Source organism: Mya arenaria, chromosome 5 (genome assembly GCF_026914265.1).
Source record: "Mya arenaria isolate MELC-2E11 chromosome 5, ASM2691426v1".
Taxonomy (NCBI): Eukaryota; Metazoa; Mollusca; class Bivalvia; order Myida; family Myidae; genus Mya; species Mya arenaria.
The window spans coordinates 685,479-829,657 of record NC_069126.1 but is presented as its reverse complement, the minus strand read 5'-3'; the positions used below and the strand labels follow the sequence as shown (position 1 = coordinate 829,657).

Genomic DNA, 144,179 nt, shown 5'->3' with positions numbered 1-144,179 from the left:
CAAGATATTTTGTATTTTTTTCTAGTATACAAGCAGGGCTTGACACTAACTTTTGTCAGGTGATCAGCAGGATCCTAGAATTTGATGGCCTGTACAAACTATAGGTTGTACTACATAGTTTTACAAAAAATGTATATGTCTTTACATTTTATTCATTTTCTTTCATTGAAGTCCTCTATATGAATGTTGAAGCTGATGTTGAAGCCTTTCCTCATGAGTTTTTATTTTTGTTGAGAACTAGCTTGACGCACTGCTTATAAATGATCACATTTTCGAAAAATTGGTGTCAGAATTCAATTTTCGAAAATGTTTATATTGATAAACAATTCCCAATCAGCTATGGTGATCATCCTGTCAAATAAATGGGTGTCTCGGGTCACCAGGTTATTGTAAGTGTCAATACCTGACAAGTGAGTATGAAGTAGCAGTATAAAAAATTCAATGAACTCTTTTATAACATTGATCATGTTATTGCCTTCTCTACATTATATTCACCGATGTATTATACTGTTTGTACTTAGTTCAAATATTGTGGTTAACATTAGTGCATACTCAGACATTCATGTACACTTGTATTATATATCGATGTCTGGCAGTTTTTATACAACTTTACATACCGTCATAGTCTGATGAGTTTGTAATATAGCTTGGCTGGTTTGAACCTCATCAGACCCGATGAAAAAATGTTTCACCGGGTCCAATGAATTTTGAATTATACGTTATGCATTTTTAAACATTCACGAGTACTGATGTTAATAAATTGGTTACGATGTCTAAAAGATTATTCTTTGTTTTGCAAAGCCTTGATGTGATGTATAAGAAGTAAAAGAATTAATGAAGATAAATTAAATTTTTGATTTGTTTCGAATAAACATTTGCAATTGAGTGTAAAAGATTAAGTCTAAAAATTTAAATTAAATGTATTGCACTTTCACACTGAAATTATATTTTAACTAGAGATATTCTTATTATTCACTTTGAAATATAAGTATGTGTTTGGTCTGCTATTTGGTAAATTTAGATGGAGAACAGCTGTCGTTGGGCATTTGATTTAAGCCAAATGTGGTTTTGAAAACCTGATTTGAATTTACTGTCATCATTGAATGAAACAAGAAGACTGAGATTTGTCAAGCAGAAAATTTGAACTTTCACTATAATGATCTTGATTTTATGATTTAAATTTCAATTCACAGAAGCAAAATCTAAAAGAGTGAAACAATCTTTAATCTATGACTTAATATTGAAAGGTTAAATTGCAATTTATATGCTAAATCATCTATTTATGTCAGGAAAAGGTTTTAATAAATGTCGAGGCAAGTTTGAGGCAAAAGGAATTTTTCCTTTTAAATGATTTAAACTATAATATGTCCAACCAATTCTTGGTAGTTTGGCCAAAAGAAAATGGGGTCCAACACTGTATTTAGTCATTCTAACCAACTTAAAAAAGCTTATAAATGAAAAATATATGGATTTCAAAGTTACAAGAAATTGAAATGTAAAAGTTCTCTGTTGGCTTGCTGTTTTTTTTTAATGAATATAATGGATTTATTTGTACAATTATTTAACAGTTCCCTGGTTTTCAAGTGTTTTAGTTTTATTCTCCAACCAGTTACTTCAAATTCCTCTGAACACTTGGTATGATTTAGTATTAATTAAGTATTGTTTCACAAAATTATGTTCATTGCAATTTCTTTATTTTTTCAAAAAGAAACAATGAATATTAATTAATATACCCTCCCAAGCAGCAGTGTTCCAGGTGTTGGCATATTGGATTGAATGATTAAGTTGAAATGCAACCGGTTTGACATCCACAGTAGCGACCCTGCCCTCATTGTGGCATACAGGAACAGAATGTTATGGTTGTCGGGTAAATCACTCCCATGTCAGCGTCTCTAGTATATGAACTCCATAACATGCTAGCAGGCTAATTTTAGATAATATTAATGCATGTATGGCTAAAGGATTTTGTGACAGCAATTCCTTATCATCATGTAGCAAGATTGTAATATTCTACCTTCATATGATGAGTATATTCTCTGATTTATTTGTTTTATGATATTTATATTTAATAATGCTAAGTATTGGTCTGAATTTGTTAAAAAGAGATGTTGACCAATGTGTGCCTTCACTTTAAATAGTCATTTCTTACCAAACTTCCTATATAAATGTTTAAACATAAAACAATTTATTTAGGCAGGAATAAATGATTTGTAACTCAACTTATATCTTACACAATTGTTATTTTACCTATAAAGGATTAAAATTGAACTCCAAATAAATATTAAATTAACAACCAATAGTTTCTACTGGTCTCCTATCCAGCATTCTGACCATACACAATTAACCATGGAGAGGTCAGGGGAAGGTCATTCACCTTCATCACCTGTAAATGAGAAAACTTGAAACAAGCCAGGAGTTTCTCTGTCCAATCATTAAGCTGAACTTGGAGGTTAGTGTAAGGTCATCCACTTAAATGAAAGAGACTGTATTTTTCTGATTGGCTAGAGGATGGTCAGTTTATTGTGGTAAACCACTGAGGGTTTTACATGGTTAGTGGTCAAGAGGTCATTTGATAGCCTTGTAATTATTTGATTGGATGATGGGCTATCACTCATTGGCCAAGAGGCTACTTAGCTGAAAATGACCACTCATTATAGCGCAGGAGTAAATTGACTTTATTTTCATTTGCTAATGGATAAGTCTTACAAATAGTGTCCATTGATGAAAATGAGGATTGAAAATCTTTGCAGAACCATAAAAATGCATTGTATGAAAATTGTTCTGCCTGTGCTCCCATTGTCATGTTAAAATCTCTGATTATTTTCCCATTTCTCCTTTCTCCAGTTTTCATCAGGATAACCAGGCTTTGATGCTTCAACAAAATGCTTGTAATTGAAGACCCCATCTTTTCACCAGATTACAATGCCTTTTTAATATGGCACATTGCTTCATAAGGCAGGAGTTTAGTATTTCCCCTGGCTTGTACACTGTGCACAAGGAAAACCCTCTGTACTATAGCCCCCATCATAGTCAATATCATGTTTTAAATCAAAGTTATATGAAGCCCTGGTACCCAGCTGAGTCTAGTTTTCAGCTGGGGTTAAAACAGATGCAACTCATAGTGGTTCCCTGTTTGAAAGGCTTTTGCAGATATTTTTTCTCTTGCCCCCTAGTTTGAGCATGTACAACTGTTAGTGTGAAATGAGGTCACATGTTAATGGTGAATTGCTGATGATAATAAAATATGAACAGTGCTCTGTAACTCTAGGTTTAAACTACCTGAGGGTAAAAAGTCACTGTAGTGATGTATGTATATGAATTATTTCAATGATTAAAGGAAAGTGCTCCTACACTTCATACTGCACTCATTGTGTTATTTAGGAGTCTTTGTTTCTTAACTATCACTATAAGAAAAAATGTTTGGAAAGATCTTGACAAGATCTGTTGTATTTAGTTAAATATTTTCTTTTTTTGAAAGTTTGTGAACTTGTGAAGGGATTTGTTTATTTGGAATAATTTGAAAGAAAAGAGAAAAAGAACAAAAGAAGCAACTGTTTGTGCTTAAAAAACAGACTTCTTAAACTGTATGAGTGGATGTTCTATTGAATCTTTATGAAGATTTCGTTTAAAACACATATATGACACATTGCGGATATAAGTCATCGCAGTTCTTTTTTTATACTTGATATTTAAGTTCTTAATATAGGCAACAGCTTCTTGTTGTGTGGATAAAAAATGTGATTTCGTGCTTAATGTTTCCTTGACTGTTGCCCCAAACAGTTTCGAGGTCTTTTGTTTTTGTCCTTACTATTAAAATGTGATTTTGTAGAGAACTTTTCAATGTAAAAAAAATAAAAAATGAATAAATTAATTCTTTTAAAGTATTGAAATAGCTTCAGTTGCTGAATATTTCAGCTGTATTGGTTAGAAGTAAATTCCATTTTGTCCACAAACAATTATAGCATATCCATAATTATATCCATAGTAACAGAATTTATTACAAGAAAACAAAAATTGAACACTATGGCGCGCAAGTATAGGCTGTATGCCCTGCATTTAGTATGCTATTCCGCCTATCGGATCACGTGTCTAATTTTTTATCACTGTATCTTAGCGGCCATCTTGGATTTAGCATGTGTAACCTGCTTGTATTATGGTGAATAGGGACAGAAAAGCTTGGTGCAGTTACTCAATGGAATGTAAAAAAACGGGGATGCCTGGGCGATCACGACCGTGGGTCTGTCTTCTACATTCGGTATGTGTCCGTGCACTGTGTACCCAGTGAAGTTATGCATGTAAATCCAGTTTTTACTCAAAAAGTAGTGCTCTGACTCAGTGTAGGTGACAAGTGTTACTGCTAGGTGGCTCATGGAATATGGCTTTGCTGCAATTAGTACCGGAAAGTTTTAAATGTTAAACTCAGGATACTTTGTGCTCTGTCTATTCTGGTAAGTGAATTTTGTATCCGTTATGCTAATAAGCTACTCAGTGATGTATAATAAGATTGATTATGAGGTGTAAGTTATGTATGTGTTCATGCAGGTTTAAATGAGTTTTATCATCATAGTTTATACATGTTTTAACATTTTTCTTTTATTTTTATGAACTATTTGGGAAGAAATGGAGCAATTCACACACAGAATTTAAATGCAACAGACGCATGCTCAAAAAGCACATGTTCGTTACACAAATTTCCATGCTCACATGCATTTAATGCATAAGGTTTATGTATAGTTTCGCCAGACGGCTTTAATACTACCACTCAGTGTGATCATTGGGTAATAACCTTTGAGGACCGTCGAAGGGGAAAATGCCGACATCAAAAATGCTCAGAGCACATGGGTTTTTGCACATTAAACTGATATTTTGTTAAAACGTAAGTTTTTCTTAAGTATTGTAGGTTTTATGGCCATGATGTAAATTATTTTTGGTATTTTACACAATATTCAGGTTTAAAGAAATAACTTGGTAATCATTTTGTATTTTTTCGGTATATCATACTATGTACCCATGTGTTGGTTATACAGTGTATTGGTATTGTAAAATGTGCGACTATGCATATTCGAGAAAGGAAAATGGCGGTTGTCTGGTTTCTCGTGTGATTTCTATGCATTCGTACTTTATATTTGGCGGGACGGACATGCTAGTGAAATTCTCAACGAGATAAGAATGATTTAAGTGTTCTTTATGCCTAGGTTACATGCTTTAAACATGTTTTTGACTATGTGTCACAAGGAGCATATTTGATTTCAGATAGAATGGATTGATAAAAAGTAAAATGGCGGACGCGGCGCGAATACATGCGCGCTGCATATGCTACTGTACAGTAGTTAGATAGGGTAAATGCTGATGTGTCTGCAGTTTGAAGTATTACTGTCAGGCTATGTTAAATGCAAAGCATGTTTAATGAAATTCAATACGGCAGGTTTAAATGAATGAAAAGTGATAAAGCGGTAATAGGTACAGTGTGCATTAGGCATACAGTAGCTTGATTATGTAAGGGAAGACGCAGATGAATTTTAGTGTATACAAATGAACAGTCCATGTCGTTAATATTTTGTGATTATAGATGTATACAATTCAACATGGCGCATACTGTCTTAATGTGACGCGCATGCGCGCCGTGTGCATGGCGTTGCCTATGTATGACATATGCGCGATTGAGTCTAACCGCCAAATTGTTGTAAATAAGAATGTAAAACTGCAATGGGGATTCCGTAAAGAAGATCATGGAGTTAAATACACATTGGAGCTTAAAGAAGTGCGTACCTTAAGTAGAAACAGTAACTGTAATAAAAGGTAGTATGGTTGTTTAGACATGATTCTAGTCTGTATTTTATCATTAACCAGTTGTGTAAATTAATACAGAAGTGTACAGTGATTTAAACATTGGGAGGTTTATCATGACATGTGCGTTGGTATTCATGTGCATGTGGCTTGAGCTTTGATAACTCAAAAAAAGAAGGAACTACTTTGTGCGCGCGGATGTGCATATTTTATAAAAAGGTGATGTGAAAGGGTGCATCAAGGGGCAAGCAGTGTTGTGTGTTGAGTGGCTGTGCAAGATTTAACCAGCTCTTCTCTTAATCTTGATTGGACTGATGATTTTCATGTTTGGTTTACTGAACATTGCATTTTTTGTTTCTATAAATATTTGCCAAACGTCTGGTATGAATAGTTAAAAAAAATAAAATCCTGCGCCACATCTTCTACAGCTATACATGTGCGCGGTACATGTGCGTGGATGTAATTGTTTGTTGTTTTTGATGGATTTAAATACTTGTGACTTATAATTTTACAGACTAACGTTAATTTTAGTTTATTTCAATCGAAGAAAGAATAATTTATCTGTGCACTGGATTTAGCGTGGAGTGTTCTTGAAGTCATGCGCGCGCAGAAGGTCAATGCGCTGCGCGCCATCTTGGATTTTCTTTTGCATTTGAAGATGGCGTGATTTGAAAATACATGTGGCTGGTAAGCTATCTAGTTCAGTGGTTATCTAAAAATATACAGCGTCTATAATCTTTTACATATTTGTATTTTGAAGCCAAAAAAAATAGCTAGTTGAGATACCAATTTTTAGAACAGCATCAGTATAATTTATAAAGACAAATTTTGCCCAATGTTCAATATCATTTTTCAGTTGTGAAATATATGTTATGTGTATTTAAAAATGGATATATGTAAAAATAATGCCACTATGGTTGTCAACTGTCATAAAATGCACTTGAATAATTTATGCAGACGCATAAAAACTCCAACTGTCTGGCTGATAATTATAGACGCGCATGCGCACACGTTGCAGTAATTTGAATATTCAAGACTGATTTACCTTTCTTGCTATAGAACATATAGGCTTGGAAGGGAAAAAACTGCAGCGAATGAGACATGAGAGCGAAATTGTGCGCCATTATGAGGGGCGCACATTCTAGTTAGAAAGGCGCGTTCAGCGCGCGTACTGAAAATAAAAGTTGTATATAATGTATCTTTTGACTTAAATAACATCCGGAAGCGCATAATTTTATGAATTATATGGTTAAAATGGAGTATTATTTAAATAGTGTGTAAATATGCTGTGTCACTAGTGAGCGTGTACGGTGTCCTCGTCTTTTAAGTATTCGGCGCGCATGCAAGTGTAATATCATCATGGCAGAAGGTCGCGTCTGGTTGTCTGATCTGGTTTTACAGTCATAGGTCTATGTACAAATGAAGGTAGGTCTCATAGCCTGAAACTGTGAACATGAACACTTTATAAAAAATGTATATATATTATACATGGACAAAATGAACTGCAGTTAGTGTGGGGTATTCACGTTCTATTACAGAGAGCGCGCACGCGCATGCGCTCATCATCTTCTGGACGACAATTTCAAATTGGTATGAACGGATGTTTGGCTTGGAATTATATTGCATGGGTAATACTTTCTTAATATTTTTTCAAAAATGTTATTTCTAAAAGCCGAAATTTTTCAGATATAATATGTTGGTGAACAGTTCACTTTTTATTTTTATTTTGCTTTTATAAGAAATAATAGTTTAATTTAGACGTGTTTTGAAAAAAATAAAATATCTTTAACATTGATATTAATTTTAAATATCTTGACGAACATGAAATGATGTTTGATAAATGATAGTTATAAAAATCAGATGACGATGTACTGGAAATAGTGTTTTTCGCTTATTTGTTTTGTGGGGCGCCCATACGCTGTTGCAAAGCGCGCCCGCATGCGCGCAAGCGATAGTTGTGGCGCTTTTACTTGTACGTTTTTGTGGACATGTTATTTTCAAGACCAGTCCTGCTTCTCCTTTCTACTGGAACTATAAGTGTGATTTCGATTCTTAGCAAAGCAACTTATAGCTTTTTTTCCTTTACTAGTGTTCTGAAAAATATTTAAAATATTTCATTTTTTTGTAATATGTCTGTCTAGACAGTCGTATGTGTTTTGCTATGTTTATCAGAAGCTAGGTAACTTATATTTATTTATTTAATAATATTTATTTGAAAATGATGATTCTCATTAATAGATAAACATGGTTTACTGATATAAAAAGGAGATTGAAACTTAAATTATTTTATATTTTTGTACATCTGATATTTATGAAAAAATTGAGTAGTTATGTTCTGCTTTTTTCATAATTGCAAAATGTTTCTGTTCATAGGGATATGTGTGGGTGAGTTTCAAAATAATTGTTGTTTTGCAGAAATATTTAATTCTCTTTAAAATGCGCGCATGCGCATGGGTACGCGCTTTGGCCAGCGAGTGCGCGCATTTCTGTCCGGGGGAATGGCGCGCACGCATGGAAAGTGGCCAGTTATTTTGATATTGTAAAACACAAATTTATTTAGTATATATAAATATTTTATTTTAATCATTTTCTATATTTGACAGCAAAAAAATTGAATTTATGTACAGTGATCAAATAGTTATCACTTTTGGATATAATTTGATAAAATTGAAAGATGTGTATTGACTTGAATATTTGCTGAGGTATGTACATTTAAAATACATATATGTTGTGAAAATGTGAAGATATATTATTTTGAATAAGATTTGTTGAATACTCAAATTTTAGAATTTCAAAAAATTGGGCAAGATATTACTTTATTTGACTTAAATATATATATAGAGAGAGAGCATTCAAAGGGAAGAAACTCCAATAACTGTGATGTTAAGTCATCATTTTGCAAGCAGTGTTCAAGTTCTTCACTGCTGTAGAATGAGAAATTAATGTGGTTTAAAAATTGTGCACATTGCTTAAGATGGGTATTTTTAAAAGCTTGCGATGTTGAAGTGACATGTAAAGATGAACATGTCTTATATAATTATATGAGTTCATGTCTGAGAGCAGATTATGTTCCTGATCATTCTCTTTCTCTCAGACAGGTCGAGAAATTATTTTTGGTAAATGCGCATATTACGCCAAGAGCCCTTTGGTGCTCTATTTGCGCATGTGCAAAGGCGATTTCTCTTTCTTGTGTGCATGTGTAGATCTTTGCGCATGTGCAAAGGCGATTTTCTTTCGCGCATGTCCAGAAAATAACGCGAAGACCGCCTTATTTTTTTTGCGCATTTACAGAATATTACGCCAAGACCGCCTTGCATTTTTGCGCATGCGCATTAGCAGCGCGTCCAAGAATAAAAGAGAGCGTAATGCGCAAAAGGTGTGCGCGCCATCATTTTCTTAGAAGTGTCACAAAATGGTCAGTTGTCTAATGCAATTAGTTAAGCGCATTTTAACTGCTTGATGACTATACTAAGGACTGAAAAGTCCAGTTGAATTCCTTTTTGATACATTATTTTTAAATTTAGAAATTAGAAAGTAATATGTGCCACAGAGTACATAATTTATACTACTTCTGTAGGATGGGGATGTGATATGCACATCCAATCTCTTGGGGATAGGATGGAAAGACCAGCTATCAAAATTAGACTTGAGGGCTTTAAAAAAATAACAGGCCAAGCTAATATATAAAATGTAGAATTTGAGCAAGCCTGGAAAGCAATTTGCCTGTGCAGGGCTTTGGGCCTTTGCGCTAATTTTGATCACTGTAAGACATAATTAAGTTTTAGAGATGTTTTTTTTTTTTCAGGTAAAAGAAAAAGAATCTTTGATTATTAATAAGAAGTCAATTTTTGATTTGAAATGTCATTTTTAGCATGGTAGCTTTTTAGTCTGTTTTTGAAAGATTTTATTTTTTCATGGGGAACCTTTTATCAATAGACCCTATAGGTCTACCTATTACAGAAAAAATGCTCGGGCATTCCTTAAACAACTTCTAATCTTGATCCACCCCCTTTTGGGATCAGCAAGTTTTAAGTGGTTAGATTTTATCTGTTAGATGTTTAAGATTTGAAAACCAATGCAATGTCCTTGGGTTTAAATGATCATAAAGAGCTCCAGACAAAGAAAAGCCCCACCCATTTTTGTACCCTACAATAGAAATTGAAGAAAAATGTTGAAATGGTTCAGTCAAGGGTTTTAGGTTCATTGATTAGTTAGTGGAACACAATACATTTCAATTTTACCAATAAAACTGGGGACTTTTTTTGAACACCACAATGGTCTTCTTCAGATAACTTGTTCTTTTGTTATTATATATATTTTAAGATTAAGTCATATTTTCTATTGATTTCTTTTTGGAAGAAAACTAGATGTATTATTTTGCTGTTGTGCAAAAACTTTATCCCTGGCCTTGATGGTCAAGTATTACCTCTTGTTCCCCTGAAAACTCCCAATACAGACAAACATTTGTTTTCCCTTTTAGACACTCTTGTTTCTCAATATTTGAATAAAAGATAGTGTAATATATACTATAAACTTTTGACATCTTTTGCATAGCCCATACTAAATTTAAGACATTTTTAATGAGAAAACTACAAAATAATATTATACATAAAATGCTGAAGAGAAAAATATATGGTGTTGCATATTTCTATATTGTTAAATTAGCTGTTTGTGTGCATTTCAGACCGACCCAACTCTGTTGAAAAATGTTGCTGCCCTAAGTGGCAAAGGTTACAGATTCAGTCATTTGGTCTCAGACTCAATACCTGTTCAGAGCGTTGTCATTGAGTAGTATTGGTTGTCACTCAGTCCTTATTACATGAATACAGCTGACACTAAAAACTGTATATATTATAAACTTTGCTACAAAAACTGCTTCTTTCAGTTCAAAAATTTGTAAAATAATTCTTACTAAGGCCACACCAAATTGATATTTCGTTCGGCGGATTTACCGCTCCTATTTTTTTGAAAATGTAAAAAAAATCTTTTTTTTGTGCGCCCGCACCTCCATTTTGATCGCCAAGCAGGTTTTTTTAGGTAATAATTTATTAAAAGGCTAAAAATAATCAAGTTTAATTTTTCTACGCTAGTTTTCGTGTTTTTGTAAAGGGAAGTTACCGATGCGTAGTGTTTTTATACTGTATATCGATTGGTTTAGCATGGGTTCAATAAATTCAATCAAAATGGCCGCTTCCGGTATAAACAATGTGGCTCGAAGTTTGGAAATTAAATCTTATTTTTGACAATAGATATGTTTTGAGCATGCTTGAAGTCATTGTTGATCGTCTCATGCACTAAAGGATCATTATTTAAAGAAATCATTATGCAATAAAGCATATGTATCTGAGACTGGTAGCGATTATATTGCGTAATTAGTGACTCGTTTTGAATGGAAATCAACTTAGTACCATTTTATTCAAGTCATAATACAAGGGACCAACATCATACCTCGTTACGACGATGCTGAAGATGTCACAGGTCAACTTAACTGGAACATGAGTCATTATTTGGTCCAAATTGATGTACAGTATCAAGCTCATTTTTGATCAAATTCTGACAAAGCAACAGTTTTGAACAAATATCTTTTCACAAATAGCGATATAAACATTGGTCTGGATATACCTCAACATAAGTAAGCCTAGATTTATCACCTTATATTTTGTTTTTATTTGCAACATAATCCGGGATTGTAATGCACTTGTCAATTGTAACCACTGCCCCGCCCACCCCTTGCCCTTGTTCCAGGGGTATACCAGGGACAGCAGAGGCATAATATTGAAAATAGTCGGGAATGGGCCTCACATAGGTATTCGGGGTTGCGGGGCCATTTGGCAGGGATTTTACCAGCAGTGTGTCCCTGCAGGGTGGGTATTTTACCCGGGTTTTGAGAGACCAGAAGTCAAAGTCCCCGCTATTCTGGACTGGGGGGGGGGGGGGGGGGCATATACAATTGGCTGGTGCATAAAAACATCTAAATAACCAAAATAAGTACTCTGAAAAATACCCTTGTTCTTTTTGTTTTAATAAGCACATGTCATTGCATTTCCTGTGATAATAAAAACAAAATTTAGTCTATGTTATATGGAGTCTGATGTTTGATGATACCAGTAAGTGATCATTTTTTACAAATCCAAAATCAATCCTAAGTTATGTCTAAATACAGTTGCATATTATGTTAAACTGATTCAGGTAGATTTATATAAGTCGTTTCAAACTTTACTAAAAGCAGGGTTATTTATTATTATGAATGATCGTCATACTAAAGTACGTTTTGATTATATAAGAAATTAGATTTATCCATATAATGTTTGTACTAAACACGGATGAATAAATAGTATGTATTCCGACATTTTCTCAATGTCCATTAGAGGTTCAGTTCAAGATGGCATTAAAATGGGTTTAAGGGCAATTATTTTGAACAATCTTTCTTATTTATATTGAATATAAGGAAAAATATATTTTTCGCTCTCCGCTCGCTTCGGTTTTTATGAAAACTGACAATTTTTTTTTATTTTTTTTCGCTCGCTCGCTCCAATTTTTTTTGGCAAAAATCCGAGGAACTTAACATTAATTTGGTGTGGCCTAAATTATGTGTATACATAAACAGAATGTATTGTTTAATTTAAAATAGCACAAAGTTAGTTGGTTCCTAACCAAATGCATTTTCTCATGGCATCTCAAAATGAACATCAGTGTATGGAGATCAGTACTTGTATGGAGATCAATACTTGTATGGACATCAGTACTTGTATGGACATCAGTACTTGTATGGACATCAGTACTTGAATGGTATGGACATCAGTACTTGAATGGTATGGACATCAGTACTTGTATGGACATCAGTACTTGAATGGTATGGACATCAGTACTTGTAATTTACTTTAGTTAGATTTATATCTGTGTTGTATTTTTTTTCGGAAGCTGTTTGAATCAAAGGCTGAACAAACAAATTATCCTTTGCAGTGTTATGTTTGAATAGAGCCCAACTTAGGTCCCCTTTGCTAGCATGTTGCCGGTTTGTGGATAGTGCTATTTTGTTTTAGGTTTTTCAATAGAAAATCTGCATCTAATGTACCTTCGAAACCATGTGGTCTTTATGAATACATGGCTTAACCTTTTCCATATCTTTCTATTGGTTAACTCAATCTATTCTTATCCAGATGGCATTCACATGCTCTTGTTTTAAAGGTCAACCTTAAAATATATAGCCTATAAATTGTACTGATTTTTACAACAACATTTCAGCTTGAAGTATACAAAACAGTTGAAAGAAATGTTTTAAATTATTTAAAAGTGAAAATAAAGTTTGAGTTATTTAGTTGAAATGGACGGCCTAGAATAAAACTTGACAAGGGTGAAAACTCTTGGGAGTCTGTGTAAAGATCTTCTCTTTTGATCCCACACTGTTTACCTCCCCTAGATCATTCTCTGATCAAGATACAATATATGGGAGATGGATAGCCTAGAATAATGTCTGCTGTTACGTTTTTTCCATGAGCTGAGGTGTTTAAAAAAAATACAATTTTATTTCAATCTAATACTAATTAGTGTGCATAAAACCAGAACAAAGGTAATTAGATTGCGATGTAATAATTTATGACTGTATGATTAAGTCAGTTTTTAAATGATTTGGGATGTTTTGTCCATCCTGTCAAAACAATCTGGGATGTTTTGTCCACCCTGTCAAAATAATCTGGAACGTTTTGTCCACCCTGTCAAAATAATGAGGTTTTGTCAACCTATTGAAAAATGACTGGATGTTTTTGTCACACTTCCTTCAAAATATATGAACTTATTTATCATTTATAAGAACTCGGGCACTGTTCAAGTAATAGTTTTACTTAAATGATTGTTACATAAGTCAGATACGTGTTATAAGAGTTCAGTTTTTAAGTATAGTGTTATTTTTTTATGAAGCTTGGTGTGACAATTTTTACTAGTGTACCTTGTCAGTTGTAAAAGGTTTACAGTCATATTGCATGCACACATTAGAGTGTCTAGGAATACACATGAATCAAATCCTATATGGTCTCATAAAGTAGGAAACAAACAAATAACACGTCATGCCTCAGACAGTTATGGTAAACTACTGCCATACAATATATGAAATTACATACATTTGGAAAGAGACAGTTCTGTTAAGATTGTCTGTGGGATTCATAAAGAGTTGACACCTTGTTGCATGTGTTACATAAAACTTGAACAAATTATTGGTGGTTCCAGACGTGTCAATTCTATTTCAAATAATTGATATATAAACAAATGTGTGGAATTGTCAGTTTTATCCTACTACAAAAAGTGAATTATTTTGTCTGACAGACTGTAATGTTGCATTGTTTGAAATATTAGATAAAGCCAGTTTCAGAATCGTATTTTGACTAATAAATGCCAGTACAATTGCCAGATGGGCATTTTGACTAGTGAATGCCGGTACAAGTTCCAGGTGGGCATTTTGACTAGTGAATGCCAGTACTATTGCCAGATGGGCATTTTGACTATTGAATGCCAGTTCAAGGTACAAGTTCCAGGTGGGCATTTTGACTATTGAATGCCAGTTCAAGGTACAAGTTCCAGGTGGGCATTTTGACTATTAAATGCCTGTTCAAGGGACAAGTTCCAGGTGGGCATTTTTACTAGTGAATGCCAGTACTATTGCCAGATGGGCATTTTGACTATTAAATGCCAGTTCAAGGTACAAGTTCCAGGTGGGCATTTTGACTATTGAATGCCAGTTCAAGGGACAAGTTCCAGGTGGGCATTTTGACTATTGAATGCCAGTTCAAGGTACAAGTTCCAGGTGGGCATTTTGACTATTGAATGCCAGTACAAGTGCCAGATGGGCATTTTGACTATTGAATGCCAGTATAAGTGCCAGATGGGCATTTTGACTATTGAATGCCAGTACAAGTTCCAGTTTGACTATTGAATGCCAGTACAAGTGCCAGATAGGCATTTTGACTATTGAATGCCATTACAAGTTCCAGGTGGGCATTTTGACTAGTGAATGCCAGTACAAGTGCCAGATGGGCATTTTGACTATTGAATGCCAGTACAAGTGCCAGATAGGCATTTTGACTATTGAATGCCAGTACAAGCTCCAGGTGGGCATTTTGACTATTGAATGCCAGTACAAGTGCCAGATAGGCATTTTGACTATTGAATGCCAGTACAAGTGCCAGATAGGCATTTTGACTATAGAATGCCAGTACAAGTGCCAGATAGGCTTTTTGACTATTGAATGCCAGTACAAGTGCCAGATAGGCATTTTGACTATTGAATGCCAGTACAAGTGCCAGATAGGCATTTTGACTAATAATTGCCAGTACTAGTGCCAGAAGGGCATTTTGACAGTTATTGTCTACCTTATTCTGACATTGTCTGCAATAATGAAATATTGTGTTAACTTGTCTGCTACTGATATGTTATACTGATGTTGAGACTTCTCAATATTCAAATTGTATACAGCCAGTCAAATGGGACGTCAGGGCATAACGACTTTTGGAGTGATTTAAGTTAGCTGTCCTCATTTATGGTTAAACATGACCGAATGTAAAACACAATTATTGAAGGTTATTTTATCTATGGTTTTCAAAACAGTTGATACTATCTGGCAACTTCTATTTTTTTGCGGTAACATTTAATCATTTGTTCAAAAGGAAGTACATTTTGAGATGAGATTTTAACTTGGAAGTTTTGAGCTGAAAACATATTATGTGTCCAAGTGGTATATTTTCTTTTTTAAAATAAGAAAAATGTAAGTCAATTTTCTCACATTGATGTTAGGGGAAATTCATTTTTAACTTCAAGTGCATCTTTGAGAAACTGCTTTAAATATGATTTTATGATAATTAATTATAGGAATATTTTTATTGGTAGATCATCAGTAGAATGAAGATTTTCTTTGTGTCTCAATGGTTACTTATTGATGATGAAACAAGGAAGACACTGGCAGAAGGGCTTTATGGGTATCCTATTTGTTTAGATGGGGAGATAAAGTTTATCATGTCTGAGAATTTTGGTTGAAGTGCTAGAAATATTCGCCTTGAGCATTTTGAATTCGTAAAAATAGTAAAAAGAATAAGATAGTGGCAAGATATTCCCAAGACCAATCAGGCATCTTTTGTAGTTGCTATTTAAAATTTGGCCACATACTGAAATAAGTTTTAGGAAATATTTTATGAGAATAGTTGAAATTCTTCATATCTTGCCTGTATGTTGATTACAGAATAGCACTTTGGCATATACTATTAGTGTTACAGAAGTTTCGTAAGGTCTTGGCATCTTGACTTGGAGACCATCTTAACAGTAACATGTAGTTCATTTGGCACTCCTAAGCAGCAATGAGGAAGATTTGTGGGTTCAAACTGGACTGTTACTTTCCTAGTATATTTATGATACTAATGTGTTATTATGAAGCTCAAGGAATAGGTCAACGTGTGAGTATGTATACAGTAGTTATGTCTTTTTATCAATCTCTATATGGTACTTGATAACAAAGAAAACAGGCTGATATTGAATAAAACAACAGGATGACAGTGATAATCACAAAAGGGATACAGAGTATGACAACATGGTCACAATGAGTATGGCAATAGGGTGACAAGAGTATGACAACATGGTCACAATGAGTATGGCAATAGGGTGACAAGAGTATGACTGACTACATGGTCACAATGAGTATGAATGGCAAAACGGTGGCAAAGAGTATGACTACAGGGTGACAGAGTATGACTACAGGGTGACAAGAGTAAGACAAGAGGGTGACAGAGTAAGACAAAGTAAGACACGAGGGTGACAGAATAAGACAAGAGGGTGACAGAGTAAGACACGAGGGTGACAGAGTAAGACACGCGGGTGACAGAGTAAGACACGAGGGTGACAGAGTAAGACAAGAGGGTGACAGAGTAAGACACGAGGGTGACAGAGCAAGACAACTGGTTTACAGTGAATATCACAAGAGAGTGTCAGAGTAAGACAACATGGTCACAATGAGTATAACAACAGGGTGGCAATAAGTATGAATGACAACAGGGTGATAGTATTAGACAACAGGGTGACAATGGGTATGACAACAGTTTGGCGGTGATTTTCACAACAGGGTGACTAAGTATGACAATAGGGTGACAGTGATAATCACAACAAGGTGACTGAGTATAACAACAGGGTGACTATGAGTATAAAACCAGGGTGACTATGAGTATAAAACCAGGGTGACTATGAGTATAAAACCAGGGTGACTATGAGTATAAAACCAGGGTGACTATGAGTATAAAACCAGGGTGACTAGGAGTATAAAACCAGGGTGACTAGGAGTATAAAACCAGGGTGACTATGAGTATAAAACCAGGGTGACTATGAGTATAAAACCAGGTTGACTATGAGTATAAAACCAGGGTGACTATGAGTATAAAACCAGGGTGACTATGAGTATAAAACCAGGGTGACTATGAGCATAAAAACAGGGTGACTATGAGTATAAAAACAGGGTGACTATGAGTATAAAACCAGGGTGACTATGAGCATAAAAACAGGGTGACTATGAGTATAAAACCAGGGTGACTATGAGTATAAAACCAGGGTGACTAGGAGTATAAAAACAGGGTGACTATGAGTAGAAATACAGAGTGACTATGAGTATAAAACCAGGGTGACTAGGAGTATAAAACCAGGGTGACTATGAGTATAAAAACAGGGTGACTATGAGCATAAAAACAGGGTGACTATGAGCATAAAAACAGGGTGACTATGAGCATAAAAACAGGGTGACTATGAGTATAAAAACAGGGTGACTATGAGTATAAAAACAGGGTGACAATGAGTATAAAAACAGGGTGACTATGAGCATAAAAACAGGGTGACTATGAGCATAAAAACAGGGTGACTATGAGCATAAAAACAGGGTGACTATGAGTATAAAAACAGGGTGACTATGAGCATAAAAACAGGGTGACTATGAGCATAAAAACAGGGTGACAGTAGGATGACAACAAGGTGACAATTTGTTTTACAACAGTGGGACTATGAGCATGCCACTATTAAATTGACAACAGGGTGACAGTGAGTATGACAACAGGGTGACGGTGAATATGACAACAGGGTGACAGTGAATATGACAACAGGGTGACGGTGAATATGACAACAGGGTGACAGTGAATATGACAACAGGGTGACAGTGAATATGACAACAGGGTGACAGTGAATATGACAACAGGGTGACAGTGAATATGACAACAGGGTGACAGTGAATATGACAACAGGGTGACAGTGAATATGACAACAGGGTGACAGTGAATATGACAACAGGGTGACAGTCCACATAACACTATGAGTATGACAACAGGGTGACAGTTAACATAACATCAGTTTGAGAGACAACAACAGATTTGACCGTTCTGGACTTTGACATAAGCATGACATAATGTATAAGTGTGTAATGTATAAACAAACTGTAATCATGTTCCACATGTTGGTTTTTCTTTTTTTTTAAAGATAAATTGAACCCTATGCCCTTGATTATTCATGTGCAAGATTTGAAATATTTAAACATATTCAGCTAAATTTGCTTATACTCTTGATGTAAAAATAATAATTGTGAGCTTGCAATGATTCATGTAAGAAATCACCAGTTTGCCACATTAGACAGAGTTGGCCAATATTGATTTTGTGACAATCAAGTTGTGACACAGTCTGACCTGCTGAGGTCAATCAATACCTATGTCTGACCACAAGTTCCTTTATAAGTGCCATATACTTCCACCAGTCTGTTAGGTATGCTCAAGAGGTGTCTGATTGGGAAGGTATTTTTAGATCAATAAAACTGTCTGCTATATATTGATTGATCAGTCCAGAGGTAATTTCAAGTTTATAACCAGTGCATTTAAGGCCTTAATAAACAGCTTCTTTCTTTGACTGAAATATTAACATTATTATTAAATTAACATCATTGTGTTATAGAAAACAATAATTCTGAATATTGTAACTCTTGATTCATATCTGACTGGTGTACAGAAAGAGATAATATGTTGACAAAGCAGATTATTTGACGCTGTGGCACAAATGACATGTTAAGAAATTAAAGGTACAGTAAAGGATTTTCATCCTTACTTCAATGATCATAAATCTGTATAAACAGCACCAACGGAAACACAGTTTTTTGTTTTCTCAATTTTGTGTTTATTTTGATACTTGTTTGAGTTCAATTCTCTCTGATATAAAGCAAATTAACGAAAATATGCCACTAAGATTATTCCAATTAACATCTGAAATCTTGATTGAAACAGGTACCATGGAGCAGTGGTTGTAGGAGTGTGTTGATGAATGTCATGGTTATTTGCTGATATGATTTTGTATAATGTTGAGATTTTCAATAATTAAAGGTCTGTCATTTTATCCTTTCAGTGGAAGGGAGGTATAAGCCAGTGATCAATACTGTGGCCGAGGACAATCATGGAACCTGAAACAAACCTTCTGCAAGACCCTACATGAACCTAGAGTTGACAGATTGTGTAAGTCCACCAATCCAGTTTCTGCACATTCATCAAATAGCTTAATAGTAAAACGTACAGTAAAAGGTATAGTTTGGTATATCCAAAGGCATAGACAATCAAATACATGGCAATCAATACCTAACTAACCTTCATATGTCTTTTACTTGTAATTTCTTAAATTTTTGTTTGTCTGTTTTAGAACATCTTCATTTTTTAGGTATTGCCATAGTCTCTGTGTTGTCTGAGGTGACGAAGTTGTTGTACATCAACAAAGTCAATTACTAAAACCCTTGAAGATAATCACATGAAACATGGTATACAATGTTAACTGTGACAATATCTACATCAAGGCCCAAAACTCTGACTTCAATAACTGTTGTGTTATGGTTCTTGATTGACCGGGAAATTACAGAGTGTTGGCATCTGTTGATCTTTGGTTTAAACATTAAGGAAATAATTTTAAATATTGATTCCCTGGTAAATAAATTATTTTAAAAGATTCTTAATAGAAACTGGAAGCTTTTGAATACTTAAGGTTATTTGCTACTTTGATCTTAAATGCATTTCTTTTTCATCATTCCGTCATGTTTTAAAGAGAGTAACCATGTCGAACTGAAAAAAGTTAAATTCTTGAATGATAATAAAAAATACATGGCAAGATTGGTAAAATGGTTGTTAAAGTGATAAAAATGTCGAGCACTGATCAGGTGTGTTGTTAGTAGACAATTTCGTATCAATATATTGATTGTAAGAATATATCTATTCAGGTAGTGCCGTTATTGAGGGGAGAAGAAACGGTGGCCGGGAATAGCAGCATTAGCGTCCACTAGAGTTGAGGCGTGACGTTACCTAATATCTCCCCGATGAGATAATAGCCACTCGACACTGAGCATAATGTCCTTGGGACAGGCAGAGATGTCTTGGGGCAACAATATAAGGTATGGACTTTTTTTTTGCTCTATTTCCAGTTTTGTAACCAATTCATTTGTGAGTGTCAAAGTGTTTGTTTTTGCTAGAACTGCATTGTGCATGTTATTAGGATTGTGTGTTTTTTTGGTTGGTTACTTAGCACAGGGAAAAGGGGGAAGTTGGAATCTTAATCAGAAGCATACAAATACTGAATATTGTGTTAGTTGTACAGAAATAAAAGTTTAAGCTAAGTTTCAACAGCATGAAATATCATGGTCAGTTCCTCTGCAAGATTTGTCAGATATATTTATAAGGAAACTTGGAATCCCATTGTGTAAAACTGACCATCAGTACCACTGTAACATGGGTTCACTGGAGTTAAACTGACCATCAGTACCACTGTAACATGGGTTCACTGGAGTTAAACTGACCATCAGTACCACTGTAACATGGGTTCACTGGAGTTAAACTGACCATCAGTACCACTGTAACATGGGTTCACTGGAGTTAAACTGACCATCAGTACCACTGTAACATGGGTTCACTGGAGTAAAACTGACCATCAGTACCACTGTAACATGGGTTCACTGGAGTAAAACTGACCATCAGTACCACTGTAACATGGGTTCACTGGAGTAAAACTGACGATCAGTACCACTGTAACATGGGTTCACTGGAGTAAAACTGACCATCAGCACCACTGTAACATGGGTTCACTGGAGTTAAACTGACCATCAGCACCACTGTAACATGGGTTCACTGGAGTAAAACTGACCATCAGTACCACTGTAACATGGGTTCACTGGAGTTAATCATGGTACTGTGTGGATGTCTTGGGTGTAAAACTGACCATCAGTACTACTGTAACATGGGTTCACTGGAGTTAATCATGGTACTGTGTGGATGTCTTGGGTGTAAAACTGACCATCAGTACCACTGTAACATGGGTTCACTGGAGTTAATCATGGTACTGTGTGGATGTCTTGGGTGTAAAACTGACCATCAGTACCACTGTAACATGGGTTCACTGGAGTTAATCATGATACTGTGTGGATGTCTTGGGTGTTTTTGACACGCCCCAAATATCTTACCCAGCCATCTCTGTTACTGTCTCCTTTCCAACATCAGGATAACATTGCTGTCATTTCCCTTCCTGTGAATCACACGCAAGATCATTTCCACCTGGCGATCCAGAAACTCCATTGTTTTCTCTGCAGATTATTCAGACATTGACAGAAAAATAAAGGAGTTACATTTCGACAAATATTTTTTCTCATCTTCTCATATAAATAATTCTTGTCTCTCTCACTTCTAATACAGAGTGTCTACTGTCTAGGTCAATGTTCGTTTTAATAAACAACACAAAAGGGTTGATGTACTGTGTATCATCTGAATATTACTATATTGGAAAGTCAAATGATAGCTTTCAGTAATGTATGGTTATAAACTTTTATAATTTACTGTGTAAAATGTTACAAGCCATTTTCCTAGAATCCATGCAAGGTTAGTTATAAAAGAATTGTTAAACTAGCTAGATGTAGAGTTACTGCCCTTATTTTAGGCTAAGTCATTTTCATTTTGTCTGTTTTGAAGGAAATCATTGGCATCGAAAATAAGCGGACTTAGACTTTGCATGGTGTGGATTTCTTATTAGATTCATATTTTTCTTAGCAATGTCTAGACTGGTATTTAATGTCAGCTGCTCTCTGGTAATTTCCTTGTCTGTTTCGATAGGAGACCAACTCTAGAAGGTGCATTAAATCGGAAAATGTCTAGGAATAAAATAAGTAGGAATATTTGGGTGCAATTTTTCAGAATAATAATACCATTATTATCACTGAAATGTCATCAAGCTGCATCAGTTGTTTAATAAATATATATGGAATTTAATGGAAAAATAACTAAAAAAATATTTGACTCCTGGCATGTAATAATAGAAAAGCAGTATTGTCATAAAATTATTCATTCTGCACTTTTATACTTATTGTTCACTTCTGTTCTTATCCAGAGAAATATGTTGTCTGCAACAAGGTATTACATCATTCAACTTACCATGTTAATTACATTATCTGTCAAACCTGCATGGTAGAAGATGCTGCCTTATTGTCAGCACTGAACTAGTATTATAATACTAAATACTGCGCAACAAGTATTTTATAATGCAATTCTGTTTGCTCCATTGCATGAACTTTGTGTTACATTGAATGTTTATTTGTAATTAGCATTTTGTTTAATTATATTTCTTATGTCATTTAAACATCTGCTGAACCAGACCTATAATCTCGGAAATTATTGCAGGATTTGGTTTTTGTATCATTCATTCAGCTTTTCTAATTGAAGTCTGCCTAAGATGGATTCATGGTGAAAGTAGTGTTCAAGTTAGTCTTAAAATCTAATAAAGTTTTTTTAAGGCAAAAAAGTGATGCCAGAATGTAATATGTGCGCAGAGATAACTACTTTTTTCCCACGCTAAGAGTCTGAAATAGAAACGATAAAAAAATACAATTGTGTCACATTTTCTTTGTGTTGCGGGTTTCGTTAAGGGCGGCGGAAAATGATGAGATTGTCTTACATGTTGTTCACACCTTTCACAAACGCATCTTTAGAAATTATACTAGGTCTTAAAATAAACTGTAAAAAAAACAACCCCAGGTTTTTCTGATTTCATTGAAAGTTAAGTGGGTTTTAATGATTGTCTCAGATTTTAAGCTTGTGTTTTTTTCCTGACCAGCTGATTTGATATCCATCTTACGAATAATGAATTGGTGAAACCTTATACATTGATTACGCTGTGAATTACACAAAGTTTTGTGTGCAAGTTGTGAAGTCTAAAATGATTTAAAGTTAGTATATGAAGTTAGTAATAAACGTTATCTATGATAATGAAAATGCCAAGAAGCTGTTCACTTTTGTTTATTAATGTAAATAATTAATAATGTCAGAAGTTTTATAGAACATATATTTATCTTTATTTAAGAATCAAATTCTACTAGTCTGGTTCCAGGTGAGTTAATTGTATTAAGTATTAATCATATGCAAATAAGCATATTTAGGTTGTATTAAGTGTTATTAGATGTAACACTACAGTGCTGGTAATAACATATCAAGTCCTTCCCTCCCCCAACCATTAAACTCCCATTGTCCTCAGCCAGCTCCATTGATCCAAGGTTATTTAAGGCTAAGGTCAATATGGGTCATGACCTGGCAAATGGTATTTTTCAATTGGTTACCTGGTCACTGGGGAATCATGCGACCTCACACAACCTCTATCAGCTGATACCTCAGCATATAACTAGACTACCGTAACCAATTACTTGTGCCCTAGTTTATCTTAAAATAGACCTGTCAGAAAACTATACATTAAATGTATCTTTGTGGTTGGTTTATAAATTATTGCCTGAAAAGCCACAGCATGCTTTTTTTTACAGGTTTATCAGCGTTGGAGTCAACTGTTGAATTTTCTGATATGTTCTGTCTGACATGCTCTCTGCAGTACCTAAATCAAGGCAGAGTGGTTGATATGATTGTGGGTTATAAATACACTAAATTGCCGCAGTCTGTACTGGTGACTGTGTACATGAGATCTGTCTGTCTATCGTCTGGTGTACATGTAGGTCACAGCGTTAACAGGCTAAGTATAGCCCGTATCCGTCCTCGCTTGTGTTACGTGTTTTATGTATATTTTAAAACATTAATGTGACACTCTTAGTTTAACAAAAAATATACCTAAGTGGATTTAATGGTGCCAATGTTGTGTTAATGTGAGAAATACTTTTATGAAGTTAGTTTTCTGAATGTGACATAAGGAAAGTTAAAAGAAGTATTCGCAAAAATACTGCTTTGGAAGTGTTAGTCATTTTAGTTCAATATTAAGGTATGCCCGAGGAATTCTTGTTCAGACATTATTGGTAGACATTTTGTATTTAAGTATTGGCAAAACATGACAATGATTGCTGTATTTTGTTTAAAGTATAAAGAAGAGATTAGTATTTAAATATAAATTTGTAGACACAAGGACAACAAAAGCCATAGCAGAAAAATAATAATATTTTCAAGTATAGCATTTCAAGAATTGAAATAGGTGATCTTAGTAATATGATGCTGTCCACCTGTATTGACTATTATAAAAAAATCTGATCTGAACTTTGTATCATAAACCATGAGTTAAAATTGCATTCATCCTAAAATGGCCAAGATAACCATAGCTGAAACAGTAATTTCAAAAGATCTCTGTTTTGTAATTGCTGATAATAAAGGAGTATACAATTCAATGCGGATTTAGTGCAAAGTACTTTATTTTAGTAATAACATGGACTATAATCCCTGTAAATATATAAATGTTGCCCTTGTTTTATCTTGGCGACTACAGCAGAAGTTTTGACCTCACTGATGTCTAAAATCATTAATGATACCGAATCTCATAGATGGGGAGTGAGAGACATACCATATTGAGCTAGAAAGGAAAAAGGATTATTTGAAGACACACCAGTAAGAATTGAGTTGTTTCAATGCCAATGAAATCAACATGAAGTGTATACTTCCTGATTATTCATTGACATGATCTTCCATAGAAAAAGTGTCATCATTCACTAACATATTTCATTAAACCAATTGGTAGCATATAACTCGTTTTTTTTTTACGTCTCACTGGTAATGAAACAAGAGGTCTTTGTCTCAGTTTTTTACTGACCTTAGAATTATGACAATTGGAACTTTGACCAGACACTTGACAAAGGAAACTGGTTGCTTCAGATTACTTGCAGAACAAAAACCTTCGACATTGTCACATTTGGCTGGGTACATCACACTGGTTGCTTCAGGTTACGTGCAAACAATGACTTAGAAAAGTTTTCTGTCTTGTGCTTGGAGACATTCTGACGTAAGGCCAGAGACATTGTCACATGAGTTCCGGAGACATTGTCAAATGAGGCCAGAGACATCGTAAGGCTGGATGAATAGACACAGGGCTTCATGGACTCATTGACTACTAGTAATTTTGCAAACTCATTATTTGCATCTGGTTCCTTGCCAAGCAGCATTTTTGGTGAACACCCAGGCCGTTTTTTAGCCATTCTACAGATCAGATATTATGACCCAATGGGAAATTTTCTTTAAAATCATGCAAAATTCACAATTTGCAGGTTACCTTTGGATTTTGAACTCCAAAATGAATGATTTTATCTATAAACATTCAAGTATAGGTCCAAATAAGTGTCCCCAAAATGCCTAGAAAAAGGCCTGACACTGTTGTTGAAGTGTCTGTCAATGTGTAAATGTATCTGCCTTTCGGAGACAAACATTGGAAATATGCCAGTTGGATTTCCTTGTGTGATCCCTAGAATGATCATTTTTGATAAAAAACACACCAGGTTAACTCTCAATCTGAATCAAATGTAATGAAGCATTGCTTAGAAAGTATCATGTTTGATTGGAACATTATCTTTGATGGCTTTGCCTTATATTCCAGAGTCTTTCCTGGTGCTGATCAACCAAATCAACTACCAAAATAAAGACTGAAGAGATTGGAACTGCAGGGGCATCTAATGCTTGGTGCTGTATCCTTGTTGGATGATGTGTGATGGCTGGGCAGCCTACTGATGGGTCAGGAGGTAATAATTGCTGTTTTTGACCCCTGTGCTCCCTCCCCTTGTTCACCTGGCACCAAACCCTCCATTTGCTTAGGACAGTGTTGTCTTGCTCACCTGGCACCAAACCCTCCATTTGCTTAGGACAGTGTTGTCTTGCTCACCTGGCACCAAACCCTCCATTTGCTTAGGACAGTGTTGTCTTGCTCACCTGGCACCAAACCCTCCATTTGCTTAGGACAGTGTTGTCTTGCTCACCTGGCACCAAACCCTCCATTTGCTTAGGACAGTGTTGTCACTATTTGGTAAAAGTAAGAGACCCGTTTAAATGTCAGACTATTCAGAACCAAAATTGTAAGTTAACTTGAATAACTAATTAAATTATTTAAAAGCATGACTTGGCAGTCATTATTTCAAATTTGTCATTTGCCAGAAATAAAGTTTTAAAAAGCTGAGGAAATGAAAGAAATCAACTTGGATCTGTGACATCTGTTTTTTCAACTAAGATCCTTTAATGTAATTGGGCTACTGATCTTTAATGCTACTGTACTGACCAGCTCATATTATAAAAAGTAGATGCATTCTTGCATAATTATCTGAATTGTTGTCTTGCTTCTCAATCACTTTGTGGTTTCATAATATTTTAAGGCAATTTGTTAAAGATAGCTTCCTGTCTAGCCAAGAGACTAGATAAGAGTGTTCAGTCCATTATCTGCACTCAAAAAAGCCACTCCAATGTCATTACAGGGTCACACAAGTTCACCAAATATCTATGTCACTGTGTCTTCTATATACAGTGGAAACTCACTAAACCGGATCTCCACAAAACCGGAATCCTCGGGATACCGGACTTTTTTCAGAGTCCCAGTTTTCCCCTTCTATTTTCAATGTAAAAAAATCCCTACAAAACCGGACCCCTGGAATTCCGGATACCGGACAAAAAATGGAGAAAATTTGTTCGTTGTCAACGTAATTTTACCTATAAAATAATACTATAAGGCGATTCGCTTATAAGACGACCCCCTAACTTTGCCCATGAAATCTGGTGCTTTTTGTTTCGACTCGCTTATAAGACGGGTCAATTTTTCAGCAAATCTAAAATGCTTGAATTCCTCCGAATGTGTAAAAATGTTCAAGCTCAAAGGACAATTATTGACTTTCGCGGTAACTGTTTTTGTTTAACTCAAAGAAAATGGCGGTCAACTGTGAGCTCTCTATTTGGAGGTAGGTTAAAAATTAGTACATGGCTACGCGTTTAAGTTTGCAGGACAGGTCGTTACTTATCGGAATTGTAATAATTAATCAATAACAACTTATGTTTGTTTTTGTTTATTATTTTCAGTGAAGACACCACTGAAGTTCTTCGGCATCAATAAATATCATAAAAGAATTACGTTTATGTTTTTAATTCGTAATATCAAATAAGCCAATCAAATGTATTGTCGTGTGTAAACTCTGCATAAGTTTGCCTATCTTAACCTTTTTGAATGGTCAACCCAATTAAAATCAAAAGATTGACCATTTTGTTGTGATCAATAAACCGCAAATAACACCATGAAAATAAATGGCTTCAATATCATAACTGCGAAAAGCCGAGGCAGTGAATGAATATGTGTTTGTTTAGCAATAGGGCCCCTTGATTGGCGACGAACATAAAGGATTCATATTCGCATTGTCATTTGTTTGCTTAATCAAATTGACAGTTAGGTACCTACATCATATTAAGATTCCAATTTAATGATTTGATATATCTATCAAACTAATTATACTGACACGCGCCATGAGAAAAAATGCAGATCAAACGGTACTCTGTGTGACGTCAGAGCACGCGCGGTGAAGAGATTTTGTGTTGTTGTTTACTTAATCGCCCCATACTTGTAACAGCAGACGATATACTGGATAGACGAATGCCCTATGTAAAATTTTACTGATTTTGACTTGAATCTTTTTTTAATATTTTATCGACTCGCTTATAAGACGGCTCGGGTCCCCTACTTTGGGGTTAAAAATCGGGACCCAATTTCCCCGTCTTATAGTCGAGAAAATACGGTATTAGGAATTCGGGAATCGCGTGTCACTTTGTTTTGACAGCCGGTGTGTCGTTAAATATTGATAATCGATAATGATGATTGCGCTTAGGATTGACTGCCGCGCGATAATCAAACAATAATCAAACGTGTGAAAAGAAAATTGATTGAAACATAATTTGTTTGTTGCAGAAAATAAAGAACTAGAAAGTGATCATTTTGGAGGGTTGTTTCATCTAAAGACTTCTATGATTGAATCAAATCAGAGCGGTGCGTTAATTAAACTATCAAACATACTTAACAAGCATTAAATTACGCGAGTTGTTTTATTTAAAGACTTGGAAAAAAAGATGATTATAGAAATGCAGAAATGTTTAATTATGTTTATCACTTTTGCATGTGCTTTAATCATGTCTCAACCTCTGTCTAAACGTCGAAGAACTGTCCCTTTTCATTTTATTCCAGTTTTCAACTTACCTCTAAAGGATAACTCAGTTAATATTTTGAGTAAATTTACTCCGTACATCAAATCCTCACTAAACCGGAATCCTCACTAAACCGGAAATTTTGCCCAGTTCGGACCTTGTCCGGTTTAGTGAGTTTCCACTGTACTCACTCAGTGAACTGATCTAGATGAAAAATAACCTACAAATCTTTCAGTGTGTTTTTTACTTCCATATTTTTGGTTTTGATTTATAGAAGGAATTAGATATGGCATTTTCAGTACAAGAGTTATTTAAAGACTGGCTGGTGTCCATGCTTTGAATATCAATCATGTTTTGTGTGTCAACTAGAACCAGATAAACAGCACAGAACTTCTTAATAGAATGTAATCAGTTGGACACAAATGCATTGTAAAATTGGGTTGAATACATTAACATCTACCTTGATATGTTAAAAAAAATGGTGAATTCTAAATATCGGGTTAATGTTGATAAGGTCAAACTGTCCTTTAAAAGTGTTACAACAACTTGGTCAGTGAATGTTGGTTAAATCAAACAGTTCGCCAATTTTGGTGGTATTGTTTGTTTTCAAGTATTCTTTGGGCAATAAAACCTGCGAGGAACTAACTTCACCATGGTTTATATTTTTAATGGATTAATTTAAAACTAAAATGTTTACCCTGTAATGGCTCATTTTCCAACAGAAGTGTAACCAATAGAATGGTTCTAACTTTGAACTTGATCATGTATATTACTGCACTCGTGTATTAATCATGCCCACTCACAAGAGGCAGACAAAACATTAAGCATGTATGCAGTCTGTTGCTGTATGCTTTTGCGTCTTATGTCATTTACCGTCATATACCATAGATGTACCAATAATGGCAAGTTTTAGTAAAACATTCAAGCATTGTAATCAAGTTCAGTTTTACCAGGTCCCTTAAGATATCACAAGTTCTAAATCTGATGTAGTTTGCATAGCACCACTCACCCCCCTCCCCCAGTCCAAATCACCCCCTTCAGATATGGTGGGGGTAAAAACCTACTCCACACCATATCTTACATTTATAAATAATTTAAGAGCAAATATGGTACACTAGAAAATAGTTTTGAAAAAATGAATCTTATTTCTCCATATTATGCAAGCTGACAGACTTAAGTTTAACTTATAGAATGAATTCAGATTGTTCTCTACACACAGGAAAGAAGTGTTTTAATAAGTATTTGCTGGATGTTTTAAGGTATTAATATAGGCATATAAAGGAACTTCAAATTCCTGAAATCTATTGTTGTAGGCAATAACAATGATGTATACGGTATGGAAATTACTATATAGGGAGTATTGAACTGTTTGATTTTTTTCTTCAGGTTGACAGAATTGCTGGAGGCAACGGGAATGTTTATGGATTGACTTTTTCTGGTAATTTTTTTAATTATTTAAAAGAAAAAAATTCAGAGTGAATACATCAAATGTTATGATTATGTTTTGACAACATGCTACTGCTCGAGTGACTGTGTGACAAATGCAGAAGTATAAAAAACAACAACAGAAATACATGTAGTTGTCAAATGTTGGAAACAATTTTACCTGCATACCAGTCATTTGATTGAAGTGTGGTTATGATGATTTCTAAGGAGAAGCTCATTACTTGATCATCACGGTACAAGTGTACAAAACACCTACATGCATGTCCCTGGTGTATGCTCTAAAGTATGAAGCTCTTCAAATATATTAGTTTAATTATAGATTATATATTTTCTATTTATTTGTTTGGGAGATGAACAGTATTGTTAGTTCATGAACCCGTACGTTCGTAATTGGCACATATAGCTGCGCACAGGGAAAACTTCTCAAAAACTGTCTAGTCTGTCAAGCTTACGTGGTTTGAATAATAATACCATATTGATCGGGTTACCAATAATCATTCGCACTCGGTTTATACCCCGGTATGGTAATTTCAGGGCGATGGTAGACAGATATAAAGAAATATCAACTTTACCTTGTATAGACACTGTCTACGTCAATCGATTTGCTGTTAGCCTGACTAGGCAAATATTTGTCAGGTGGCGATACAAGATTGTCTCTTTAAACAAACTTTACTATTTGATTCCCAAACTAAGTCCTGCAATAATAAAATATCATCTCTTACTTTTTATTAAATGGTAAATTGCAAAAATAATGAGGAAAAAACTTTGACATTAAAATTCTCTCTTATAAACAATAATGAGGAAAACTCTGAACTTTTAAATGTCAGTCTTTGTACCATAATGGTGTAATGAAAATAATAATTTGTAATTTTTAGATGACAAGTTAAAATTTTTTAGATGACAAGTGTAAAATATTAAGTTATAAAGACATAAAGAACTACCTTGACTTTTATTTTCTAGAAATCAAAAATGGTATTCATATGCTTGGCAACTACTGTATGATAAAATGGTAAATGTTTTCCCCTATAGCTTAAGAAATGCCTGATAATGTTAAGTGTTACAATTATGTCAATATCTTCATACCTTGATAAACCAGGAAAAAATATTATATTTGTGTCACGCTATTTTATCATCTTATCAGCAGCGTTGAAGACAAAAGCACTTGAAATTTTAACTGGCTTTCCTGCTTTAGTTGTCCTAAAAATGATGAGAGGATTTCAAAAAGCTTTTTACATCCTTGATTTGAAGTTAAATGTTATTGAATGCATTTAAATGTATAAGTTATTTAAAGTGTATAATGTAGTAAAAAATGAAGTATATGTGCTATATTATCTCGGAAAATAATTGTTGCATGAAAACTTACTAAGAATTGACCTTACGACAGCGGCTTCTAAGCCACGCCCCCTGATATCAAGGGAGCGAACTCTGTCTATGTCTGTCAAACAAACGAGGAAGTAATGGCGTATCGCGTCGTTTCGCTTTCCGATATTCCTGACAAATTATCATAAATGTGACATACCAATGCGAAAAAAATAGAAGTCAAAGGAATTTGTTACTGGCTGCTACATCGGAAGGCTCGATATATCTTTAGAAAATGACGATATCTAACATTTACGGTGTGAAATCTATCCAAGTCAGAGAAAATCGGATAGCCGCCATGTTGTCAACATTGACATCGATACAAAGGAAAAGCGTGTGTGTGACGCATACTGTAAATGCAAACAAGGGTAAGTTTAACTTTTAATAACACCGGTCCTTCTTACAGTATTGTTGAAATAAAGATTAAATCATCGCACAGTATGAGTAAATCATAAATGGCCCGAATGGGGAACCCGGAAGTGACATTAAATAACAGTTACATGCCAGCTATACAGTATAACCTTGTATTCTATAGTATGAGCAGAAATGGTTAATGGGGTTATGCATAAAAAGTTTCAGTTCTAAGCAATTGAACACTCTCCCTTATGAATAATAATGTAATAGTTGACAAGTGACAATCGTGGGTGATATCAATCTGTAACTTTTGCATTGCTCAAACATTCACATGCTTTGATTTTTGTTCTTACAGAAATTGTGGAACATGTTCACACACTCTGGCTGTAAAAGTAGACCTGGGAGGAAAAGTGCCCCCGGTGTGGGGTTCGAACTCACAACCACCAGAACACTAGCCCGGCACTCTAACCAACTAAGCTGACCGGGCAGCTGGTTCTAACCCACACACACTACCCTCCCCCCATTTACCGGTTAAGGCTGGTGGAGGGTCTCCTGCTATTTACCGTTGACACCATTAAAGTATTCTGATTGATGGAAATAAGGAAGTCCCCTTATTATTGTCTTCAACAAGCCTACCGCCACAGGGGACCTAGCATAAGACCGGAAACCGCCCCCCCCCCACACACACACATGATATTTGCCAGTCCAGGCAATGTCAACCGCAAGAGAAAACCAATGATGACAATTTTTACAAATAATCGGTAGGACCTATTTTAAAGCTTTTTATAACATTTAGTTTTACTTTGCTGTACAAAAGTAATGGACTATTTGTCCAGAGAAAAACAACAACCACAAAACATTAGCTATTATCTTGTCAATATTTCATTATGATATACATGTAGAAAGCAAACATCAAAGGCAGTAGCATTTACAGCTAGTATTAAAATACTTAACAATACATGTAACTGATTTATTTTAATATTGGCATCTTTTATTTATTTCAGGAAAGTGTGGTCTTTTGAAGAGAGTTCTTGAAGTTGTTCAGCATGTTGTTTTGATGGATTCTTGGAAGGATGTACCTCTATGATGTTAGCTTCAGTTCTGGAGTATAACACCAGTTGTTGCATATTTAATATCAGATTTATTAAATACATTGTTGTTTTGCAAACATTACTTAAACTTTGATATTTCTTTGGTGTTTATGTATGATATTGTAGGTGAATATTTCTTTATTGCAATGGCAAATATATTTTAAAATATATAGCATTAGCAGAAGTTATTTTTCACTGTTAAAGCTGCACTTTCACAGATTGATCACTTTGACAACTTGCACAGGATTAGATTGCATTTATCATATTTTGGCTCGGAGAAGTTTGCTTTGTTATTTATATATTAGGTCTTAATTTAAAGAATGCCAAAATAAGCCGATTCTGAGACAAAAAGTGTCAAACTAGAATTCTGTGAGAGTGGAACTTTAAGAATACTGTTAATCGAGTGTGCATGTGATCCGGACTCTGAACATTGGATGAACTATCATTAAATATTGTAGATTTACGTAAATGGCCCAAAATATAAGAATAACAATGAAAATATGTACATGTTCGACTTGTTCTTTTTTCATAATAAGTCTAAGTCTTTACAGCACATGTTTGGCAGAATCAAGTTCTAATGAACAAAATAATTGATTTAAATGTACAGTGAAATAAATTGTTTTATACAGAAAATAATAACTTAACGATTCAGACCGATCTGTTCTCGTTTTGTTTTGGTGGCTCAAATATTTATCTGAGTTTTGGAGGAGGCCTAGCTGGTGTGAGCTGGTCAAATACAGTAGCTGCTTGAGAGTCAGGGTTTTCTTGATTGGATTTCCCGTCACAAAGTGTTGATATGAAAATAAGAAATCTATGAAATGTGTCGGAATGACAGCTACAAAAGCCATTGATTACATAGGAACCATACGAGTAGATGAGATTCGGAAGCATGCGATGGTTCGGACAAAAATTTAGTTGTACGATATTTCCTGATTTACTTTGAAAGCAAAGCAGTTTATAAAAACTACATAACGGTATCAACAAAAATACCTCTATCTTGAATGAAATCAATCGTGTCCATGTTGAACCTGATATTAAATGGCCATTAATGCCGATTTGACAACACAAGCCAAAGCATAAATGTACGATGTTTATAGTTTAAAAATAGTAACACTTATTTAGGTCATGCACGGACAATTTCAGTATTAAATAAATTTTGAGTGGATTGAAATAAGTAGTTTTGTTCAAAAAAATACTTTGGTACAGACGTATAGATGTTTCGCCTTTGAACGATCTTTCAAAATTTCCAAGTTCAGCTGTTGATGAGGTCTTCCACAGAGTCTGATACAGCACTTGCATTTTTCTAAATAACTCGCTGGTTTCGAATACGGAACGAATTGGAAGCCATCTTTAGTCGGCCTGGCTACCTTGTATCCGAATTACAAGTGCCATGACAACACCTTTTTACCATAATACTTAAAAAGGCGAGGAATTGCCAGCGCATGTATATGACGGACTCTGGTCAGTTTGACGGACAAAATGGCGGATAGTAACACGGCTTATCAGCCCTACATTCTGATTGGCTGATAGGACCTGTCAATCAAATCCTGTCGTAAGGTCAATTGCTCCAAGGACCAGATAGTGTCACCATACAGGTGCCTGTCTAGCAGAGAATAGCGTATACCCTTTACACCCTGAATACTAGATGATATTGGTTTAATTTGTTAGTCGCCTATTAAACACTAAAAATGACACAGCAAATTTTTCAGACATATATGACTGTAAAATGTTAGGTCTTAGTGTCAGACGTCTGAGTAAACTGTAAGTTTTATGAATATTTTTAACTACATAACTATATGTGAGCACAAATAGGCGCTATTATTGATGGAGAGTTCACAAAAATAGCTTGATGATAGTCTGTTGAGGATGATACAGACAATGGAACACTTTGATCTCTGTAATGACCTTCATATATCTAGTATTTAGAGCTGGTCTAACACATGAAAGAAAACATAAACGTCTTTACAGTAACATTGATGCTTGTACCAGTCTTTATGTAAGAGTTAAATGATAGTCGATAATTAAGGGCTCGTAACAAGAGTTGCTAACAAGACTTTGATGCTTGACAATATGAAGTGACGAACATAAATGATTATATGTGTTATTTATATTATGCAATGATAGGTCCGTGACTGTATTGGTTAAACATCAAGATCGCAAGAGAAGACATATTGTATTTTTCTTATAAATGTTGACACATTTCCTCCTTTTTTTCAGACTTCAACTTTCATTGTTTCTACCAAAAATATATATATATAAAGATTTGCCTCTTTCAGTCATTGTAAATAACACAGTAGTTGGTATTGAGTTATTATCCTGAAAATGATCAAAAACACATACCATTGTGAACTTTGTATAAAATTGTCCTTTATCTTTATCTAACCAGTATTTCCTATCAGAACATTTTAATATATTCATTACAGGATTCCTTTCCTTCCATTTGATTCCAGATGAGAACTGGTTCTGCAAAGACAGGAGCACTGAGACAACTATGACTATCCCCTTTCTAAATGTAAGGTAATGCTTTATATCAAGCTCAAAGCTAAATTTCTGCCTCAAATGTTTTCCTTCTATATTTGTAAGTCCATATAATAATGAGATTTCAACCAACTAGCCACAACTGATGATATAATTTGAAACTGAATCCACAACGTAGCTTGATGTTTGCGACGTAGCTTGATGTTCGCAGCGTGCCAGACATTAAAACCTCAGACATTCATTTGAAGAAAAGAATTGTCTTCTAATAAAATCACAATCAAGTAGATTGCCTAAGAAACAAATTTTTCGCTTTAAAACCCTGGCATTGGGTTTCAGTAAAGCATTGCTTAATAAGTAGATATGGGAAGATTCAGACAGTGGAATTACTTGTCTCAAAGAATTCTGTCAGGCTTGTAGACTTATGGCAGTGAATTCTGTGAGATGATCAATCAAACAGAATGTTGGAGCAGACGGCTTTGACCATAAAGTGTCCAAATAAGTGGACAGTACTTTCTTCTTATGTTGCTGGTCAATAAACTTGTCTGGAAGGCTAGGTCATCATCTTATAGGAATGATCTACCATGTATGTGGATATATCCAATCTCCTGTGTCTAGTCAAGTGCTTATTTAGTTAGAAACATAAATGTCCTTTTTGGGCAAATACCATGCTTAATGCAAGTACATGATAGGTGATTTCTCGCAACCAAATCATTATTTATTTTACAGTTAAAATTGAATAAAAATCTCTCAACATAAGTCAGAAAATTCTTACATAAAATTGATACATTTATCTTTTGAACAGGAAAATGTAGTATATAAGACAATTTGCTAATAAAGCATTTAATAGGTCCAAGAAAGATCCTCCCAGATAAAGAGTTCTAGACATTAAATCCCAGGGGATCTTGTTTATGAATAATGTTGGGAGTTTTCAGCACTTTTCCTGGTCTGACCTCAAAGACCAATTTGCACTAAAAATATGTGGAGTTAGTTGTTAAAACTGTACTTGCACTAATTTTTGCTTGGTTCAGTAATTTTCAACAGACATTGACTACCATATTTGTGTCATAGTTCATTCTCATTTGCTGGCTTCTGCTGAAGAAAAATCACTGAATTTAGTACCCAAGACTGTCCGACTTCATAGGGCAGTGCTGTGTCAAATTATGGAAGTTATAATGAAGATTGTTCAAGAGTGAGAACAAATATGCTTCACAAACACATTATGCAGCTTAAAGAGCTCTGTCATGGCAGTGTCCAGAAATAAGGCCATAATAAAAACATCTTGTCAATGTGCTAATATAATAGAAGGCTTTCTGTCCAAGTGACTGTTGTGCCCACTCATTGTTGTGTAGTGATTTAGTGATAGGTGTCTGTAGGACCATAGGTTGTGAAATTGTTTTTTTTTTATATGTTTCAATATAGTTAATACACACTTACTTTTGTCAAACACATTTCACCATCCTGATTGATAATTGATAATTGGAGGAGATGTGTAAGCTTGTATATAAATTATGCTTATATAATCTTGTTTAAGACGTTAAGCAATTCTTTACATTTACGACGTTAAGGAGTTCTATACATTTAAAATGTTAAGCTGTTGTGTAATGAGTACTTCAAACATGCACTGATAGTTGACTATAAAACTTGTTTGTGTATGCTTCAGGTGTGACAACTGTAAAGAGGACTATATTTCCTGAATTAGACTACAAGCACCACAAAAGGTAAATACATTTTCCAGTGATAAAAGCGTTCACCATGAATATTCTGTAAGGTTTCATATTCATCTCTATTGTTTTCAACTACATTGATTTTGTTCCACTGATTTATATCTCCACCAAAAAGGAATTGATATGACATTTCGATTTGAAAAGCAGATTTAACATTCTTGAGCGTTCCGCATTGTCTAATAGAATTTCCAAATTGAAAGTTCTCTGAAAACTACTTGATAAATCTCGTTAGGTGTTTGCCATTTGTGCAAAAGGGTAATTTGATAACAGAAATTCATCAAACATTTCACATTTTCCAAAGCTAAATTTCCAAATTTCCAAAAATTTCAGGCAGTCAAGAAAAGTGAAATTTCCTTTCTTGCAAATGTCTGTTAAAATGCACTAAATCAGAACCTGAAATTTAAGTCAGGGAAACTTCTGCATTTTCAGAAATTATATCCAGTCTGGACATTTCTTTGATGTCTTCAATTGTTGAATTCGAAGTAAGGAAACAATTATTGCATACCAAGTAATAAAAGCAGAACAGCTAGAAAAGCAGGGTTTTTTTAAACAAAATCATACAGTCCATGGTAAAAAAGGAACGCCAGACTGATGAGTGCAAAGAATTATTTTGCCGATATTCGTGATTGGACGTTGATAATGGCCATGTATGGTAATAGACTATGTTATTAATGTCCTGCAAAACCTTCTTGTCTAGACTTTGGTGATTGTGGTCGTTCCTTCTAACCAGTGAAATGTTTTTTTCCCATTTAGATCTCAGACAAAGACTGCTTCTAAACTAATGTGCCATACTGCGCCTTTCAAAATATGTTCCTTTTGCGCAGCGGGTGAGAACTGGGTACCACTCTTGTCTGTGTTCTGCTAAGAGTTTGCATCATGAACATCAGTGTCTACAATATCAACTGCGTTCTGTCTGTTTTGGATATTGCGAGTTGTTAAGACATTTCCATATAAAATCCATAGAAAAACTGTATTTGTATAGACTTGAAAAAAAATTGATTATAACAGCTAGCTTAAGCTTACGTTTTGTTTCAGCATGATACACTGTGACATTACTATAAAAACTTAACTGGATATAACCATCTTATTTTTCATTACTGATGTATGGAATAAGCTGTGTCAAAAGTGTACATTTGCCCAAACTTGGTTATCAACATTGACAGATGGGCATCCACCGTGGTATAACTGTAAGAATGAACTAAGTCCTTACCTGCTAAAATAAGAGATAGAAGCAGTTTGCAACTCGCCAAAGATTTTTTTAGCCCATGTCTGGAAGTAATCCTCCATTGCTGAGACTATTGAATTATTGATGAACATTTTGTACAACTAATGGCCAGTCCAGACACATAAGAGTTTTTAACAACTCTGTGTCTGCTAGGGCTATTTCTGACTAACATTTTATCATTGTCTTACCAGACTTATGTGGAATCGGTCTCCCTTTAACTGTATTTTCTGTCTTGCATTTCCTGTTTTATGTATTTTGGCAAGGCTTTGCCTAAATTTTATTGTAAGAAGTGTACAGTACATGCTTTGTTACCCAGAGTAGAAATAACACATTATATTACATTCAGTTGTCATGAAACAGTGACTAGAATAGGTTTCCACTGAGATAGACCATCATGTAGAAGAGGGTTTCGCTGAAATAGATAATCAGGTAGAAGAGGGTTTTGCTGAAATAGACAATCAGGTAGAAGAGGGTTCAACTGAAATAGATAATCGAGTAGAGGATGGTTCCGCTGAAATAGACTACGGTAAATCATTGAGTATAGGACATACTTTTTAACCCCAGAATTCTTATAAATAAAATGCTTGCATCTTATATACAGTATTAGGCTTCTGACGATTTTTTTTCCAAAATATGTTTGTTTACAACTCACTTCAAAGAGATGCTACTCACATTGATTGATGAATTTAGTTATAGCGGCAGTAGAAAATCATGTACAATTAGCAACAGTAGACGACAACAAATAAAATTGGTAAACTATTTTAAAATTTCAAAATTGTATGATAGCTTTTACGTATTATGACTCTATTTAAAAACAATTAGACAATTAGACATGCATCATGTGACGTGGCATCATTGTGCACTGTTGCTGTGCAATGGTGTGAAAAACTCCCTCTAGATCTACCTTAGGGCCGCTGCCTTACTACCAATAGTACAACATATTGCAATGACAGAGTTGTTCATCCCATTAAACCATGTGTTTGAAAAACTTTAATTAGGTGTTGAGAACATTAAAATGTTAAGGGGGTAAAATATATCTGTTCTTTATACAATTTGCAATGAGGGCTTTGTGGAGAGCAACATCAGGATGACAAATTTTATTTTTTGTTTATTGATTGCCTAATACAGTATTACAATTTATCATTTATGTACATGTGTTGTACTATTTAATAACATTTGCCATTTTCACGATTCAATCAAATTCGTCAAAACAAATTTGGGGGCTGCAAATTTTGACATTTTTTCAATGGGTCCTATATATTCTATTAGTGGTATCAATTTTGTTGACTGTCTAGAAAGTGACTGTCTAGAAGAGAAAGCTGCTGAAATTGACTATCAGGTGACTTTCTAGAAGAGCAAACCAATTTGATTTTCCCCAGCAACAAAAACACTGCCATTGGTCCTTATCATTTTTTAAATTCCAGGACTGGTGGCATATGAATAGTTTCTATTTTCCAAGGAAAATGTGTCTTTGTCTTTAGTTTATAAAGTTTTGACAGACTTGGAATATTCTTCATCATCTGGCCATTAAATTTATAACAGCGTAATCACTTCTGTTAACACTGTTTCTTTTGCATGTGGTATTGAACTTTAAGGCCTAGACAAGAATTGTCAATTTCTCTTGTAATATTACGGAAGACATAGACCAGAAGAATGTATTTGGAATGATGACCCAATAAAGCTCTCAGCGGTGTCAGGTCTTTGCTCTCTTGTCTTTGTACTCTTTGCACTGGTGTCTGAAGGATTGCATTGGGAAAGGGCAGTGTTTGTATGTTAAATAAATGAGATCAAATCAATAGTTTGATGTCTTAACCAGTCATTGCTTAAAAGTGTTGAGACAGTTTTGCTGGCTATCATGTCCACTGACTGTTTCGTTCTGCAATTTCCTCGATCATACATGCAAGATATTTTTTTCGCGTTGTAAAGTACCCTTCAAGATCCAACAAGGCTCTTTAAATGACTATGATTATTCTGAAAACTTAATTTTGTGGTAGTTTAACCACATAACCGTAAATAATATGGATAGATACTTTATTTGCCAAAAATGATATATTCAAGCAATAACCGTGAGTAGCTGTATAAGTGATTACTAGCAGGGGACAAGATAGGAAAGTGCCTGGCACCTAGTACAACCTGTCACACTGTTAATGGATTATGTCTGGCACAATCACCATTTCAGGTAGGCTGATGATCAGAAACTAGGGAGAATAATGTGGATCAATCATTCACTTTGCTGCTCCAATGTACAATTAATATCTGTGGCTTTACTCTCATTGTCATAATTATATTTATTACCTGAAACTTGCTTTTCCACGAAAATAAACTTAACAAAAATATGGTACTCCAGTGGTAAAAGAATAGAGTACATTAGCCCATAAAGCTGAGTTGACACTGCCTTTGGTCTGAGTTACCCTGACTGGCTATGTAAAATATGACTATTGTTTAGTGCATATAATCTGAAAAAGATAATCTTGCAATAGTTTTTATGAATGCCCCTCATCAATACACTAAAAAGATAAATAAGGCTTGCTCATTTCCATGATTTAAATGATTATTACTTTGTGCTTATAAGTTTGTGGTGGAGTGATTAAAATCTCTAGACCTGAAAGCTGTGTGAATAGATTATAAGCAGACAGTCTTGAGGTTTCCTGTGTCATGACCTGGAAGCCTTGTATACTGTTTAATAAATTGAAGGTCAGACAGTACTGTTTACATATGACCTTCTCTATTATGGCAGGCAGGTGGGTTTATAAAGAATTTTATAGGAGTTTTAAAAGTACATGTAAAATTGTGGATGTTTTTATGTTGGATTTAAGTTGTTTTTGCAGACAGACAGAGATCATGAATGGTAGATGGCAAGATTTACTCATGTGTCATTTACTCAGTGATCACTAGCAAGATCCTGGCTATTTCAACAGTCTTACAGCACCCTTCGTCCTTTATAAAAGCTGTATTTCATGAGAAGGGAGTGAGCAAAAAACAATGGTTCTTAAAGGCATGAGCAAAACAAGAAACAATGGTACAAGCTATAAACAACAAAATGGTTTAAGTGACCTGGCTTAATAGTTCAACATTTTATGTAAGCTTAACAATTCAATAGTTAAAATAAGTTAAATAGTTGAATGGTCTATGTAAGCTTAACAATTCAATAGTTAAAATAAGTTAAATAGTTGAATGGTCTATGAATGCTTAACAGTTCAATGGTTTATGTAAGCTAAACATTTCAATGGTTTATGTAAGCTAATACAATACAATGGTGTCTGGTTATAAGTTTAAAATTTATTTATTTTATGATTGTGAAGAAAATGATATTAACTTATACTAAGTCATTGTCGTTGGAACGATGTGGTCTTGAATTTTGGGGAACCTGGAGAAAACCCACTTGTCCAGCTTGGTGACCATCAACCAAACGCATGCGCACTGGCCGGGGAATCGAACCCAGGTCGCCTTGATGAAAAGCGAGTGCGCTTACCACTGCGCTGACCTGGCAACCTATGTGTTTGGTGATTTAGTCTGGTGCCAGGGTGACTATCTGACAGTATAGATCTTTCAATTGATTCCAGGGGACTATTAATGAGGATTGCTCACCTATCTATTTCATTCAAAATCGATATGTCTGGCTTTCCTACTGTCTGATCATTTGATTTGAAGGGGATATTGGAATATTGTAGATTGGTTCTATCAGACATTATAGTACATGCAGCATGTAGAGTGCTGATTTTTTTCACTACTGCAATCTGTAATAGGTATTTCATTTCATTCTGATTTGACAAGACTTAAGTATTGATGCTTACTGCTTTCTTTTTTTTTCTTATTATTTGGTGGTTTGTATGGAATTCTGTGGTTTTCTGATACATAATTATACAGGTATATATATGTTTTATGTCTATCATTGAAATATATTTATTTGTTTTTAACTGTCAACACTGAAAATTCTAAGATCATTATTTTAAAAGCTGCATTTGTTCATACTCATATTTCTATAAAAATAATAATAAAAAAAAACTGGTAAGTAATTTCGATTGATGTCTGTTTCTTAAAGTTTTAGTTGTCTAGATTTTAGTGGTAAAAATGGGATTGAAAGCCATCTTACTAAAGGGTGGTATTAATATGTCTATAAAACTCATTAGGTTCTGTGGTCCAGACATTATATAAAATTAATGTTTGTCAGCAAAAGTAGTCCCAGGAAAATTGTTAGGTATGTTTGAGTTGCCACATGCCAAGCTTGACTGTTGACATCTTTACCTTACCCCCATGGATGCTTTTCTTACACTTGTGTATAATTAATATGAAAGTTTCCAGTGCAGGCAAATATCTTGAGACATGTAAGCATGTAATTAATTTCTTGCTCAAACCGTCATTGAAGTTAAGGAGTAATGAACTTTTACCAAAGCAATTGCCAAAAAATAAATTCTTTAATTTGATCTGCTGGAGGAAGTCACCTATGCCTGGTATAGTAATCCATCAATGAAGTTTGAAAGTGTAAATTTTCTGAAACATAATTGTGTCAGGAAAAAATGCTGAAGCACACTTCTTGGAAATTCACTCAGTTAAAGACGAAATTGAAAAGACTTTCATAGATAGGTAACTGACATAATAAGCTCTTAGATAAGGACTGTTCATGTGAGCATCGACTGCATATTAAATAGTGGAAAATGACAAGGAGGGATAGGATTCGATGTAATTATTTGTCTGGAAATTAAATGTGTTCATCAAACTTCTCCAACCACATACTTGCTTCATTTTTGTCCTTTTATTTTACAATTTCACTTCAACTTGGTACAAGAAATGTATCCCCAATTTGTATTTTACTAAGTTTACAGAAGCATTTGTGCTTGGTTTGTTAGGTAAAGAAACTGGTAATGATGTTTAGAATCGTTTTAATACAATGTGCTCCTTGTCTTGATTAGAAGGAGGAAGAAGTCAAACAAGAGACTTTATGAAGCTATTTTAGTCTGAACTTGGTAGGAAGGAGGACATGGAATTAATAATTTCATGATCTCACACACTTGCTGATATCACTGTGACAACATTTTGACCTATCATATACTTCTGTTATAAATGTTATATTATTATGTCTTTTTTAATTAGTGAGTCAAGAAAACTGATATAGAATTGGTTAAGCGTTTTGTAGCTCAGTGAGGACACAAAGGTTACAATAATAAAAGACAAACAAATACTTGGGTTTATTGACAGGACTGGCTTTTCCAAATTTCCCTGTTAAGGAGTTGGATAATTTGTTTCCCTTTCGGAAACTAGATGAGATCGGAGGTGTCTAGATCAGATCGAAGGTGTCTAGACGGTTGATAAGAGCAACAGGAACGACACTTCATTACGCTGCTTGTGTTTCCTCCCGCCCATCAACGCTAGTTATCCCAGTGTCACAGCCAAGGGATGGCAGTATAAAAATCACATATATAAATACTTGGGTAACCATAGTAACAATAGAAAAAAAGTCGTTTCAGTCTGATTGGATTTGCTTTGAAGCATTGGTCGTCTATACTGGTTACAATCAATTGTTCAGCAAAAAATGGGATTGAAAGCCGTCTAGCTAAAGGGTGGTATTAATATGTCTATAAAATTCATTAGATTATGTGTTCCAGACACTATATATAATTCACGTTTGTCAGAAAAAGTAGTCCCAGGAAAATTGTTTGGTATTTTTGAGCCGCCACATGCCAAGCTTGACTGTTGTTATTGCTGTGGACGTGAATAATGATTCTATACAACAGTGCTCCCATCTTCAACTGATCCCCAAGGTTTGGAAATAAGTTGACCGTCTATCATTGTCAGTCAGTTAGATCCTTAAAACATGAAAATGCTTTCCTTACCCTTGAGTGTTATTCAAAAGGAAAGTTTCCAGTGCAAGCAAATATTTTGAGGCTTAATTTTTGGCTCAAACTATCATGTCACAGATCCAGGAACCAAAATAATTTGCCCAAAAATAGTTTCTTTAATTTAATCTGGTTATGCCTGGTAATCCATAATCCATATACAAAGTTTGAAAGTGTAAATTGTCTGAAACATTTAGTGTCAGGAAAATATTCTTATGCACGCTTCTTGGAAATTCATGTAGGGGGTCGTATTCATAAAGCATATTAGGGACTATTTTCAACTGAGTGGAAAACTGCCTTTTCTCTATGTTGAATTCAAAGAAAACTGACAATGTTTATACACCAAAAAATATTTTGATAAGCAAGAAAATTGTAATAACAGTATATATATATATATATATATATGCATATGAATAAATTGGTGAAAAATAGAGTGTATTTAATTAAAAAAAAAAATATGAAAAATTCACTAAGTTGAAAATATTCACTGTTTCAAGATGCTCTATGAATGCAGCCCAAGTTTAAAACAAAATGAAAAATACTTATATAGATAGGTAACTCTGACATAACAAGCTCTTAGATAAGGACTATTCATGTGAACATCAACTGATATTATATGGTGGAAAATGACAAAGAGGGATAGGTTGCAATGTAATTATTTGTCTGGAAATAAATGTGTCCATCAAACTTCTCCAACCACATACTTGCTTCATTTTGTTGAAAAGATACTTCAGAAAGCAACCAATTTGTCAAAGGACAGAAATGTTATATCATCTGGGATTTTAATGTCTGGCTGAAAACTAATAACCATTCTTGGAAGTTTGAACCACTAGAGCGGACTGCAAGTTAGTCTGAGTCTGCTGAGACTATTCGCTTCTAATGTTGCAAGTGCTTAAATGTTTTCTACTGAAAGCAGCTTTAATGTCTTTCACCTGAAGTAACTGCAGAAATGTTTTTGTTTATACTTCTAGAGTATAATGCAAAAAATTATATGTTGATTGACATTAACATCAACATAATCAGCATGTTTGAAACTTTGTAAGAAACCCTGTACTAAAAACATTGAATATTGTACTTCACATAAGACAGGATGTAATTTGCTTAAACAATGTGCAAAAACAAAGGAAGAAAGAAGTAACACTTTAAAGACAGTTTAACACTTTATTCTGTTACAAGGATGTTCCAGATGTTTGAGATGAACATATTCCATTTATCAGATTCGCCTAACAATTCCTCTTCTTTCAGGTTCCCCACAAACCCAGGAAGCAGAATAAATGAAAAGCATTGTGACCAAAGACCAAAATGGTAAGTAGCAATAAATCCCAAATTGTAAAACAGCAAAAAGTCATAAATAAATAACAAAAAGTGCCCAATGGTAAAGAAGCAAATAGTCCCAAATGGTAAAGAAGCAAAAAGTGCCAAATGGTAAAGAAGCAAATAGTCGCAATTGGTTAAGAAGCATAAAGTCCCATACGGTAAAGATGCAAAATGTCCCAAATGGTAAAGAAGCAAAAGTGCCAAATGCTAAAGAAGCAAAGTGCCAAATGGTAAAGAATCAAAAGTCCCAAATGGTATAGAAGCAAAAAGTCCCAAATGTTAAAGAAGCAAAAAGTCCCTAATGGTAAAGAAGCAAAAAGTCCCAAATGGTAAAGAAGCAAAAAAACAATGGTATAGAAGCAAAAAGTCCCAAATGGTAAAGAAGCAAAAAGTGACCAATGGTATAGAAGTAAAAGTGACCAATGGTAAAGAAGCGAAAATTCCCAAATGGTATAGAATCAAAAAGTCCCAAATGGTAAAGAAGCAAAAAGTCCCAAATGGTAAAGAAGCAAAAAGTCCCCAATGGTATAGAAGCAAAATGTCCCAAATGGTAAAGAAGCTAATTGTCCCAAATGGTAAAAAGGCAAAAAGTGCCAAATGATAAGGAAACCAAAAGTCTGAAATGGTAAAGAAGCAAAAAGTCCCAAATGGTAAAGAAGCAAAAAGTCCCAAATGGTAAAGAAGCAAAAAGTCCCAAATGGTATAGAAGCAAAAAGTCCCAAATGGTAAAGAAGCAAAAAGTCCCAAATGGTAAAGAAGCAAAAAGTCCCCAATGGTATAGAAGCAAAAAGGCCCAAATGGTAAAGAAGCAAAAAGTCCCAAATGGTAAAGAAGCAAAAAGTCTCAAATGGTAAAGAAGCAAAAAGTCCCCAATGGTATAGAAGCAAAAAGGCCCAAATGGTAAAGAAGCAAAAAGTCCCCAATGGTATAGAAGCAAAAAGGCCCAAATGGTAAAGAAGCTTATTGTCCCAAATGGTAAAGAAGCAAAAGGTCCTAAACGGTAAGGAAGCAATACATCTCACAATGATATGGTAGCAAAGAGTCCTATATGGTTAAATAGCAAAAAATCCCAAATTGTAAAATAGAAAGAAGTCTTTAATAAAAAGCAAAAAGGCCCAAATGGTAAATAGTCATAAATAGTCAAGTACTACAAAGAACTATATAAGCTGCCAAATGGAAAGACTAGCAAAAAAGAACTGGGTTGATCAACGATAGAAAATGTGACAATAATTAAAAAAAACAAAACAAAAAACATGAATTTTGTATTTTGTGGTAAAAGGTGATACCACCAGTGCATTGTAACCCATTCTCATATAGTTCAGTTGAGTACATTTATGTGTGGTTAAAATCAATCTTGACGTCCACTTCTAACATTGCAAGGTTTTGATTGAAGGTATGATGCAAGGGATGAAAATAATGATTAGGCTTAAAAGTATCTGTTTAAAAGGCCATTTAATGAAAAATATTGCGGAAAATTTACACAAGATTTTTAATTAGACACAGTAATCACATTTAGCAAGATAATATAATTTTTTACATTGTGTGCATAGAGCTATTGAACAGAGATCTTTAACATGGGACTTGTTGAGCACATTTGAGATAGATTTGAATGCTTGATCCAACCCGTAGATCCGAACTTGTGCTTGGAGAGAATTATACGCAAGCTCGTACCTACTGGTCTGGTTGGGTATTTGTATCGACGCAACAAGTGCTCGGAATTGTGATACCTGCTGGTCTGATTGGGTTTTTGTATCAACGCCACATTACTGCTCTGGAGAATGATACCTGCTGTTCTGGTTGGGTATTTGTATCAAAACTAAAAGCAAAGTGTCAAATGTACAAACAGAGCTCTGGAGCAAACACAGTGCCAGATAGTTGCCCGCTGCAAGCCTGGAGATTAGAGACAGTTAATGATCCTACAGAAGACAATATGAACAGTGGACAACATAATTTAAAAGACCATATGAACATTGGACAATATAATGGAGAAGACAGTATGAACTTTGGACGATATAATGGAGAAGACAATATGAAAATTAGACAATATTAAAGAAGACCATATGAACATTGGACAATAGAATAGAGAAGACCATATGAACATCAGACAATATAATGGAGAGGACAATATGAACATTGGACAATAGAATAGAGAAGACCATAATTTTATGAACATCAAGACGATATATTAAAGAAGACAATATGACCATTGGACAATAGAATGCAAAAGACCATATGAACATAGGACGATACAATGAAGAAGACAATATGAACATTGGACGATATATTAAGGAAGACAATATGAACATTGGACAATAGAATGGAAAAGACAATATGAACATTGGAAAATAGAATGGGGAAGACAATATGAACATTGGACAATAGAATGGAGAAGACGATATGAACATTGGACAATATATTAAAGAAGACTATACAAACATTGGACAATATAATGGAGAAGACAATATGAACATTGGACAATATAATGGAGAAGACAATATGAACATTGGACAATAAAATGGAGAAGACAATATGAACATTGGACAATAGAATGGAAAAGACAGTATGAACATTGGACAATATAATGGAGAAGACAGTATGAACATTGGACAATAGAATGGAGTAGACAATATGAACATTGGACAATAAAATGGAAAAGAAATTATGAGTATGGGACGATATAAAGGAGATGACAATATGAACATCCTATGATATTATGGAGAAGACAATATGAACATTGGACAATTGAATGGGGAAGACAATATGAACATTGGACAATAGAATGGGGAAGACAATATGAACATTGGACAATAGAATGGAGAAGACAATATGAACATTGGACAATTGAATGGGGAAGACAATATGAACATTGGATGATAAATTAGAGAAGACAATATGAACATTGGATGATATATTGGAGAAGACAATATGAACATTGGATGATATATTGGAGAAGACAATATGAACATTGGATGATATATTGGAGAAGACAATATGAACATTGGATAATATAACAGAGACGACAATATGAACATTAGATAAAAAAATGGATAATATGGTGGAGAAGGTTATGAGGAATTTGCATTGGATGGAGAGAAGAAATGAACATTGGATAGTTAAATAGAGAAAAGTAATGAATACAATCAAAACTATGATGGAGTAGTTGATAAAGATGAAGCAAAGGACAATATGGAGAGAAGCCATGTTGACTGGTTGAGGTAGTAGGTTGTATAGTACAGAACTACATTATACAGACGGACTATTCAACCTTCTAGCTTTCCTGGTCACATGGAATACAACTATGTAGATGGGCAAAAACAAAACATGAGGAGGCAGTGCAAGTAGGCGGAAATTGAGAAAATTGACAGAAAGAGAAAGAAAAGTTTTGAATGAGGGAAAACCACAATCACAAGATTTTTTTCACAGTTTTCAATGATAAATATCTGAAATGTTTACTTTAATTTAGCATGGCATTATATTTATAGAAAATTTTGCAAATAGAATTAATTGTCTCCAACAGAAATTACATAAAAGACAGACATTAATGCACTGTAACTGTGGACGTCTTATCATGAGAAAGTAGTTTAAAGGCTAGACACTCTATTAGATTTATTCCATAATTTGGAATGTTTATTTAATGATGGGCCTGAAGAGGCCTTTTTTACATTGTTGATTCATCCTCAGTAATAAAGGCTTCCAAAGACACGGGCAATCTAATAATGGTGTTAAATTGGAATAACTAACCCCTGTCTGTAAAGAGATAAAAAAATATGAATATAAGCAAAAAGCCTTTGGGCTAGAACTGCGTAATAAGGTGACAATGATGGCACATTATTTTGAAGAATGTTTTGCCCCAGCCATTGGTTACTGGTACAGGTTTACAGTGTAAGGCAGTAATTGTATCTTGGTGAAGGAATAGACAATTTTGTCGATAATTCTGTCTGGACAGTTTCCTTAAATGGAATATTTATTAATGAAGAGGGAATATTACTGGCTTGGGGTAAGGCAATGCCATCTCATTTGTTTTTCTGCCAAAGGTTACATGTCATTGTTGCCTTTTCCTGAAAGTGCTATTTGCACCAACAAATAAACTTCATACTGATCATTTGGGGACTGAAAGTATAGAAACATGTAGAGAAAGGTAAAGAAATTGTAGTTAAAAAGTGGAATGAATTAAAATATATATTCTTGCAAGTATTTTCTCCTTTATTTTTACTCCTTTGTTGCATTCACTGATGTTAAAATTCACTATTGCACTAATAGGTAAACTATCTCTGAAACATGTGTGATAAGCAGGTACATAATGGGGATATTAGTCAGTCCCTGTGATACAAGTAATATGCTGTGTGGATCCACTCACCCAAGAAATGCAGACTGTAAATATGATATCAGATGAAATAAACAAAACATACCAAAGTCCTTAATCCTCCAATGTCTGTCTGTGACTCAAAGTTCATTTGTGTTTTTATCTTGCATTAATGTATCTGATTGAGACACTGAAATTTGTTTTCACTCAAATGTTGTTTTGTTAGAAATCTGGGATTTCTTGATCAAAGTAGAGATCCTGATGTATATTGCCAAAAGAGATAATAATGTTCAGTCATTAAACTTTTATGTTTAGGCATTATAAAAAAAAATGAAAATAATAAATTAGTAATTATGAGAAAGGAAGTTGTGTTCTGCCCAAAGCATCTCAAAAGAAGGGTCATCTCTAAATTGCAGCAAAGAAATTGTTTGACTAGTTACAAAAAGTTTCTTGCCCATTCAAAAATGAAAAATTCCTTTCAGCAAAATAATTAATATTGTCAATTAATAAAGATCATAAATTTTAAATTCTAAAACTTGAAACAAAATTAAATTTGAATGTTTTTGACTAATTATCTGAAAGTTGCAGAGACAACAAAAGGTATTGTCTGATAAAATGGGAACTGCATAAGGTTGCAAACCCAAAAGCAGTTTACACCATAACCACAGAAGTCGGCATCTGTCAAATAAAATTTAAAAGAAATTTGACTCCTTTTGAGCACTCAATGTTGGCAAGCTGTCTTCCAGTTGGCAAAAAATGTTTTCATTCAGTCTAATGGATTTTGTCTATATTCTCTGCAAGTAGGAAGCAGTTAGGTTTGATTGCAGGAATAAATTTGCATTAATTTTATGAAGCTGAAATATTTGACTGAAAAGTGCCAGTCTGCGGAATATAAATTAGCGATCGACAATGTCTTTGTCTGCAGTGTCTCAAATTGGAGAGCAAAGATCATTTACGTAGTCTTCCTAATTTCAGTCCTGTTTTTTTGTGCCATCTATATTTTGGTTGCCGTAACAGACAATTTCTTAATGGCGCTTCTTTATTGTTTGTGTCAGGCCTTGTCTGGACCGAAAGACAGAAAAAGGAGAAATAAAACTCTTCAGCCTTCCTCAGTTATATCAATTATGGCGATTTTTTGTCCAATACCAGGCTGACCTTGAGAAGTTGCTACTTAAGTGTTTTCACACTGATGCTGAATGGTAATTTTGCCCAGTGTTTTATACAATAAGCTAGACTATTGCATTTCTTAATTGCTAGACAGTGCTTTGTCCCTAGGAACTTCCTTGTTGTGATTTGTAGATAGTATAGTGCAGTACTTATGTTGCAGTGGTGAATTTTTAAGCTAAAAAATAGCTTGTGCATTTTATCTTTTTACCCCCCCCCCCCCCCCCCCTTTTTTTTTAGAAAATTACATAAGGGAATTTTATTTGCATGCCAAGCGCCATTTTGCTCCTTAAATAGAAATGTTATGGTAGCCTTACACCACAACAGTACAGAAATTGAGTGGAGCAATTTTAAGCTTGTTCTGGCACTCTTGCTGGGTTTTTTTTTTCCCACATTATAATGATGAGTAATAAATTGTCTGATGCTAGTGTCTGCAAATTTGAAATAATGGAGTGTCCCTCTACTGTCTGAGATTTTCTCTATATAACTGTTGTTCCATGCTTTGGAATATAAAGTGGAAGAACTCTCAAGGAGGCACAGACCTAAGGAACTTAAGATGACAGTGTTGGAAAATGTTGTTTGTTTCCTTTTAATTTAACAAAAGCTCTAAGCAATTGTTTCAGTGTTTGTCTGCTGCTATAGGAGTTGAATGTTTTTTGAACATGTATGTTGGAAATTATACAAATTTGGATTCAATTAGACCGTGCTGTTTGGTGAGTTTTACTATGATTAACACAAACATTTAGTACCTGTTAGTGTCTGCAATCGGGGCCTGCTTTATGTTTGTGTTCAGTCATACTTGCTCTAATAGATCTGTATAAAAATGAATTGTAATAAAAGTGAAGGACCAATAACTGTATTCATAATGGCCTATTGAGAAATACATATTGTTTCTAATCTAAATTTAAGGAGTTTGAGCCCAATATAAGTTAGTTAATTTAATGACTCTTTTCTAAGGGCATTAAGGTAAGGTAGTTTAGTTGTAAGAGCTTGGCGTAACCTTTATATTCATCTAAGCTTGAAGAAACACATTGTCAATGCAATTTAAATTGACTAAAACAATGGATTTATTTTCTCAAGTTAAATCATTTTATTTTAGTGGCTGTTTAAAGTTTTTTTGCTGTGCACTTCAAGTGCACACACTTGCACGGGGCTGCACTGTGCATTCCTGGTATACATACCGCTCATTCTTTCCCAGGTGAAACCTTGCTGTCTCCTGACATGCATCAGAAAGCAGAAAGGCTTTTTGCAACTTGAAGTTTTACTGGCAATTTCACTTGTATGTTTATATGCTGGGCCAAATTATGCAGGTACAGTTTATGCGTTTTACTGTTTTACGTGGTTTCTTGGTGCATTGAAAGTTTAATGTTTAAATCATAATGAAGCAGATGGCTAAAATGGGTGGTACAGTTAAAACTATTGTAAAGACAAAGGAATGGATAGTTCAATGTCTGGATTGAAGATGGCAAAAACTGCAAAATTTGGCTGTGAATGTTGAATGTGAGGGTTAAATGACGGCTTGAATTGATTTGGAATGCTTTCAGACATTAGGTAAGTGCGCAGCAGCCCGAGATTGGGACATCAACTCTGGGCGCATGCAGTTGGATGCAGATTTGTGTCTCAAGTGCAGCAAATTGGTCTGGATGTTGCACAGGACTTTATCAGTTTTGTGCAATTTTAACAGTGCATTTGTGTCATTTCCATGGCGTCATTGATTGATTTAGCTCCAACTGTTGAAATATTCCTTTTTGAAATTCAAGGAATGTTCATAACATAGAGGATGTGAATAGAAGAATATTGTGTTCTTTGAAAATTTTAGAAGTACAAAGTTATAGCATATTTAGTGAGTTAAACGAGTGCTAGACTTCCTTGTGAGGAATTAATATGTCTGGTTTGAATGAAAGGTAATGCGCAGCTATTGTATTTCAATGTTTTTAGGGGTTCTCATGCATTATTATTGTTTAATTATTTCCATACAATTGCCAGAATACATCTTGTGTTTGGAGTTTGCCACAGATTGACAGTGTTCCTTCCTTAATGGCTGCAATTCTTGTGCTTTAAAGACAACCTCACTTAAGTTTAGTTGCGCTTTAGTGGTGGAACTTATACTTTTTGAGAGGAGGTTTTGGGCTGAGAATCAGCTCCAAAACAAGACTTTATGATGCCATGTAAACTGTTTTGACTTCTAATATTTAGTTTAATTAAAGTTCAGACAAGCCAAAAAGCATGCTTTACATTTATAAAAGAACTCAAAGTGAGTCATTTATCAACTAAGAAAAATGCTTGAATATAATTTGCAAAAAAACTTTAAAGACTTGCATGCATATGATAGAAAATGTTAATTGAAATAACATGTCCAGAAAAATCAGTCATGTCAGCTTTCTAGAGTTTTCCATGGACACGTCATTCTGATTCGGTTTTCCGATGATGACACCAACCTTGAGCATTTCTAGAGTTTTCCATTCACTCTCACATTATGGCGTCTTGTATCTTGTTTTGAGGTTTTTTAAGAATGTTCCTTAAGTACAAATATCAAGCTTTTCTAGATTTTTCTATTAACTCAAACATTGCAGTTTTTAAAGTTTCTGTTTATTTCTAGAATGTTTTACTAGTTCAAAAAGTTGAGGTTTTAAATTCTATATTAGCACTGACATTGACATTTCCAGGGTCTCTATTTATCTTTAGGCGCAATTTTATATATATTTCTAAATAGGCACTATAGTACAATATCTTCGTGGATATTACACTCAGGTGCAAATCAGGATGAACAATTGGTGTCTTTGTGCAACCTTTTTGCTGCTGAAGTGAATATTATGTCAGGTGTGTGCATGGTTTTTTATAGGACTGAATTTTTTCTTCTAAGGTCACACCAAATTATGTTTGATTTACCACGCCCATTAAATAACGTAAAAGCATATTATTATGTCTGGTACAACTTGAAAGCTATTTCTGACCCTTGATTGGTTTATTTGTGGGCTTTTGACCTCGCCTTTGGTCTAGGTAATGTGTAATTGTGATCAGCTGGTCGATATTTCATATATTTTACTCTAGACATGACTGATCGTCACATTAAGCAGAAGTTTGCTCTGTGGAGAAAAATGGTTCTTCTTTAGCACGCAGACATGTTTAATAGGACATTTATGGTATGTTTGTGTCATTTCATGGCTAGTGATGTTTTATAAAGGCATCAAAGACAAGAACAAATCAATGGAATGTAAAAAACACAACCATGTATGGTTTGTCATTAACTTGATGCTTGTGTGTGTTGTTGATTTACAGTTTTCTGGAAGTGAATGCATGTATGAATGAAATTTCTGAATGTCTTCCAGTTTTTCTCCGGTCAAGCAAGCAAATGACACAGGTCCTTTTCGTTGTGTTCTGGCAGACTTTCAGTGATTACCTTCTACAGTCTAATAACAATCCTGTGCCAGAACCATTACATGTTCCCCTGAAGGCAGAGACCCCAGACACATCTGACACTGGCTTAACCAATTCCTGTGCTTTTTTCCTGGAGATATTATTATTTTTCTAATATCATCAGTTGAGGTGGTATTGTCTGGCTGGTTGGGTCTCCCTCTCAGACACTCGCTGGCATTTTAAGGAATAAGATGGAACTAGGAAGGTGTTAGATTAGGTTACCAGTGGATGTAAGGTAGAAAATATGTTCTTTTCTTCTCCATTTGGGAGAGCCAAATGTTGTTGTTTTTCTAAATGGAATTAAGCTCTTCAGATGTAGCAGGTTGGAATTCATATTTTTCTAAGATGAAATATCCTCCTGTTAATTGAAATATCCTCCTGTTAATTTTTGTAAAGTTATTTTATTTGAAGTAAACAGTGGTCATAATAAGCAGAAGCATGGAAGCCCTTCACTGGTCAAATGTCTTCTGGGCTTGCTTATATTCTGGATTTTATATAATTGATGCCAAGCATTCAAGGGTAAGAAGTTCAGGGAAAAGTCTAATTTCATTGTCTGTTATAATTCTTTAAATAATTATTATTGCCCATACTCACACTCACCTGGTTTTAATATTTAAAAAAATGTAAACATGTACTAAGGAACGAAGGACAGTATCTCTTTGAATTCAATAATTATCAGGGAATCTTATCTGCTTCTTTAAAAAGATTGCAATGAAATGTCATTTTTGCAACGCCAGCTGTGGCATTCTTAGAATTAATTTTGATATTTATTTTATAAGCTCCATACAAAGTATCGTTACCTCAATAGAATGGTGTTATCCCGCAATGTTAATCATTTTAAATTTTATATTTCTGTAACATTTACTATCTGTCATTTGAATCTGTCACAATTAAACAGCAAGTTTATCTATTGTGATATAAACCTGTATGTTGCCTGGAATAGCTAGTTGTAAAACCTCAATTAGAGCTTTATAATTTGCTGTAGAAATGTCAGGAAATATAATTGTTCAAGAAACTATGGTTTACCTTAGTAATTGTTACAACAGACTGCTTTACCAAGAAAAAGTCTGTATCACAAAAATTATTTTAGTTTATGAATAGCAATCTCTCAGTTGTGTCATCCCAATATAGGTGATAAATTAAATTTTAAGGTGAGAAACTTAAAAATAAGTTCGTAGATTCTTCACCAAGTCTGAGTTAAATGTGGCCCTTTAAAATTTGGTCAAGTTTTTCAAAGATGTTAAAAGTACACCTCTTTTCGCTGCCACTGTCCTAGGTTTTTAAAAGAAACCAATAAAGTGAGAACTACATGTTACCATTCCATTTTTTTTGTGTTTTCTAGAATATTTGAATGTTTCACAATTTGCTGGAGAACAGTTACACTTGTACTTTTACTGGAATTGGTACATTTCAGTTTGTCACGTTGCCCTTATTTAAAGGTCAAAAGAAATGAAAAATGAATTTGCCTACTTTTACTATTTTCAGGGATGAGGAGAGGAATACAGCTGGAGGTGGTGTTATACAGCTGGGTGTGGTTTTGTGGAGAAAGCCTCAGAGTTATGCCAAACAGGATGTCTTTAAAGTACATTGCAAGGTACATGATTTAGAATGGTCTTGTTGGATTTTGAAACTATTTTGGCTTATGAAAGACATTTAAATTCAATAAGTGTATAGCATTAGTTCTTGTAGATTTTCGTAAATGTTTTTCTCTATATTTGACAGCAATTTTGTTCACATTTGACGTACTTGAACACTTTTAGAACAGAACTTATACGGGGAACAAGTTCCACTTTAATTGAGATTTGTGGTAGACATGGAATTTTAATTCAAGAAAATATGGAATTTGTTCACACTAAATGTGGTGGGATTTGTTTTATCATTTCTTGTGTTAATAGACACAACATTAAAACGAAATGTTGAAGAATTTGTAGAGATTTAGTAAAATACTAAGTTAATGCTGAAAGGATGAATAAATAGGTGGGTGCCAGCAGTGGATAATAAAACTGTGTTTGAGGTTGGTTTGGTGTTTTTCTAATTCATATTCCAGGAATTTTGGAAATTTTTCAGGAGGTTTATTACATAATTTACCTGAACAGTGTGAAGATACTATGGCTTTGATATATTTAACAACTTTTAAATGATAAGTTTGGAATTCCTGGTATAACCAGATTGCTCCGATACTTAGTTTTTTACTCAGTTCGAAGGATCATTATGTGTGTCCTTCCTTTGATGTTGCGGTAAAAGCGCAGACAATGAGCATTGTTGCAGACAAGAATATGCAGGTATATTGTTATACAGGTTGCCATAGAAATAAAAAAAAGTATTTATAGATCCATTCTAAGAGTTATGGTCCTTAAGTTATTCCTTTATGACAGTTGGATCTGAAACAGAACTTGTGTTGAAGAAGAACTTGTATTCTTATTCTTCAAAAACGATAGAGGCAAATTTTTTATTGTAGCTGCGATATTGGTATATTTTCTCCATATTGTATGATGCTTTTGTTCATATCTGAAAATTGCTTACTCAGCATTTTTTTTTTTTTTAGAGAGAAATGCTTTTTCCAGTTCTGGGAAACCAGCTCACAGGCTCAACACAAGATACAATAACTCAAAACCAAATTTCAGAACCTTCCATACACTGAAGGTAATTTTTCAATATATTCTACAGTTCTCTGACTTAATACTGTACAGACGTAATAGTCTTTTCCTCAGTGGGGAAAATTGGCAAAATATCGGAATTTCTGGAATACTTTTAGCCAGGCAATATTTTGTGCGAATACCATTGTAACAGTCTAGACAAAATCAATCCAGTGAGGAATAGTTTACGGCAAGCCTCTCGATGAAGCAGAAGTCTGGACATTTGCAGGCTTCTATAGGATAGAACACTGATCATATGGAATAACGCTTCAGCAATATCACATGTTATATTATACAATAGAAGAAAACACTTATATTATTTACGTTATCTGTTCAAGTTTAATAAAAGAATGTGTGTGATGGATATTATAAAAATAAAAAAATATCTCAGTATTGCGCATTACATTAATAAGAACTGGTTGTTTGATATTTGGATAATTATGATAAAAAGTACATACCTTCAGTGGATGAAAAGTACTATTAACAAAAATGTAAGTATTAAATAATGATTATGTAAGCTTTATTTCAAACAGCTGTTACATGATTTATAAGTCTGACTCAGTCTATGTAAGAGAGATGTTATATGTTATAGTATCAATAATCTTTTTATTTTATTTTTCTGCATAATTTAAAATGTTCATCAGACATGCTTTGACTGTTTTATTTAGATTTTTTTTGTCTTAACAACAAAATGCTTTTTCATCTTCTAAAGCCAGTGATCGTATCGGAATCATTTCTGAACGTATACAAGACTCTAACAAAAAATATTTAGACAGCCATAATATGTGAATTTAGATTGAACTGCGCAAATGTTTATTCAAGAAGGCAAGGGGTTTTGTCTAGACAGGCAAAAACTATTGCACATTCTTCTTTGACAGCCAACATGGTCCTAAATGGAGGACTTTGACGTTGAAATGAAGTAGCTGCTCGATGTTACAGGGAGCGGACACGGGATTGCCGTGGTTTTATAAGGTCACTCTTAATTTTTTATATATTATAAAAATGTTATGTTTACTTTAAGGTCATATACTTACAAATTTTTATATATCTATATCTGATTGGGATTCTATTCAGACAATACTGATTTAGAAAAACAACAACATTAAATGTGACATGGGTGGTAGAAAAACATATAGTGCATTAAAGCTTAAGCCAAGAAGTAATAAAAGTGTTTAATGCTGCAAACCTGGATATGGCAATAAACAGATGTAGCTTAGCTAAAAACGTTATATAGGGATCTGGGAATCTTTTTACCAGCAATTTTGTTGTTTGGAGTATTTTGGAGTATTTTTATATGGTACAAGTGTACACCAAGAGCTCATTTCCTATGTCTTATAACTATAGAAGATAGTTGACAATCATCGCATTTTTTCAATTTTTGAGATAGGCCACATCCTTTACAAAGCTACGTCCCCGACTTTTAAGCAGTTACTGTGTGTTTAGTCAGTTAAGTTACATTAGCTAGTGAAACAACTGATGTTAATTAAATTGGTATAGATTGAATTGTTCTTGTGGTCCTTGATACAAACAACAGCAATGATGGCAGATGCATTGACAAAAGTGGTAATAAAAGCAAATGGAAATGACTGTGAAAAACAGGGAGTATTTGTTCAAATGCTGCTGGAATGGTTTTAAACATTTTTTTATTTTATTTCTTGTCTTAATAAAACAGATGAAGATTGCACTTTGTATTAAAGTTAAAATCTTCCATTCAGGAACAATGAAATAATCTGACATTATATAAATTGCAATCCGGCCATATACACAGTTGTAGCTTTATGGTATTTATATGGTCATCAAGACTCCAATCCTTTAATGGAAGTTGATTAGAATGTCTTTTATAAGAAAACAAATATAACATAACGCTATAAATAAAATAGTGACCTTTTGCTGGCTACAGACATGATATTGCTAGCATTGTTCAGTGCGTGTCTACATCATTGTGTTTTCCTTGGTCAACCACAGACTTTGTGACACGATGTAGTCAGCTGACGGTGTCGCATATTGGTCATTCCGACTTCTCACTATGTAGACTTCTGTTGTTAATAGGCATCTCAGATATTGAACCAGGTCTTTTTTTTCCATTAAGAGAATTGAGTTATTTTTCCCCCGATATATATTACTCTGTTGATTTGGTTTTATTTTCTGGACTTTAGCTTACTCTCACTTCTTGGATAGTTTTTCCAATTTATTTTGACTATTTTCTCCTGTAAATTTTGCGCTTTGGCATTAGATTACAAAAACTATGCATCAGTCCAAAATACTCCATGGACATGACTGCATGTCATTGGTAGCTAAAAAAATATTTTTAAATCATGCAGAATTCCTGAAGCTGGAAGTCTTTTATAATATCATATGCCAATACTGTAGTTCAGACAATAGGTTATACTGATCGGACCACATGATGTTGTACCACTTTCTTGGAAAAATGCTCTTCTGGATAGCATTTGTAAGTATAGTGCTGAGGCACCTACAGAAGTAATTAATGGCTTTCCAGTTGGCATAGTTCTCTGTGCATGTTGCTTGGAACAGTCAGTGGAATATCAATCTAAGGTTTGTTAGCACCAGGCGTGTGCAGCACTGTTGTGCACATTCAGCACAGCCCGGGGATGAAATATTGATATTGCATGGCAACGTGTTGTACTGTTGTCTGTCAATGGTTCCTCGGAAAATAATACCAGGCAATTAAAGTGTTCCATGGTACCATTGACATTATATATTGCAATATATAGTACAATAAAACGCTAAGCCTAGTGACTGGGTGCTTAATGTCAGAAGGTATGGAAACAGAATACATCATTTCAATGTGACTTCATAAAAAATGTGCATTGAGCACATCATATATCTATATAGGTGCAGCATAGTTACGTTGAGTTGAATCAGTTGGCTTAGAGTGTTTGGAGGGCTTCCCTCGTCTGAAGTAGCTAGGGCCTGCCACTCCCACCAATCCATAAATGATGATGGCGAAAATCTGGTTGCTTTCAATTTTTATAGAGTTAAGTTTCTCAAAAGTTGGATCTGTAATGCTGTGAACAATGTAAGGACACCCCTTGCAAATAGGTTAACCAACTCATCTACTTTCAAAGAGAGAAAGGTGAATGTATATTATGTGAGCTTGGCTGTCGTGGGCTGCAGCAGCGGCATCATGCACTAATGCCATACATTTGTTCAAACAGATGATGACAGCATAATGCTTATGCAAAGCAAGTTCCTTTACTCTGTCTGAAATATTTGTTGAGTTAAGTAAGCCCCATGATAAACTGGGATGAAATGAAGGATGTTTTTTAAATTGCTAGCAATGTTTTTGTTTCAGTTGTGTCCAGTGTTAGGTGCCTTTGATTTGAATGCTTCTTAGTATTGGTAAATTTCTTTATACTTTTAGATTTGCCTTCTTATTGTACTATATTTCTTGTGAAAGAGACATATTGTGTATTCCCTTACCTTCAAGATGAGGATTATGAGCAATTGTTTTATTTAAAGTCTAGACATGCCTTGTTGTTATTATCAACTGTTATCAATCATGTTTGATTCCTGTTCTGTTATTCCTGTCTGTAGGGCTTTCAAGTTTTCACATTTTGTACATTACTTGTGAGGAAAGCAGACAGTTTAATATTACACATTGATCATTGGGGATTTATGATTCAGTTTTTGCATGAAACTGCCATATCTTGATATTGTGTTTGTCTGCTTTAAGTCTGGTTTTATTTTAGGTGGGATTGCTTTCAGAAAATGTAAATTATTATTTATGTGCTATAAAAGTTGTAATTTCTGTTTTGTTAGTTTCGGACATAAAGCTTTTATAGTACAATCCTCGATTATGAAGGATACACTAGTACTTGGTTATGAAGGATACACTAGTACTTGGTTATGAATTTAGGTAAAAAAACATATACATGCCTGAAAAAGAATTGGGGTGAATGTCTCTTATAACTTGTTTATCATGTTCCAGCACAATCCAATATTTTGATAGTTTTGTATATGACTTCACAAACTGGATATTCTTTCAAAATTAAACTATGTTTTGATTAGAATAAATTGGTTTGGTTACATGAGCTTAAGGCCTTGACAATTTCCAGTAACCTAGTTTTATGCTCCCTAAGATGTATTACACATATCTTAAAACTATCAATTTACTTCGAGTAGCTTTTTGAGACAAAATATAACCTAACCAAGTAGCTTGTCTGTATACATGAAGGCGACATGCATACCAGTGAAGGTCATATGGGTGCACTACATGATAAGGCAGGCTTTCACCTCAAATGACCCAGACTGTTTCATCATAGCGGCTACATACCACTCAACCTTGCTTTGTCATAGTGAGCCACACAGGTAGAAAAAGTGCCCTACTTGTGACTTACATTGATATAACGAACCTGTGCATTTTGACTATATATCAAATAATTTCTGTTTGCCTTAAGATGTAAAAATGAAACACGACAGCCAAAAACTTCTAGACTGTTTATAGCAATTGTATAAATCACAATCTTGCTTAAATGTAAAAACCTAATGCTTGGTGTGTGTTTTTTTCCAAGTCATGTATGCGCATGATATTTTGTAATGACTATGTTATAAACTGTGAAAAACATTTCAAGGTCATGGTTTAAGCTGTATTATAATCTTGAGGTCAGTGCAATGAAAAGTCTTACGTCGCAGATATGGTCGTGGGTCAATCACGGTCATTATTATTAGGAAATCTTACTGTGTACAGCAATACAGAAACAACTACATGTAACTCTTTGTTGCAAATGTTGCAACCTTTGTACAAGACAACAAAAGTACTCCACAGTCAAGAATTGCAATCATGATAATAGTTTTAACTCACATTGGAAGTTTTCACCAAGCAAATTTCAGGTCTGGCTGTTGTGAATTGAGTGGGAATATTAACTGCTTGGAGGCATTCAGGCCTGGTGGATAAGGCTACATACCTAGACAGACAAATAGTTTGTTTCAGATCTCAGGGCCTTGATTGTAATACTGTATGAACTTGTACATAACTATAGGTATAATTGGGAAGTCTTATTTCATGTCACATTTCTCTGCAGTATTGTATCATGTTTCAGTTGATTACTTGTAGGTAAAACACTACTGACACCAATATCAGGTCACCTAGAAACAATCACCTTTTTCATGATAGTGCTCTCTCAACGCAATTTGCCAAAAAAATATGTTCTTAACAATCGCTTTGAGTTCTACATATCTGCAAGTAATGTTGTTCGCAGTGTTACATCCATACTAAAATTGTTAGGTTGATGCAGGCAGTTGAACATTTAAAAGTTGCCAAAAATTAACAAAATGAATGGTTGACAATTACAGGTGGTTTTAACTACTTTTAAATGTTATTTCTTTGATAAAAAGATGGTTAGAACTGCTTGACCGATGTTCCTTGACAAATATTAGAGAGGTGGCAAAACTTGTAGTAGTACATGTTCCTGTGGGCTTCCATTTGCACACTTATCATCCCGTTATGTGTACATTGTACAAGTTTAGAATGATATGTACGATTACAGGAGGAAAGTGATTTGTGTGAGTGTGAGGTAGACCACAAGTTCACATTCAATTTGAAAATTTGCGAAGGTTTAATAGTGTAAATTTGCAAATACTCCTTCACTCAATGGCATCTTTTACATGATTGTGTAGCTGCACATACATATTACGTTTCACAACCGTTCAATATTACTGTCCAAATTCGTCATTTAGAGTCTTAGCCAGTGTGTTTTGGACGATCATTCCAGTTCATAGCGATTTAGCAGTAAAGTAGGAATGGTATTTCACTTTTTCAAATAATGATGTAACAGTTTGATTTTTTCAGCTGTTTTAAAATGTTTTCCCGCTCTCACTTCTAAAACAAACGTCAGCATGCTAAGGCCTGGCACAATTTCAACAACGTCATTTCCAAAATGTTGTTATGTTTGCAAACAATTTGGCGCATTTTTAAAAGAAAAAACCTCTTAAGACATAGAATTAAAAGAAAATAGTGTTTGTTTCAGTGTAAGATCGCAATATATGTCACCTGGTGAACTGTAGAAGAAATTATTTGTTACGCCACTCGTAAAAAAAGCTATTGATGCTTACTTATATATTATGTTCTTACACTTAAACAATTGTTCTCCATATATGTCTGTGCCTGTTTATTGTGGCATCCTTGTCAATATTGTTATGAGAAATATTTCTTGAACACACCTCATCATTGGGAAATTTTGTTTATTTTGAGATTTTGTGTTTCAGTTCTGTTGCTCGCAGTTTTAAGTCTGTAAAGGAGATTATATTCATTAGAAATGGAAAGTTGTGTGGTATGAATTTTAATCTCTGTCTGGGTTTGTGCTTATGGAGCTAGCGTCTGGGGCTTTCAAGATTAAAACTTATTGAACAGTTTGTACTTTGTTACAATGGTAAAAGTTTTGCTTTCTATTGTTAACGAAAAGGTTAAGTATGGTCATGTACCTTGAACTGAATATGCCGCTTGACAAATGCTTGCCTCAGATTAAAGACTGTTTGAGGCTAAGAAAGGGTCACTTGTTGTTAAGGAACTCGAACATGGATCAAAACTTGTGTGGGAAATACTTTATAAATTTGTTTCTGAGATCGGAACATTCGCAATATTGCCAACATTAATGGTGAGCCTTTTCATTTTATTTTATGTATTATGTAGTTAATGCCATCAGTAGGTTACAATATGTTTCATTTCTGACATTACAAATTGAGATGAAAGTTGAATATATAATTTATGTACATACATTGACTAATGAATACATTTTGAGTCAGAGAACTCAAACATATGACCATATGCCCTTATACATGCCAGTTAATTTGGTTAAGTTTAAGGGATCTTCTTAAAATATGTAGGTCCCCAGATGGTAAAGGGCAGTGGATACTAGTTCATATTAAGATTTCTTTGAGCACGATTCTTAAGAAAGTTATAAGACAGTATGAATGGGCTAGAGTCCTTTATCTTGGTAGAACATAGTAAATTGGGTCCTGTTGTAATTGTCCCCTGAACCTGCCCATGATGGAAATTAAACCCATGTAGTTTTCGGGTGAGAGACAGACACCCTACGCCCTTGGGCCACTTCAGGCCGTACCCAAGTGGACTGTTACATAACGTGGACTTGCCTATGCCTTTGACATTAACCCATTAGATTTCATGTAATTTCACGGAATAAATTAGTTTACATTCCAGTCTAGGGCATAGTTTGTACTGAAATGTAAGGAAAAACAAGTATGGATTCCAGTGTTCAGACCTGGAAGTACAATGGTATTCTCTACCTTGAACATAATTAGCACTTCATTTTGTTGCTTTTTTTAAACCAAGGTAAGTTATGGCATGGTTGTCATTGTTACTGTTGCCAGACAAAAGTTAGGCCCATTTGGGCTTTTATACTTGTCTGCAATGTCACTTTTGCAACTGAAAAAATAACAGATCAGCATTTGAGTTTGCTTAGCAGCGCTCTAATGTTTTGTCTTTCTTTTTCACATCTTCTGTTCTGAGTAATGTAAACTGGTATAATTGTTCAGTGTGAATAAAACTGGATATTCTTGTAAATAAAGACTGTATTTGTTCAAGTTAATAATTTATAACCAAATCTGCTTTCATTTTAGATTGCTGGTCAAAGCCACCTCTATGGTGATGGAATCTACAAAACACCTAAGGTCAGCCCTTGTTCTAATGTATTTCTTAAGGTAATTTAATAACTGTTTCCTATGATGTACTTGAAATTTATTATATTATGAAACAAAAACAACAACAACAACAGAATGGTATTTAAGTGCTCAAAATATGTCAAACAGTATCAGCTTTTTTGTATTATAGATACAAGAATAGTGAATACATAAAACTAAAAAACACAAAGGTGCAGTATTGTTCAGACCTTTTTAGGTTTACAATGTCATGTAAGACTACAAAATGTAAGAAAACTGAAAAAGAGTATTCTAGTGTGACTGGAGATGTCAGTTTTTGAAAGCATAGAGTCCGAAGAGCAAAACTAAGGAAGGGTTACACCGAAGTGTGTGAAGATGGACAACATTGCTAATGGAGTACACTGACCATGGGATTTACAGGTCTGAACATACAAAAGAAGATGCAATAACTCTGGAAGAGAACTGAAGCCTTTGTACAAGACTAAGTTTGGAAGTTAAAACTTGGCTGAATGTAACTTATGAAACTTTGCACAGAGATGTTTTTGTATGGGCAATTTAAATGCATTTGCAAGGAAGTTATTGGTTAGATTAGGGAAACTGGCACTCTTGTTGGAATAAAAATAGCTGCATTGTCAATCATGAAATTGGAGTTACTGCATTGTCAGTCATGATATTGGGAGTAACTACTCCGTCCGTCTTGAAATTGGAAGTTACTGCAGAAGAACATCCTGGTTAGGAAAGGATTTGTGAATCCTGGATCTCCTCCTCTCTATCCCTGAGACCATAACTTGAGGACCAGTGGCTGGCTTCTGTCCCAAGTTGTAGTTCAGGTGCAGAGTGGAGGTAGGCCTCAACATTACAGGATTAACATGGATATGGTTACATTTGGATACAGGCCTCAACATTACCGGATTAACATGGATATGGTAACATTTGGATACAGGCCTCAACATTACCGGATTAACATGGATATGGTAACATGTGGATACAGGGCTCAACATTACAGGATTAACATGGATATGGTAACATTTGGTTACAGGCCTTAACATTACAGTATTAACATGGATATGGTAACATGTGGATACAGGCCCAACATTACAGGATTAACATGGATACGGTTACATTTGGATACAGGCCTCAACATTACAGATTAACATGGATATGGTAACATTTGGATACAGGCCTCAACATTACAGTATTAACATGGATATGGTAACATGTGGATACAGGCCCAACATTACAGGATTAACATGGATATGGTAACATGTGGATACAGGGCTCAACATTACCGAATTAACATGGACAAGGTAACATTTGGATACAGGCCTCAACATTATCGAATTAACATAAATATGGTATATTTTGGAAACACTGTTTCCAAAATACTGGCCTCAGCATAACAGGATTTACATGGAAATGGTAACATTTGACCTCATCATAACAGGATTAACATGGAAATGGTAACATTTGACCTCATCATAACAGGATTAACGTGGAAATGGTAACATCTGACCTCAGCATAACAGGATTAACGTGGAAATGGTAACATTTGACCTCAGCATAACAGGATTAATGTGGAAATGGTAACATTTGACCTCAGCATAACAGGATTAACATGGAAATAATAACATTTGACCTCAAGATAACAGAATTAACATGGAAATGGTAACATTTGACTTCAGCATAACAGGATTAACATGGAAATGGTAACATTTGACCTCAACATAACAGGATTAACATGGAAATGGTAACATTTGACCTCAGCATAACAGGATTAACATGGATATTGTATCATGTGAATACAGGGCTCAACATTACAGGATTAACATGGATATGGTAACATGTGAATACAGGGCTCAACATTACAGGATTAACATGGATATGGTAAAATGTGATGGTAGGCCTCAACATTAAAGGATTTACATGGATACGATAGCATTTGACCTCCACATAACACAATTAACATGGATATGGTAACATGTGGATACAAATCTTCACATAACATAATTAGAATGAATATGGTTACCTGTGGATACAAGCCTCAACGTTACAGGATTAACAAGTTGACACAGGCCTTACCTTAATATAGACATTGGAATAATATCATATGTGGATTAAGTGACATAACACAGATACACAATGGGGGCTAAGGCAATTAAAGGATAAGGCATTGGTAAACTGGAAAGTTAACGCAAAAGCAACATGGAAATGGCAATTAAAGGGTCAAGGCATTGATTAAATGGAAAGTCAACGCATTAACAACATGGAAATGGCAATTAAAGGGTCAAGGCATTGATTAAATGGAAAGTCAACGCATTAACAACATGGAAATGGCAATTAAAGGGTCAAGGCATTGATTAAATGGAAAGTCAACGCATTAACAACATGGAAATGGCAATTAAAGGGTCAAGGCTTTGATTAAATGGAAAGTCAACGCATTAACAACATGGAAATGGCAATTAAAGGGTCAAGGCTTTGATTAAATGAAAAGTCAACGCATTAACAACATGGAAATGGCAATTAAAGGGTCAAGGCTTTGATTAAATGGAAAGTCAACGCATTAACAACATGGAAATGGCAATTAAAGGGTCAAGGCATTGATTAAATGGAAAGTCAACGCATTAACAACATGGAAATGGCAATTAAAGGGTCAAGGCATTGATTAAATGGAAAGTCAACGCATTAACAACATGGATATGGCAATTAAAGGATAAGACATTGATTAGATTTAAAGTCAGCACAAAAACAACATGGATATGACATAAGATTGATAAGACCTTTGACTGAAAAAATGAGGCCTTGATAAAGTGCTATGGCAATGATAGGATAAAGCTTTTACAAAATAGGCTGTGAACACATGAAATTGGATTTGGCAGTAAATTAAAGCAGGCCACACATAATATTCCAGGCAAAGTCCAAAAGTCTTCTATATCAAATGTTAGGTAACTTGTTATTGCTTAAACAATGGACAAAACCCCTCAATCATTATGAGCAGTAACAATTTTTCTACATATAATAAAAGTCACAACATAACATTACACAAGAGCATGTTTAAAACTAAACATGGCCATTAACAAACCACCTACAAATTAATATGAACATAAACAAGCACAAACACATGTACATGGTAAGAAACAAACAACTACACATGAGCATGACCTATAACAAATACCTACAAAATCATAGGATTTAGTGAACATCAACAAACACACAAACAACTGCACATGGCCATAGGTAATAACAAACAACTACACATGGCCGTAGGCAATAACAAACAACTACACATGGCCGTAGGCAATAACAAACAACTACACATGGCCGTAGGCAATAACAAACAACTACACATGGCCGTAGGCAATAACAAACAACTACACATGGCCGTAGGCAATAACAAACAACTACACATGGCCGTAGGCAATAACAAACAACTACACATGGCCGTAGGCAATAACAAACAACTACACATGGCCGTAGGCAATAACAAACAACTACACATGGCCATAGGAAGTAACAAACAACTACACATGGCCGTAGGCAATAACAAACAACTACACATGGCCGTAGGCAATAACAAACAACTACACATGGCCATAGGCAATAACAAACAACTACACATGGCCATAGGCAGTAACCAACAACTTCACATGACCATAAGCAACAACCAACAACTACACATGGCCATAGGAAGTAACCATCAACTACACATGACCATATGCAACATCACATGGCCATAGGCAATAACAAACAACTACACATGGCCGTAGGCAATAACCAACAACTTCACATGACCATGGGCAGTAACCAACAACTACACATGGCCATAAGCAACAACCAACAACTACACATGGCCATAGGAAGTAACAAACAACTACACATGGCCGTAGGCAATAACAAACAACTACACATGGCCGTAGGCAATAACAAACAACTACACATGGCCATAGGCAATAACAAACAACTACACATGGCCATAGGCAGTAACCAACAACTTCACATGACCATAAGCAACAACCAACAACTACACATGGCCATAGGAAGTAACCATCAACTACACATGACCATATGCAACATCACATGGCCATAGGCAATAACCAACAACAACCTATGGCCATAGCAAGAAACCAACAACTACACATGACCATAGGCAGTAACCAACAACTACACATGACCATAGGCAGTAACCAACAACAACCTATGGCCATAGCAAGAAACCAACAACTACACATGACCATAGGCAGTAACCAACAACTACACATGACCATAGGCAGTAACCAACAACTACACATGACCATTGGCAGTAACCAACAACAACCTATGGCCATAGCAAGAAACCAACAACTACACATGACCATAGGCAGTAACCAACAACTACACATGACCATAGGCAGTAACCAACAACAACCTATGGCCATAGCAAGAAACCAACAACTACACATGACCATAGGCAGTAACCAACAACTACACATGACCATAGGCAGTAACAAACAACAATCTATGGCCATAGCAAGAAACCAACAACTACACATGACCATTGGCAGTAACCAACAACAACCTATGGCCATAGCAAGAAACCAACAACTACACATGACCATAGGCAATAACCAACAACTACACATGACCATAGGCAATAACCAACAACTACACATGACCATAGGCAATAACCAACAACTACACATGACCATAGGCAATAACCAACAACTACACATGGCCATAGGCAATAACCAACAACTACACATGACCATAGGCAATAACCAACAACTACACATGACCATAGGCAATAACCAACAACTACACATGACCAAAGGCAATAACCAACAACTACACATGACCTTAGGCAATAACCAACTACACATGACCATAGGCAATAACCAACAACTACACATGACCATAGGCAATAACCAACAACTACACATGACCTTAGGCAATAACCAACAACTACACATGAATGGGTAACAAACCACAGTTTAATGTGTGGTACTTGGAATGCAGTTTTGGCCAGTCAAGCTATCCCAACTATCCAATTGATAGTTCAACTATCCGAGTGATTCGGTCTGCAGGTTGATTTCTTGGTCTGAGAATTATAAAAAAACAAAACGTATTCAGGTACTCTTTAATGATAATAATAAACAAATAATATTGTTGGTATTTTTTTACAAATTTTTGAAAATTTTATAAAATCTTCATCATTTACAAGTTATGAAGATTCGCAAATATCGGATTGAGAAGTATGTACGGATAAGAGATCCAATCTCGAAGATTTTTTCAATAAAACAACTGCATACCTGGCATGCTTGTGCAGAAATAAGTTATCTCCAAGATGCAATAGCTCAACATGCAAAATCAAGTCATATTTTTGCAATTTTCTTCAACAACACTGCCAATTGTACTGTTTATTTACCGACTCGAAGATCTAGGGAGGAACTTTTGTGCATTTACACTAACTTGTTGCAGCTGGACCCAGCATTCGCTCTTCAGCTGATGGGAACCAGTCAGGGGGTAAACATAGAGGTTTTATTTTTTTATTTTTCTGGTTCCTATTTGATTTAAATGTCATAATTCCACTGTTGGGAGGCAAAACTTGTAAAGCAATATTTGGTAGTTTTGGGTAATCCTGGGGTTGACCCTTCTGAGAGATGCAAGTGTCTGAATGATTTAACTTGCACATGAGAACTGTCAACTACCGCAACAAGTAGAAAAACATAGAAAACATGAAGAAGAGAAGGATTGACAGGACTAGCACATTTCTGCACTGTATTTTCCCCACAAAATGGCAGAAATCAGCCTCCATACCTGCTTGTCTTATACTTTACCCTCTGTTTGTCTTAGTGATAGTTTTGTCTGAACTGCACTTATATTCAACTTTCAGATGCCTGAAAAGACTCACAAAAGCACAACCTTGCAATTCTAATTACACTTATTCTGAGAAAGCCATCCCTTAAAACGTCCATTAATAGCCAAGCCTACAGTATTGTTTTTTAGATGTAACAGAAAAACTTCATTCGCCAGAGAAATGTAAGAGATATATCTGTGGAGGACGCTATTCCATGTTGATTGGCATGTGCAGTCTGTTTTGTATTTCAACCATTGTTCCACACCTCCATAAGAAATAAAAATATTCGTCAAGAGATAAAACAAGTCTTTTTGAGTTGCACTGTTGTTGTAATGTAAATGCATAATGTTAAGGTATGGTAGATATGAAAGAATTCTGAAACCATGTTCTCTTTCTCATCAGATTTCAGCCAAACTTTACGGAAAAGGGAAACATTTGGAGCCAAGGTCAATGGAGCTTTCATTACAAGACTTTGTATCCCCGCAATATCTTTGTTTATCATAAGCCATGAAATATCGCTAACGATATGCTGAAGTCCATATACTTTTTATGCTCCTGATGGGTGACATATAGTCTTCTCACCTCTATCCATCAGTGCATTAAATTGTCCGTCTGTCTGTTTGCCTTGGTAATAAATGTTGTTATTATTGATGGGATTTCATTCCAAACTTCACAGATTGAACTGCATCATGGGATGATGTGTGTCACACATACAACTCATGCTCTTATCTCTAAAAGGTAACACTTGGAGGTGAATGAAATATGGATTTCATAGCAACGCCTGAGTAGTGATTGTTGTGTGCTACATAAGTGTTGTCTGCTACTAGTATATTTCTATAACGAGTATATCCCTTTTTCATAAAATTGCCTTATAAACATATTCTTACATACAAGTTGTTTATTCTTTTGTCTCTAGGTTTTCCTGTTTATTGGCTAAATACTTGGTGTATGGGCATATCCTTGTATACATGCCATATTTTCTGGAGACCATTCAGGGGGATTTGTTCAGAAAGGCTGAAATTTAGGGGGATTTTGGTAGTATTCAGGGGGATTTTTTAGCAGTAAATGTATTTTTTGCTGGAACTCTTTTGTGCTTAGTGAAAATAATTGTGTATGGATATGCGATAGCACGTGGTTGTCATGGATATGCGCGCAGTGATCCAGTTAATGTTTATAGTCAAATCGGTCTTTTTAAATAGTTCTAAGGAAAATGAAGCATTATTTTTTGAATGGTGCGTGAAAACTGTTTTATGGTGACATTTGAAGCGAGAAATAGTTAATTAATGTTCTAAATATTACCATAAGACAAGATTTCCTTGATGCTACTGACGAGTCTTCAACAAGGGAGGTAATTATAATGTGGTGACCGTTAAAAAAGAGTTCCATACGGGCATTTTATCTTCGCCCGTGGGCAAGATAAGAATATCTAGCATGGTTAAATTATTGGATCTACTTATCTGAGGTGGAAGAAGAGTTCATTCTTAACTGGTAATATATCTATATCAAAATACAAAAAAAATGAAGTCTTCAACTTGAAATTTCATAATGAAATGTAGAAAGACAATTGCAGTGTACAGCTTGTTGCTTGTTGCTAAAACTCTGTTTTGAGAAACATTTGTACTATCTTATAATCCTATTAAACTTCTTTTCATTATGTTTTGCAAAATGTAGCCCCTTAAACAGGCGTGAACTGATCAAAGTGGACATAGAAGCAACTTTTAAAATTCAGTTTTTGAAGTTCATGGACAGGCTCGGATGGGTTGAATCAGGAATCTTGCCCCAGAACATTGTGCCTGCTCCAAATTTTGAGGAGCATCCTGTCCTCCGTTTAAACCGCATGACATACTTCAACGGGACTGACGTACTACAAATTGAATTGCTGTTGATCCTTTAGAGACATGTTAATAAGTGGTCCGGTCAGGCATCAAAGGTAGGAATGTGTGCACACTGACCAGTCTGTTTGTAGCGCGTTCGACTCATTCATAGAAAAACTTGACCACATTACGTCCTTCAAAAAAACATGTTCTGAACAAGTTGGCAACACATTTCTTAACAGTTTGAAATGTTCAAAGCAGGTTCTCAATATGCTATACTCGTTTTGAGTATGTTTATTGCATTATTCAGCAATGCTAACAACGTCCACCCCATCTGCAGTACAATCAGAAAGTAGCGTATAAATATGGGCCGTTTCCTCAATGGTTCATTATTTGGTCACAAGTCTGCTGCTGACCTAAAGATTTTAGTAAAAATTTCCCAAAACAATGGATAACCTTGCAGCTCTTAACATGTTGATTGTTGGTTTCATGCATATTTTTGTGTACAGAGCAAGAATACAATGAGATAGGACAAGGCTGGGTTTTTATAACCATCAGGCCAGGACATGATTGCAATGAGGGATGAAGAGAATGTGGTCAAAATGATTTTAGGTATCTGTGATGAGGTGGCCAAGTTACAAAATTGTTAAAATGGATTTTGAAGTATAATCTGGATGAAGTAGAACTGGTTACGAAATAGATTTAAGCTGACTACAGACAGGCTTGGAAAGCTTGGAAACTGTGTCTCCATAAGGTGAACCGGCCGTTTTACTTGATCTAGACTTGATGTTAATGGACAACAGATGGAGTGAAGATGACATCGATGTGTTGAGATCTGTTGATGAATTCACCAGGATTGTATTGCAGACATTGCCAAATTTACACATTCTACAACTTTTGAGGAAAAGGTTGGACATTTAAGGAACTTGTTTGATGTAACCTTGTGGCAGAAGCCTGGCATCGGTGTGGTTAGGTATTGACCTAATCACTTCAACAACCTTATCTATATATAACGCCTTTAAATTGCTGAGCAACATGTCCTTTTTTTAAAAATACAAAACTATGTAGACTTTCTTAATAAGTTACAAAGTTTTCCACATCGTCTTATATTATTTGGTTATTTTATTAATACGTTTAATAAAACTTTTTGACTGAATGCAATAATAAACTAACTTCACCGGTGTTTAAATGTCTGCCTAATGCCACTCATCTGATACACACTCTCGGCGTCAGACTTTGCAATAACAATGTGCCAGCCAAACAGATTGTATTCTAAATCATTTAGAGTATCTAAAGTAAAATCTTATTGGTTAAAAAGGGCTCATTGCTACACTCACTCCACCCACTCTTATTCATTAAGAATTTACTTCATGTCATTTAACTATTACACAAACCAAACTTTCTGAGAATCAAGCTTTTATTTCAGAAATTGATGTTGTCAAATGTGTACAGCACAACAATTTTTACTTATTTACATAAAATCCTTGTTTATATTAAATATTCTGTTTAAAAGCGGTCTTAAATTGCATATAAGTGCATCAATACCATTTTTATCTCTTTCTTAATATCAAAGATTGAAGTTATTATAGAAACTTGCTCCTTTCTTTGCATTAACAAGACAATAATCCTCAAATGCAAATCGAAATAGCCATGCTGGCTTAACATGCTTATTTTAACAAAAGGGAACTGTATGATGCATGTAGCTCTGTATTGCCTATATCAAGACATCTATAAAGCTGTAATCTTCTTAAAAATAAAGAAAATAACTGTATTAACTGAAAGAAGATTCTTTTTATACACATGAAAACAACTAAGACCATGGACAAAATGCAATGACCATGGACAAAATGCAATGACCATGGACAAAATGCAATGACAAAATGCTATGACCATGGACAAAATGCAATGACAAAATGCTATGACCATGGACAAAATGCTATGACCATGGACAAAATGCAATGACAAAATGCTATGACCATGGACAAAATACTATGGTCATGGACAAAATACTAATGTCATGGACAAAATTCTATGACCATGGACAAAATACAATAACCAAGGACAAAATGCTATGACAAAATGCTATGACCATGGACAAAATGCTATGACCATGGACTAAATGCAATGACCATGGACTAAATGCTATGACCATGGACTAAATGCTATGACCATGGACAAAATACTATGGTCATGGACAAAATGCAATGACCATGGACAAAATGCAATGGTCATGGACAAAATGCAATGACCATGGACAAAATACTATGGTCATGGACAAAATGCAATGACCATGGACAAAATGCAATGGTCATGGACAAAATGCTATGACCATGGACTAAATGCAATGACCATGGACTAAATGCTATGACCATGGACTAAATGCAATGACCATGGACAAAATGCAATGGTCATGGACAAAATGCAATGACCATGGACAAAATACTATGGTCATGGACAAAATGCAATGACCATGGACAAAATGCAATGGTCATGGACAAAATGCAATGACCATGGACAAAATGCAATGACCATGGACAAAATACTATGGTCATGGACAAAATGCAATGACCATGGACAAAATGCAATGGTCATGGACAAAATGCAATGACCATGGACAAAATACTATGGTCATGGACAAAATGCAATGACCATGGACAAAATGCAATGGTCATGGACAAAATGCAATGACCATGGACAAAATACTATGGTCATGGACAAAATGCAATGACCATGGACAAAATGCAATGGTCATGGACAAAATGCAATGACCATGGACAAAATACTATGGTCATGGACAAAATGCAATGACCATGGACAAAATGCAATGGTCATGGACAAAATGCAATGAAGCCATGGAAGTTTTATATAAGCGACTGAATGAGGTGTTGTCGCACCATGCGCCACTGAAAGAAAAACGAATAAAATTTGAAACACAACCAACCTGGTTTACTGACGAAATAAGGTTGGCTATAAAAGAAAGAAATCGATTGAAAAAACGTCAACATTGGTCGGAATATAGACTTTCAAGAAATAAAGTTACTCGATTAGTACGGCAAACCAAGAAAGATTATTACAATAAAGCTGTTAAAAACTGTAAAGATTCTAGGGTGTTATGGAAGAACCTCAGAGAGTTGAATGATAATCATAATGACACTACAAACAATAATAGTATAATATTACCACAATACCTTCATTCAACAGAATAAATGTTGTTGGCGATGCACAAATATTAGACGTGTTCAATAAGCATTTTACTGACATATCCGATTGTATCAGTAAATTAGTGTTCGATGAAACACATTTTTCAAAACTTGGTACTAAATTAAATAGTTTGCTAAAGGGTCAGTACTTTGATATATCTTACATCACCCCATTAGAGGTAAAAATGTATATTGATAAGCTTAATACGGCGAAAGCTACAGGATTAGATGGAATAGGGCCTAATATCCTAAAACAATGTGGTGATTGTATTGTTATACCACTAACGTCCATTATAAATAATAGCATACGGCTAGGAATATTCCCAGACTCATTTAAAGAGGCTAAGGTTTTGCCTATATATAAATCTTCTGGTAGCAATGATCCAAATAATTATAGACCAATTTCTATCCTTCCAACACTGTCAAAGGTGTTTGAACGGCACATGGCAGATCAAATCAAAACATTTTTAAAAAATACGAATATCATACATGAATTTCAATCTGGGTTTCGAGAAAATCATTCTTGTCACACAGCGTTGATAAGAATAATTGATGATTGGATTGATGGAATTGACAATGGAAACTATGTAGGTGCTCTCTTCCTTGATTTACGAAAGGCTTTTGATCTAGTAGATCACCAAATACTTTTACATAAATTGAAATTATACAATTTCAGTGATAATACCGTTCAACTGATAACTTCGTATTTGAAAGATAGACACCAAATTGTAAAGTTTGGGGGTTTCCAATCTTCACGAAGATGTATAAGGTCTGGAGTTCCTCAAGGATCCATTCTTGGACCTATTCTTTTTCTTATATATATTAATGACATTACCTTTGAAATAGAAAATTCCTTGATTGACTTATATGCTGATGATACTACACTATATGCAAAAAGTTCAAATACGCAGGAAATTGAACGTACGTTGCAAATAAATTTAGATATAATATCGGAGTGGTGCAAAATAAACAACATGGCAATACATCCATTGAAAACGAATTGCATGTTGCTGGGTTCAAATGCAAAGTTAAGAAATGCATGTGCACTCAAATTATTCGTAGACAATGTACTTATTGAAAATGTAACTTCGAAGAAATTGCTTGGAATTGTTATTGATTCATCATTGTCATGGAACCTGCAAGTTGACTTTGTCTGCAAGAAAGTAACTTCAAAGATAGTTCTTTTAAAAAGACTTAATTACTTTTTAACGGATCAAATGAGACATTTGTTTTATAAATCGTATATACTTCCTATGTTTGACTATTGTTGTAGTGTTTGGGGGAAAAGCAAGCAAACGCATACGAAACGAATAACCATGCTTCAAAAAAGAGCTGCTAAAATTATTCTCTTTAAGCCTATAAGAACGCCATCGCATGAATTATTTAAAAAATTAGAATGGCTTCAATTTGAATACCGTTGCAAATATCAAACGGCTGTTATGGTATATAAATCTATTAACAATCTTACACCGAGTTATATAAGAGACATTATAAAGTTATCAAACAATACAAGATATGGATTACGATCTTCTACGCGACAAGACATTGCCCACATTCGACATAAAACTCAATACAAGAAACACTCGTTTGCATGCTACAGCGGGACAGTTTGGAACTCTTTACCAGAACGAATACGTAAATCGAACACGGAAAATACATTTAAAGCCTGCTGCAAGAAGTTCTTTTTACATCATCAATTGCAAAAACCGTTGTAAGAATTGTACGCATAATTCCATGACTATTGTTTTTACATTATATATATCTCGATTAAGGTGTTAAATACATGTGTGACTGTCCTACTTACTCAGTTAATAAATTTTAATGATACGATTTGTTAACCTTTAGGTACAAATTGATGTATTGTTCGGCATTGATCTTATAATTAATGTATTATATTCATGTTTCTTTATGTTTTCGTATAACATTTTAATACGTACCCTTTTGAAATAACATAAATTTATGCTTGCGTTTTCATTCTAAGCATTTATGTGTGTGTGCATGTGTATGTTCTTTCAGAAGGCCACATTGTAAATAAGTCGTGTGTTATGTTTGTTTATAATATGATGCCTATGTCTTAATGTGTTACCTTCTTTAAATAAAGTTATTATTATTATTATGGACAAAATACTATGGTCATGGACTAAATGCTATGACCATGGACAAAATACTATGGTCATGGACAAAATGCAATGACCATGGACAAAATGCTATGACCATGGACAAAATGCTATGACCATGGACAAAATGCAATGACAAAATTCTATGACCATGGACAAAATACAATAACCAAGGACAAAATGCTATGACAAAATGCTATGACCATGGACAAAATGCTATGACCATGGACTAAATGCAATGACCATGGACTAAATGCTATGACCATGGACTAAATGCTATGACTAAATGCTATGACCATGGACAAAATACTATGGTCATGGACAAAATACTAATGTCATGGACAAAATTATATGACCATGGACAAAATACAATAACCAAGGACAAAATGCTATGACAAAATGCTATGACCATGGACAAAATGCTATGACCATGGACAAAATGCAATGACCATGGACTAAATGCTATGACCATGGACTAAATGCTATGACTAAATGCTATGACCATGGACTAAATGCTATGACTAAATGCAATGACCATGGACTAAATGCTATGACCATGGACTAAATGCTATGACCATGGACACAATTCTATGACCATGGACAAAATACTATAACCAAGGACAAAATGCTATGACAAAATGCTATGACCATGAACTAAATGCTATGACCATGGACTAAATGCTATGACCATGGACAAAATGCTATGACCATGGACTAAATGCTATGACCATGGACAAAATGCTATGACCATGGACTAAATGCTATGACCATGGACAAAGTGCTATGACCATGGACTAAATGCTATGACCATGGACTAAATGCTATGACCATGGACAAAATACTATGACCATGGACAAAATGCTATGACCATGGACTAAATGCTATGACCATGGACTAAATGCTATGACCATGGACTAAATGCTATGACCATGGACTAAATGATATGACCATGGACAAAATGCTATGACCATGGACAAAATGCTATGACAAAATGCTAAGACCATGGACTAAATGCTATGACCATGGACAAAATGCTATTACCATGGACCAAATGCTAAGACCATGGACAAAATGCTATGATCATGGACAAAATGCTATGACCATGGACAAAATGCTATGACCATGGACTAAATGCTAAGACCATGGACAAAATGCTATGATCATGGACAAAATGACCATGGACAAAATGCAATGACCTTGGAAGGTATACTTTGACCCCTGCATGTTTACAAAAATTATTGCATATTCAGTATATATGTGACAAACACCGACACAGTAAGTTTTTGTGCAGCTTTGATGTATGTGAGCTGTAAGTCCATTTTGTGGATAACACTTGTTGCTCCTAGTTTCCACTGGAAAGTTTAGCTCCTGGATCAAAACAATGAATAAAATCGAAAAAAAACTAAATCTAAAAAGTCTTTTTAACAATTTCGTTGTAAAATTTAGCTAGAAATGGAATGCGGAGAAAGGCCTTTCAATATCATGTCTTCACTCAACAGTTTCATTTACCTTTTTAAAAAATATATGACTAAATCCAGTGTCTAGACCAAATTCAAATCCTGATCACGACTACATAGAAGTCACATTTTAGCTTTATGATGAAGGGGAAGCTATAACAAAATGATGCAAGTCTGGATTTCAAGACAAGCCTAAAAGAGTAGCTTCCCTTTCCAATTAAAGCAATCAACCATTCCATTGTTTCATTCATGTATTAGTTCATGTATCTAATGCTCATACAAAATTAATTATGATATCATGTTATCTGATAATAAATAGCAACAAAATGTTGCTGTTTCACATTGTGACATCAGCATTTGAAAGTACATGTAATTATTTAGAAGAAGATAGACAATAAAAAATTCAATTAACCAAAAAAAAATATTAAAGTTTTTCCGGAAATTGTACCCTTCATTTGATTTAAAGTCTTCAGACAACATTTGTCAAGCTAAACATAGATTGAAGAAGGGCTTTCATCTAGATCTTGATTATTTTGTTCCGTTTATTAGTCTGAATTTGCGTTTTAATTATTAGCTTCAAGTCTAGACTGTTTAATCAAATAATTATATATAGAAGTTTGTATTGTATCAAATCTGAGATTTGTTGATGTACTTGCTGTACTGACCTTACTGAACTGAGTTCAAATCCACATAAACAAATTGTTTCTTTGATAAAAATATTCACCGAGACATTTAGCTCTTTTTATAAATATAAATCCAATGATCCTTTGTACATTATTAATTTCACTATTATATCCTGCTTGTAAAAAATATCACCTTTATGTACTTTGGCATTGAAAATAACATGTTTTTGGTTGAGCAATACACCATTTATTCTTAATTTTTACTAGAGCTATCACTGGATGTGATTGATACACCTACAACACCACCTTCTTGTAATAAGAAGTATGACGAGTGATGAATTCTCTCTTGAATCCCGATGTCGATGTCGATGAAAAGGCATCAATTAGGTAAATGGTCATGTTTCTTTTCTACAGCGCTTCTCTTCATCACAGTAAGTTTGTGTATGAAGCTGAAGTCAATTCATCAAAAACATATGGAGTTATGAAGAGAAGTAAAAAATTAAGTATACAAATAATTAAAGGGCAATAACTCTAAAAATACCATACAATTTTTTTTGTTTCTTATGCATATCACTTCGCCTCTACACAAACAGTTTGTGTATGAAGTTTGAAGTCATAAAAAAAAACCATACCATACACAAAATATGTTTCTTTTGCACTTATCCTCAACTGAGTCAATGCCCATATGAAGCTTGAAGTAAATAACTCAAAAACCTTTGGAGCGTTAGAAAAGTACACCACATATCCCAAGATGGATGGAGACAGACGGACATACGGACGGACGGACAAGTGTTGGGGGTATAAATATGATTCCATTATTTATTTAAGAGAAATGAGCTTACTATAACACTTTTACCATAGCTGACTAAAATAGTTCATGGAATACTAGGTGGATAGTTGCAAAAGTGGCCGAGTCCAACAGGCATGTAAAATTTATGATTCCAGGCCTTTTAATATAAAATACAGCAATTTTATATACATGTTCAAATCTTAAATATAACATGCAACCCCAAATAAAATACCAGGACAAGTCATTAAATATTTCAGCCCAATGCTTAGTCTTATCTCACACAAATAGGCAATCAATGGCTAAAGACTGAACTCTGGTAAAAAGCCTCCCCAGATGACCAGGATTGCCAGACATAGAATATAAAGCAGTACATAACGAACGAAGAAAGCAAATTCTTTGTCTTGCGGACAAAAATGGAAAATGAATGTCTGGACGCTGGAAGTTATTTAGAGGATATTTTTCCTCCTGAGACAGATCAAATTGGATGTCTCCTCGCAATCTATTCTTGAGAAATTGACCAAACACCTACGTTAATCGGACACTCAGACAATTTATGGAATAATTTTGGACCTCGCGAAAATCGATGGTTCTTTTTTGTTTTGCAACAAAGATTGTCTACCATAATAATTGGTTTTAAAAGTCCATCAAGTGTACTTGCATTTTATGCAAAGTTCCTTGTGTCAAGTTTTTGCAAGGCTGCTAATTTTTGTAATACAAAAGTACATGTTGTCGTAGCCAAATAACATCCCCAACTTATTTTGTCATGAAAATATGGTTACACTCCAGCAGTTTCGGCTTATATCATATTGTTGCAATTAAAGTTCACATTATTGCCAAAGGATTGGTGCTTAAGATTTGATGAGAGGTCTGATGGCCTGGAACATATTGCAAATGGTTATTGCAATTGGTAAATACACGTGATTATTGCAATTGGTTGCTGTTGGTTATTGCAACTGGTTGCTGTTGGTTATTGCAATTGGTTGTTGTTGGTTATTGCAATTGGTTGTTGTTGGTTATTGCAATTGGTTGCTGTTGGTTATTGCAATTGGTTGCTGTTTGTTATTGCAATTGGTTGCTGTGGGTTATTTCAATTGGTTGCTGTTGGTAATTGCAATCGGTTACTGTTAGTTATTGCAATTGATTATTGCAATTGGTTGCTGTTGGTTATTGCAATTGGTTGCTGTTGGTTATTGCAATTGGTTGCTGTTGGTTATTGTAATTGGTTATTGCAATTGGTTGTTGCAATTGGTTGATGCACTTGATTATTGCACTTGATTGTTGTTGGTTGTTTAACTTGGTTGCTGTTGTTTGTTTCACTTGGTTGGTGTTGGTTGTTTTACTTTGTTCCTGTTGATTGTTTCACTTGGTTGGTGTTGGTTGTTTCACTTGGTTGCTGTTGGTTGTTTTACATTGTTGCTGTTGGTTGTTTCACTTGGTTGTTGTTGGTTGTTGCACTTGTTTGTTGTTGGTTGTTGCACTTGTTTGTTGTTGGTTGTTGCACTTGGTTGATGCACTTGGTTGTTGCAGGTTGTTGCAATTGGTTGATGCACTTGATTATTGAACTTGGTTGTTGTCGGTTGTTTCATTTGGTTGTTGTTGGTTGTTTCACTTGGTTGATGCACTTGATTATTGCAATTGGTTGTTGTTGGTTGTTTCACTTGGTTGTTGTTGGTTGTTCCACTTGGTTGTTTTTGGATGTTGCACTTGGTTGTTGTTATACTTGGTTGTTTTGGTTAGATGTTGTACTTGGTTGCTGTGGTTGGATGATGTACTTGGTTGGTTGTTGTATTTCGTTGTTATGGTTGGATGTTGCACTTGGATGTTGCACTCGATTGATGTGGTTGGATGTTACACTTGGTTGGATGTGTTGCACTTGAATGTTGTTTGATGTATTTACTTGGTTGGTTGTTGTACTTGGTTGTTGTGGTTAGATGTTGTACTTGGTTGGTTTTTGTACTTGTTTGTTGTACTTGGTTGGTTTTTGTTCTTGGTTGTTGTTGTTGGATGTTGGATGTTGCATTTGGTTGGTTGTTGTATTTGGTTGTTGTGGATGATTGTTGCACTTGGTTGATGTGGTTTGATGTTGTACTTGGATAGTTGTTGCACTTGGTTGATGTGGTTGGATGTTGCACTTGGTTTTTTGTTGCACTTGGTTGTTGTGGTTGGATATTGCACTTGCTTGATTTTGTTTGATGTTGTTCTTGGTTGGTTGTTACACTTGGATGTTTCAATTGGTTGGATGTTGCACTTGGCTGTTGCACTAGGTTGTTATTGCACTTGGTAGCTGGTTGGTTGTTGCACTTGGTTGTTGCACATGGTTGGTTGTTGTTGGCTGTTTCACTTTGTTGATGCACTTTGTTTTTTACACTTGGTTTCTGTTGGTTGCTGTACTTTGTGATGCCTGTGGTTGGCTGTTGCACTTGGCTTCAATGTTGGTTGTTGAACTTGGTGGTTGTTGCACTTGGTTTGATGTTGTACTTGGTTGGTTGTTGAACTTGGTTGTTTCAATTGGTTGGATGTTGAACTTGTTTGGATGTTGCACTTGGCTATTGCACTTGGTTGTTGTTGCACTTGTTTGCTGGTTGGTTGTTGCACTTGGTTGTTGCACATGGTTGGTTGTTGGCTGTTTCACTTTGTTGATGCATTTATTTTCACACTTGGTTTCTGTTGGTTCTTGCACTTGGTTGGCTGTTGCACTTGGCTTCAATGTTGGTTGTTGAACTTGGTTGGTTGTTTTTGGTTGTTGTACTTGGTTGCTGCACTTGGTTGTTTCACTTGGTTGGGAGTTGTTGGTTGTTGCACTTGGTTGTTGTCAGCTGTTGCACTTCGTTGGTTGTTGTTGTTGAACTTGGTTGTTGTTGGTTGTTGAACTTGGTTCATTGTTGCTTTTGGTTGGTTGTTGCCGGCTGTTGCACTTCGTTGGTTGTTGCTGTTGTACTTGGTTGTTGTTGGTTGTTGAACTTGGTTGGTTGTTGCACTTGGTTGGTTGTTGTCAATTGTTGCACTTGGTTGAATGTTTTTGGTTGTTGTACTTGGTTGCTGCACTTGGTTGGGCATTGTACTTGGTGGGTTGTTGGTTGTTGTACTTGGTTGTTGAGGTTGTTATCAGCTGTTGCACTTGGTTGCTGTTAGTTGTTGCACATTGTTTTTGTCGGCTGTTGCACTTGGTTGGTTATTGTTTTGGTTATTGTACCTGGTTGCTGCACTTGGTTGTTGCACTTGGTTGGTTGTTGCACTTGGTTTTTTGTCCGCTGTTGTACTTGGTTGTTGTTGTTGGTTGTTGCACTTGGTTGGTTGTTGTTTTTGGTTGTTGTACTTGGTTGTTGTTGGTTGTTGTACTTTGTTGTTGTACTTGGTTGCTGCACTTGGTTGATGCCCTTGGTTGTTGCAAAATGTTGGTTGTCGTTGGCTGTTGCACTTGGTTAGTTGTTGTACTTGGTTGATGCCTGTGGTTGTTGCAATTGGTTGTTGGCTGTTGGACTTGGATGGTTGTTTCACTTGATTAATGCCCTTGGTTGTTGGCTGTTGCACTTGTTTGGTTGTTGCATTTGGTTGCTGTACTTGGTTGTTGCAATTGGTTCTTTCACTTGGTTGTTGGCTGTTGCACTTGGTTGGTTGTTGCAAGTAGGTGCTTGACATGGTTGATGCCTTTGGTTGTTTCAATTGGTTGTTGCACTTGGTTGGTTGTTGCATCTGGTTGGTTGTTGCACTTGGTTGTTGCTCTTGGTTGATTGTTGCACTTGGTTGTTGCTCTTGGTTGATAATTGGTTGTTGCACTTGGTTGATTGTTGGTTGTTGCACTTGGTTGTTGCTCTTGGTTGATTGTTGCACTTGGCTGTTGCTCTTGGTTGATTGTTGCTCTTGGTTGATTGTTGCTCTTGGTTGATTGTTGCTCTTGGTTGATTGTTGCTCTTGGTTGATTGTTGCACTTGGTTGTTGCTCTTGGTTGATTGTTGCTCTTGGTTGATTGTTGCTCTTGGTTGATTGTTGCACTTGGTTGATTGTTGCACTTGGTTGTTGCTCTTGGTTGATTGTTGGTTGTTGGACTTAGTTGTTGCTCTCGGTTGATTCATCTTATTGACTGTGACCTTGGCAAAGGATCATTTATAATTCAAAGGTTAATTTAGCGTTTAAGATGTGAACAGCGTTTTGCCCAACCAATACTTCCAAAGCCATAATAGTATGCTAAGGGCATTAAAGGTACCATGTTACCAGGTAAGAGTTGATTGTTTTCAGTATATGTCTTTCCAGGAAACATGAGTTATGATAACCAGATCAACCATATTTCGGAATAGAGAAACGACAAAAAACAAAACATGAAAAACATCTTTATTATGATAAAAATATGTCATTTGTGAGACATCATTGACAACATTTTATGTATAATAAAATAATGACTATTATCATTACAGTTATTTTCATTTAACACACAAAATGTAAGCTTACTTTTAAAGCTAATAAATGTTTTAACAAAATTGTAACAATACTTATTTGTCAAGAAATAGTGTATCTTTTGTACAGTAATCATCTTATGCTTCAAGAAATTAAAACCAATTATCTAGGCTGGTATGATGTCAAAAATAGATGGCATCTGCCTGATACCTATTGTTGCAAAAGATGGTGGCTCCATTTATGTTCCTATTTATATATTACTAAACTCGTATATTAATCTTAGCTTGTATAAATCTGGCCTCATCATCAACAACCAATATGCACAGTAATGACTGCTATCATTACAAACTCATCAATCAATGACAGCAACAATACAAGTAAAATGTATAGTCTAAAGTGTATTAGTAAAAGAACCACAAAATACATCAGTGAATAATACTCTTCTAAAAAATATTGTTAAGTTAAACAAAATGTATATTTACTATGGACGGTCATAACAATATATAAAATTCAGATAATATAACAAATGATAATCATGAACAGAACTGGCTTCACATAACCAAAGTGGAGCTACTTTCTCTTAAGCCATCTAAAATACAAGTCTATTAACTAAGCATGTTTATTAACACATAAGCTTTTTTACTTCTTTTACTTCCATTCAATTTACGTAAAATGTATCAACATCTGAAATCAAGTATCTATTTATCTATTTAGCACAAAACAAAATCTGAAGGTCATGTCTTTTATTTAACGGTATTAGTTTAAAGTATGTAACTATGGATATTTTTCTTGTTGTTAACAATCATAAAGCTCAACTCTCAACCCTAGTGTTGTCAATATTGATGTACAACCTGACTGTGTATGTATGAAATCAATCTCAAGAAGGGCACTGTTAGTTTCACTGACCTGACCAGAATGACTCCCAAAAATAACCGTGACCTGGAAGATCTTTTACCCTCTTCAGTGGATATGATTATTTTGCTTAATTTTCCTTGAAGGTCAGAATTAAGAAAACAAAAGCCTGTCTACCAGACCACCACCCCCCTCCAGTTGTGGGTCGGGTCAAGGTCAAACATTGTAGTTCCTTAAATGTGACTCTAAAAAGGGATAAAGATAAGCAACAAAATGAAAGCTTATAACAATCTTGTGAAAGAGAATATGATGATGGATCAAATATATGATATAAGTTATCAAAAAAAGTGGAATGTAATAAGACAAAAAATAATGTCAAAACATCATGTCCTTAAACGAATATGAAGAAATGACACAAAAATAGTTAAATATTCTCTTATTTTCAAACCACAAATTCATCACGTTTCTTTTTGTTAAAGCTTCATTATTCACCTATTATTATTATTATTAGCATTTTCCTCTAGGTGAAGGGTTTGTTGCAATGGTGAGTGTAAAATGCTCCAAGACCAATCAATGCGCCAGTCTTGAAAAATTGCGACAAACTAGGCCTGATAGGCTTGTACATTTTGTGTGTTGATCTTTAAACTTCCCTTATGTTTATTGTTTAGTCTCCAGACTAAAATGGCCAGTGCTTCAAATATTGTTTTGTGCAGACTAAAATCAATATTTATAGATTTCTTATTGGAAAAGACTACAAATAAATGTATGAAAGGGGATGTATATGTGTATGAAAGGGAATTTATATGTGTATGAAAGGGGATGTATATGTGTAAAGATGGGGATGATGTATATGTGTATGAAAGGGAATGATGTATATGTGTAAAGATGGGGATGATGTACATGTGTATGAAAGGGAATGATGTATATGTGTATGAAAGGGGATGTATATGTGTATAGAAGGAGATGATGTATATGTGTAGGATGTATACGTGTATAGAAGGGGATGATGTATACGTGTATAGAAGGGGATGATGTATATGTGTATAGAAGGGGATGATGTATACGTGTATAGAAGGAGATGATGTATATGTGTATAGAAGGGGATGATGTATATGTGTATAGAAGGGGATGATGTATACGTGTATAGAAGGGGATGATGTATATGTGTATAGAAGGGGATGTGTATAGAAGGGGATGATGTATATGTGTATAGAAGGGGATGATGTATACGTGTATAGAAGGAGATGATGTATATGTGTATAGAAGGGGATGATGTATATGTGTATAGAAGGGGATGATGTATACGTGTATAGAAGGGGATGATGTATACGTGTATAGAAGGGGATGATGTATACGTGTATAGAAGGAGATGATGTATATGTGTATAAAAGGGGATGATGTATATGTGTATAGAAGGGGATGATGTATACATGTATAGAAGGGGATGATGTATATGTGTATAGAAGGGGATGATGTATACGTGTATAGAAGGAGATGATGTATATGTGTAGGATGTATACGTGTATAGAAGGGGATGATGTATATGTGTATGAAAGGGGATGATCTATACGTGTATAGAAGGTGATGATGTACATGTGTATAGAAGGGGATGATGTATACGTGTATAGAAGGGGATGATGTATACGTGTATAGAAGGGGATGATGTACATGTGTATGAAAGGGAATGATGTACATGTGTATGAAAGGGAATGATGTATATGTGTATGAAAGGGGATGTATATGTGTATAGAAGGAGATGATGTATATGTGTAGGATGTATACGTGTATAGAAGGGGATGATGTATACGTGTATAGAAGGGGATGATGTATACGTGTATAGAAGGGGATGATGTATACGTGTATAGAAGGGGATGATGTATATGTGTATAGAAGGGGATGATGTATATGTGTATAGAAGGGGATGATGTACATGTGTATGAAAGGGAATTATGTATTTGTGTATAAAAAGGGATGATATTTTTGCTTGTGAAAGAAGATGTATATGTGTTTGAAAGGGGATGTAAACATAATACACCTAACAGCAAATAAGGAAAACAGAAAATGAATCTTTTAGAATGATGTTTTCAGCACTTAACAATAGAGGAAACTGTCAATGTAATCATCCCCATAGACAGACAAGTGAATAAAGGAGCCACAGAGTGGCGCCAACGTTCATCTTACAAAGGGGAAATTCCTGACAATAAGTTCAGCCAGTTATGGCCTTCGCTAAACATATGCAAAATGTACCTGGTACCTTAACATCTATCTTCAAGTATAATGTCTTCAATTCATTGTCCAAAAAAATAAATAATAAAGAAATAAGCCATTATCAATGTTGTATGCTACCAATGTTCAATGTAGTACCATAATGAGTGAGTACTTAAGCCAGAACACCCGTTATAAAAGCGTTTTTCTGATTTGGATCGTTTATTTACGATTTTAATCAATATAGACGCTTGCCTTAGAGACAAGTTCCAAAGAACACGATACTCCGGTAAGTATTTCAAATGCTGCTATCATTCAAAGTTTTTCATGTTCTATTGTGAATATATGCCTCGCTGGGGAATGACTTCATGCTTGCCACAATCACAGCACACTGGTACAGTCTGTATTCTTGTACTTAAATTGTCAAATTTTACTGACAAAAATGACATAAAAACAAGCTGAAAATAAATAAATTATTAATTTACTAAAACAAAACATGCAGCAATGATTATACATAGGAAAGTTAAAATAAATAACTAGTTAAAACTGTTCCATATTTAGGCACTCCAAGGACAGAAATGGCAGTCCTTGTCTGTGCGGTTAATAAAGTACTTTTCATGCAGATCGGAAGTATCTTGAGAAATACCATTTATATCAACCAATTGGTCTTGAATCCTAGTATGCTGATGGAAAATTTTGTAGTTGTGGTGCAAGTCTAACTAAAAATATTTCAAAAATAGTACAGAAAGCGTTCAGATTTAGGTACTCACCCAGTAGACCAACTTCAGATAGATGAGCAAGCAGAACAATGTAGTAATAAAATACTTATGTGTGGCTTGAATTCATACAAATAGAAATAGGGTTTTGAATTTGGCATATTAAATCACATTTGCATACAGTGACATCAACATATCTCTTAAAGTGAGCATTTTTTAAAACATTAATGTGTTATGTAGCATTTTAGCAGTAATTTCAATTCAATAATCGCCATAACATCGTCTAGAGTTTCAACAAGGATCAATATTTCTATCACAGCCTACTATGGCATAGAAATAGAATCATATCTAACAACAAAATAGATCAATGTTTTCAAATTCATCAATAGCAAAATATAACAGACAATTCAAATGTCTTCAAAGTACTGCCTGTTGCTAGGGTTTAAGTTTCCATAGCAACCCTGTTAAATTATTACTGCCATTGTTCCAATATCAAAATTAATGATGACATGTTTCTATGACAACTTGCTAAAATTCTTTAGCAACCTTTATACTGTGTTGTTATTGTCCTTGTTCCACTGTTAACAGAAATCTCTAGTAACCTTGATCACTTGTTTCCATAGCAACCACAAGCTATGGTAACCATGTTGACATGTTGCTATGAGGACATGCTCTGTCGGGCCGTGAACATGTCCTGGTACGAGGGAGGTGATTGGGACTGGTAGGCTGGTGGAGCAGACGGCGCTGCTGACGGGAACTGCAATAAATAGAAGTACACAATATAGAGACAATCTTGCTGAGCGTTGGCCCTATGTTAACTCAAAGGATCCTTACATCTATTTAAGGGTTGGCACTTCTAATGAGCACAAATGATTGTTAACAATGTGTGACATGTAACATATTTTAGAAAAGGCAACTTTAATTTAAAAAAGTTCCCTAAAGTTGTAGTGACTTTAGACTAGGTATATACCAGTACATAGTTAAGTGGAACAGAGAAATATTTTAGTATAGTGAGCTTTTTGAATGGGTCTCATTTGTCTATAGTGGACTTAAATGCAATACATATGGAAGACATTTTCTACACTTTTCTACAAAGCACAATAATGCAAAATCTTACTGCACTATGAAATGTTGAAAACTCACATTATTTTATTTGCATAACATTTTTTTAAGCTGGAGAAAAAAACAGTGATAAGACAGATTTTTAACATAAAGATAATATTGATAAGAATCAAAAAAGTTAAAAACAAAATAATTATAAGAATCTTAAAAGGTAAAAAAAAGGTATTGTTTAACAAAGTTAGCATCAATGTTGCAGGAGTTACCACTATGGGATGGAACATACTGTTTTAGGAAGACTTGTTATTACAACATGTGCAGGGGTAACAAATGAATATATTTATTTAAATGCATCAATGTCACTTCAAACAATCTGAAAGGGAGGATAATTATGTAAAGTGATTTTTAAGATCAGCACAGGAGGGCGTTACATCGAGTTATCTGAAAAAGGAGATACTCATGGATTTTCTTGTTAATATTCGAATAGACACATTAAGATTAACCCTCAAGTGCTATTTAGACAGCCAGGATTCTCTCCTTACGTCAGAGTAAGAATCGTCTACATCTTCAGCATTAGGAAGAAGTTGAGCCTGACTGTGAATTCGGCCTCGCGGCATCACAACCTGTGGATTGGGGCGATTGAACACCCCTCCCTATAATGTTGGAGTAAAAGTAACAAATAATCACAAACACTCCTTACATTTTGTTAAAAAAATCAAAATATAACATGAGCTGTCACAGAGATAGCGCACTGGACTATTAAACTGCTTTTAAGTTTAAGGTTTGATGGCTGGGAGCCCATGAATAAAGTTCCAATGCAATACATGATGCATTTGCTGAGATATTGACTTAGAAGTGGTTACAGGCAAACCCCTGACCAGAAGTCAAATAATAAAGCGCCATTGTTTGCATTATATGCAAAACAGAGTTATCTAACTTGGTTATTTAAGTAGATTGGATGGGTGTGAACCATTGAATTAAGTGCTTACATGCAAAACCTTAACCAGAATAATTAAGTAAGATGGATAGTTGGGAACACATGTCTAAAGTATCAGTGCAATACTTGATGAATTTGCTGAGATACTGGCTTAAATGTGGTAACATGCCAAACTTTACCATGTTTTTCAAGCCAAATAATAAAGGCTCATAATTAGCATTATGCATATAATGAGTTATCTAATTTGGTTATTAAAGAAGGTTGGATGGTTGAGTACCATTTCATAAAGCCTCAATGCAATACATCAAGTAGCCGCTGACATGCAAAACCAGAATTTCTAAGTTCAATAGTAAGATAGATAGTTTGAACACATGTCTCAAGTTTCAATGCAATACATGATATATTTACTTAGATATTGACTCAAATGTTGCTGCATGTAAAACCTGAACCAAGTTGTGACACGGACACAATGGTGAGTAGTATAGCTCTCCTTTTGAGCCAAAAATATCTTCATGAAACCACAAATCTCTACAGATGCTGGCCTTCATACATTCAACAAGGGTATATAAAGCATTGTTTAACTTACCTGAGTATACTCTGGTTCCGGTTGAGAAAATCTGCTGGAGTTGTTGTTGAGCTGAGTTTCCCCACTTGGAACTGACTTTGTCTGCGAGGTCACAAACAAGTTGGTAAGGTCGGGGCCGCTGCTTGAGCCTTGCATCGGGTTGCTCATAGCATAGGCGTGGCCCCCGAAACTGCCGTCACCTATTGGCCCACCAGCACCTTCCACTTGATGTGGAACATTTTGCATAATACCAATCTGAAATTAACAAATGGTAGTCAGTCGCTTTAAACTTACAGTTATTTTTTTCATTCAACAAATGTTTGTGTACTTGAAAAGAAAATAAGCACAGTATTAATTTGTACATTTATATTGGAAATTATCATAAATGTTTATACCTATTGGAAATAAGAACAACAGTCTTAAGATTGAGCTTATGGTTAAGTAAAACATACACTCTAAGCAAGCAATTATATTTAAACTTAAAAACTACTTGCAAATATATTATTAAAAATTACTCTTGTCATCATGAAAGAACTATGAACTTTTAATAGTCTTCTACCTGCGTGGTCCGCACGTGGTATGGGAAGTTTTTGTTGGCGGCTTGTGGACGTGTTAAAACCTGCAAATGAAATCATGTAAGTTTTTTTTTTAAATTTGAATTCTATATATACCTATACATATACCGGTATATGTCAATCTTCACTAATGGAGCAAAACTAAGGTAAGTTTTTTATTCTGAACACATTGTGCTGGACAGTTTAAAAATTATCATTACTTTCATAACTAAGTTTAAGAAATTACCAGTGAAACAAGCAAGCAAAAAAGGAAACTTAACTATAATAGAGACATCTTTTTCATCTCTGTTAAGTGACCATTAAAATTGTTTTCTTGTTAACAAAATTATTATTATGTAATTGAAATGTTAATGTCACAATTAAGTCTATAAAGACAGTTACAGCATCATCAGAAACAGTGGATTTTAGATAAAAAGGTGGACACACTAAAGTCACAAGAGCTTCAAAGTAAGAGGGTGGAAAAACATCAACGATAACACAGATGTAAATATTATGACAAAGAAAGAAAATGAAGCATACAGTTAAATATTACAATCATAGAATACACACATTGTAGCCTATATGTTATAATGACACGCCACAGCAAATCTATATAAAACAGTTCTGTACAGTAAATCTCAACAGTGATTGGATGGGTTCAGATTCAAATCAACCAATGGGATTTCAGCATACCAAAAAGAAGGCATGTCCCACAGCACTCACTCCTATTTCAAGACCATGCACTATTTTCTCGCGTTTATAGGCGGGGACAGCAAAAGATGCCACTAATATCATCACAGGGCCAGCCCAAAACCTGAATATCATAATGTTAATATCAATCAAAAATATATAAAATTTCCTTAGAAATAAAGATGGTTTTAATGGGCATAACACCCATGCCAGTAGGGGAGAAGATACCGGATAGGAGTTGATCTCAAACAATCACGGCTTTTTTTTTTGTTTAAAAGAAATATATCAAATGCCTGTTAAAAATCAATCAATCAATCAATCCGGTAATTGTGATGTTTCATTTGTTCATTATTCTATAATCAGTGTGTACATTCAACCCACAAAGTATGTCAGATGTCACAGAATGTCAAGTAAGAACATGGTTCTAAAGGAGCCATATGATCTGCTGAAAAATATTTTTTAGGTGGCAAATGAAACCTTCAAACTATCAATTGTTTGAAATATTTAAAAATGAAACAGAAACATAAGAAAAAAAAATATTATGACATTTTCAGCAAACAAATCAGAACTACTAGTACCAAACTAGAAATATGCCCCATATTTACACTTACATCTTACAAAGATATGTTATTTAATTCCCATGTTTTTGTTTGTTTAAAACTAATTAAGAGCTGAAGTTAAGGAGATCTAATTCCCTACTGGTAAATATTTCCCTGAAAAGAAAGTCAAACACTATGTTTGCACACACCTCCTCCTTTTTACTATCTAAATGTCATTTTCTATGTGTTGGTACAAGCTATTATAAACTAAGAAATGCACATACCCTTATAGAATTATTAAAAGGATGGACACTTAGTTTCAATATTATAAAGTTGCTTTCTTATGTTTGTATATTAAAGACATTAATAATATCATGGGAAAACACATCTGTAATAGATACTTTATTTGTTTTCGTGTATGTCTAGTTTGCATTCTAAAAATGATATCTATCGGAAACAGTATGAGTTACTGGTCTGTTGTTTTCCAGCAGTGTCTGATCGGTTTCGTGTTCATTTACAAAAAATAATGTTTTTCTTGGCCAGAAGCTATTAACCGCTCGCTTGGTATGTCTGTGTCTTGACAGGAAGCATACATTTTATAATCTGTTTGCCTGGATACTTCCAATAAACCAACTGACCAATCAACAAGGCAATCATTACCGCACCAATCTTAAGAAATACGCACATAAAGGTCGCAGACTACCTCAAGAGAACCATGCTATTTTTATTACTTTTTAATGCTCTTTTTGCAGGATAAGACGTCTAGACTTTAATAATAAATTGGATCTAACAGCTATAATTAATGGACATTTTCCTGGGAATTTCACTGAAACCATACACTGATGTTGAAGCCTGGCTATTGGAGACACTTATTTTATAAGATTTATTGGTCATAACTAAAAATGTATTCACTTTATTCTGCAGACAGAAATTATTTGAGTCCAGATATGAATACAATGATTACCCAATTGTGTAATATTTCAAGTGATTCCTAATGCTGACATTTTATCAATGAAGAAACTATAATTTACGATAAGAGGCTATAATGATTGAGACTGAGATTAAAAGGTCACTTAAATCAGAAAATTTATATCATATTATTATTTGATTATTTTCTAATGAAATGAAGTATGAAGAATCCCAGTTATACATTGGCAATCATCGATAGGAGCAATGAAATGAAGTATGAAGAATCCCAGTTATACATTGGCAATCATCGATAGGAGCAATGAAATGAAGTATGAAGAATCCCAGTTATACATTGGCAATCATCGATAGGAGCAATGAAATGAAGTATGAAGAATCCCAGTTATACATTGGAAATCATCGATAGGAGCAATGAAATGAAGTATGAAGAATCACAGTTATACATTGGTAATCATCAATAGGAGCAATGAAATGAAGTATGAAGAATCACAGTTATACATTGGCAATCATCGATAGGAGCAATGAAATGAAGTATGAAGAATCACAGTTATACATTGGCAATCATCGATAGGAGCAATGAAATGAAGTATGAAGCCCAATCAAACCCAATTATGACAATACCTGGACGTGCAATAAACGATATAAATTTAGTAAACAACAACATGTAGGCCTCATTTAGTAGCTGAATAATAGCTTTATTTGTTCATTGTAGTGTGTTTAATTATCGAAAGTTATATGTACTGTGACTGATGTTCAACTTTTTTTTTCTTCTTGTTCATATATATATATAAATTTACCGTGCTTCTTTGTTGTGAATTATTTTTTAATTCTATCCATCTTTGTTTCAATTCAGGTTGCATTAAATGAATTATAAAAATATGTTGTTTATATAATATTTTGTGTTATGTTTGATAAATAAAAGTGTAATAAAAGTTAATTTTCATCAAATTTGACATATTATTCTGTTTATTAATGAATATCATGCGGAAATAATTTAGATAAAGAAATAAGATTTATATGACTGGATTCAAAATTTAATTCTCTATAAACTTTACATTGATGACTTATTGATTAAACCAAAAGAAATACTAAGAAAATAGGTTTGTAATACATGAGGGTAAAAATTACAATAATAACCAATAATCTCTATGAAGTAGGGGTACTGATATGAACTGATAAGCCATACACTGGCAGCCTGATATGGCTTAGGTTTACATGAAGTAAAGGGTTAATGTTGACAATATAAAAATCAAGAAAAAATAACCCTTTATAAAACAAAAAACAAAAAATATGGATTATACAACAGATAAACAAAAATTAATATGGAAAAAAATATTTTTAACATTAACTGAAATATTAATCCATCATGGCAATAAAACAATAGCATGGCAATGCTCATCTGTATTTGCCCAGTCTCTCAAAGGGCGCAACTCTACAATTATTAAAAGAGTTACGAGCTTTGCTTCACAAAATGTATAAATCACTGGTAACATGTACTCACTTTCATGTAAATATTACTGATGTTTTCTTATTGATAAATCAAGTTTAAAGTGTTTGCTGCCATGAATAACACCAATGCTGTGACAATACTTTGACTTTCTCCTTTTTACAAGCAAACAAAATGAAACCTTGTTCTCATTCTGGTTTACTACAATCAACAATCACCAACTGTTTTTGAAGATAGAAAGAAAGAAGGGAAATAATCCATGCAGAAAAACAAAACAAGCGAATACAAAAGTAAAGTCCCCTCTACCAGACAACAATGAAAACAGCCTTATGACATGGTCTTAATATCAAGAAAAAATGATGTATTTCTAACAAGTAATTTCTTCCTCTTGGAAAATCAACTAAACATAGCTTTAGGTTGATTAAAAATGCTGTGAAGTTTATATGATAATTCCAAATACAACAATTTAATGGGGCCATGAATATCATAAGACTGTTAATATTGTACATGTTATATTTTGTACATTAAGCAATTTTGGGCATAGCCAGTGTAGTGCATTTTATTCTGATTGAACTCTTTGGATACAATCTTAGTACGTAACCTAAACACATGATATACATAACTGTCAATACATAATCATAATAATATATTTGCCATTTGCTAGCTATGCCCACTGTGTTACTACATGCATGCTTATGAATACAAAACCACTACCACTAAGCACTACCATCTTAGACGGGTCACGTGCATATAACTCACCAAAAAAAACAAATGACCACATAGCGTCACAAAATTTTCAACCCCGACCACAGTTTTTTCTCGGGACCATAAAGCTATAGCAAACATCGCTACAATGATAACAATGGGACCAGCCCAAAACCTGAAAGTCAACATGTACACATTACTTTTATCAAGAGCATAGTACATGTACTGATAACATGTATATAGTTCTCCTCATATACAATATTACAAAATTGAACAGACTCTTCTTTGCATAATCTTGCTTTTGAAAGTGCATTTTAAATCACTAAAAAACACTACAATAGTAAATATATATTTTTTGAAAAGAACAGAAAAGGTTAACTAAAATTTGTGTCACCTTTGTCAATATGTCAAAACTAATGTCAATCCAGAGCATATATCATACAACAAAAAAGAAAATCGTTATTTGAAACTTATTTTCAAATATGGATCAAATCATTGGGTTGGTTTTAAAAACTGGAATTTTCTTTGTTCATCTGAATGAATAAAAATGGCTCATTCACTACGCTCACTACATCCGTTCTTAATCATAAAGGTTTTACTTTATGTCATCTAATTATTGCTTAAAATCTTTAAAATTTAGAACTATATGTTTAATATACTTCCTCAAACTCTTTGTTTATTTATAGATGTTTTAAATTTGTACCATAATGTAGACTAGTATTTTTGCTATAAAAATAGACATTTGTATTATTCCCTGATTGTGTATTTGAAACATGTTTTTAAAAGTGTCATGGTCAAACATTTGAATGTTTTCTAATACAGTCGAAACTTGCTATGTCAAACTCTGTTATCTCAATGTTCAGGTCATGTCAAACTGTCTTGGATTGTCTTGGATTTAGTTATACACTTTTTTGTATTTTGGTTATATCGGATGTTTGTCAAAGTATTTCCCGAGGTCTCAACAAATTTGACATAGCAAGTTTTGACTGTACAGCAAGTTTGCATTGTAGATATTGTGAGCCCCATTTTGGATCAGCCTGCAATTCCCTACATTATTCTTATTAAAATGAAATAATTTATAAGCATTATTGAAGCATTTTTTGCTGTATATAAACAATGTTCTAATAATTGGTGTCTTGGAAATGTTTTGTTTATGGTCATTGTCAGCAACTTTTTTTGCTTTAAAGCTGACTTTTAAGGCCCTCAACCTAGCAGTGAAGATTGGGATTATAGTGTTATACCAACTTATTGAAAGGAAATTTACCTTTAAAATAATGCCAATAGTAAATTGTTCTGGATTCAATTACTACATGGCTTGTTGTAAGATCAGTTTGATGGAATATATTACAATATATAAAAAATTTCTTGTTACTAAAAATATTATTGAAGTGAACATCAAAGATATATATATATATATATATATATATATATATATATATATATATATATATATATATATATATATATATATATATATATATATATATATAAAGTACTGTTTTAAGGCAATGTAACTTGCATCAATAAGCCACATTGTTTGTTAATTTAGAGTAAATATTTAATATCAAATGAATAATATAATTCTGTGAATATCAATTTCAATTTTTGATTAAACAATTATCTTCCGCTTAAAAGGCTGATGAACCCTGTGGACTGAATCCATTTATGTACAGGTCCTAAAGAAACATTCAGATTATTTTTTTTTTTTCTGTAAGTTTTTACTATTAAGACAAGTTAAAATACCCAAATAAAATTTTTTTACACTTGATATACAACTTATTTATGATGCATCAACATTTTACATATATTATATATATACGTACCAGAGGGTAAAAAAGATAAAGAAGGGATGGTAGAAGGATCCCTTCTCTGGGTAGTGTTTCAGGGTGAAGAAGATTGCATAACAGAACCACGCGTAGCCGATGATGCGCATCACGATCATCACGTAACCAGGCGGGCTCTCGTACAGGTACAGGACGAGACCAGGGTCAAATATCTGAATCAAAGTGTTACAGCATGTACAAGTGATTATCAAAATGATTATATCAGTATGCTTTTGACCTTTAACAATAAGATGGACATAATATGTGCTACGTCCAAATGACATACCACTGGTGCATTCTATTTTAATGCACATCAAAGTCAATATTGAGCAAAGAGGTTTTTCATTTGTTGGTAAAAAGACACTTTCAAAATGCTTTCATAGTCTTTCTGGATTAATATTGCAGATACTGTAGTTTAAACATTGTGAGCGTTTAATTAACCCCAAATGATCATATCCCTAATTAAAACAAGAACAATTGGTTGCGTTTCGTAACTTTTAACATTGCAAAAAGAGCCCAAAACAAAGAAAATCTTAAATTAAAGCAATCGAGCCAGTTTATTATTTTTTAGACAAAGGTTGAAAACACGGTTATCTGCTTGTCACAATGATGCTAAATAAGTGATAAGCTAACAGTGAATTTTTTATGGTTACCACTCACTATAGCTTCCCATATGAAGACGACAATGTAGAGAATGGTATAAATCGTCATAAACACGGATATCTTGATTGTGGACATGCTGCTCAGTTTCCCGCGTGTTATCGTGTAACCCTTTCCCATCAGAATCAACATCAGTAGGAACACCAATGTACTAAGGGCCTCAAACGCTCGACCTGAAAATAACTAGAACTGTAAGCCAAAGGCTAACGAATACCCCCCAACCCTTCCCTGTCTAGGTTGTTTGCCCTGGCCTTAGTTATGGTATCATTAGAAAGCACAAGGCAATAATACAGGTGCACAAAATCACATATACAAAGGTTCACATCATGGTGATGGATAGCTGAAAGTTTGAGAAAAATATATTGAAAAATGACAAAGGAGTAGGCCACCAAAGCGAATATTGTAACAAATTTAAGGCCTGTATGCACCTAACTTCAGGACTTTTGATGGTCTTTTTAAGGACAAAATCAATTAAAGGTCTTTTTAAGGCCATGCAAACATTCTGATTAATACAGGTGCACCAAATCACATATTCAACAGTTCATATCATGGTCATTGACATCTGAAAGTTTGAAAAAGATTTATAGAAAAAATGAGAAAAAATGACCAAGGATTAGGCTAGACAAAGCTGTATAATTTTTGCCTATTTTAACTTATTCAGGGGCCATAATTGGAGACATGATCATGTGATTCCAACCACAATCACAGGGGCAAATGTTCTCACCATGGCTAAAAGTTTGAAAAAGATTCATTCAAAAATGACGAAGGAGTAGGACGAACAAAACTAATTTTACCCAATTTAACTCATTAAGGGGCCACAACTCCACTCAGGATCATGTGACTCCCACCAAATTCATGGAGGCAAAGGTTTACATCATGGCCATTAATATTTGAAAGTTTGAAAAAGATTTGCTCAATAGCTTCAAAGAAGAATCCTGGACAAAGCTAATTTTGCCCAATTTAACTCATTAAGGGGCCACAACTCCACTCAGGATCATGCGACTCTGACCAAATCCACGGAGGCACAGGTTTACATCATGGTCATTATTATTTGAATGTTTGAAAAAGATTTGTTCAATAACGACAAAGATGAACCCCGGACAAAAAAAAAACGGACGGACAGACAAACAGACAGACGGACAACCCGATTCCAGTATACCCCCCCAAACTTTGTTTTGGGGGGTATAATAATGTAAATAATGGCTAGGCTTATAAAAGTCTGGCCTACGAAAAGAAGTAAAATGTATCATGAATTATCTTTAATATTGATCACCATCAGTGGATCTTTATAAATGCTTTAGTGGGTGTCATATGAAACCATTTTACTCAAATTTTGAGTTCACTATAGAATATGACATTTAATTGTACCCTTGTTGGTAAAAGGACCCGTACGAGTTGAAATAATTATGCCATGTTTTTGTATATACATATTGCTACTTTATGACCATCATGAAATAGTGAAGCAGCCCACTGACCAGCATATTTGGTAGCCTGAAGTTTCTCATAGTTGCCATCATTGCCATACACGCCATATGCCATGGACATTAAGAAGAGATAAAACGTCCACAGGAACACCGACACCATGTACATCTTGTATGTTGTGTGCCACAACTGACGATTACGTAGAAACACTGAAAAAACAACAGGACCATTTGCACAATCAGACATCGTGTACATCTTTGTTTGTTGTGCGTCACAACTGACGACTACACAGTAATTCTGAAAGAAACAGGAAATTAAATTCATCTTGTACATGATGTGTAACATTTTAGGGTTATGCAGTCACACTTAAAACACCAAAAATATTGACCATTTTAAATCAGCCACTAAAATTGAACACAGCCTTTACAAGATCTGTGCATTATCCTCTCTTATAACAGTATCACCCCTCATAGAGTTCTTAGCACTATGTTTACCTAAAGTATATCATACATACCAGCACACACGATGACCAGGGCCGACAATAGCACATAGACAATCAGGAAGGCGACGTCAATCGGCATGATGTCTACATGAAATACAAAAAAGATGTCCAATATGTAAATAGATTTAATATGTGAATACAAAAAAGTAACAAGTAATTTCCAACGGGCTAGATAATTTTTCAAAAGAAAGAAATGATATGTAATTATCAAAATAATTAATGTTTGTTTACAATTTCACTGCAAAAAATAATACAGTTCGTAGGTCACTTTTGATTTTATGTAAAGCTGTGTCTGAAAGCCATTTTCACACTTCAAACCTTCACTATTTGTCAGGGTCAACATTCACTACAACGCTCCAAAACAGCATATGTTCATACATAATGCTTGTACAAAAAGCTACTGAAAATATCTTTGCCCATAAGCATATAAAATCAATGATCAGAAAAGAATTCTTTGGTGGCATTTAAAAAAAAAAATTATGGTCGGGTGAAAAAAGAGACAATGGAGAAAGAGCAAAAAAATGTTTTACTGTTATGGGTTTTAAGCTTGGACTTGAATTAGGCGAAGAAGAAATTGATAATTACATGAGTTGTAAACTCATAAGATGGTGCAATCAAAGTCCAAGAAAAATGACAAAAATGCAGATAACTCTTACAAAATTCATCGGCAGAATACTCCCGGTGTAAATAATCTCCAACCTCAGCATTTGTCATGTGAATTTTGTACTTCAGTTTTATACCAACAGGCTGTAATGGTAAAATAAACAAAATTTATGTCCCAATATCTCAGTGCTATCAGCCATCAAATAAAACACCAGCTGCCAGCTATTTCTAGTATTTGTTAAGTGATTATTTGGAGTCATTCAAAGTGCATTTATTTTACAGCTGTACTAGAACATAACTGAATTCTATCAACACAAACATCTTACTAATATAAGTGTTGATTGTTTTATCAGAGAAATACAAGCTGGCAAAATGATGTTTATTTACAATGATTTACAAAAAACAATTAAATTACATTATCTATATAATATACTATGCTGACTTAATATTGACAAAAATAGTTTGTTTTCATGATATCAACTTTAATTAATATTATAAACCATGTTAATATTTTTTTTAAATATTTACAAAATTTATGTGCTTCTATATATGTGATATATTAAAGCAAAGTTATTTATACACGCAGTGCCATGTTAAATATAGCAACGAAATACAATGCAAGACAAATTTGCAAATACAAGCAAAGCAAACAAGCACACACATGTGTTACAACAAAACACATTAGTACAAAACATACATGACAAGAAAAGCATAACAATTTTTATTCGATACAAGGGTAGTTGAACAGCACATGCACATTAAGGAGGCAATTCAGATAGACAAACTTAAAACTAAGATTCACAGTTCTTACTGATATCTGAAGTGAAAATCCAGTATTTTTTAGAAAAAAAGTGTGAGTCCAGCCTTTTTTATGCTTTTTAGATTTCTTTTATAAAACCTCCACATCCCTACCCATGATTTGAGAATACCTGATAACAAGAGCTGTCACAGAGACAGCGCGCTCGACTATTCCACCGCTTTTCAGTGTAAGGATTGAAAAGTTTTGGCGAAACATGCATGGATCACAGTGTTAGATTAGATTCCAATGCAATACATGATGTGCTGAGATATTAACATAAATGTGGTTACATGCAAAACCTTAACCAGAATTTCTATGTCAAATAAAAAAGGGCCATTATTTGCAAAATACAGTTATCTAACTTGGTTATTCAATTAGGTTGGGTGGTTGAATACCATAGTATAAAGTCTTAATGCAATACATCAAGTAATTGCTGAGATAATATCCTATGTGTGCTAACATGCAAGACCTTAACCAGAATTTCTAAGTCGCATACTTAAGGGGCAAAAATGATATAATATGAAAGATAGAGTTATCTAACTTGATTAAATAAGAAGGTTAAATGGTTGGGAGCATGTGTGTAAAGTTTCAATGCAATACATGATGTATTCGCTGAGGTATTGACTTCAAAGTGGTTACATGCAAAACCTTAACAAGAATTTCTATATCGAATAAAAAAGGGGCCATTATTTGAATTTAATGCAAACTAGAGTTATCTTTCTTTGTTATTTAAGTAGATTGGATGGTTGAGTACCATTTTATAAAGTCTCAATGCAATACATCCAGTAGTTGCTGAGATATTAACTTAAATGTGGTTATATGCAAAACTTTAGCCAGAATTTCTAAGTCGAATAATAAAGGGCAATTATTTTGCATTAAATGCAAACTAGAGTTATGTAACTTGATTATTTTAGTAGGTTGGATGGTTGAGTACCATTGTATCAAGTCTCAATGCAATACCTCAAGCAGTTGCTGAGATATTAACCTATGTGTGCTTACACGCAAAACCTTAACCAGAATTTCTAAGTCAAATAATAAAGGGCAATTATTTGCATAAAATGCAAATTAGAGTTATCTTACTTGGTTAATTAAGTATGTTGGATGGTTGAGTACCATTGTATCATTGGTAGATGCTTTTTCTCCCATCTCAGTTAAACAAAATTAAGTAACAATGCATTTTTTTGCCGGAACTCTTTTATGCTTAGTGAAAATAATTGCGTACGAATATGCAATAATTCGTGGTTATCATGAATATTCGCCCAGTGATTCAGAGTATGTAAATGGTCTGATCGGTCTTTAAATAGTTCTAAGAAGAGTGAAGCATTATTTCTTGAAAGGTGCGTTAAAACTGTTTTCTGGTGACATTTGAAGCGAGAAATAATTAACTCGCGTTCTAAATATTGCCAACGGACAAGGTTTCCATGATGCGCTACAAACGACAGTCTTCAACAAGGGAGGTAATTACAATGTGGTGACCATTAAAAGAAGTTCCATCCGGGCATTTTATCTTCGCCCGTGGGCAAGATTATAAGTATCTTCCATGGCCGAGAGTGTAAGATAGGTTCATTCCGACCCGCGCGTAGGCTGTTTTGCGGAAAGGAGGTTTACCGAGTTTCCTCAAAACACCCTGCGCGAGGGTAGGGATGAACCTATCTTACACGAGCGGCTATGGTAGATGCTTTTTCTCCCACCTCAGTTAAACAAAATCAAGTAAAAATGTATTTGTTGCTGGAACTCTTTTGTGCTTAGTAAAAATAATTGCGTATGGATATGCGATAGCACATGGTTGTTATGGATATGCGCGCAATGATCCAGTTAATGTTAATAGTCAAATCGGTCTTTTTAAATAGTTCTAAGGAGATTGAAGCATTATTTCTTGAATGGTGCTTGAAAACTGTTTTATGGTGACATTTGAAGCGAGAAATAATTAATTAGCGTTCTAAATATTACCATAAGACAAGATTTCCTTGCTGCTACTGACGACAGTCTTCAACAAGGGAGGTAATTACAATGTTGTGACCATTAAAAAAGGAGTTCCATACGGGCATTTTATCTTCGCCCGTGGGCAAGATAAGAATATCTAGCATGGTTAAATTATTGGATCTACTTATCTGAGGTGGGAGAAAAGAATTTCTAGCATGGTTAAATTAATGGATCTACTTATCTGAGGTGGGAGAAAAAGTGATCTTACTTGGTTAATTAAGTATGTTGGATGGTTGAGTACCATTGTATAAAGTCTCAATGCAATACCTCAAGTAGTTGGTGAGATATTAACCTATGCGTGCTTGCATGCAAAACCTTAACCAAGGGGTGACGCCGACGCAGACGCTTGGGTGAGTAGTATAGCTCTCCTTATTCTTCGAATAGTCGAGCTAAAAATGTAATAAAATAACTGTATATAAACTAGATGCTAATGGCGACATGTATGGCCCATTGAAAGAGCCTTTGACACAGACGGTTCTCTTCTATGCAAATGCAACATAGAAGAACATGGAGTTAAACAATATGTGTACCTGTGAAACTACGCATCATCATGGTGAACCTTCATGGCAAGTTGTTGTTTTTTTTAAATCCTATATTAAATGCATGGTAAAGATATAGCCCACATAAGGCTGACGGTCCAGACAAGGCCTATACTCAGCACTCATTTTGACAAGTGTGACTTTGATCTTTGAGGTGCAGACCTGAGTCTTGTGCACGACATTGCCATCTCATCTTGGTGAACCTTCATGGCAAGTCTTTTCAAAGTCCTATACTGCATGGTCAAGATACATCCTGGACAAGGATCATTTCAACCTTTGACCTCTAAGCGCAACCTTGTCCTTTGAGGTGCAGACCTGGGTCATGTGTGCGACACGCCATCTCATCATGGTAAACCTTCATGACAAGTTTTTTGAAAATCCTTTACTACATGGTCAAGATACAACCTAGACAAGGATAATTTCAACCCTTGGCCTTTAACCTTCACCTTTCTCTTTGAGGTACAGACCTGGGTCTTGTGGGCGACACGCCACCTCATCATGGTGACCTTTTTTAAAAAATCTATACTGCATGGTCAAGATACAGCTCATACAAAGTTTAGTCCAGATTGATGCGAGCACGCAAATACTATGCCTCGCTCAGCGCAAGTGGGCTTGACAAAAATGTTAACTTGTTAAATTAAACCTAGACTCAGAAATGTAGTTAGAAAACATAATAGTAAACAAAAATTTGAAAACAAATTATGAGAATAAAAACAACACTATCAATAGAAACATTAAATATTGGGTTACAAAAGGTACAGAATAAGCTGTATTATCCATTCATATATTTAGCAGTACATTGTAAAACTAAAAAAAATATATTAGCAAATTAGAAAATAATCAGTCAGTTTCTGGGGTATACCATACAACCAAACACAAAAAAGTTCCCAAACTTCACAAAATTGCAGAGGATTTTATTGTAACCATGAATACTAAGTAGCAGCGTGTATATATACATGCAATTGTTGCTAGCACTAAGCAAAGTGAGAATGAGTTACATTACAGTAGATCAAGCTTAGCCAACTTACACCAGTAGAATTTCTGTCATGGCAACGACTTATGGCCATGTACCACCATCTCTCACGAGTTGATTGGAAATATCGGTCATCATTGCACTTTATACTGTCAACACCTCCGATAACTTTGTATTCACAATTGACATATGTGTACAGAAGTTGGATTGAAACTGACGTATTGTACGGGAATGGCATGATTCTTAATCTTTGTCCATTTTCAATTTTTGCCACATCAACTTTTTCTTGGCAGGACTGTTGAGGAGTAAATAACAAGAAATAAGTCTAACTTAAACAAATATTCTTTAGAGACCTCTGTAACATAAAATCCTTCACAATTCTGATAAGGCTTGGTAGAATTTTTGGCTGGATTCGATGAGGATATGCATAAACAGCAGAAAACACTTTGCCTGAGTTCTGATGTCATTGTATGCACTCTGTCTTACAATGATACCTAACCACAAATATGAAATATCAGGCTATTTCAGACATAAAATTAAGCCAATTCAATGATCATTTCAGTCACATAGAGGATAATTGTTTGTTTCGGTGTAAGATAGCATTATACTTTATCGAGTACCGGTAAGCACCAAAAGTTTTCAGTTATGCACCAAAAAGCATGAATTGAACTAAAATGACTACAGCATCTTATGATGTGTTATTTTTTGGCTTAAAATGTCTAGACGTGCTCTTCTGTATTCCACGATAACCTAATAGAGAGCACGCCGAGAACACCACCCCCCCCCCGACCCCTCCCCTGACAAGCCTACACGTCTGTTTTTGTGCAGCTTCGTCCCAAACTATATTGTATGTAATGGCAAAAGGCTCTCATATTGTAAAATGCAAAAACTGAACTAGGACACCCCTGCAAGCAAACCAGTTAATAGAGCAAGCAGGCAGGCAAGCAAAAGGCAATTAGTCTAAGCAATCATATACATAATCAAAAACACCACAGACAATCCACCACTAAATAAACAATTGATATATCAAAATAGCATGTGGGCACAAAAACCATGTGGCATGATGACTGCAGTGTCGTTTCCTTGCACTTACTGTCTGTGGGTTACAATGTGACACTGCTATGTACCACCAACGTTCTCGGGCTGATCGGAAAGATCTTTGTTCCGAACAATCATATTGCTCAACACCGTCAATGATAACCCTTGAGCACCCAGCACCATGTCCCTCCAAGAGGACTATTGCTTGGTTATTCTCTGGTTTCAGGACGGATTCTCGCTCTGTGCAATTCTGTTGTACATGAATTTAATGCAAAAAAGTGACAAAAATAAAGATAACAACCAAAAACGAGTGGCTACCTGTGAATATACAACAATCATAAACTTAACATAGCCTTGCTCAAACAGAGCTTTGTGCTCCATCAAACATCATTCACTTACATCGCCCTCACTCAGTTCACACCGGCTGACAGCAATATACCACCAGCGTTCCCTCGATGATCGAAACTTTCGCCCACCAGAACATTTATACATATTATTTTCAATAATGCAGCCTGAGAGAGCATTTTGGGTGGACAGGTAAATGACTTGGTTGTTGACAGGATTCAGGGCTGCAACTTTCTGGGCACAGGTCTGTATAAAGCAGAAAATACTAGCAATATCGAAAAACAAGACTAGTGTCACCCAAATAAAGCCATGTAAATGGGGCATGAAAAAAAAATGTTGGCTGTTTATTGAACATCAGAGCCTCAACATTTGTAACACATCATACAAATAATTCAGTTCTTTCATATTTTCTGAAATAAAAAGTTGTGTTTAAGTGGTACAGGAATATTTCAAAAAGTTACAATCATACACAAAAAAAAGAATTAGTTATATTTTATGCTTTTTACAAATCAAACCATTTCTACAAGAATTACAGAAAGCTTCTTATGTGGCTTTTTTTATTATTAACTGATTATGCATTTAACTAATTGATGTTTGCCAACTATTTATACATTGATTATCTCTGCACACACCCTGGACTTAAAACTCATACTTATTTTTATTTCTGATTTTTTTTTTCATTTATTTTTTCATTATTTAGAAATTAAAATTTGGTTAACTAAGATATCAGTCTGTGTTTTCACAATAATTTTAGAGTTAGACACTCTCAGTGAATTCAATCTGTGTGTAAAGTCTTATAAACGAAGGATTTTGAATATCAATCTGTCCACAACAATATGTATGCCAAGTCTTGATGTCAAACTTGAAAGTCCGCTGCATTACTTGGCAATGGTGTATATTGTTCAAGTTTGGTTCATGAAACATGAAGTATAGGCATGAAAAAAAATAAACCTATGTTTAATCAATTTACTACATGGGCTGCGAAAGTGGTCAAGTGGTTAAGGTGTCCCACCTCACCCAAGAGGTTGTGGGTTTGATCCCTATCTGGGGTAAATTCCAATGGCATCTTAAAAAGGGCGCAGCACAGGTTTCTACCTAGGATACGGATTTGAATTATTCATATCAGCTTTTAGCTGTTTTCACAATCAAGCTGAAATAACCAAGTATAAACTAAACAATAATTGAGCAAAACATGTAAATGTATGACTCAAATTGAACATGGAAGACTTGGCATAACTGTGATAGTTAGCTAAAAACCTTTGAAAATTATTGAGCTAAGGGGACAGTGTGAACTCACATCACTTGTTTCATTCTTGTAACATCTACTTATTGCAAAGTACCACCAGCGCTCCCGAGATGACTTAAATATTCGTCCCCCGATACAATCAAACATTCCATCGTCGGTGATAATACACCCCGATAGACCATAATCTGTCGTTAAGTTTACCACCTGATTGTTGCTTACATCTAGAACAGCTTCTTTTTCCTCACAACTCTAGTGAAACAATAGTTTGTATTTGTAAAAAACACACACAAAAAACACACTAAAAAGTCAATATTAGATTATGCTTGTCCATGGTAAGTTTAAAGATTGCTAAAGATAAAAATTCAAGTCCATAAACATTTAATTGTCTGGACTTTTACTCACAACTCTTCATTGACTTAGTAGAACAAATGACTATTCAAATCAGGGTGGCTCATTATGAGAGGCACAGGAACATGTTTCAGCCCTTAATCTAACACTTTGGTTAGAGAAAAGTACACACATTCTTGAAATTTGTGGTCCTGCTATTAATTTAGAGGTAAATCAATAAAATTAAAAACTCTTACCCCTTGAAGATATTGAATACATAGATTTCTTTAAGACAGTATTGTATTTTATGATAATGTGACTCTCAAATATGTGTTTACTTTATATCTGATTGGAAGGAGTGTTTATCACGAAAATGTGCAGCATTTACATTAAATTACATACTTCCTTATACAAGCCATGTAATTCAGATTGGATTATATTTGGCAAATTCTTTAAATGGCCAGCTGCCAAAATTTAAGTATTATGGTAATCTCTTAAACTTAATTTCGTGTCCTCAAATATTTACCATCATATTTTCGCACATAATATAACAATTAAAACCAATCGAAATGGTCACTTGATATTTAAAAGCTCAATACGTGTAAAACTATGACCTGTTCTTAGCTTCACCCTAGGAAAGGAAATACATAATATATCAATTCATGTGAAAACATGTGTACACAAAAAGCTGTTATTCTTAAGTCGAAACTTGATCACTTAGTAAAATAAGAATACAACCAACATTTTCAGACAAAAGCTTTGCATATAGGCAATCATTAAAGAACAAGGCTTAATTGTTCAGATTCCAACTTTCTGGGGTGTTTAAAGCTCCCCTACTGCTACTCCTGCTACTGATACTCCCGGCGTCAGATTTTGCATTGACAATGTGTCAGCCAATGAGGTTGTATCACGTGCATGGGCAAGTCAATTAGATGACCAGAAGTAATATCTTAATTATTAAGAAGGACTTGTTTTTGATTTTAAGATTTTACTTTGTCATTTAACTATTACTTAAATTACAAACTACATTTTCAGCCAATAAAATTGCAGACAGGCAATCATTAAGCACTAGGCTTAATCATTAAGAATTTTCAACTTTCGCAGGCATTTAAAGGTCTGCCAATTGCCACTCATACAATACACACTCTTTGCTTCAGATTTTGCATTGACTATGTGTCTGCCAATTTGCTCATTTGCTACGCTCACTCAGCCCATTCTTAGTCATTAAAATGTTACTTCATGTCATCTAACTATTACTTAATTCATCTGATTTTATGCACTGTGTTTACTAAGTCTACAAATTATGATATGTACATGTATGATATTATACAAATAAAATTTTGCAAAACAGTGCCATTTACTTTTTTTATTTTGTTTTTTACATTTTATTAATAAATTAAATAGAGTGATGCTGAATTTATCTTACGAATGATATTACATCAGACATAGGGGTGATTTTAAACAGTAGTACTGCAGTATTTAAAATATCTCCTGAATTGAAAATTGCTTTAACATCTCTCTTGTGTACCTTTCCTGATTTGTAAACAGCAGCCCACTGGTCCTCTGTGTCAAAGTAGAGCAAGATATTCTGTGGACCATATTCCTGGAACAATGGAACATGAGGGATATATTACCAGGAATGGTAAAGATTAAGAGATCGTAACATTGTTGGGTTGTTCTTTTTATACTGAGGTTGCCATACTCCATTACTTCATGAACTCTGTAAACTATTGTACAAATATTATGGTTGTATTGTTAGTTGAGCTAAATGACAAATCTACCAACACTGGAAATTATGCTATATTACAAAGGTATTGGCAATGTTTAGTCCATGTCAAACAAAAGAACTTTTATAATGGAACATTCCTTGTCACGTAATGTTCTAAATAAAGATATATATTTGACATGTTACATATTATTTTCAAATACTCAATAAAGTAGTTGACTATTTCTCAATACAGTTTATCATCTGATATGCCACTCATCATACATACAGCATATGGACATGCAGTTAGTGCCAAAATATATTTTTATCACAAAAAAGCAAATTTTTTTTTACTTCATTTCATAAATATATCCAGAAATATTTTATTTTTTAAAAGAATCAAAACATTATGTATTCGTATAATTGCAATATAACCAGTGCATGCATGGAGGACTGCTAGCTTCATAGAGAATGCTTGATCAGCACTCAACTGAATGATTGTTTATTCAATTTATGCATGCAATCTATGCCCAGACACAAACATTTTAAAACATGTATTTATGTATGCATGCACAGATCATTATTGATTTATCTGGAACAGATATTTTTTATTTGGTAGGATTGGCCAATACCCTAGTAAAACATGAGCACCGTTTATATATATGTTTTCAAAATCCTTTAATCTATTTTTGAGGTCAGTGTTTTCCACAAGTCAGTTAAATTAAATTATGAAACTGTTTAATCTTTAACCATTTATAACCTTCTTAACACACTTAACACCTTTACATATAAAGACATTGAACTGAATGTGACCATTACATAAAGCTTTAAAAACCAATACTTAAAATGTAGCACTAAATGAAATATTGTCTGTAACATCATTAAACATTCTGAACTTATATATTTATGCCATTTAATTCAATTATTTCCCATATATATCTTTTACTTTTTACACTAGACTTAGTTTTTTATATGTTCTACCTTGGCATAAAAAACAATAATTGGTTTTCATAATGAATAAGAAGTAGAAGATCCCAAATAGTTGTTCACTGCACGTTCATGAATAATGAAAACAAGGTGTATTTACAGTTCTAATCTTAACAACAGTTAACACCATTTATGTGAATGAACTTGCCATCTTCATAATTGACAGACATGTATATTTCGGAAACATGACTGTCAATCCAGGGGCCACAGATTCGAGCCCTGTTGCTGTGGTTCTAGGTGCTATTCAAATGTGCATGTTAGAGAACCCGAGTAGCTCTAGGGTTATTGTGTACTAAGCCCCACAATCCTAAGCCTAACAAAACTGATTTTCTAGGTGGTGCTGACACCCCAGGAATTGTGAGGTGGAACTCAAGACTAAAAGCACCATCCCCCCACCCCCAGTGATTTTCTGTGTGGTGTCAATCTGTCAAAACACATGAATAATACATGGGCAACAAATTATTCAACAATAGCGCTGCAGAGCGATTGCTAATGCAGGTGTTGTTTTTTTTTAGTCAAATACATGCATGGGGCATTAATATTTCATTTGAACATCTTGAAAAGTTATTAAACCAGGGCCAAGTTTTTGCATTACTTTTTAAGTTAATTCATGTTTTAATTATAACAAGGCATAACTCCACAAATATTCAAGCATAGATATGGGCCTTGCAACACATGTAGAAAGGCTATCACAATAACTAACCCTTTTTTTAAGAAGAGCTTAAAATGCATCTGATCAAAACTAATTAATTAAGGGACAACTCACAACTGGGTACTGGAATTCGAACTGCAGTGTCCCCTTCTTTGAAAGGAAACAAAACCGTGTAATGAACAGCCAGTCCTGAAAAACATGTAAAAATGCATGCATATACCAAACAAAATGTTGAATTTGAAAATTATCCAAATAGTGAACAAAAACTGTGCACCCAAAAGGTCTTGTTGGGAAGATAGCTGGTCTAAAATAACAGATGTTCATTACAGGATTATGGACCGCTAATCCCTAACAATTGTGAAAGTGAAGAATCTGCCATATTTAAAATTGTAAAAAAAAATGTCCACTGAATTATTTGGACTATTAAGATAGCCAGTATTTTTGCCTTTACATTGACGGATAGCCTTTTATTTAGAACATGTTTTCATAATGACCTTTCAAATCCAATGGATTTTGGAAACATTGATAGCTAACATTACATCATACGGGCTCATCTCATGACAAAGCTTTCAACAAATTTTGATGTCCCTAAGACAGAGAGTTCTACAATTTGAGTTTTTAAACGGAAACAGTTTTAAGATCAAGGTCACCAGAATTCATTAAGATTCATCTACTGGTTATGAGTTGACCAACGATTGAACCTGTTTACATGTAATTTGAGGTCCAAGGGCCCCTGGGTTCTTCAGTCATTTATTCAAAATGGATTTTCAGTTCAAGGTCATCACAACTTTGCCCTACTGACCTCAAAATCGATAGGGTTCATTACTGGTCATTACCAGCCTATCTACCAAGTTGGAGGTCCCTGGGCCTTAGTGTTTCTAAATTATTCATAGAAAACCGATGGAAGGACAGGCAGAGGGTCAGAAAGGCAGTGCAATTATTGTTTACTGCAGTTAGTGGGCATCCAAATTACACAAATTCATGATAAAACTTCAGATACGACAGAATAACAAGCATTCACCATTTGTGGTTCATTTATTTGAAATAAAAAATGAAACATTTTAATAAATGAATTGTGTATAAATTGACACTTGTTCACTCCGTTGATTTACAGAAATGTGTAAATTTGGCGCTGTCTTTGACATGTATATTGTGGCTAATTAATTCAAAGTAAAGTAAGATCCTAATGGGGTACGAAAAGAATAGTGTACGAAACTTGTTTACACTGGATACGCCATACCTCTAGAGAATCAATTTCTCCTTCCGCCCATTTTCCGTTACAAGATGGAGTAAGTAAAAATAAACAAATAACTGATGTCAAGAAAACGTTATTCATCTTTTAAATCCTTGTTTTCCGTCCGAGAGCGCTAAACAGTCAATTTACACGTCCGCCATTTTCTCATCACGTGACCAAAATCCCAGCAACAACGTAAACAATCGGCTATTTTTAGGAACACATCAATGAGTTCGCGTGTTGGTTTAATTGCCAATTAAAATGCCAATTTCATGCGATTTGCTTATTTTTCCATAAATTCTGATATCTTTTCATTAGCTGATTGATTGAATTGTTGATTGAAAACTTTATTAATCTATCTACCTGTATCTCGATCTATCTTCCATTTTACTGCATGGGGACAGGCCTACAGGACTGTGTATCATGTCTGTGACACTTGATGCGAGTCCCATATCGAAGCCCTACCGTGGACGGATTCGAGTATATGTGGTATCAGTTAAAGGGCGCCAAACTGTGGAAGGACAAGAACTTTGCAGGCAGAATATTTCAGTGGCTTGATTAATTAAACAAACAATCAATCAACTATAATTATAACCAATCAAGCAATATCATTCATTTATCCACTCCTGTATATCATTACTTTAAGTCATGTTGAAATTGTTCAATAGGATATGCAAAACATATGTCATGTAAATTAATGTTCATGAATCCATTACCCTCTGTTTTGAAACTCATAAGGGGCCATAATTCCTAAACATCTTATTAAACCCTGGAAATGTTTCTTTTAAACCAGAATGTGAATGCAGAACTTAACAAAATGCAATACAAATCTATGTATTGAAATCTATTGTCTCTGATGGTCATAAGTATTATGTTGGTGCAATTAAACAGACATTTCTATTTATGCATGAACATGCTTGTAATGTATAACAAATATGCGTCAGTGACCTTGACCCCAATTAAGGGAGGGGGTAGTGTTGTGGACGTCGGTATATGGATGCAGTAAGGAATTCAATAAAATGACAATATATTATCAAACTTTATTACATACATGTAGTATACGGTCCCTGTAGTATACACTATATTTTTCATCACCAAACAATATACAAGCAGCAACACCAACAGAAAATCGCACGAGGAATGTAAAAGATACACGAGTAAAATATAGGAAAATGCTGTCATGACTAGAAATGTTAAGTTCATTTCAGTTACATAAATAATTATGCACATAAGCTTTTATCGCTGGAATTAATAATAAATCTGGTCCTAATACACTTTATTCAGTATTAATTGGCCTAAATAGTAAATACTGATAACAAAATCAAAATGAGAAACACATTTGTTTTAATAGAGAAAAGAGTAATCAAATTAAATGTACAAATAATTTATTTATTAACAAATGAGAAGAAAATAAGAATATTTAAAACATGCTGTAAAAACTTAATATCAGAATTGTACTATACAATGTACCTGCTGTGATGCTTTGTGAAGAACATGGACTGATGGAATATTTGATATGATAAAAGAATTTTGAATACATTGTATATTTAATTCTTTTACAAAATCTGTATTCAACATTTTGGCGGGAGAACATGAATATTTATCTAGTGTAATCTCTAAAACAATAACTGAATATTTATAAGTGTGATAATAATTTTCTCATTGCAAAGATTACTTAAAATATTGTATATAGCATAATCACTGTTTATGCCACTAATTCACTTCAACATCTGACCTAATTCAACCCTCTTGTAACACTAATATATGCAAACTATTAATGTAAAAGAGTACAACCCACTACAGAAAGGCACTTTGAAATTGGACAGTCTACCTTCTGACGTTTTTTTTATAATTTTTAAAGGAAAAAAAATCTCCTATAAAACTTCAATATTTTGCCTTTCTGGGGAATTTTTAAAAGCCCCCAAAACAATACAAAGTAATCATCATACTGTAAAGAGTATTGCACAAAAACACAATGAGTAAAGCTGTAAAATTAATAAACAGATCAAGCCCCAAATATGCAGTTGTAAAAATGTATACATGTAGAAAAATTATCAATGTCACAGACTTCATTCAGTATCTCTTTTATATAAATCAATATAATGTATCATTATATCATACATCACATAAAAGAATATATTATAAAAAACAAAGGAAAGTCTACAATTTCACCCAAGGCACCCAGGCACCGTCATGATATTTTGGATTTCCTGCGGGATCGACGGGCGTATTCAGTGGCGGCACCATCGTGTCCTCGTACTGCTGAAGTTGCAACAACAGCTGGATAACCATGTCCTTGTTGTCCACAGCAATGTTGTTGTACTCACATGGATCATTAGCGATGTTGAACAAACATGGAGAGACTCGTGGATCGCAGTTTGTTGAGGCGTTGAATGGTTTTCGTCCGCACTCAACTTTGACTGGATGATTTTTATGATAGTAGGATTTCATTGTGTTTTTGAGTGGTTTCTTAAAGATTTTAGACTGCAGACCTTTAAAATCCATCCTGTAAGTTTCAAACTTTAGTTCACTTTCAATATTACTATCAATGTTAGATTCAAGTATTTCAAAATCAAAATCGCCACCCATGCCCATATTTTCTGCCACTGCATGTTCAAAGTGCTTCAAATTTTGTTGAAGTCTTTTTTCAATGGGAGATTCATTTTCAGTAATACCATTTTTACCTCCAAACATTTTAAATGCAGCAGAGTTATTTGCATGCAGCATTTCACTATCTGACGGCTTAGCCCATGGTGGATACCAATCACTCAAGGCCATCCCAATATCACCAACCACAATCTTATAATCCCCAACACGTAGTCCCATTTGACCTTTACCTGAGGGGTCAATATTATGGAGAATCTCCTGACGTTTCCCAGCTTTGTTATTGGTAAGAGAGTCCCACTCACTCTGCCCATCAAGATTCTTCATAACTGAGGCGTCCCCACCCGCAGCCGTGTACAATGTTGGTAACCAGTCACAAACGTGTAACATGTGGTTGGACACGTAACCAGACTGGTTTAGTAGTGGAGATGAGATGAAACCAGTCCCCCGAACTCCGCCTTCCCACTGTGTGACTTTCATACCTCTGTGAAATGAGAAAGAAGCAATGCTTGAATGAAGTTACTGACGTTATAATGTTTTTGCCTACTTAAAGTAATTCTATCAATGTATCCAATGTATGACTATACGACTCTTTGATGCCTGCTGACCGCTTATTTTGCATATAAGGGTTTCATGTGTAGACATAGAATATGCCAAAAATATTGAATAATATTATTATAGTAAATACCTGACATTAAAAAATTGCAAAATAGGTAATTTCATGTCAAATTGCAGTTAAAATAAAGAACAAGAATGCAAACTGCCATATCTTTTACAATATCTGTTTTCAGGGTTCATTTGTCTTACATATTGTTAATCAGCAAGTAATGCCCTTTGAAATAATATCATAATTTAATACCCAGTATATGAGGTTACCGTATAATAATTTTATGTGGTTACAATATCATGATTTGTTATATGAGGTTACCATAACATAAATATATGTGATAACCATATAACAATTTTATTGGTTTTTTGTATCATAATTATATGTGGTTACCGTATCATTATCAAATGAGGTTATTGTATCATAATAAATTATATGGGGTTTCCATACCTCATTTATGTGGGATAACCGTATCAAAATTAAATGGGCTTTCCATATCATAGTTACATGGGTTTACCGTATCAGAATTGAATGAAGTTACCATATCATAATTATCAGTGGTTACCACATCATATTTTATTATATGAGGTTTCCATATCATAAATAAACGGATTACCATATCACAACTATATGGTTTTTTTTTCCATACTTTTATGGGGCAACCATATCACAATTATATGAGGTTACTGTAACATAATTATAAGTGGTTACCACATCATATTTTATTATATGAAGTTTCCATCTTATAATTAAATGGGATTACCAAATAACAATCATATGGGGTTCCGTATCATAATTATATGAGGTAATCGTATCACAATTATGTGAGGTTCCCGTATCAAAATTATATGGGGTTATTGTATTATAATTATATGGGGTTTCCGTATAATAATTATATGGATTTCAGTATCACAATTATATGGGGTTAATGTATCACAATTATATGAGGTTATAGTGATATTATGATATGGGGTTTCCCTTTAATAATTATATGGGGTTATAGTGATATAATGATATAGGGTTTTCATATCACAATTATATGGGGTTATCGTATCATAATTATATGGGGTTTCCCAATCGTAATTATACGTGATTACCATAACATAATTATTTCGGGTTTCCATATCATAATTGTATTGGGTCGCCAGGATTCAAAATTTCACATACCAGTAGTAATGGTAGGATGAAATGATAAGCATATTTGTACACAGGTTCTTAAGTGATTCATTGATCAACTCACTGCATGTACAACTTAGTGGATGTTAACTAGAGCAAGAGCCTTGCAGGAGGGTGCCAAAGGTTATCCCTCTTTTTCTCAAGGCCTTACACCAGTAAGGTTTACCGGTATGCTAGTTTATAGTAGAGTTACATAAGAACTCATATGTACTAAGCTTGATGATGGTTTTTGGCTGACATTTAAGAGTTGGAATGACACAAAACCTGACTGTGACACTAAGAGTATGACAGTACCTGGACTGTTTAAATGATTGCATGATCATAATTAAAGTACCTGAGAGGGAAATTGTTGGCTGCATTGGCATCAAACCCATTAGCCGGCCCCCCATTATCAGTGGTAAACATGATAACGGTGTTGTCGTACATCCCTTGATCTTTCAGTGTCTTCACCACCGCACCCACCGAGTCGTCCAGGGCAGCGACCATACCTGCAATAGTTGTGAGTCAACTACACGAATCATTTATAGTGTTGCCCTTCAAGGTAGCCGGTGTTGTTTACAAGATTATCAATAAGGAAACATAAGTACGGGTCAATTATTTCCCCTGACTTTCTTATATTTAAGCCAGGCAGGTAATGGACAAATTGTAAAAATGTCTCCTTACCATGGACCAGTCAGGCCAAAGACAACCAGAAGCCGCAATGTGACAAAACCAGGCTTTTCAAATAGGCAATTAAAAATTAAAGCCTTCACATAAATTACCTGCACAACACTGTCCATCAATCTTTACCCAAATTATTGGGCGAAAACCAATGATTGACGCCCAGCCCACCCGCCCATTCGCCCAATGGTCCAACAGCATCCCATTTTTCTAATGTAATGTAAACCAATCTTTGACCTGGCCATCCATATGGCATTCTCATTCTTATTTCCCATTTTTCGTTCAAAACCTGGTTAAAATTGCTTCAATTATAGTATTAATTTTATGTGGTTACAGTATCATAATTTGTTATATGAGGTTACCGTAACATAAATATATGTGATAACCATATAACAATTTTATTGGTTTTTTGTATCATAATTATATGTGGTTACCGTATCATTATCAAATGAGGTTATTGTATCATAATAAATTATATGGGGTTTCCATACCTCATTTATGTGGAATAACCGTATCAAAATTAAATGGGCTTTCCATATCATAGTTACATGGGTTTACCGTATCAGAATTGAATGAAGTTACCATATCATAATTATCAGTGGTTACCACATCATATTTTATTATATGAGGTTTCCATATCATAAATAAACGGATTACCATATCACAACTATATGGGGTTTTTTTCATACTTTTATGGGGCAACCATATCACAATTATATGAGGTTACTGTAACATAATTATAAGTGGTTACCGCATAATATTTATTATATGAAGTTTCCATCTTATAATTAAATGGGATTACCAAATAACAATCATATGGGGTTCCGTATCATAATTATATGGGGTAATCGTATCACAATTATGTGAGGTTCCCGTATCAAAATTATATGGGGTTATTGTATTATAATTATATGGGTTTCAGTATCACAATTATATGGGGTTAATGTATCACAATTATATGAGGTTATGGTGACATTATGATATGGGGTTTCCCTTTAATAATTATATGGGGTTATAGTGATATAATGATATGGGGTTTTCATATCACAATTATATGGGGTTATCGTATCATAATTATATGGGGTTTCCCAATCGTAATTATACGTGATTACCATAACATAATTATTATAATAATAAGTTATATAGGGCAGGATTTTTTACATAAAGTTGTGTCTAAATGTCACTTTCACACTTAAAACCATGCCATTATGTCAGGATCAACTGTAACTAGAGTGCTCTATAAATACAATATATTTACACGGCTTGCTGGTACATGAAACACATAATAAGATTATAAGTGATTTGTACAAGTCCTAAAACTACCATAGTTACTGGTACACAGCAGTAAGAGATGTTGAGGTCTGAATTTTTATTGGTGGTTTCAGGGACTTAACCCATATTCATGTAAATCACAGAGACCAGTTTACACTAATTGCCTAATAAAAGCATTTCTTATTCATAATCCTAGATTTTACACAAATCATCACTTTTGAAAGGCTAATGTATGAAGCAAACACATCAGATTAAAAAAAAAAATGCTGCATTCTCCTGATGTCAATATAATTGCTTATTTCAGAAATACAACTAAATGCAGATGCAATCTTTTTGTAACAAAATAAATATAAAAGCATATAAAATAATCCAAATCGTATAAGAAATCACATAGTAATTAAGTGATTAAATCTATTTGAAGCATTTCTTGGATAAATAGGAATTCAAATGACTTTGATATTATATCAGAATTTTTAATCCAGAAATGTACCAGGTAACCAACACTTCAACAAGATGGTTATTTTCCTCAGTCTATTGACAGGCAATATTAAAGAACTATTTAAGTCTATCACACATCAGCATTTTTTCACTGGTAACAGGTGTATCAAGATTCATGTGAATATCTTTTAGAGTGTTCGAGTCATACAGGACCTGAAAGGTTGCCATTTCAAACAAAAAATTATTAAACAAGTTTAGCGGAAGAAATAAAGTAAGCCTTGTTGTATTAAATAGCAACAAAAGGAGGAATCACATGACACACTTGTCGCCAAAAGGAAGACTATATTTACATAGCAACAAAAAGAGGAATCACATGACACACTTGTCGCCAAAAGGAGGAATCACATGACACACTTGTCGCCAAAAAGAAGACTATATTTACATTTTCTTTTAACAAAATTGACACTATACTATTACGTAATGATTGTATTACACTGGAAACAAGCAACACCATGTGATTAAAGAGCGTATGGTAAGACGTTTTGCGTAACATTGCTTACGACAAGTTTAACAACACCAAGGCTATACAATACCTAGACTTCTTTCTTTAAAAAAAACTGACAGATCACTAGAACCTTGAAAATGTGTTAAGTTATAAGTATTTAATAATATTAAAATCTGACAACACCACCATCGCCAGTTCTAGCAAAGCTTTACAATGGGTTTCCCTGTACATTTGGCAGAGGTGAATGGAGAGCAGCAATAAGGAAAGGGTCATGTTTGGTTCAAGATGAATTAGCAAAAAATGGTTAAAAAGTGAAAGCAATCAAGTTAGTTGAATTTAAGTTATTTTACTAATGTAAGTAATTAACTAATTGAAAGTGTACATTATTGCATTGCATTTCAAGAGATGAACAGGTGCATATCATATGTACATTATTGCATTGCATTTCAAGAGATGAACAGGTGCATATCATATTCCTGCTTCAATACAACTCTGTGACAATTAATTTCATCTAGCAGCTATGTTATTTACACAAGCATTTTGATAAAAAAAGTTTAACCGTTTTACCTGCAAACAACCTTCTGAGATAATTATCAATGTGAGGAAACCGGTCTACATAATCTTGCGGGGCTTGTAAAGCATCAGGAAAATTTCCCCTATGAACAGCCTGCTCCGCAAAGTAGAGATACAGGGGCTAAAAATAGAAACATGTTTTGGGTTTTTTAAAAATAACCCAGTAGACTGGTTACCTGCGAACAGTCTCCTGTGGTAGTTGTTGATGTGCGGAAATCGGTCTACATAGTGCTGGGGAGCCTGAAGTGGGTCGCCACCCGTATTTCCACTGTGTACAGCTTGGTGCGGGAGGTATAGATATAACGGCTAGAATAAAACCTTGGTGATTAACATCAACACACAATAAAATATAGGAATCTAAACACCACCATTAAACATTCATATACATCTACCAAAATAAAAGAATGTTATAAAATGTTAAATGTTTAAAGAAAACAAAGTCCATATGAAATAAGAACAATATGCACTTGTTTTGAAATCCTGAAAAGTAAGCTTATCTTTTGCTTGTTTGCCCATGAGAAATTGCTTGGGTAACACTTCAAAACACATTGCCTAAGGAACAAGGCTAAAAACTGAGACCATATACAGGTACTGATTTTTTTATATTTTGATGTCAGTCTGCCAATCCATAAAGCAAGCCCCAAACCTCAGAAGTGTTGTGGTTGCGGATAATGTTGACAGCCTCGGCAGTGAAGAGATCAGTGGAATACAGATTGGTCTCATTACGAAGTAGGTCCAAGTTCCGACGCCAATCTAAACCCCAATATGCCTGTAGTGAGGGTTAAATAAATATCACAACTGTTCAAAATATGCAAAAACATGTATTGAAAAAGCTGTTTTCCTACAATCTATCTTTTTTATTATTGACAATATCTCAAGTATTTAGTAAATGAAATATAAATGGCATATTCATTTCAATTTTTATTTTTAAATTTTATGACTCAAACATCACTGGATATCCACATTCCATGCTGTTTCATGTTTTATTCAGTCATGAATTTCAAACCATGGAGGACAATAGTAGATTTCCCCACTGTTAAAAAAATGAAACTTTATTGAACATACGAGGTCAGCCTCGTAGGTGTGGTCATAGTAGTCCTCACAGCCTTGATAGTAGCCATAGTGGGACTCAAACCCACGGAACGTTGGCAGATACTCCTCCGCAAACATTCCCAGATGCCACTGAAATATGGATTTGCAAGAAAGGAACATGTTAAAAGCATAACCTATGGGCGCTGAAGCGTTTCCAACTTTGGCAATGATATAAAAGTGAAATGGAGACAAGCAACTATGGACAAGAGCTCCATAAAATGACCAAAATTTAAGGAAAAGTAAAATTATAAGTATGGGTGATGTTTTGTATTAGACAAAGACATTGAGGCCTCTTGAATGAAGGTGTATTGTGATTGTTGTTTTCACATAAAGCAAACCCAACTTAGTTGTGACTACATTCATGTTCACACCAATGGATCAATCAACTTGAATTACAATGGAAGTGGCACCTGGGAAAGAGAAGGAGTCAGAGTGTTCTAATACCATTTGTGTTTTAATTTCTTTATTACTAAACCCATGCTCAGATTATTTCTGAAATAAATCTTTGAAGATCCCAAGCATTATGTGATACCCCCAGCCCCCTGTACTTTTATTTCACAAAACAAACTTCAACACCCAAATGCAGCCCAGTGTTTCACCCACACATATCTTACTGGAGTGCATTCAGCCATATGGTCAAAGTAGTCTCCATGACCTAACAGATAGCCAAAGTGGCTCTCAAAACCCCGATATAAGGGTGTGAATTCTTCAGCATAAAAACCCAGGTGCCACTGAAATGATAGGGAAGAGATGTTAAATCGTGCAATACTGACAAAAAAATAGAATCCATGAATTTTACGGTAAAATAACTATTAAAATTGATATGCCATACCTTACCAATCATCTGTGTTATATCTACGATATGCCTTGATAACCATGTGTGTGCAATATCCAATATACCATACTTTGTTGGACAATGCATATGTGTGATATCCAATATATACTGTACTACATATGCATGCTTTCCAAGATAAACCATACTTTGTTGACCAAGTGTGTGCGAAATCGAAGATCTACCATACCTTGCCAACAATGTATATGCGATATGCAAGATATACTGTACCTTAGAAATTGACCATGTGTTCAGTATCTAAGATTTACCATACCTTGCCAACCATGTGTGTACAATATCAAAGATATACCATACCTTGCCTTAACTATTCGTACAATATCTGAGATCTAGCATACCTTGCCAACCATGTGTGTGCAATATCAAAGATATACCATACCTTGCCTTAACTATTCGTACAATATCTTAGATCTAGCATACCTTGCAAACCATGTGTGTGCAATATCAAAGATATACCATACCTTGCCTTAACTATTCGTACAATATCTTAGATCTAGCATACCTTGCAAACCATGTGTGTGCAATATCAAAGATATACCATACCTTGCCTTAACTATTCGTACAATATCTGAGATCTAGCATACCTTGCAAACCATGTGTGTGCAATATCAAAGATATACCATACCTTGCCAACCATGTGTGTGCAATATCAAAGATATACCATACCTTGCCAACCATGTGTGTGCAATATCAAAGATATACCATACCTTGCCTTAACTATTCGTACAATATCTGAGATCTAGCATACCTTGCAAACCATGTGTGTACAATATCAAAGATATACCATACCTTGCCAACCATGTGTGTGCAATATCAAAGATATACCATACCTTGCCTAAACCATTTGTACAATATCTTAGATTTAGCATATCTTGCCAACCATGTGTGTGCAATATCAAAGATATATCATACCTTGCCTAAACCATTTGTACAATATCTTAGATCTAGCATACCTTGCCAACCATGTGAGTGCGATATCCAAGCTCCTGGAACCACTGAGGCATGATCTTCTCTTCCAGGGGGAGGCCATAACGCTGCGAGGCAAAGATCACACTATGTTGAAGACCTACAAACAACATACACTTACAACCTGCAGTTATCATGACATTTGTAGGTTTTAAAACATTATAAATGTCTTCCACTCTTGGTGCATTAATATTCTACTTAAACAGAAAAACAATGCTTTATAAGTGTGTCTGAAACCCCATTTAGTCCTCATCAAAGAATAGAACAGTTAAAACAGGTCACTTTCTGTGAAATCTATTTTCAAGTACATTCATCATAATGTTAATGTTTTCTTAAAAATTTCATCAACCATACGAGTGATGAACATTAATCAGCATTGTATGAAGTGTTTTTGTTTTTTCATTTTAATGGTGGTAACAAATATACCTTATCCCATTTGGCTTGTAAATCTTATCTACAACTATAGCAAAGGTAGCCACTGTTTACCCACCAGTATGTATGGGGTGCCTGCCAGACATGAGGGCCCCTCTAGTAGGGGTACAGATGGGGGACACATAGTAGTTGTTCAGAATGATCCCCTCATATGCCAGTTTGTCAATGTTCGGGGTCGGGATTTGGTTCGAGCCATGGAAGCTCACATCATTCCAACCCTAGAAATGAATCATAATAAAGCATTGTATTAATGATACCTAAGTTTCTGATTATGAGCAAAATTAATTAATGGTTTGTGTTGTCATATGACAAAATGTTGTTTTACTTTCTGTTAATAACTGAACCTTTGAGTATTCAATATTCTTCTAGGCTCAAAACAAATCTCAGTTTTAAAGTTATTATTATCTTAAAATTTCATATTGCTGAAGTTACAATAATAACACTTTTTTACAATCAGATGTTTGTTCTACTTATATTTTATCTCACAATCTTGTGTCATATGACTTAGTTTTGACCATACAAAAAGCATACCAGATCATCTGCTACAATGACGATGATGTTAGGTCTCTCAGCTGACCTTGCGAAGCCGCAACAGATCAGGAGCAACCACACACATGGGTTCATCATAACAGCTATTTGTGCATTCTGCAATATTTGTATAAACTTAAAAATCATGTTCATTGAAAACTGTATCACATAATTCATATATGTATGATATTTACACATTGTTCCAGTTGTAACATTACAAATTATGTGAAAGTTTATACATGATGTAGACCTTGTTAATATTTAGGCAGGAGTCTCAGAGTAGGAGTACAAGGTAAGACCTTGATAGGAATGTATGAGCTGGGGCTGCAGGGGTCTTCAGTTAACCAGGTGAAAATACACATACATTCGCAAACGCCCGCACACACATGGGTGGTTACATTACCTTGCCTATCCCCCTAGGAAGCGAGATAATCAAAGCTATATTAAATTGTGCATAAGTTAAAAAAGTAAAACTCACAATTTTTTTTTCATTGTGCATAGTTATAAATAATAAATATTTGGCAATAAAAATTATTTAAATATTAAATATACATTCTATCTATAATGTACCCCTCCTGAAATTTGTATTGAAATATGTTCACTATCACACATTCCTAAAATATTTAAAAATTAATGCCTGAAAAAGACCATTTACCGGAATTTTGCTAGCAGATGGCATAAAAACATTTCACAAAGAAACAAAGAAGATTAATCCTTCAAATTGCTTGAAATTGGGGCTTTAAAGTTTAATGTAACAGACTGTACGGCTTTAAAGTTTAATGTAACAGACTGTACAAGTGCAAGTGCACCTGTGAGGGTTCAAACCCACGACTTCTCCATCTGCAGGTGGACACTCTACTGAGTCCTTATAAAAGCCAGCTCAATCTATACTGAGATGGTACAAGTGCCGCTGTAAAATTTTTCTACCCGGTTACACATTCCATCTCCATTACGAAATTTGTGCCCGAATTTCGGAGGCAAAGCTCAATTTGCAATAATCTTGAGGCTCATCGTGCAACACGGGTTCTTCGTTGGGCACCATTGTAATAGACGGCATTCATTTATAATTTTAATGTTCGTATTTTTGTTAAACTGAATTTATATACACATTTCAGCGACACCATGTGCGCGTAGTCCAAATAATTGTACGTCGACAGATTTTTTTTACGAATTCTGATATGGCAAATCCTTCACGTACAAATTGTTTTATACCAAAAGTGGGTAGTTATTCCGATTGGGATTCTGGGTTAAAACATATTGCGTCTGTAAAATATCATAAAAACAAGAAATATTACCAGATAATGTTATTTTATATTAGTTCCGTAGACATAAAATAAATATCCAATGAATAATTTTGTTTGACGGGTTTTCTTCATTTCATTCTGTCAAAACATAACGCTATATATACATGAAAGGCACCTGCAAAGCTTCAGTTCACACTTAAAACAATCGGAACATTTCGGCCATGACCGAGTTGTGACGATTGTAATTACGAGGTCTATCTCGAAGCTTGTAGGAGGTGGCAGAGTTATTACGATTGGGTCGAGTTTCTCCACTTGACATAATTGTTGTCTGTGTTAGTCAAGTTTCGTTTTATTGGAAAGGTAAATAATGTGTGTTAATGCATTAAATGCTTGTTTTGTGCAAAATGACTTCTCACTTACATGGTAAAATATGAATATAAACCTTTATTATCAATTTCAAACATAAAATACTTCACTTAATACAATTTCAATATTTTTCAAACACCCCGGGTTTTTGTACAAACCCGTTTAGACGTTAGGGATTGGAAGGTCTATTATTTTAGACTATCTGAGTAATACCAATCATTGATAAATGCAAACGCGCTTGCTTAAATTCATTCCATGCAACTTTAGTCTTAATTTGTTTTCAGGTTTGGTGATTTCATAAAAAGAAATAAGAATTAGATAATAATAAAATTACCTAAAAACGTCAAAATAAACAAAACCAAATCATGTGATCAGTGGCAAAAATGAAACAAAGGGAAGCTACTTGTGATTTTGTCAATTATAACAAATAAGACAAAACGTCTATCACATCACCACAACCGCAGTACAAAAACACGCAGCGCTAGTTCCCCTTTCTGTTATTAGAAATTATTCTGTCTGAGGTGAATTAACTCCGGCGGGACTAACTTTTTTTATAACTAAAATTGCAACACTTTTTTCATCTTGGAGTAGTCTCAATGTGACTTTGAATTTCCATTTGCATTTAAACGAACTTAAGGCCGTGATGGGTCAAGATATTATGCAGCCATTGGGTTCTGACAGACCTTTATAAATTCTGAAACAACAAGCGTTCCTGTCTGTAGGAGATCACTCAAATATAAGAAACAATCTGAACACACTCTACTTTTATTTCAAGCGTATGCATTGGCATCGTCGGCATCGGTACCTACTTCCGTTATGCTTCATAAATTCCGCGGGACAATTGACAAAATCTCGCCAGAGTATTTTCCGAAGGGTTTGAGCAAGAAATGCGTGAGCTTATAAATAAGCAGATAACAAATACTTGGTTTAGTTTGTTTATATATGAATTGTAAATATCCGTTTATGGCTTTAATTATGTTCGTAATAAAAACATACATTTGAGTGTGTTATAGTCATATTTGACTGTGTGTTTGAACACGATTCAAGAGTGCGGCGGCCCCAGTTTTGGCAACAGCTCACTAGCCATACCAAAATGGTTCTATGTTTAGCGTCATGTTCCAGTTTCATAACCTGCCTACAGACAGGAAAACACAAACATGATAATGTCGAGCGAAAAAAAGCGCTCGGAAAAGCAATCCAGCAAGGCTACTTGCAGGTTCATATTTTTTAAAGCAAAGTATGTTTACAGTATGATTAGTAAAATAAACATAAAACGGGCTTACGATTATAAAAGTGTTATAAATGCAGATTTTAAAGTTTTATTTTCATTTCTTTAAAACATACCAGCCAGAGGACGCCAAAAGTTGTAACTCTAGACTAAAAGATCATTTTTGCAACTGGCAGAATAGTAAAAGTAACATAACGTAACATAAAGTTGATTTCGATGTAAGCATGTACAGCTTATTACCAAAGATTTTAAATATTAAATAAGAGAAATTAAATAGGTGATTAACTAGCTATTTCTAAAACCCGGGCCGCCATAAACCGTACCGTACACTTGTCCATTTAAAGTTTTATGTCAGTAATGTTTTTTTGTTTTTTTTATTCATACACATACATTATTTTATTGATGATTACATTTTTGCACACTTAATCATATTTTTAGTCTTAAAAATTGTGGGTTTTTTTGCTGAAAATTGTCTGGCATACATCTTCCCTATTTATTAACAAATGGGTATACATAATCCTTTAAGCCTTGGTCATGTGACCTCCACTCCCCATTCCAGCCAAATACGGGGTTTTGCATAACTGTTTTTTAATTGGTCCGTAAATTGTTTGTCCAATGGTGACTGTTGTCACAGATAATATAACATTCCATAACAAAACATAGCATAACAAAGCATACCTGTTTGCAATGGTTTCTCCTTCAATAGTATTCAAATATGGTTTATTATTTTATTTTCGGACACTTTCTTTGCTGTATAAAAGCCTTCATGGTAAAATAACGATGGTTTAACCACCTGAATCTGCGGCTGATAACAGTTTATGCACCTTCGAGCATCTGAGATGGATCACTTCAATATATGTGAATATACATTTCTATTTATATAATTGCATATTTAAACTACAAAGTGTATCCATAACATAATATTAACATCAATAAAAAGCCTTCAGGCAGTTGGCAGAGGAAATCTTCTGGAAGAGCCCAGAGAGTTTCAAATAGTTGGAACATTTCAACCGACAGAGCTGTTGAAGAATATAGAGAAGAATATAGCGCTTAGATAACCTACTATGCTGGTTAAAAAAGTTCCAAAAGGGGAATTTTCCACGAAATATATTTTGACAAAAACCAGCACATTTAGTTGTTCGTGTGTATAGGTATCTTCATATAAGAAACAAAAGCATATATCACGCCTCCAACTTAAATGACGCAACGTCATTGGTCTGGGACTGGTCACGTGGTGACCCTATATTTTCCCATATTGGGTCACCAAGTAAATATCGTACCAAAATGGCGTCAATTTTCCGGTTCCGATGTATATATGAAACATTTAAACACGTAAACAGGTTGTAGGCGTGATATATATACGTTACGGGGTTAGTAGGTGACCCGATATGGGACATACGTGGCGTAGAAAACAATATTCCGGTTTGAGCTTTGCTCTCACCAGATATGGTTTCCTTTGCCCCGTATCCCATATCGGGTCACACATTAACCCCGTAACTTATAATACATACATACACACACATATATATATATATTAATCACTTTTTATCATCCGTTTTTGTGGTTATATGAATCTTAAAAATACTAACTGCAACAACGAAGTATCTTGATGGTTTTGCAACAAACTACATCATTTAAAAATGTTGCCATGGTTATAATGCTTTTTATGGTTTAAGAAACTACAGCTACAGTTAGAGCTTTATTTCTAAGATTGCGTTTGTTACCTGAAATAAAATACTATATTTTTATTACTGCATTTGATATTCAATTAGGCTTTGGTCATGGCATAAAACATTAAATATATTTCAATAACGTTACCATGGCAACACAAATTAATTTCAATTCTAAAAATTAAATAAAACAAAACATTGTTTAAAAAGCTTCAAAATCATGCTGTATGTTTAAATAGTATAAGTATGCTAGCAGGGGCGTAGCTTCCTATAGGCCGTGTAGGCCGCGGCCTACACATTTTTTAGAAAAACCGAAAAAATGAAAATGCCAAATCTGCAATAAGAACTGAAGGCATAGGAGGGTGAGGGGCTAAAAGATGAAATTCCGACAAATGCGCTTTAATATATAGGAAACCTGGTATTTCAAAATATATCGTTTTCCTTTGCCCTAAAGTACATTTTCACGCGACATTATCGAAAGTTGCATACCAGTAGTCTGCGCGTTGACGCCTTACATTAAACATTTCCAATCGGCTTGGTAAAAGTTTGCGGGCGCTTTATTATTTGAAATTGTAAACGGTCTGGCGCCAATATTGCCGAACATAGTCCTACGTATCATGATTTCGATAGTCTCACTTTGACTTCAATAGATAGAAATACCAAACAACAACTGCTAGAAGGAACTTGGCAATTATGCCTCCAGTACCAGTTTCCACCCGAGTGTCCGAACTATGATGGACACAGTTCAGGATATTGGAATCTTGTTCAATTTTTCAGCAAATCGACTAGCAGCGTTTCAGGACAAGCTTTCTAGAGAAGTCGCAATGAAAGAGGAAATAAACCGGCGCACTAAGCTTCGCTCGTTATGTGAGACACGATGGTTCAGTCGTGCGGACGCACTCGAAACGTTCCAAAATGCGTTCACCGTAGTGGTCCACGCACTTGAAACTATTAATAAAGACGGAGATGATAAGGCAGGCCAATATTTGTCCGCTGTACTGCCCTTTGAATTCATAATCACACTTGTAGTGGCGCAACACATTGGGTACTACCGTGAACCTAACAAATCTTCTTCAGAAGGAAGGCAATGATCTACTACACGCTGTTGAAGAAATAAAAGTCATTGTCAAATTGTGCAATGACTGGAGGGGCTGATCCTGATGTATAGAATGGACTGTACATGAAAGCAACGGATATAAGATCAGGCTTCGACATTCAACCATCAATGCCAAGAAGACTTGGTCGACAGCAAAAACGGAGCAAATCTTGAGGTGCAAACACCAGCTGACTACTACAGATTAACCGTTGTACAATGTCTTCAAAGACAGATACAGTGCACACCATATATTGCCTTCAAAGCTGGAAATTCTGCAGAACGACATGCTGCCATCAATTTATGCTGCTAAGGCGCCTAATCGCCACGAAACATTTGACACATTTAAAACAGAATGGAATGTGAGATGGAGCATCACAGCCGCAAGTTTATCTAGACTACAAGTGACCACGAAGCAGACCAACAAGGACCTGTATCCTAGCATATTTACAATATTCGAGGTTCTTCTTACTATGCCACCTACATCAGCCTCTTGTGAAAGGTCGTTTAGTGGAATGAAACGAATAAAAAACTTCCTCGCGCCATCAATGTGTTTGCGTCGCGAAAATGCCGGAAGCTAGAGTTTTTTTAATGAAAGTCAACTGTGCTGTAGAAAGCGACATTATATATATGGCATTAATTGTGCAAATACACATTATGATTAACTTTGATTTTGGCAACAAAATGCATTCATATTGAGTGAATTTTAATTAATAAAATGTTCAATGTTTTAGTTCTATGACCTGTTTTCTTCAGCTAAAATACGTACAAAATTAATTTAAGGTAAAACATAATGATTTCGTTGCTCTTTTTCATGTTTTTACAACAACGAAATATACGCCAAAAAGCACCTACAATCACCTAGCTAAGCAAAATTTTCGGGTGGGGGGAGCATGTCCCCGGGCTCCCTGAAACGTGGTCTACACATATATTTTCGTCAAGTTACGCCCCTGGCTAGAACGGTTAAAGCAATGCAAATTACAACATTTACCTAACGAGTATATTATGTAACCATGGCAACTTTTCGAACATCTTCATAGCAATTTGACTATGGATACACAATTAATCCTTGTTGTTTCAAGTTATTTGTATTGAATAACAGTTTGAAGTTATGGTGCTTATAGAAATATCATTCCAGCGTTTTATACTTCTGAAATTTATTCATTCGCTTTTGTTAAATAATATTGCTACACAGAAGTTGTAAGTTTAGGTAATATAAAACACCTTTGTGATAATGGGTTAAATATTTTGTAGACGCTGTTTTACCATAACATTTTATTTTATAGTAAAATAACACCGTTTTATCTGCTATAGCTTTGAAATAAATTTGCTTAAGTTGTTTAAAAACTGTTTTAGAAATCAGTTGCCTTAGCAAAAAGTTCTGTTGATGAACATTTGTGTTGATGTCTTGAACTTTTTTAATCTCGTTTTTCTTAAAACGTTTGAAAGTACTTTTAAATTATTTGTAATAAAATAAGAAACATCATTTGATTCTTTGTTAATGAAAACCTTAGGTTGGCTAGGAATTTCATGTTATTGTCCATGTTAAGTGAAAAATTGCCATAGCAACGCCAATAGTTCAAGTATTGATTTTTTTCACTGTAATGCTCCCAATGCACGACTATGCACAGGGCCCTGTTATGAATTTAAATTGCATTTTACCAACTTTGGTCCCCAAATCCTTCGACGTCAGATCATCCGGGTCTTTGTATCTTGTGCAGATACGAGATATTTTAAATGGTAACTTTGACAAAAGTGTGCCACCTATTTCCCCAATGTAGATGTTTTAGGCACCTCTGCAGAACACAGCGTACACTACCTCAGATGAGTTGCATGTGATTTCGTTCCACACTTTGTATGCTCTCCGCCTACGTTGACCATTGGACGAGTCCGCGTCCATCAAGTATGGGCATATAGCGCGGTTCCTTGTTCCACAATGATGGCATGTGTACTTTTGTCTGAAAGATCTGTCTGTTGTTTTCTGTTCCAACATTTCATCAGGTCGTCTCTTTTTCTTTTATTTTTTTCTGTTTGTATTTCATTTCAGGAATCAAAATTAAAAGGACACGCAACATATTACATTTACGTATATTCTCACATATCATTGAAATGCAAACGTATTAGATGGTTAGCTGTAATTGTGTAAAGCGTAAAGGCACAAACACAGATCTATTTAATGTATGATCCTAAAAAGTCACGACAAGAACAAGGGCGGCTCAAGGATTTGACGTCAGAAGGAGCGTTATTTTTGGAGCGTTACCTTTGACTTAAATTATAATACCGAAAATGTGAAAAATACAGATATATATATATTGATATTGATATATATACAAATATATATATACAGTTACAGAGTACATATTTATAAAAAAAATCAATATTTTTTCACATTTTCGATATTATATTTTTTTGTTAGGAATTATACGATTTATTTTTTATTTTTAAAAAAATGATTGAGTTTGAAAATCCGGTGCCAGTGGCTTGGACCGTTAAAACTCGAAATAATTTATGCCGAGCACTTTCATGTATCCGGGACCAAATTGGGCAATAACAAATCCTACTCCTAGATTACCAGGGCATGCAGGGGGTCCAACGTGAAATGTGTTCGCCGAATTTTAAGTGAGGGAAATTGTGTGAAGCCAAATAAAATGGTGGCGTTGAAAGGAATTTCGGTGTTTCAAGGATGTATTTTCACCTGGTAAGTAAGTTATATCACCTTTCTCGTAATAGACCACACGTGTAAGCTTCTCTCGGTTTTTTAACCTATGTTTCTAGTGGCCTTTACAAAAAAGTTATTGAATGTATAAGCTGAACGATTGATTGTATACAAAGTGAAAATAGAAAATTGCGTGACTTGAAACTGTGTGTTTCGGCCCAAGTTTACCATTCTTGTACCTGTTTTAGCTATTTGTTATTGAATATTTGCATTATTTATCTTTTCGACCGCTACTGCACTTACATGGGTATTATACGGCCGATTTTTTCATGTTTAAACACCTTTTATGTTGGGCGACGAAGTTTTTATGCAGTTTTTGTGTGAAGCAGAATCAGAATATACATGCGTTAATAAAAGATTAATTAAAACATGAGCTGTAACACATGTTAATAATTATAACAAAGGGAAATTTGAACGCACCGTGTATTTGTTATGCAAAATTACTTGTATAGTATTCCAGCAATTCATCTATATGGACTCGGAAATCAAATTATTACTCGGTAAATAAATGTAAGAACTCTTGATGTAACACGAACGTCCCGCAATACGGCAAATACAATGAATGCAATATTATCAGTCTGATTTTATCTTACCAACGAAAATATGTTTTAAAGCAGTTGAAGTCTACCCATACCCATACCCAACCCCACCAACCCCGGCAGTTGTCTTGCAATGGATCTTTGGGTACAACGCTAAATAACAAAATATATGTATGAAATAAATGTTATGATATAATAATAAAGCACAAAGACTTACTTTCACTAAAATGTACTGATATTTATGCAGTGTTTGTGTGAAGCAGAATCAGAATAAGTGTGCTTTAAAGCTGTATTTTCACAGATTAAACGGTTTGACACCTTTCTATTTAAGTCCTGGAACGAGCCATTTTTGCGAAAATCCGTGGAAACCCGCTATATAAGACTGCCGACAATATATATATATATATATATATATATATATATATATATATATATATATATATATATATATATATATATTTAAATTCAAAAATTTATGTTTTATGCATTTTTTTAAATCGTCAGCAACGGCTTAAGCTATAAAACATTTTGAGTCAAAAAGGAGGGAACTCAAACACAGTTATACATTAACATTTGCAAGACATGGAACTAGGTACTGCCTTCCTTTAAAATAATAACTTTGGGCAGAATAAGAAGACTCAAAATATGTAACAAAATAATCAGGACAAAGATATATATATATATATATATATATATATATATATATATATATATATATATATATATATATATATATATATATATATACTTAAACTCGCCAACTTATTGGGACTATAATCCTATCCATATTTATTGGGACCTACTAGATATAATAGTGATACAGGCGTCACTGTCCTATATACAGTATAGATTGACTGTTGGAATGCTATGTATATCAATATACATCAGAAAATCTTGAGACATAGGTACCTTTTTAGTGTCACCAACTTCTTGGGTCAGACCCATCATTTTACTGGGGCTTTAGACCCAATATGTTATATATAATATATAAAATGCATTAAGCTATTGGGTCGAATCGGTATGATTCCACGCTTATCTTTGACACTAGGGCTGAATGAATTTAAAATTTCAAAATGTATGGATTTAGATATAACATGTCTTACTTCTAGTAGACATGATGATCAGATCTGTTAACAAAATTGGATCAGGAACCAATTTCCAAATTGGCCCACCAAGAGGCTTAAGTCGTTTCCTGAAAGTGGGGACAGTTGGAGGCAATCAAAAACTGACAGCAAGACATTAGTTTTTTTTAACTGAATATTGTAAAAAGAACTTCTGGATATAAAGAAGTATGAACAATCAACCCTGTAACCAATTTGATATGTAAATAGTTTGGACCCCGTCGAGACAGCATCTGTAGTTGTTTCATCAGGATCCTATTTATTTGCTTTGAAGGTTTATATCACTTTGAAATATAAATAGGTAATTTTGCCTCCGACTTCTAGATAAAATAGAATGTTTGACAATATTGACAATATTGTCAGAAAAGAGCATCAAAATATTTTAGTGATAGTTCTATTATCAATTTTAATTATTACATAATGATTGTCCAATTTGTAGGGCTGTGGATCGCCGGTCAAGTGGCGATCCGATTCGATCCACGAGTCAGAGATGACGATTCACAGATCGAACCACGAATCATCAGCATTAATTAACGACCACATAAACACCTTACGAAAATCATTTTCTTTAAATTTGTGTTGTAAAATAATATCTATTTTGATATTTGTGTTATAGCTTTCATCATCTGTTCATCGAAATTCAGTTTGAAAACTAGATGGGTGTTGTTTTCGAGCATAGCGTCGAAAACAGATGTCTCCCCTAGCATATGTTTGACCTAAAGAATGGGAGACAACTTTGTCATGAAGTAAATTAGAGTAATGGTTCCTGTACAAAGCAATCCCTCTCATTGAACTTTATCATTCTATGAAGTTTTATCAAATTACATCCAATACTTTTCATGGTATGCTCCAAATAAGAAAAAGTAGCAAAGGGAAATAACTGTGTAATTAGGTAAAGTAGAGTTATGGCCCCTGCATAATGCATTTCCTCTCATTGAGCTTTACCATTCTATGAAGTTTTATAAAATTCCATCCAGTAATTGTCATAGTATGCTCTGGACAAAGTTTACACTATTTAACTATTGAACAAGGGGAGATAACTCTGCAACAAATTGGCTTAGAGTTATAACTCTTGCAGGATGCACAACTTTACATCGTCATCTATGTTGCAAGTTTCAATCAATTCCTTAAAGTAGTTTCTCAGTTATGCTCTGGACAAAGTACACTATAAAAATATTGAAAAAGGGGAGATAACTCTGCAACAAAATGGCCTAGAGTTATAACTCTTGCAAGGTGCACAACTTCACATCGCCGTCTATCTATGTTCCAAGTTTCAATCAATTCCTTCAAGTAGTTTCCGAGTTCTGCTCCGGACAAAAAATTCCCAGAAGAATAAGAAGAAGAACTAGATAAGAAAAAGTAACAAAGGGACATAACTCTGTGATTATGTAATTAAGAGTTATGGCCCCTGAATAATGCATTTCCTCTCATTGAGCTTTACAATTGTATGAAGTTTTATAAAATTCCATCCAGTAGTTGTCATAGTATGCTCTGGACAAAGTTTACACTATTTAACTATTGAACAAGGGGAGATAACTTTGCAACAAAGTGGCCTAGAGTTATAACTCTTGCAGGATGCACAACTGCAGATCGCCATCTATTTATATTCCAAGTTTCCATCAATTCCTTCAAGTAGCTTCTGAGTTCTGCTCTGGACAAAGTACACCATTAAAAAATTGAAAAAGGGGAGATAACTCTGCAAAAAAATGGTCTAGAGTTATAACTCTTGCAAGGGGCACAACTTCACATCGCCATCTAGCTATGTTCCAAGTTTCAATCAATTCCTTCAAGTAGTTTCCGAGTTCTGCCTCGGACAAAAAAATTCCCAGAAGACTAAGAATAATAAGAATAAGAATAAGAATAACTACAAATACAATATGTCTCCCCCTTTCAGAGAAGGGGAGACATAATAATAACAACACAGCAATGGAAAGATAGCAAATACTAGCAATACCCTTATGACTGTTCTTACTCAGTAGTTTCTTTCTCCTAGTGAATAGCTCACATACGAATCATTTATAATAAGTCAAACGTTAATGCTGGCAAATTATTTATTTTACAAAGCGTGTGTGTATCAGTCCTGTCAACCAATAAGCCCGATTTATTTATTTATTATTTTATATCCATAAAATTATAATTAATTTCTTGTTCATTGTCATTCTGATTTAAGATTTAATTTCAAAACATGTTTTTGTGTTTTGAAAATTCATACAAGAATATCATCGAATCTTATATAATGACAAAGGTTCGTTGCTACCTATAGATTGATTCTTTACTTTCTGTTCAGAAATGAACAGTTTAAAATGGCAAGATAATGAACAAAAACGTTATACTTTGTATAACTTATATAATGTGCAAAAGATTGCGATCCACCGATCTCGGCAATGACGAATATCCGTACACGATTTTTAGGCCTGATTCACGGATATCCGAGTACTCGGATACTCGTAACAGCTCTACCAATTTGGATGATTGGGTTAATCAGTGCAGATAATTCGAATTATGTATACTTTTTATCATGTTTTATACGTTAATAATTGTTACTGTATTGGATAGGGTTAGTATTAATGAAGCTCGTTGTGTTAATAAATCGCTAAACAATAAACATAACTTTTTGTCATTATTATCAACACCTAACCTTAATACGTGTACCACAGTATTTAACCTTTTAATCAATGATGCCATTAAAAGCTTTAACAAACTAAGAAAATCCAGCGTTTTCAAACATTTTGTGGCCATTATACATGTATTTGAGCGTTGCAAATACCTACAGATGGAAACTTTGTGAGACACCGCCAGCTGTGAGAGTCCCAGCATCCAAACTATTTTGCATAAGAATTGACACATCCCATAATTCAATCAGTAATACCAAACCGGAACCGGAAGAGTTGTCAATTTAATCAAGTTCACTACTGTAACCATTATTTACCAGCAAACATTAACGAAACATTAACTCAATGTTAAGGAAATTTCGAAGTCCCTCTGTAACAGTCCCTAGGTCTTGAATGGACCGCTATTCTTGCACACAGTTTGGAGGTCTTAAGAACCTGTGTAAATTACATCGAATGATATCGAGGGATTACTGCCAGAAGGAGCTATGTGCTTCTGGCAGCAACCCCTCGATATACCGGTATAGTGGTATATCATAACAGCGGTAGTAACATTTGCTAGTATAATCGTGAACTTGCAGTTAGAATGAGGTAAAATATGAAAGAACCATTTTAAAAAAATAATTCGGTAATCACTTAACCTATTCATTAGTGATTGTAATCAGCCCCCAAAAAGTTCGTCGATTAATCAGTGGTCAAAGTTGACGATTAATCGACTAAAGTCACCTAAAAGATACAGTATTGTTATCCCCCGACACAAAAGTTGGGGGTATATAGGAGGATATAGAGAACTTATAGAAAAATACTTTCTTTCAATTAAAAACTAGTGATAAAAGTGCAGTATTTTTTCGAAGGCAAAGACGCATGCCTTCTACAGTACTAATGAAGCATTTTCGGGTTTGGGCAAATTTCGTCAACGAATATTTGCGGCCGTCATCGTCAAGTCAGAGGGCTACTCGTCAACGATTCGTTGACTTTCTGATTAATCAGTACATCACTACTATTCATGCCTGAATTAATAGTGGGATTTTCCAATTTATTCCACGGAACAGTCTATTTTGATACAATAAGGACAAACTTTCCAAAGTGTTAAGATTTTTGATTTTTTTGGAAATTTCAGGTTGAGCAAACATAGTCCGCTTATCTGGGTCTACACCATTTGCCTATGTCTACTTTTGTCGACTTTAGGCATAAGTGCGTTAAAACAAAAGTGCAGATAGTTCCTTGAGCATTAGCCTTAAAATGGACTTTTCCATGCGATCTATAAAGACAAATTCAGTCTGAGATTTTGGGGGATTTTTTTGAGAAAAAAATATGAATAAATCTAATTTTTTTACAAAAAGTGAAACCCTGATCAGAGGGCTCCATCAGGAGCCCTCTGATCTGGTTTACACGTTTTTGCAAAGGACGCTGAAACTCGTCGCTAGGGCTGAATGGGCTAAGCGAGCACGTGTCACACTGACCGTCTACGCAGTTTCATTTTTTTTCAGGACACTAAACATTTTAATGGCTTAGCTCTACAATAAGCTGAAAAGCACAGGACTGCAGATCTAAAACGGCTGAAAAATGACGTTGTGTGGGAAAAGGACCTTATGGAGGGACACAATGTGCAAGATTTGACCAGACGCCTCGTTCTGCCCGGCGGCTGATCAAAGCCTGCACTTTTTGTCACATAGGACTGTATAGTCTAGTAGAAAAACATTTTATCACTCTGTGTGCAGTATAAACTATAAATATCAACATAAACGTGTGAAAGCAGCTGCTTTATGACGTACGTCATGGTTTGTTCCGCAATAAGGTCCTTTTCGCAGATGACGTCAAATGTTTTTGTCGCTATATTAAGAGGCTGCGGCCACACATAATTTTGCTTACGATAGTTTAACCCTGAACCCGCCGATAAAATTATCGTCTGCTTAATCCAAACTGCTTCAATCTAGGAAATTGTGGAAATATGTCTTGGTATCTGTGAAGTTGCATAGGGGCATTTTCAATGCATCTAAAAACAAGAAAATGTGTTTGTGAAACACGAATGCCCCCCAGGCGGCACTTTTGTAAAAAAACTCAAAATTTCAAAGGAGCATAACTCCATCAAAATTGCAAACAGAGTTACAAACCTTGCACAGCTGGAAAGCTCGTCACAAGGAAGACACATGCCAAGTATTAAAGCTCTATGATCAATGGTTGAAAAGTTATAGCCAAGGTTAAGTTTTCGGTTAAAGGGGCATAACTCCTTAAATATTGCAGACAGAGTTACAAATCTTGCACAGCTGGAAAGCTCTTGTCACAAGGAAGACACATGCCAAGTATGAAAGCTCTATGACCAATGGTTGAAAAGTTATAGCCAAGGTTAAGTTTTCGTGACACAGACAGACAAACAGACAGACAGGGCAAAACCTATATGCCCCCGAATCACAGATTCTGGGGGCATAAAAAGAGGTGGCGCCCACGTTTACAGGCCGTGTGACTATGATTGGAATTTTAAAAGTCTTCTTACGTGAGCTAGCCCCTTGAAGTACGTAAGTTCGGCCACCTAAGCTATAGCTAGTTTGTTTATTTGCACATGCTCGTAAGCCATGTCACCCTGAAATAATTGACCTAAACATGGAACAAAATATCAATTATTTGTCTAAATAGATCTAATAGTGAAGAAAAAAAAGCTTCCGGTCGAGATATTATCAATAGAAAACATTATGAGCAAGTTTGGCGACACAAGGTTCTAAATTCTGGCCTATAAAGTGGTTATTAGGTTATCAGCAAATTGTTGACCACGCTCGTTCACAAAAGCTCACCCCGAGCTGTGCTCAGGTGAGCTAAAAAAATAAAATCGAGAAACGCATTATGGACGGATTTTCCGGGGCAAAAAGTAGGTCAAGGTCAATGTCACATGAAAGGGACTATCCAATGAAGCAACTGTCCAAATATGGAAGCAATCCATTGAAGGATAAAATAATTATAGCACTTTTACCAAAAGGTGGTCCTGTGCGGACGCCCGCCCGCCCGGACATCACTATTTTAATAGACGATTTTTTTCGTTGAAAAATCAGTCCAAAAATGTTTGCATGGGTCCTACTTTTTAAAGTCATCAGATGTGCGTTTCCTTCAGCTAGACTCTCAAAGTAAGAGGAAGTCAGAGGTAGATTTTAATCTTGCTTAAAAAGAAACGATCTAGCTTTTAGCAAAATGACCTTGCTTGCCTACGAAAGATTATTCCCCAACCTTTCCAAACCTAGGTGCTAGTTTTAAGCGGTCTGTAAACCTAGGTAGGGACTGGATTTCCTAGCCTCAAGAAACACACCTCCAAGTTAATAATACATAAAATTCAAATGATTTGGGAATAAATCAGACAAAGCTAAAATTTCATTTTAACTTTTATTCTTAAAGAACTCTTTTATGAACTAGAAAACGTGTCCATAGGACACAGATGCCCCCACTAGTGCTTTGTCAAAAATGCAGATTTTTCACTAAATCAAGGCCCATAACTCCGTAAAAATACATTTTAGCTGGCTAAAAATACTCAGGTGCACAAATTGACACCCTAAATAATACATCCATGCAGTTTTAAGTCACTACTACAAACGCTTTTAGAGTTATGGACGACACAAACTAAAAATGCCGCTTTTTCACTAAATCAAGGCCCATAACTCCGTAAATATAAATTTTGGCCGGATAAATACCCAGGTGCACAAGTTCATACCCTGAATAATACATCCATGAAATTTCAAGTCTGTACTACAAATACTTTTAGAGTTACGGATGACACAAACTAAAAATGCCGTTTTTTCACTAAATCAAGGCCCAAAACTCCGTAAATATAAATTTTGGCCGGATGAAAATACCCAGGTGCACAAGTTCACACCCTGAGTAATACATCCATGAAGTTCAAGTCTGCACTACAAAGGCTTTTAGAGTTACAGATGACACAAACTAAAAATGCCATTTTTTCACAAAATCAAGGCCCATAACTCCGTAAATATCAATTTTGGCCGGATGAAAATACCCAGGTGCGCAAGTTCCCACCCAGAGTATTACATCCATGAAGTTTCAAGTCTGAACTACTAACGGTTTTTGAGATACACGCGACACAAACTTTTCGGAACGTACAGACAGACGGAATGACAGACAGACAGACAGACAGACGGACGGACAAAGGCAAATCTATATGCCCCCCCCCTTTTTTAAGAGAGGGGGCATAAAAATACATGTTGTACCATTTATACAACAAAAAGTAACAAAGAGCAAAGCTCGCCTAGAGCTAACTGTTTGAAATAAGTACATCCCCTCCATGTCTAGGTTTTTTGCCCTGGAGTTAGGCCGGACAAAGCTAATTTTGCCTACTTTAACACATCAAGGGGAGATAACTCTGGTCAGGGTCATGTGACCCGTACCAAATTCACAGAGGCGAAAGTTTACAACATGGCCATTAATTTCTGAAAGTTTGATAAAGATTTGTTGAATAATAACAAAGAAGAATCCCGGACAGGGCTTATTTTGCCTACTTTAACACATCAAGGGGAGATAACTATGGTCTGTAGTGGACATGGTGTTTATTATATTAACATATGATAATAAATATCATGTCCACTACACTGCTCTGTTTGCAACATAAAATATTGTAGTCTGGATATTGTTCTACAAATTACAAGTATAATTCACAAACTATGAAAATGATCTAATAATATATGCATAGTAGGCAGAGTTTTTTTTACATGAACATTAAACAGGTAAAGGGTTAAAATTTGGATAAAACATATTTTCATCATCTTTAATTATGAAGTATCTATATTCAGCCTTCCATTGCATCTCCATTTCAAATATAAGCTCCCTACAGCAAATATTTCAACTATCAATCAGATTTAAACTAAAAATGACTCAGTTCAAATCCTGTGAAATTTGACTAAAATTATCAATTGTTTGAAACAGTATCTATGCAGAATCTATGTTCAGCATACAGGGCACTTCCATTTCAAATATGTGACGTCGTCTGAGAAAATGGGACCAATTGCGGAAAACATGGTGACATTATATATCAGCTGTTTTCACACATGTGTCGTTATTTTTTAGTTTAATCTTCACACACAGAGAGAGAAAATGTTTTCTCTACACGTCTATGGGTGACAAAAAGTGCAGACTTTGATCAGACGTCGCGCAGAATGAGCGGCGTCTGATCTAAGTTTGCATTTTTTGTCCCGCAATTGGTCCCATTTTTTCAAACGACGTCACATATAAGCTTCCTAGGGCAAATATTATTTCATGGAGCAACAGTGCATTACAACACTAACCCCAAAACCTTAACAGATTTCAGCCAAAAAGAATAAGTCCTATAGGCTATTACAGGTGTAATTATGAATAAAATTTAAAACTTAATTTCAATTAAGAAATGAACGCCTTCTCGCGTCTGTTCTCGGGTATATGAATACAACAGGTCGCGTGCAGAGTTCGTAAACCCCGAAGGGGTTTACATTAACTATGCATGCGACCTGTTGTATTCATATACCCGTTGAAATGTAGCGAGTAGGCGTTCATTTCTTATATTTATATTATCATTTATATTATTTCTAATTATATCAAAAGAATAATAGTCGATTTATTGGATGCCTCGAGCGATCACAGTAGCTCATCCTGAGCTTTGCTCAGGTGAGCTAAAACGCGTGACATGAAAAGTGTGACGGACAGACAGATGGACGGACAGACGGCTGGACAGACGGACTAAGACAGACGCCAGAGAAGTGATCGTTTAGTGTCACCTTCTGCCTACAGCAGGTGACACAAAAACCCTAGAACCATCAGTACTTCTGCCCCAGCTCCTGACACAACAAGGTTTTGTTATTATGGGCTATTACTCAATAATCGTCTTGAAGAGACAATTCAAAACTATAAGTCCCGTGCATGGAGGTCAACTCTCGTCTATTATTTCCCAAGACCATAAACATAATTCTGACAACAAAGCATCACAGAGTTATGGCTCTTGGTCAGATTAAAGCCCTTGTGATTGTAAACAGCTGTGTGAAGTTTCATTGCAGTAGCTTCAAGAACAAAGAAGTTATAGCCAAGGTTAAAGTTTTTCATGCCTACACCAACCATGACAATGACGACAACAACGACAATGCCAACTCCTATATACCCCTTCTCGAACTTGGTTTCTGGGGGTATAAAAATAAGCATCAACTACAGACCATGATCATCTATAACACCACATAAGGTAGTCCTTAGCTGAATGCGTTTCAATTAATGGTACTGACTAGATTAAAGATCACGGTGGCGATGACCTATTGATCGAGTTATTCAAGTTACGGTATTGAGCAGAAATGTTTGAGTGCACAGGCATTCTATATATCAGATAACTGTGACATTGACATTGATTTGGTCCCTAATTAAGTGTTGCCTTGGTGCCCGATAACATAACCTTCAAATTAAAGATAGCTACTGGTAGTATTTGAGATTGGTGACCCAACAATGTATTATACATTTTTTTATATATTCCATGAGAACTCTGAATAATTGTTGGGTCATAAAACAATTGACCCAACAATGTAATATATATATAACTTGCAAAACTCCAAGAATTGTTGGGTCATAATTTTTTAATCCATGGTTGCCCTAAGCTGAATAGTATTAAAGTTATTGAGCGGACAAGAATGGCTAACAGACAAAAAGACAATGTATTATACATTTTTTTATATATTCCATGAGAACTCTGAATAATTGTTGGGTCATAAAAAAATTAACCCAACAATGTAATATATATATAACTTGCAAAACCCTAAGAATTGTTGGGTCATAAATTTTTAATCCATGGTTGCCCTAAGCTGAATAGTATTAAAGTTATTGAGCGGACAAGAATGGCTGACAGACAAACAGACAGAGGGATGGACAAGCGGAAGATGCGCCATAACAAAATACAACCAAAGTTTCTTTGGGCATATAAAAAGAAATGATTAACAAGAGCTGTCACAGTCACATGACACATGCCCCAAAAGGACTGGGTCTAGCATGAAGGCACTTTTTCACAATTGTGCATGCAATAGGGGTTGGGAGTGCCCATTTACGCACTAATGTCAAAGGTGAAGGTTTGTGATTTTTTAAGATTTAACTTACTGACCTACTTTATGACCTGGCCCCACCCTTGATTGAACTTGATCAAGATATTATCAAGAAATAATCCTGAGCTAGTTTCAGGAAGATTGGGTAAAAAATGTGGCCCTTAAAGCCTAAATAGGATTTTTCAAAGATTTGACCTACTGACCTACTTTTTGACCTGGCCCAACCCATGGTCAAACTCGATTGAGATATCATCAAACAAATATTCTGACTGAATTTCAGGAAGATTGGGCAAAAAATGGGGCTCCTACAGGGTAAACAGGATTTTTCGAAGATTTGACCTACTGACCTATTTTTTGACCTTGCCCCATCCATGACTGAACTCGATCAAG

The 144,179-nt window shown here is 34.7% G+C and overlaps 4 protein-coding genes and 2 long non-coding RNA genes across 9 annotated transcripts; 2 read left to right on the top strand and 4 right to left on the bottom strand.

Annotated features, from left to right (window-relative positions):
* Positions 1–29,625: 29,625 nt before the first annotated feature.
* Positions 29,626–36,666, top strand: LOC128234973 (uncharacterized). The gene is made up of 3 exons (XR_008261088.1): positions 29,626–29,658; positions 34,894–34,982; positions 36,609–36,666. It is a non-coding gene; the product is annotated as an uncharacterized LOC128234973 (long non-coding RNA).
* On the top strand, positions 31,036–32,998 carry LOC128234972 (uncharacterized). The gene is made up of 3 exons (XR_008261087.1): positions 31,036–31,393; positions 31,735–32,140; positions 32,384–32,998. It is a non-coding gene; the product is annotated as an uncharacterized LOC128234972 (long non-coding RNA).
* A 45,164-nt stretch (positions 36,667–81,830) lies between the features above and the next one.
* LOC128234359 (salivary glue protein Sgs-3-like) lies at positions 81,831–83,091 on the bottom strand. The gene is made up of 2 exons (XM_052948557.1): positions 82,784–83,091; positions 81,831–82,458 (listed from the first exon to the last, which is right to left on the bottom strand). The coding sequence occupies exons 1-2, from the start codon at positions 83,089–83,091 to the stop codon at positions 81,831–81,833; spliced, it is 936 nt and encodes a 311-aa protein (XP_052804517.1).
* Positions 83,092–83,139: 48 nt separating this feature from the next.
* LOC128234358 (transcription factor SPT20 homolog) lies at positions 83,140–84,664 on the bottom strand. Its single transcript, XM_052948556.1, has 2 exons — positions 84,637–84,664; positions 83,140–84,056 (listed from the first exon to the last, which is right to left on the bottom strand). Exons 1-2 carry the CDS (start codon positions 84,662–84,664, stop codon positions 83,140–83,142), a joined length of 945 nt encoding a protein of 314 aa, XP_052804516.1.
* Positions 84,347–112,637, bottom strand: LOC128233604 (transmembrane protein 145-like). Of its 3 annotated transcripts, none has more exons than XM_052947355.1 (14): positions 112,467–112,637; positions 111,341–111,415; positions 109,411–109,485; positions 106,020–106,214; positions 100,686–100,776; positions 100,042–100,113; positions 99,581–99,736; positions 98,106–98,278; positions 97,446–97,618; positions 95,677–95,797; positions 91,320–91,379; positions 90,782–91,015; positions 89,801–89,911; positions 84,347–88,956 (listed from the first exon to the last, which is right to left on the bottom strand). In XM_052947355.1, the coding sequence occupies exons 1-14, from the start codon at positions 112,560–112,562 to the stop codon at positions 88,858–88,860; spliced, it is 1,731 nt and encodes a 576-aa protein (XP_052803315.1). In that variant the 5' UTR covers positions 112,563–112,637; the 3' UTR covers positions 84,347–88,857. The 3 variants fall into 3 exon arrangements, with proteins under 3 accessions (XP_052803315.1, XP_052803314.1, XP_052803316.1); XM_052947354.1 differs by lacking the exon at positions 106,020–106,214 and adding an exon at positions 104,982–105,221; XM_052947356.1 differs by lacking the exons at positions 89,801–89,911; positions 106,020–106,214 and adding an exon at positions 104,982–105,221.
* Positions 112,638–113,486: 849 nt separating this feature from the next.
* Positions 113,487–126,167, bottom strand: LOC128233603 (arylsulfatase J-like). 2 transcript variants are annotated; one of them, XM_052947353.1, is made up of 9 exons: positions 126,108–126,167; positions 124,167–124,280; positions 123,694–123,853; positions 123,191–123,303; positions 122,002–122,118; positions 120,942–121,064; positions 120,472–120,601; positions 117,182–117,335; positions 113,487–115,548 (listed from the first exon to the last, which is right to left on the bottom strand). In XM_052947353.1, the coding sequence occupies exons 2-9, from the start codon at positions 124,260–124,262 to the stop codon at positions 114,621–114,623; spliced, it is 1,821 nt and encodes a 606-aa protein (XP_052803313.1). In that variant the 5' UTR covers positions 124,263–124,280; positions 126,108–126,167; the 3' UTR covers positions 113,487–114,620. The 2 variants fall into 2 exon arrangements, with proteins under 2 accessions (XP_052803313.1, XP_052803312.1); XM_052947352.1 differs by lacking the exon at positions 122,002–122,118 and adding an exon at positions 121,361–121,477.
* Between the last annotated feature and the right edge of the window lie 18,012 nt (positions 126,168–144,179).

Excerpts from the sequence above, each read along its gene's own strand:
- LOC128233603 (XM_052947353.1), bottom strand. The coding sequence starts at position 124,262 with ATGATGAACCCATGTGTGTGGTTGCTCCTGATCTGTTGCGGCTTCGCA. Across the intron at positions 120,602-120,941 it reads GCAACCACAACACTTCTGAG|CCGTTATATCTATACCTCCC; the intron begins GTTTGGGGCTTG and ends GTTTTATTCTAG. Across the intron at positions 117,336-120,471 it reads CCACAGGAGACTGTTCGCAG|GTATGGTCGCTGCCCTGGAC; the intron begins GTAACCAGTCTA and ends CAACTATTGCAG.
- LOC128234358 (XM_052948556.1), bottom strand. The coding sequence starts at position 84,664 with ATGGAGCCACCATCTTTTGCAACAATAG. Across the intron at positions 84,057-84,636 it reads ACCATCTTTTGCAACAATAG|AGCAACAACCAAGTGCAACA; the intron begins GTATCAGGCAGA and ends CAATCAACCAAG.
- LOC128233604 (XM_052947354.1), bottom strand. The coding sequence starts at position 112,562 with ATGAATAACGTTTTCTTGACATCAGTTATTTGTTTATTTTTACTTACT. Across the intron at positions 100,114-100,685 it reads GTATTCTGCCGATGAATTTT|ACATCATGCCGATTGACGTC; the intron begins GTAAGAGTTATC and ends TATTTCATGTAG. Across the intron at positions 99,737-100,041 it reads CCTGGTCATCGTGTGTGCTG|TGTTTCTACGTAATCGTCAG; the intron begins GTATGTATGATA and ends TTGTTTTTTCAG.
- LOC128234359 (XM_052948557.1), bottom strand. The coding sequence starts at position 83,091 with ATGCCCAACCAAGTGCAGCAACCAAGTACAACAACCAAAAACATTCAA. Across the intron at positions 82,459-82,783 it reads CAACCAAGTGCAGCAACCAA|CCAAGTGCAACAGCCAACCA; the intron begins GTACAACAACCA and ends CCAACATTGAAG.